The sequence below is a fragment of the Carica papaya genome, chromosome 9 (genome assembly GCF_054855325.1).
Source record: "Carica papaya isolate Zhongbai chromosome 9, ASM5485532v1, whole genome shotgun sequence".
NCBI lineage: Eukaryota > Viridiplantae > Streptophyta > Magnoliopsida > Brassicales > Caricaceae > Carica > Carica papaya.
In genome coordinates this window covers 14,039,862-14,184,040 of record NC_142317.1, presented here as the reverse complement: position 1 = coordinate 14,184,040, position 144,179 = coordinate 14,039,862, and the positions used below count along the sequence as shown (strand labels likewise).

The following is a 144,179-nucleotide window of genomic DNA, read 5'->3' as shown; positions in this document are numbered from 1 at the left end:
AGAAATATTCTCTTGATTTATTGTATATTGATATTTGAATGTACACTATTTATATACAAAGTAAAGGGATAAACTAGGAAATTTAAATGTAGTTGGTTATAACAGAAAAATGATAACAAAATTGATAGCAGAAAAAACAAACAATTAATTCTAATAAATCTGCTGTCACGGGTTGCAAGTAAGAATTAGATTTTTGGTTGTTATTTACTTCTAATTTCTTTTCTTTCCTAGTTCTTCTTAGTTAATAAATGGTTAGATTGTTAGTGGACTGCTAGGGGTTAGTTAAAGAAGCTTGAATCCTTAAAAAAACATAAAATTAACTCTAAATTCATCAATAGTTGTAGAATTATCTTCAAAACACTCTTTCCTTGCTTTGTTTCAGTTTATCTCTATTGCGTATTCCATATAAGATGGGAGATAATTTTGGCCAATACAAGTATGGATTTATACTACGCATATATTCAGTAAAAACCTTTTAAAATAAAAAAAGTGGTGCTTTAAAATGGATGATATGTGTGAGTACATGAATGATTTAAATAGTGCATTTTGGTGATTTTTGAATGATTCTAAATGTTCGTGATCAAGGAATGAATAATGACAGATGAGTACATGCTAATTAGGGGAACATAAGCAAAAAGAGAACAAAGATAGAAGTTAAATAGCTTCTGTCACGTGTGGCAGACATCAACATGCTGCTGCTGTTGGGCACACACGATTTGGTCGTGTTAATACGTGCAATGGGATGATTTCTGGGCAATCTGAAATGTTGGAAAGCATCTTTGGCATAAAGCTATTGAGCAATTGCTGTGCAGGTCGTGTGAGGGGCTCAGCTAGGTGTTTCCAGAAGTCAGTAGAGTTGTTCGGGTGTGTGAACACGCTGTGTCGGACACCATGCATGCAAACGTGCATAAGGGTGCCTACTACACAACTTTAACTCATGCCACATGGACTGATTGCCTTTGTGCAAGAGGCCAGCAAACTGTGCTGGCCCAATAGGCATGAAACCATGCTGAGAGACCTTCACAGAAGCACATTAGGCCACGAGGCCCAACATGGAGACTTATTTTTCTTGGGCTAAACTTCGGACAATTTAAGTTGTTGGGGAAATTAATAAAAGTTAAATTATCTGAGAAATTTAAAAAAATGATTAAGATTGGAGTAGGATTGTGGGTATTGAATTGGGAAATTTATAAAGTATAAGCTAAACGGAAATGGAACAATTGTAATCTAATGGATTGACAAATATGTAAAATTAAAATAAAATTAAACCTAAACAAAATATTAAAGGACAATAAAATAAAATAAAACAAAATATTTGAGTTAATTGAAAAGAATAAAAATTATAATTAAAGAAATCAAACACTAAATAATAAACTAAATCGAATTAATAATCTAAGTAATTAGGTAATAGCAATTATCCATTTTAGAAAATCACATAGGATAAAATAAAAATTTAAGAAAAAAAAATTAAAGAGTCTAAATACAAATAACACAGTGTTTCATTAAATCCAGTTCACTAATTTCCTAAGAGGTATATTGAGGTTAATAGGGGAGCCACTAGACTTTGGGTGTGATATTGGGTTCTAGTTAGAGCTAGGTTCAATGGCTTGAGGACTCTGAATGATTTCTATTCATGGTCCTAGGGCTCAAGGACATGAATGATGGCAATTGGAGTGAAATTTGCCGGATAGAATCCAGAGAGTATTGAGTAAATTGTATGTATTTATTTATATCTTTTTAGTCATTTATTGATTGGCGCCTCCAACCTTAGCTAGTTGGTAACTTGTGCCCTATTTAAAAATAGTGTTAGTGGCTACGCGCGTAGGATTGTAAGTAGTGAAATTAAAATTAAGATAATAATTTCGTATTAAAACTAAGTCAGAAGATGTGTCTAATCTTGGAAGCGTGTATGTTTGTTATATAAACACAGTGAATACAGTATTGAGCGTTATGAACAATTGAATAGTTATCATACAAATTGAATAGGATGAAAATGATTGTTTATTGTTAATAAATTTATCACTATTTTATTTAACTCTACATTAAGGAACTGTTTTAAAAGCATGTTTATATGCCTTTAATATTGTCTATCTTATTGAGTATTGGAACTCACCCAAATCCAACACCCTCACAGGTGCAGATTCTGATGAGTTGTTGAGGACCCCAACATAGATTCCTTCCAGGAGGATTAGTTGTGGGAGCATACTTGAATATTTTGTTTAAACACTTTAGAGTTTAATATATTTTGTATTGATTATCTCTTTTGAATTGTATATCTGTAGATAGCCTAATGCCTCAATGTAAAGCTTTTATATTTTGTGTTGGGATGTAAAATTCCGATACCATGTTTATTTTATCTTTTATGTCTCCTATCGGATGTAGGTGCCTCGTTTGGCATTCGGATATCACACTTAGTTTGCATTTAAGAATAGCATGAAACTTTTAAATTCTCTTTCAATAAAATATTAGCTAGTTGAATTGATTATTAATGAAAAAGGTCTAGAGATGTCCTTTTTAAAATTTACTTTTAAAAAACTTTTCAATCAATTAGCAATCCTATAATCCATATAAGAAAGAATTAGATTTACTTACAATGAATTTGTTAAATTATGTGTGACAACCCACAGTTCTCTAATAAGAAACTACACCGCCAAAAACAACTGAACCAGAAAATACAATATATAAATTTAAAAATAAAAATACAACAAAAGCTATTCATCTCTTGTAAAACATGTAACATAATTTACATCATGAGATTACAAGATTCTGTAGAGTCCACAACTAGATTAAAACTCACCTGATGAAAATTAAACATGAAATTCTTGATTTGGCTCTATAAATTATCTTCCTCATCCTGATCTAGAAAAGATTAGAATTTGAATGGAATGAGCAAAACAACGAGCTCAATAAGTATGTCAAATAGACTACACCCTAGGCATGCAGCAAACCAATATACAGTCAATCAGAAATATAAAACTTTTCTTTCTCTTTCTGTCTGAAAACCATGAAATATAGAGAAATTCAATTTCCTAATTTCTCCCTCATTTCTTCCTCCTAACTTCAACTAGTTTATTTGTGACATTTGAAATGCTAATTAAGCCATAAGGGTGCTAGATAAAGAAACAAATTACGAGTGCATAGCTGATAAATATATGCAGTGAGACAATTAATTACAAATTCTTTACAAAATATATGAGTTCCCAATTACATATATATATGAGGCCAGAAGTGGTGACAAAATACAAAATAATAAAATAAAAAAAGGGTCACTTATATCATTATGTAAATGGACTCATCAGAGTGCGGGATAAGTCATGCACTCATAAAAGTTATGGATCCACAGGATCCTTAAAGAGTTCAAGGGGTAAGTCAATGATCGGTTCCTCACTATCTTTGTAACGGCCCCAGAAATTTAAAATGAAATGTATATTAAAAATATCAAATGCGGAAGCGAAGTCAAAATTCGATTAACATCCCTTACACTAAAACCAAAAACGTGCTCACAAAATATAAAAGATCAAACTACCTAAAGGAGAAACTTGAAAGTAAAAGCTACGAATATGACTATGGAGTCTTCAGGCGTCCCATTCGTCGTCCTCCTGCGGAACCGGCTCGGGAACGATGTCTTCCTGATCTGAAATGATTAAATAAGGAATGAGCTACACTAGCCCAGTAAAGACGTCACGATATCTCACCGTCACGGAGGTAAAGGTGGGTAGAAAACACAAAAAGACCAATGGAGCATAATTTACAACAAATTCTTTTATCAATAATAAATCCTTCACCATCCACTTACCTCGATAGAATCCATAAAACAGTGTACAAAAGCAATAACATTATCATCATCATGAAATCATATATAAACTGTATAACATAATACTTATCAAGCATTTCGTAATTCAATCGTTACACAACATATTTTCCTCATTTACCAGCCCACTAGTATCCATGGGGATCCATAGGGGTCCCGCTACCCGTTAACCCTTAACACTTGAAATCATATTCCAGGGCCGTCCCCATACCCCGTCCGGTATGGGCGCCAAAACTATAAACCTCATTACCCCGTCCGGTATGAGGGTGAAACGGGCCGTCCCCATACCCCGTCCGGTATGGGCGCCAAAACACATAAGATCTCCATACCCCGTCCGGTATGGGAGACCACAATCCCGGTAGGGTTCCCTACGGACCCGGTCCGTCCACCATCTCCCAGGATATCTAGTCAGGCTGACCACATTATACAATTACCCATTTACATAATCTATCATTCTCTTTTCCCTCAGTCAGCATCATCAATCCACATACAAACAAGCAAAACAGTAATTTATGCCAAACAGACAACATAACGCATCAATATCCCAGTCATTCAATCCATAATCAATAAAACAATACAATATGCACACGAAACTATAAAATGAAAATATCAAACCTCATACTGCATTTAAAACTGTAAAACAGGCCAAATAACAGTTAACTGACAAACACATTAGACTCGGGCTCCATTAGCGACTTTAAGCAATTTCACACATTCGTTGATTCATGAAATACCGTTTTATCATTTATTGAACTTTAAAACCGTGATAGGAAATAGGGTGAGGGGTCCTTACTCGTTTCGGGGTCCAAACACGGCTTCACAGTGCACCTACAGGCTGTCCCTAATCTTCCCTGAATTTTTCCCGGGGAACTGAAACGCACTACTGGTACCTGCACGTGTTCCAAAAAATCCCAAATTAGGCCCAGGGCCCCTTTTTTGCCAATATCGCAATTCCGGCACGGCGGCTCCGCCGTGCTCCGGCGACGGCGCCGCCGCTTGCGGCGGCGATTCACCTCGGTTTGGCCGTTTCTGGCCGAATTCAGCCACACTTGCATCGATCCTTGCGATTAAACAACTCTAGGGCCCTCGGGGGGCCAAAAAATTACGAAAAACCGAAGCTTACCGGCGGCGGTGCTCTCGGGTGCGGCAGCTCTCCGGTGAAGTTCGTGTTTTGGTGATTCGGCTCCGATCAACCTGTAGAGAAAAGAATGGTGATCACAGTGATATAAAAATTGCATTAAACGGAGGCTGGGAAGGGCCTCATTGGAGGCAAAAACCGAGGAGGGGCGCGGCGGCGCCGCTGGGTTTCGGCCGTGTTTTTCCGACCGTTTGGCTGGGATTTTGGCTCCGATTTGGCCACAGGGGAAATCAGCGTGGAAAAACGAGTCGGGGGTATGAAATTTACCTCGATCGGCAGTCGGAAATCCCTCCGGTGCGGCGGCGGGTGGCGGCGACCGGCTTCTGGTTCGTCTTCTCCGGCGAGGGCAGGCGGCTAGGGTTTTGTGGTCTGGTGTGGGGGTCTTATTTATACCCTTTTGCCTTTTGATCTCAGCCGTCCATTTTGATTTAATCTGGGCTGTTCGATCGCGCATACGCGGATCGCCAACGTGGCCCGTCCCGGATCGACGTGGTCTTGCCACGTGGTAGGTCCCGGTTGGCCAGGACTGCTGACTGGGTCTGCTGACGTGGCTGCTGACGTGGCCTCTTTTTTTTTTTTTTTTTCAATTTCCCGGGCGCTACAATCTTCTTCATCTAGAGGGGAGTATGTAAAGGGGTGAGTTCCATATACTCAGTAAGAAAAATAATATTTAAATAACATCATAAAATTTTAAAAGTAATTAAATGTACTACCGTCACTTACCATTGAGAGTCATGTCATGGTTCATTATTAATTATAAAAACAATTTATTTTATTAATAAAAACATGAAATCTATCACATCTTAATCATATAATGTCAATTAGATCAATCGTGTTAAAAATATAGAAAATCAAACAAATCATGCTATGCACTATTTTTTATTTTATTCTTCTTGCGAAGTTGTTTTAGCTTCCATCTACTGAGGCCAATACGGATTCTCGACTACCCATGTGGAATGACCAATTTATTTCATTTATAATATCAATTTACGGCTCGCCAAACTAACAACACATTTACAGCTTGTCAAACTATGACATGATCTATGACCACGACCATGCCAACCACAGTGGTGCTACATGTTAACTATGGCCATGGCCGTACTTCACCAAAGGTGACCCCTATAATCATATTGTGGCACCACTCTCGTCAAAAAGTATGCCATCATTCACAAGAAGCAGTCCCCTCACGTCTTTTTAGACCAGATGGGGAGAAAAATAGAAACTCCTCCGAGATAAAAAGTCTAACAAAATACTTTATGAATTATGCATGCCAATACCATTACATAATTCTCATGTCTATACATCCTTTCATGCTTTATCATTTTTCCACCATCAATTGCATCATATATCAATATTTACCTCAAGTATTTTATCATTTAAATTTTCAAATACCAAAATAATCAGTTCAAATATGTTTATAAAACATATAATTAACAACGTAAATCATTTCAATCAAGCATATAAAATAATCATGCAAGTATTTAGTTTAACCTTGTTAATTTTGTCTAGAAATGCTAATTAGGATGGTAGAAGTAAATACTATATTCTTTATTAAAACATTGATGTTTTCTTACGCCTTTTCTTCTTTTCCTCGTCTCCTCCTCTCCCTCTCTCTCTAGATCACTCCCTCTCTATCTAAAGCTCTTGGAGGATGGAAGAATGGAAATAGAAGTATTGAGGAAATAGAGATGGAAGGGTCCTTATTTATAGAAAATACAGACCATTAGATTTATGCTAAGTGGAGAAATCTGATGAGGAGAGAGAAACTCAATGGGAAAAGTGAGATGTAACGACCGACGGATGTGATCGATGGATGGACGACACGACGTGACGATGACACAAAAATTAGAGGCACGCCATCCAAACAAAGGTGACACGTCGCCCAAGTGACGACAACCCACTACCTAGGTCGGCGCGCGACGGTCAAGGAGGTAGTGCACATAGCCCGAGACAATGTACACTGCCCCAGCCTGCTGCCATTACAGGCCTAGCTAGCCACACGCGCAGGCCTATAGTGTGTAGGGCTACGACGCACAAGCTACCGTACACAAGCCTACTACGCACAGGCCTACTACGTGCAGGCCTATGCACGCACAGGGCGCATGGAGTCGCTCTCGTCTGCGCACGATATCACACCCGCGTGATGAGTGGGATCCTTCCCCTAGGCAAGATCCTTCCCGCAGGCGTTCACGCGAGATTTTTCCATATTTTTCTCCATTTTTCCTCTTAACTCTATTTAAATAATAAATAAAATAAAATTTTCCTACGATAAAATAAAATAATTAATTTCAAGAATTATTTATCCAAATAAAATATAAAATACGATATTCATCCGAAAAACTTAAAAATACAAAATATTAAGGAGTTTTAAACGGCCTTAGGGCCCGAATAAATAGGGGTTCACATTACAAATTAAGTGCGGTGGTTTTGTGGTGTTACACTATTCCCCTCACTATTTTCCCTAACTAGTTATTTCTCAAAATTCTTTTTCCTAATTACTTTCTTATTATCCCCCTAATTTTTTTCATTTCTTAATTCCCTAATTGTAACCAGTTTATATCACATACTATTATCACATCATCGATGATTCCAAAACCATACCCATTCATTAGTTTCTCTCTAATCCATATTATCCCACAAATTCACATACCAGAATTTCTCGCAAGTTTTTGGTTAAATCGAACCCTCAGCAGGTATCACTGATTTTCGATTTGCCCGAACACAATCAGCAATTTAAAGTTATTAAAGTTATCTTTGAGATTGTAGGGGTGAATCCGTTATCCAATTGGTACCATTATGAGATCTGGATTGTGACATCCCAAATGCTAAATAAGGCATAAGGGTGCTAGAAACAGAAATAGATTACGAGTGCATAATAGATAAATGTATGCAGCAAAAGGAATAATTATAGATCCCTTACAAAATATATGAGTTCTCAATTATATATCTATTTGAGGTCAAAAGTGGCGATAAAATACAAAAGAAAGCCACTTCTATCATTATGTAAATGGACTCATTAGAGTGGCGGACAAGTCATGCACTCATAAAAGTTTATGGATCCACAGGATCCTTAAAGACTTCAAGGGGTAGGTCAGCAGTCGGTTCCTCACTATCTTCCTCATCTGGAGGGGGCATGGAAAGGGGTGAGTTCCATATACTTAGTAAGGAAATAATATTTAAATAACATCATAAGATTTTGAGGGTAATTAAAAGTACCATCATTACTTACCATCAAGAGTCATGTCAGGCTTCTTATTAAATTATGAAAAAGATTTATTTTATTAAAGGAATCCATCATGTCATAGTCATATCATGTCAATCAAATCAATCAGGTTGAAAATAGAGAAAATCAAACAAATCATATTATGCATTGTCGTTCATTTTTATTCTTTGCACGAAGTTATTCCGACTTCCATCTACTGAGGACAATTACGGATTCCCGACTACCCATGTAGAATGACCAATTCATTTCATTTATAACAATAATTTGCAACTTGCCAAACCATGATACGATCTATTACACAGTCATGCCAACCACAGTGGTCCATCATGTTAACTATGGCTATGACCGTACTTTTCCAAAGGTGACCCCTACAATCATATCGTGTCACCACTTTTGTCCGAGGGCACACCGACATCCATAGGCAGCAGTCCTCTCATGTGCTTTCAGACCAAATGGGGGAAGAAACAAAAACTCTTTAAGGATAAAAAGACTAATGAAATATTTTATGAATTATGCATGCCAGTACTATTACATATTTATCATGTTTATCGTTTCATGCTTCATTATTTTTTCACTGTCAATTGCATCATATATCAATATATACCTCAAGAATTTAATCATTTAAATTTCACATGCCAAATAATTAGTTCATATATGTGCATAAAACATGTAATTAACAACGTAAATCATTTCACTCAAGCGTATAAAATAATCATGCAAATATTTAATTTAACCTTATTAATTTTGCCTAGAAATGCTCCTTAGGATGTTGACGTAAATACTAAATTCCTTACTGAAATCTTGATATTTTTCCCACACCTTTTCTTCTTCTCCTCTTCTCCCTCTCTCTAGATCACTTTGTCTCTCTCTAAAGCTCTTGGAGGATGGAAGAATGGAATTGGAAATGATGAGGAAATGGTGAAGGGAGGGTCCCTATTTATAAAAAAATGGGGACTATTGGATTTGTGCCAACTGAGAAAATCTAGTGTAGAGAGAAAAACTCAATGGGAAAGATGAGATGTGATGATTGACAGATGTGACCGATGAATGGACGATGCGACGTGATGGCGGCACAAAAATCAGAGGTACGACACCTAAACAATGATGACACGTCGCCCAAGCGACGATGGCATGGTGCCCAAGCCGATGACGGCATAACTCCCAAGCAGGTGATGACACTCTAGTTGAAGGCGATGGTAGCACACCACCCAAAAGTAGTGCCTGGAATCTAAGGGGACGGTGCGCACTACCCGAGGCAGCGCCTGCTGCCCCAGCTAACCGCATGCCGCAGGCCTAGCCAACTTTGTGTGCCGACCTAGGCCAAAGTGCAGGCCTACCGCCCGCATGCGTATGCGCGTAGGCCTACCGCGCGGATGAAGTGCACACAAAGTCGTGCTTGTCTGTGCGCACAGACTGCGCTTCGTGCCCCGTGCGTATGGGACGTGCGCACAGTGCGCACGTCCTGCTTTTGTTGTGCGCACGGCCAGCGGGATCCTTCATGCAGGCAGTCTCGCGGGATTTTCTTCCTTGAAATATTTTTAAATAATAATAAAATGAAATTTTCCTGCGATCAAATAAAATAATTAATTTAAAAGATTATTTAATCAAATAAAATACAAAATACGATATTCATCTAGAAAATTAAAAATAAAAAATATTAAGAAGTTTTAAATGGCCTTAAGGCCCAAACAAATATGGGTTCACATTATAAATTAAGCGTGAAGGTTTTCGAGGTATTAAATTCCCCCTACCTTAGAAAATTTTGTCCCCCAAATTTTTCATGAATAGGTCTGGGAACTTCTCTCTCATCTTGCTCTCCAACTCCCACATTGCCTCTTTCGGAGTGTGGTGCTGCCACTGTATCTTCACCATAGGGATCCTCTTATTGCACAAAACCTTGTCAGTTTAATCAAGGATTTCCATGGGGAGCTCCTCGTACATCATATTAGCTTGAACATGCATCTTCTAGTGAGGAATGATGTGAGAAGGGTTTGGGTGGTACCTTTTGAGCATGGAGACATAGAAAACATCATGCAGACCAAAAAATTCCCAAGGTTCCAATACATTTTAGTACTTTTGGGGTCGATGGACAATTTAGAGGCATGGGCAGCTTTGAGAACATCTGTCCTTACAGTGACAAGGACACAAATACGATTCCAAAATCTGCATAATCCATCATCTGTGAGCCTAAAATAAAGAAACTTGTCAGTAGTAAACTTACTCAAATTTTTAGTTACTTTTGGGTCTGTAGACTGAGCTTCCCAAATCTTCATAAAATGATCAAGCAAAGCTCAAATCTGGGTGAGGTAAGCACCATTACCATAATAGGTAAGGTAGAGTGCCTGCATAGCATCAACTAATTTCCAACTGGAGGCCATGATTTGGGCCAATAACGTGGACTACTTCCAACTCAAAGCATCTGTAACTATATTACCTCTACCAAGGTGGTTGATGATCTTGTAATTGTTGTGCTTATAGAGGTCCATCCAACATCTCTTTCTCATGTTCAATTCTTTCTGCGAAAATATATATTTAAAACTTTTGTGGTCAGTATAGATTTCAAATTTCTGACCGTATAAATAATGTTGCCATATCTTTAAGGTAAAGATTATGGTCGCTAATTTCAGGTCGTGAGTATGGTAGTTACACTCATGGGGCTTCAATTTTCTGGATCCATTAGCAACCACCTGACTGTGCTACATTAAAATACAACCAAGACCTATGTGAGATGCATCACAGTAAACTTGAAATCTTTCAATATTTTTGGGGAGGATCAACACCACAGTAGAGGTGAGACGATACTTCAATTCAACAAAACTTTTACCACATTCATAGTCCCAAACAAAAGTTATACCTTTCCGGGTAAGACAGGCCAATGTAGTAGCAATCTTGGAGAAACCATCGATGAATCGCTTGTAATAACCTATTAAATTAAGAAAACTACGTACTTCAACTACATTTATTGGTAGGTTCCAATTAATCATTGATTCAACTTTTAATGGATCCATAGAAATTCCTTCGCCTGAAATTACATGGCTAAGGAAGGAGACTCGATCCAACCAAAAAGAGCACTTGCTAAATTTAGCATATAGCTGGTTCCAATGAAGGGTCCTCAATACCTGAGAAAAATAGACTGCATATTCTTCTAAGCTCTTAAAATACACTAGGATGTCATAAATGAATACGGTGATGTATTGATATCGTGCATGCTGCAAATCTCTGTATATAAGAACCATAAAAGTAGCAGGGGCATTAGTTAGTTTGAAAGGCATAACCTTGAACTCATATAAACTGTATTAGAATCAAAGGCAATTTTTAGAATATCTTCTTCTTTGACCCGTAACTAGTAGTATCCTAATCTGAGATTGATCTTTGAGAAGACTGTAACTCCTTACAACTTATCAAAGAGGTCATCAATATGAGGTAGAGGGATACTTATTTTTCATTGTTACCCGGTTGAGCTCTCTGTAATCTATGCATAGTCTGAGGGAGCCATCTTTCTTTACAAATAACACTGGGGCACCCCAAAGGAAATGATTGGGGCAGATGAATTTTTGACTAAGGAGTTTAAAAAGCTTGTTCTCCAATTCTGCGAGCTCAGTAGGACTCATGCGATGGTAGATTTTGAAATAGGTTGTGTTCTAGGAAGCAAGTCAATAGAAAATTCTATCTCCCATGGGGAGGCAGACCAGGTAGATCTTATGGAAAGACTTCTAGAAAGCTACAAACAGAAGGAATGATGTATACAGCGGGATCAACATCCATATTCCTGTTCATTTAGAGGTTAGAAAATAGCAAAACTAGATTTTTTATTTTTGGTGATTAGAAGGTTATAACTTGACTTTCACAGTTAATGATTGCCCTATATTTCTCTAACCAATCCATTCCTAAAATAACATCATATCCCGAAAAATATAAAAGTATTAGATCTTCTGATAGTTTTGCTTCTAAAGCTTTTATTTTGTAATTTTTATACACACAATGAGCTTCTAATAACCCCCTAGAGGGAGTTTCTACCACTACTACTTCACCAAAAGGTTCAGGCATAATATCTAATTTACAAGCAAATGAACAAGAAATGAAAGAGTGGGTAGCACCTGTATCAATCAGAGCTCTAACATAAATATCATGGATAGAAAGCATACCATGGACGAGGACATGAATGGTGAGGGCACCAGGTTCATCAAGGTGATACACACGACCTTAGGCTACATGTTTGGCCCTGTTCTTCAGTTGCTGAGGCAATCTTTAATAAAGTGCTGAGTGCTTCCGCACTTATAGTAGGCATTGTTCAAACTTCGACAGGGCTGATCACCATGTAAGTGACATCAATGCTGGTATGGTTGGAAAGGTCGGGCAGGTTGTCCAGTAGATGGGGGTAGAGCAGGGGGAGGGGCAACTCAAGGTCATTTATAAGGATGGCTACTAGCTAGGTCAGGTAGTCTTCTTCTGGGTTGTTGGGGTTGGGGTTGTTGTTCTTGGGTACAGACTTGGGTGATGCATCAGTGTCTGTCCGAGATAAGGTCTTTGGAAAATTGGGCATGTTCTAGCACCTCAGCATCGCAACCTGATTATAGATATCGGCATGAAGTCCCTTTAAAAATTTCCTAGCTTTACGACTCTCAGGGGTGACCATTAATGGGGCAAACCTAGACAGTTGGACAAATTGGGCTGCATATTGGGCAACTATCAAGTTTCTCTAATGGGTGTCTTGAAATTTCTCCTCATTCTCTCAGACATAAACTAGAAAGAAGTTATCAAAACATGCATCCATGAAAACTTCCCAAGTGGTAGGGGTAGGTAGGACTTCTTTTTTAAGCTGCAACCAATGCTATGCTTCACTCGTTAGCATGAAGGCTGCTAAGAGGAGTTTTGCTCCTCGATTAGGTCTAAGATAGAGAAAAGTTTTGCTATCTTTAGTATCTAGGCTTTAGCTACTAAGGAATTGGGGCCTCCTTCAAAGTAGGGTGGGTTAAGTTTCCTAAATTCTGCTATGTTGTAGGAGAGAGACTTTTGACTGGTCAGTAGTCAGTAACAGGAGGATGTTGGCAAGGGTTGGCTTGGTTTTATCTAACTATTGTGGTTAGACCCTAGATAGCTTGAAAGAGTTTGGTAAACTCGACCCTAGTAAGATAATCCTAGCCCTTAGATCTTTTGATATGCTCTACAAAAGGTCTTCCTCGCATCATTCCTATAAAAGAAAAGGAAGACACAAGTTGGTGGTCTAGTTTTTGACAGATGACATATTTCATAAGCATCTTAGAGGGTTTTTCTTGCTACAGCCTTAGTTGTAAGGGACTATTCCACGTAATTACTCTGATATCAACCATTTGTGATATCTTAAATGTTAAATAAGTCATAAGGGTGCTAGATACAGAAAATGATTACGAGTACATAATAGATAAATATATGTAGCGGAATAAATAATTACATATCCCTTAAAAAATATATGAGTTCGGAATTACATATATATTTGAGGCCAGAAGTGGTAACAAAATACAAAATAACAAAATACAAAAGAGAGCCACTTTTATCATTATGTAAATGGACTCATTAGAGTGCGGGATAATTCATGCACTCATAAAAGTTTATGGATCCATGAGATCTTCAAAGACTTGAGGGGTAGGTCAGCTGCCAGTTCCTCACTATCTTCCTCATTTGGAGGGGGGGCATGGAAAGGGATGAGTTCTATATACTTAGTAAGGAAACAATATTTAAATAACATCATAAGATTTTGAGGGTAATTAAAAGTACCATCATTACTTAACATCAAAAGTCATGTCAGAGTTCTTATTAAATTATGAAAACGATTTATTTTATTAACGAAATCCATCATGTCAATCAATCAATTACGTCAAAAATGGAAAAAATCAAACAAATCATGTTATGCATTGTCTTTCATTTTTATTCTTCGCACAAAGTTGTTCTAACTTCCATCTACTGAGGGCAATTATAGATTCCTAACTACCCATGTTGAATGATCAATTCATTTCAGTTATAACAATAATTTATAGCTTGTCAAATCAATAGCACATTTATAGCTTGCCAAACCATGACATGACCTATGACCACAGCCGTGTCAACCACAGTGGTCCTACATGTTAACTATGGCCATAGCTGTACTTAATCAAAGGTGATTCCTACAATCATATTGCATCATTACTCTCGTCAAAGGGTATGTTGTCATCCACAGAGAGCGATCCTCTCATGTCTTTTCAGACCAGATGGGGGAAAGAACAAAAATTCCTCAAGGATAAAAAGCCTAACGAAACACTTTATGAATTATGCATGCCAATAACATTACATATTTATCATGTCTATCATTTCATGCTTCATTATTTTTCCCTCATCATTTCCATCATATATCAATATATACTTTGAGCATTTAATCATTTAAATTTCACATGCCAAATAATCAGTTCATATATGTTCCATAAAACATGTAATTAACAACATAAATCATTTCACTCAAGCATATAAAATAATCATACAAATATTTAGTTTAACCTTGTTAATTTTGTCTAGAAATGCTCCTTAGGATCTTAAAAGTAAATACTAAATTTCTTACCAAAATTTTGATGTTTTTCCTATGCCTTTTCTTCTTCTTCTCCTCTCTCTCTCTCTTTAGATCACTCCCTCTCTCTAAAGCTCTTGGAGGATGGAAGAATAGAAATGGAAGTGATGAGGAATTAGTGAAGGGAAGGTCCCTATTTATTAAAAAAATAGGGACCGTTGGATTTACACTAAGTGGAAAATTTTGGTGAGGAGAGAAAGTCAATGAGAAATGTGAGATATGATGACTAATGGATGTGACCGATGGATGAACGACGCCTTGTGATAGTGACACAAAAATTGGATACATGCCACCCAAATGACGATGACATGTTGCTTAAGCGACAGTGACACACCACCCAAGCCTTCTTCTTCCTCTTCTTCTTCTTCTTCTTCTTCTTCTTCTTCTTCTTCTTCTTCTCCTTCTCCTTCTTTTCCTTCTTCTCCTTCTTTTTTTCTCCTTCTTCTTCTTCTCCTTCTTCTTCTTTTTCTTCTTCTCATTCTTCTTCTCCTTCTTCTTCTCTTTTTTTTTCTTCTTCTTCTTCTTTGTTTTCTTCTTCTTCTTCTTCATTTTTTTTCTTCATTTTCATTTTCTTCATTTTCTTCTTCTTCTTTTCCTTCTTCTTCTTTTTTTATTTCTTCTCCTTCTTCTTCTTCTCCTTCTCCTTCTCCTTCTCTTTCTTCTTCTTCTTTTACTTTTTCTTCTCTTTCTTTTTATTCTTCTTCTTCTTCTTTTTTTCCTTCTCCTTCTCCTTCTCCTTCTTCTCCCTCTTCTCCTTCTTCTCCTCCTTCTTTTACTTTTCTTCTTATTCTTATTTTTATTCTTCTTCTCCTTCTTTTCCTTCTCCTTTTCCTCTTTTTTTTCTTCTTATTCTTTTTTTTTTCTTTTTCTTCCCATGTTTGTTGTTCTTCTTATTCTCCTCCTCCTCCTCCTCTTTCTTCTTCTTCTTCTTCTTCTTTTCCTTCATCTTCTTTTTTTACTTCTTCTTCTTCTCCTTATTCTTCTCCTTCTTCTTCTTCTTCTTCATCTTCTTCTTATTTTCCTTTTTCTTCTTTTTTTACTTCTTCTTCTTCTCCTTATTCTTCTTTTTCTTTTTATTTTTCTTCTTCATCTTCTTCTTATATTTCATCTTCATCTTCTTCATATTCTTCTTTTACTTCTTCATCTTCTTCTTTTACTTCTTTTTCTTCTTTTTCTTCATCATCATCTTCTTCGTCATTTTTTTTTTCTTCTTCTTCTTCTCCTTCTCCTTCTTCTCCTTCTTCTCCTTCTTTTCCTTCTTATCCTTTTTCTTCTTCTTTTTTTTCTTCTTATTTTACTTCTTCTTCTTCTTCTCATTTTTCTCCTTCTTCTTATTATTTTTCTTTTTTTGCTCATTCTTTTTCTTCTTCTGCTCTTCTTCTTCTCTTTCTTTTTCATCATATTTTTATGGATCGTGTTTAATAATTCCGTGGTTAAACAATGATTAATCACCGTAGAGATTTATGCATCAAACCATCCTATTCAATAGTGCTATATCTTGCATTTACATAAACTAACATCAATCTTATAGGAGTTCATGCATCTTAGTCATGGAGTGCAGCTATTATGTATCATACCACACATAGTCAAGTTTAAACCATAAATCACCCAACAAGCACATATGAGTCCATGTATCAAAATCATAGATATTTCAAATTAATTTAACTAAAAATGGCTATGAGAAATGTAAGAATAAATACCAAAGAATCCTTTAGCAAAACTGAGTCTATTAACTCCTTTGGAAGAGGAGAAAAAAACTTCCAGCACTCCTTGGTCAAGCTTCGTAAACACCTACTTTTCTCCTTCTTTCTTGCCTCTTTTTTTCTCTTAAAAATTCCTTTTTTCTCTCTCAAAGTCTCTTTTTAGGAAGTGGAAAGTGGAAGGGGAAAATGAAATGTTAAAAAAAGTGGAAAATAGAAGGGAAGATGAAGTACTAAAGGAAGTGGAAAATTAAAGAGAAAGTGAAGTGTGAAATATGGGAAAAGAAGCCTTTAAATAGATTTTTGGGGGCTTTTGGATGTGTGACAAGTGGTGAGCATCCATGAAGGCAAGTGGAGAGGTGGGTAGAAAGGTGGGGCCCACTTGACATGCCCAAACATGGCTGACAAGACAAGGTAGCAGCCGTCCCATTAATGGGCAGTTGACAATGGGCAGCTGCGCATTGTGCGCAGCCATGCTTCACGTTGTGCATGCGCAAGTGGCCTTGCAGCGCACTTATGGTGCAGCCTTGCTGTGCCATGTGTGTGTGTACTGTGCACACGGTTATGCACAGTTCATGCATAGTGCACACGTAGCCTTGACCATCCAGTTACCTTTTCCCTTTTCTCTTTTCTCTCTTCTTCTCTTCCTTTTTTACATTTCCTTCAAATTTCCAAAATGTTAGAATAATTTCATGTTAAAATTTAATTAGAATATAATATATGGAAAGGTTAAATTATCGAAAATAAATTCTAATTTAAAATGGATTTTAATCATATTTTAAAGCATAAAAGGTTCAAGGTGTTACAATTAGTGTATGTGATAGTGGAGAAAACTAGAGGCCGCAAGCTGCGTCTCTTTTCGATACCATAAAAGATATGAATACCAGCTCGACTTCCATATAGTGAGCTGAGGGTTTCTTCAAAAAACCTAAATCTCCATAACAATAAGCATTAGTTTCTTAGATTTGATTATCAGTCATAGGATGTTTAGTAAACATTATTTGTAGATTTATTTAGGTGCAATCAATCAGGAATTGCAATTAGGGCTAAATATTTGAATTTAGTACGATACGGCCTTATGATTGAGGTAAGAATTGCAGTACTTACTTATTACTTTTAATGAGTTTTCTATATGCATCTAGAATGTGTATTTTGAACAAAAAAATAAAAATTGATATTGTTTTGAATCAACTTAGGTGTGTGTGTGTGGGTTCATGATGTTTTGGTTAAATCAAGGGATGCTTTCTTGATTGATTTGGTTTTTGATTTATTTCTTCTTACCTGATGTATGTTATATATATGAATTGTAATGGTTATGTTATTAAATTGAAATGGTTAAATTACTAAAGAGTTGAAATGGAAATTGGATGCGTGATTTGAAAAGGGAAAATGATAAATGGATGGTTAGGAGTGCTAAGAGGGACAAGTAATGTTTTAGAAAGAACATGAGGGGGGGAAAATGGGAAAAACAATAGAGTTAGGTTGAATTAGGTCTAGGATAGCTTAGGGGTCGTGTTTATAAAGAAAACAAATCAAGTGTCTGATAAAACTTAACTCACCAAGTGGTCTTATAAATCTGGTCCATCTGATTTCCTTATAGGGATATTGGTATTGTTATTGGTTAAAACCACTAGGCTATGGGTGTTGGTTGTTGGGTTTCGTGTTGGAACTCTGATATAGTTTTCCTTCAGAATCTGTACTTGTTGCTATTCATGCTCTACGGGCCCATGGGCATGAATGATGGCAACTGGAGTGACCTTGTGAGATGGCGACCAAAGAGAAGGTGTGATAATAGTTAAGCTTTTTAAGGTTTCATTTGTTATGATCGATTGTGATTATTGCTTATTCACTATCTCTAATTAGCTTCGGAGTGAAGCCCTAACATTTTATTTCCTAGACTTATCACACTTCGAACCTATACAACTCCTATCTCCTTGGGCTTACAGAACTGTAATCTTACTTTCTCACATTCATAGATGTTTCAGAAGAAATCTTAAGTATCTCTTAAAGAACATATTACCAAATTTGCTTTGACTCTAAACCTCATAAGAATTCTAACCTTCATGTTTCAAGGGATGTTTTCGAGGAACGTGTGCTCTGATACCAACTATAACGACTCACTTTCTCTATTGAGAAAGGAGTGTCACCATATGTATAGAACTTAATAAATGGCACAGCAATATGTTAAAATCTAAAACTCAACCATACATCCCTTGCACAAAGTTAGAGTTCATAAGGCTCATAGAATCTTTAATAATGTCTCTAAAGTAAATTTTACATCTACTTTATAAAACAATTTCCCAAAATCATAAAAGAATTCTTCTAAGTCTTACTTGATCATGAACTTGCTCTTAGTTTTCTTACTCTGGAATTAATAAAAAAAGAGTGAGCCACCACTTTACCTCAAGCTTACCACGCCCTTCACAACCATCTAATTTCCACATCCTACCATAACTACATTGATCTTACAATCACATGTTTTCACTTTCATATACATTATTTCATTTAAAGGATATTCATAATTTCTCAATCTCAATAGCATAACGTCATAATCACATTGATTGCACATATTCCATATAGAATATCTTTCCTTCTCTTATATTTCAAATCATCCAAAAGGTATCCAGTATTACATAACTACATTCTCATAAATGCAATATCTTATTCATATTAATTATATATATTCACATATAGAATACCCTTCCTTAAACACATATCATACATATAGTACCTTTTCTTAAACACATATTCACAAATATAATATCCTTCCTTAAACAAATAGGATACACTATCTCATATACATATTCACTATCTCAAATCATACCCTGGAAGAAGCGACGTGGGAGTTTGAGGACGAAATGAGAAAAAAGTATCCAGACTTATTCCAGACAAATTTGGGGACAAAATGTTTTTAAGGTGGGAGGGATGTAACACCCTGCCCATCACTGTGCTAAAATGATTTGGAAACTCTATTTATTCGGGCATTTGGCCGGTTTAAACTTAATTAATTTATGCTCTTTAACATTTAGTATGATTCGCAATTTTATTTAATTTTTATTTATTTTATTTTAAATAATTTTAATTTAACTAAATTAAATTGAGAATGAAATTTAGAAAAAAATTTGAAAAACGGCGAAACGAAAAAAATTCCCGCAGGAAAAATCCTACGAGAAGGCTAGTTGGCCGCGCAGGTGCTAGACATTATGTGCACGCGCACGCGCGCACAATGGCCGCAAGACATTCGCATAGCGTGCACGTCCTCTCCCTACTCACTCACGCACATCCCATTCGGGTAAACGGTGCGGGGTTAGGACTTGTGCGCATATGCTATCATGTGCAGGCGGGCCGTTTGCACGTCACCTCGAGCAGGGAAAGGCACCGCACACTTTGCGTTCGCCATTCGCGCAGCAGACCTGCGTGAATTAGCCCTGTGCGCCTAAGGCCTGCGCACGTAGCGCCCAACTCGTACAGGGCCTAAGCGCGCAGCAGGAGGCTTGTGCGCCAGTAGGCTACCTTGTACAATGCTAATCGAAGCCCTACCACCTTAGGCAGTGTGCCGCCGCTACTTTGGGTAGCGCACCACCATCGTCGATGGAGGAGGCCTTCCTCCCTCATTTTTGTGCCGAACATCTTTTTCTCCTCTCTTTTCATTAGATTTTTCCACTTGGCACGAATCCAACAATTTTGAAACTCTATAAATTGCCCTCCCCCTTCCCTTCCTCTCCAAACTTCCATTCTTCCATTTTTCAAAGGTTTAGAGAGAGAAAAAAATAATAGTCTAGTGAGAGAATAAGAGAAAGAAAGGAGAACAGTGAAGGAAAAAACATTAAGGTTTAGGTAAAGAATCTAGTATTTCTTTTGACATCTTAAGGAGTATTTTTAGATAAACTAATTTAATATGATTGTTAATTTGTCTGTTTTGTATGCCTCTGTGTTCAGGTGAGTCAATTTGTTCTTATTTTCAAGCATGTTATATGAATTACAGACACTTGATGAATTTGTATATAATAAATATAATGTGTAATCAGTAACAATAAAAGTATAAAAGAAAATAAAAAGAGAAAAGTGGAATGAAGCCTGTATGGTCCGAAGTGTATCTGTATCGACATGCATATTGTATCAAGTATCTCATTAGCTTTTTTATCTCTGAGGGGTATCTGTTTCCCTTGCCCTTCGGGGTATCTATTTCTCCCTCCGCTATCTACTCTAGAAAGACATAAGAGGACCGCTCCTAGTAGATGACGGCATACCCTCTTACGAGAGTGGTGTCACACTATCTGTAGGGGTCATCCGTAGCTAAGTAATGCCGTGATTATAGATATCTATTAGGGCCACTATGACTACTACGACTGTGATCATATATTGTACCATGGTTTGGCCAGCCAGAAATGGGACTGAGCAAATTGTCGTACAGTATTTGATCTAGTCATTCCATATGGGTAGTAAAAATCTGTATCTGCCTTCAGAGATGGAAGTTATAACAATTTTACGAAATATGACATAAAAATCTGAGCATTTCATGATTTCTTTGATTTTCTCTATTATCTAACATGATGTATATTTGATTTTCTGTGTTAACGTATTGTTTTCTTAACAAATAAATATTTTCATAATGTGAGATAAGTAAATGAAGAAATTAAATGGTAAGTTAAAATAATTAACTTTTGAAATCTTATGATGTTAATTTAATACTTTTTTCTTTATTGAGAATATGAAACTCACTTTTTCCATGCCCCCTCCAATATTAAGGAAGAAAATGAGGAACCGCAGGTAAGCCTACCCTTAGAAATCTAAGAGGATCACGTGGATCCATAAGTTTGAGTGCATGACTTTTTTCGCACTCCGATGAGTCTAGTAGCATAGTGAAAGAAGTGGCCCTTATGTTTTGTATTTTGTAGCCACTTCTGGCCTCAGTTTATGTATGTATTTAGAACTCACATATATTTGTAAAAGATTTATAATGATTTTGTTCTGCTGCATAAATTTTATCATGCACTTGTCATTTTGAAGCTATATTTGACACCCAATTGCCTTAATTAGCACTTGAGATGTCACAGGCTAGACCCTACACATGTGGTAGGAGGCCTGTGCACCTGTGGTTACCCTGCAGCGTGCTGGCCGGGGCAGTGTCGTGCTGGCCGGGGCAGTGTCGCCTCGTGTGGTGTGCTGCCATCTCCTTGGGCGACGCACCACTACCGCCGATGGAGGAGGCCCTCCTCTCTCATTTTTTATGCAGAGCATCTTTTTCTCCTTTCTCTTCACCAGATTTCACCACTTGTCGCGAATCCAACAGTTCTAAAATTTTATAAATAGGCCTTCCCATCCCATTCTTCACACACTTCCATTTTTCCATTTTCCTAGACTTAGAGAGAGAAAAGGAGAAAGAGAGTAATCTAGTGAGAGAATGTAACACCCCACCCATCCCTGTGCTAAAATGAGTTGGAAACTCTATTTATTGGGTCTTTGGATGCTTTAAACTTAATTAATTTACGCTGCTAAAGATTTATCGTGATTCGTAATTTTTGTTGATTTTTATTTATTTAATTTTTATTTAAATTTTATTTTATTTTATTAATTTTAATCTAAGTAATTTTAATTGAAAATGAAAATTTAGAAAACAAATCGAAAAACAATGAATCAAGAAAAATTCTCGCAGGAAAAATCTTGCAAGAAGTCTAGTTGCCTGCGCCGGTGCTGGCCACTGTGAGCGCGTGCATGCGCGCACAGTGGCCGCGGGATGTGCGCACAGTGCGCACGTCCCTTCCGCATGCGCGCATGACACGAGTGAGGACTTGCGCGAATCCTATCATGTGCAGGCGGACCGTCCCTACGTCACCTCGCGTGCGAACAAGTGCTGCACACTGTGTGTGCGCCATCTGTGTAGTAGTCCTGTGTGGAAAGGCCCTGTGCAACTGGGGCCTACGTGCTCGGGAGGAGGCTTGTGCGCCTGCAGCGTGCCAGCCAGGGCACTGCCATCTCAGGTAGTGCGTCACCACTACCTTGGGCGGCGCACTATTACTGCCGGTGGAGGAGGCCGTCCTCCCTCATTTTTCATGTGGAGCATCTTTTTCTTCTCTCTTCATCGAATTTCACCACTTAGCGCGAATATCATGATTCTAAAACTCTATAAATTTCCCTCCCTCTTTCTTTCCTCTCCACACTTCCATTCTTTTATTTTTTAAAGGTTTAGAGAAAGAGAGATAGTAGTCTAGTGAGAGAAAATGAGAAAGAAAGAAGAATGGTGAAGGAGAAAACATCGAGTTCTTGGTATGGAATCTAGTATTTCTTTTGATGTCTTAAGAAGTATTTTTAGATAAACAAATTTAATATGATTGATATTTTACCTGTTTTGTATGCCTCTATATTCAGATGAGTCATATTGTCATTGTTTTCAAACATGCTATGTGAATTACAGATACTTGATGAATTTGCATGTAATAAATATAATATGTAATCGGTAACAGTGAAAGTATAAAAAAAAGAGAAAAGTGGAATAAAGCCTGTATGGTCTGTTGTATATTTGTATTGACATGCATATTGCATTAAGTATCTCGTTAGGCTTTTTATCTTGGAGGGGTATCTGTTCCCCTTACCCTTCAGGGTATCTATTTTTCCCTCCCCTATCTAATCTGGAAAGATGTAAGAGAACCACTCCCAGTGGATGATGGCATACCCTCTGACGAGAGTAGTGTCGCACTATCTGTAGGGGTCGTCCATGACTAAGTAATGTTTGACTGTAGATATCTGTTAGGGCCACTATGGCTGGTACGGCTGTGGTCATAGATCGTACCATGGTTTGGCTAGCCAAAAATGAGCCTGTGCAAATTGTCGTATCTATATCTAATTTGGTCATTCCACTTGGGTAGTTGAAAATCTTTATCTACCCTCAAAGATGGAAGTTGTAATGATTTCGCGAAGCATGACACGAAAATCTGAGCATTTCATGATTTCTTTGATTTTTTCTATTATCTTGTATGATGTACGATTTTCTATGTCAATGTATCATTTTCCTAACAAATAAATGGTTTTCCATAATGTGAGATAGGTAAACGAGGAAGTAAATGGTAAGTTCAAATAATTAACTTTTGAAATCTTATGATGTTAATTTAATATTTTTTTCCTTACTAAGCATATGGAACTCACTCTTTCCGTACCCCCCTAAAATGAGGAAGAAACTGAGGAACCACAAGCTGACATACCCGTGGAAGTCTATGAGGATTCCATGGATCCACATGTCTGAGTGGATGACTATTCCCGCACTCTGATGAGTTCAATAACGTAGTGAAAGAAGTGGCCCTTATGTTTTATTTTGTATTTTGCAGCCATTTTTGGCCTAAGTATATGTATGTTTTGGAACTCATATATATTTGTAAGGGATTTTAATGATTTGGTTCCGCTGCATAAATTTTTAATGCACTTGTTATTCTAAATCTGTATCTGACACCTACTTGCCTTAATTATCACTTGGGATGTCACAGAGAAGGAGGAAAAGAAAAGAGGAACGGTGAAGGAGAAAATATCAGGTTTCGTTAAGAAATTTAGTATTTCTTTCGGCATCTTAAGGGATATTTTTAGATAAAATAAAATAATTAAACATGATGATTGTGATTTTGCCTACTTGTATGCCTTTGCGTTCAGATAAGTCGAATTGTTCTTGTTTTCAAACGTACTATGTGAATTATAAACACTTGATGAATTGTATGTAATAAAATATAATATGAAGTCGATATTATTGCCTGGTAAAGGTAAAGAAAAAAAAGAAAAAAAAGAGAAAAGTGGAATGGAGCATGAATGGTCCAAAATATATATCGGTTTTGACATGCATATTGCATCAAGTATCTTGTTAGGCTTTTTATCTCTAAGGGGTATCTGTTTCCCTAGCCCTTTGGGGTATTTGTTTCCCCCTCCATCATCTTGTCTGAAAAGACATAAGAGGACCGCTCCTAGTGGATGACGACGTACCCTCTGATGAGAGTGGTAACACGAATATCTGTTAGGGGTCACCCTCGACTAAGTACTGTCATGACTACAAATATATGATAAGGCCACTATGATTGGTACGAATTTGGTCGTAGATTGTACCATGGTTTGACCAATTAGAAATGGGCCTGAGCAAATTATTGTAACTTTATTTGATCTGGTCATTCGACTTGGGTAGTTGGAAATCTGTATATGTCTTCAGAGATGAAAGTTGTAACGACTTTATGAAGCATGACACAAAAATCTGAGTATTTTATGATTTATTTGATTTTCTCTATCATTTGGCATGATGTATGTTTGATTTGTTCATATTAATGAATTATTTTCTTAATAAATAAATTGTTCTCATAATGCAAGATCGAGCTACGAAGTGGCCAAATGGTAAGCTTTTAAGTTAAAACATTCACCTTTAAAATCTTATGATGTTCATTTAATATTATTTTCCTTATTGAGCATATGGAATTCACTCTTTCTATCCCTCCCCCCAGATGGGGAAGAAAATGAGAAATCGCAGGCTGACTTACCCTTTGAAGTCTGTGAGGATCCTGTGGATCCACAAAATTTAATTGCATGATTATTTCCGCCTCTGATGACTCTAATAACATAGTGAAAGAAGTGGCATTCTTTTGTGTTTTGTTTTTGTATTTTATAGCCACTTTAGCCCTCAGTTATATGTATGTAATTGGAACTCATACATATATATGTTTATAAGGGATTTATATTAATTGTTCCGCTGCATAAACTTTTATCATGCACTAATTATTCTAAATCTGTATCTGACACCCATTTGCCTTAATTAGCATCTAGGATGTCATAGCTGATATGCACGTGCGTCCCATTGCGCGCAGACAGGCCAGTATGCGCGTGTCACAGTGCGTGCTGATAGGGTCACGCACCATGCGCCCTGTGCGCATACCGTCCGCACAGTAGGCCTATGCGGATAGGATAGCACGCATCGACTAGCACGCTGTAGGCCTTACACGCAGCAGGATAGTTCGGCGCCTGCAGTGCACGACCGGCCATTGGAGGCATACTGCTGCCTCGGGCAGTGTGTCACCACCTCTTAGGCATCGTACATTGCCTTGGGTGGTGAGTTGCTGCCAGTTGATGATTCTTCATCCATTTTTTGCACTACTATCACATCACATCAAATCACTCATCTTTCACTCAACTTTCTCTCTCCTCACCAGATTTTGCCACTTGGTGCAAATCCAACAGTCCCCATTTTCTATAAATAGAGACCCCTTTCTTCTATTTTTCTCATCACTTTCATTTCATTCTTTCGTCCTCCAAGAGCTTAAAGAGAGAATGAGTGATCTAGAGAGAGAATGAGATGAGAAAAAGAAGAAAGGTGTAGGGAAATTTCATGGGTTTGGTAAGGAATTTAGTATTTCCTTAAATATCTTAAGAAGAATTTCTAGAAAATAAAAAATTATGAAGTTTGTTTTATATTTTGCATGATTTATGTTTAGTAGTTCCAATAAATTATTTTGTTCTTGATTTCAAGCATGTTACATGATTTTATAGGCACTTAGTGATTTGCATGTAAAATAAATAACATGAATCTGGTGATAATTGTTTGAATAATGTATATAAAAAAAAAGAAAAGAAAAGGGGAATGAGCCTGAAATGGTCTGAAAAATAAATGTATCTGTATTGACATGCATAATACATCAAGTGTCTTGTTAGGCTTTTTATCTCTAAGGGGTTTCTGTTTCTTCCTCCCCCATCTGGTCTAGAAAGATGTAAGAGGACCGCTCCTTATAGATAATGGCATACCCTTTGACGAGAACGGTGACGTGAATATATGTTACAAGTCACCTTTGGTTAAGTATTGTCATGATTATAGAATATCGAATAGAACCACTATGGTTGGTACGGCTGTGATCATAGATCGTACCATTGTTTCCCAAGCTAGAAATGTGCCAAAGAAAATTGCTTTTATATATCTTACCTGATCATTCCACATGGGTAGTCAGAAATTTGTATCTACCCTCAGAGATGGAAGTCAGAACGATTTCGCGAAGCATGACACAAAAATATGAGCATTTCATGATTTATTTGATTTTCTCAATTGTTAAGTATAATGTTTGATTTGATTGTTGTGATTATGTTATGCTGAATCTAATATTTTCTTTAATAAATAAAATTATTTTTATGAAGTAATAAAGGACCTTGATGTGCCTTGATGGTAAGTATTAATGACAAAATTATTCACTTTTAAAATCTTACGATGTTATTTAAATACTGCTTTCCTTATTGAATATATAGAACTCACCTTTTCCATGCCCCCCAGATGAGGAAGATAGTGAGGAACCGATCGCTGACTTACCCCTTGAAGTCTATGAGGATCCCATGGATCCACAAACCTTTAGTGCATGATTTGTCCCGCACTCTGATGAGTCCAAATCTCATAGTGAAAGAAGTAGCCCTTTTGTAGTTTAATATTTTGTATTTTGTTACCACTTATGGCCTCAGTTATATATATGTGTAATTGGAACTCATATATTTTGGTAAGGGATTTGTAATGATTTGCTCCGCTGCATATAATTTTTATCATGCACTCGTAATCTGTTTCTGTATCTGGCACCCTTATGCCTTAATTTACATTAGAGATGTCACAGTTACAGTCATAGTTATGATTCACATCCCTGAAGGACATAGTCATAGTTACAGTCAATAAATGGTTCATGAGATAGAATTCATTATCATTCCATACCGATCTTGGACAGTACATATATTCATATTTCAATGATAAGGAATATCTTCACTGCTAATCCCAATTATTCTTTATGATAATTTGCTTCATATAATACCTTGACATTTCTACTCAATTAATCCTTATTTTATTCTTAGGGTGAGTCCTAATTTCACACTTCTTCACATGTAAATTATCCCCCAAGTTCTAAAACTCATCAAGTTCTAAAATATTTTAATTTATTTAGGATATTAAAAGATGGATCACAACATTTAAACTGTAAATTATTCATGTCATGAATGATTTAAAATTTCCCATTAATTCATAGTCACCAAACAATTCCTATATTTTTCTCATTGTACACATTGTTATCAAAATCCGATCAATCACAACTCCTCTATAATTTCATAAATAGCTTATTCACTCTATTAATTATTGAATCAAATCACATATCTAATATTTATTTAAAGTATTATATTCATTGTTCATTTTATGTAATTTACATTTTTAAAGTTATAATAAATTTCCTCAACCAATATTCTTGATCTCTTGCACGTTATAATCATTCATGTTCCCTAGCCCATCATTATTCATTGCCTGGAATGTAGTTTATCCTATTTATTGGCCCATATAATCCTTAATTCAAATTTACTTTATTTGTTTCTGGGCTAGAGGCCCCGTTTGTTAACTTCTCAATATTACTAATTCTTTCCTATCTCTGTTTGTTTTGAATTAATGTAACCCCTCAAACTAAATTTTATCCTTCTCTCTTAACCCATTGGTAAGGGCTGGGCTCACTGAAATTTTAATTACTCTTATTCCCTTCCTATGTGCTAGGCCCACTAGATTTAATTTCCTTCTTTTTTTTCTTAATTTCTTTAGGCTTGGCCCACTTCATCACTAAAATTCCTTTTGCGATATCCCAAATGCTAATTAAGGCATGTGAGTGTTAGATATAGAAAAAATTGTGAGTGTATTATAAAAATTATATTCAACAAAGCAAATTAATAAAAATTCTTTAGAAAATATATAAGTTCTAAATACACATATAATTGAGGCTAGAAGTGGTTACAAAATACAAAAAGGGTCACTTCTATCATTATGCTATTGGACTCATCAGAGTGCGGACACCATCATGTACTCAAGGTTTGCAGATCCACAGGATCTTCATAGACTTCAATGGGTAGGTTAGTTGACAGTTCCTCATTATCTTCCTCATCTGGGGGGCACATGGAAAGAGTGAGTTCCGCATGCTCAGTAAAGAAAACAATTTTTAAATAACATGGTAAGGTTTAAAAGGTAATAATTTTATCATAAACACTTACCATTAGGTCACATCAGAGTCTTATCCTATCTTATGAAAATAATTTATTTATTAAGGAAACATCATGTCGTAGTCATAATAATAAAAAATAAATAGCATACTTGATGATAGAGAAAATCAAATAAATCATGAATGCTTAAATTTTTGAGTCATGCTTTGCGAAGTCGTTCTGACTTCCAACTCTGAGGGCAGATACATATTTTTGACTACCCATGTGGAATGACCAGATCAAATACAGATAATGGCAATTTGCTTAGGCACATTTTCAGCTTGCCAAATCATAATACGATCTATGACCATGGTCGTACCGACCATAGTGGCCCTATCAGATATTCTATAATCATGACAGTACTTAAGTAAGGATGATCCCTAACAGATATTTGCGTCACCGCTCCCATCAGAGGGTAAGCTGTGATTCCCAAGGAGAGGTCCTCTTACCTTTTTCAAGACCAGATAGTGGAGGAAAAAACAGATACCCCTCAGAGATAAAAAACCTAATGAGACACTTGATGCATTAATGCATGTCAATTCAGATACATACGTACTTCAGACCATTCAAACTTCCTTCTACTTTTCCTTTCTAATTTTTTTTTTATATTTATTTTCTAAATAACCTTACCAATTTCATATTATTTTATTTATATGTAAATCATCAAGTGCCTATAAATCACATAGCATATTTGAAATCAAGAACAATTCATTTTATTAAAACTACTAAACATAGAACATGCAAATCACACAAAATCACAAATTCATTATTTTAATTTCTAGAAATATTCCTTAAGACGTCTAAAGAAATATAAGATTCCTTACTGAAATCTCGATAGTTTTTCCCACACTGTTCTTCTTCTCCTCCTCTCATTTTCTCTCTATATCACTTTCTCTCTCTCTCTCTAATTCTTGGAAGGTGGAAGAATAAAATTGATGAGAAAATGGGAAGAAAGGCCCCTATTTATAGAACATAAGGACCCTATGATTTGAGCCAAGTTGTGAAATCTAGTGAAGAGAGAGAGTGTGTAGAAATGGGAGAGATGTTTGATTTGACGCGCCATAAAAAATAAAGGAGAATCCTCCTCCAACAGTACCAACACTCCCCAAGTGGCGGCACGCCGCCCATGGTGGGCAGTGGCACACTACCCGAGGTAGCAGTATGCCTCCTACCTGTCGCGCTACAGGCCTTGCTTGTAGGTGCTGGGTTAACCTACCTCATGCAAGAGCTAGCTTACGCACGTGCAGGGCCTACGACGCACTGGGGCGCCGTGCGCACTATCTAGCTCCTGTGTGCGGTAGGGTAGCCCACCGCTTACAAGCTAGCCTGTAGCGTGCTCTGGACGAGTTATGCACACTACTCGAGGCGCAAGCCTACTGCGCGCAACCCCCAGGCGTGCAGGCTTATCCATGCAAGCCTGCTGGGCAATGTGATGCGCACAATGTGCGGTGCCAGTCCTGTCTGTGCACAATGTGTTGCGTGCGGATGGTCTATTTACATGTGATAGGACACGCGTGCAGCTCGGCCCCTCACCTCACACGGATGGGAAATGAGCACTATGTGCACATCTTGAGTTTGTCGCGCGTGCATAGCGCATAGTGCCTACGCTGGCAATCTCTCTCCCGCGGGTGTTTTCTTGCGAGATTTTTCCCTCTTTTTTTGTTTTCTCCTAAAAATTGTTTATTTAAGATAATAATAATAATAATAAATCAAAACAAAATTCGATAAAATTAAATGAAATCAAAATAAAATAATAAAATCATCATAATTTACGAATTATGACGTAAAGCTGTTAAATAAAATTAAATGAGTTCAGTGTGGCCTTAAGACCAAAATAAATAGGATTTTTCAAATACAATGTAGCATGGCGGTGAGCGGGGTGTTACACTTTTATTCTTCCTACAGGCTCAACCCATTCGAGCTCGGGCTTCTTTTCCCTCATTATTTATTTATATACTTGTTGTTCTTTTCATTAGATTCAATCCACTAAAATTTTAAACCCCTCATTGGGCCAACTTTACTTATGGACTTCACATATCTGACTCCCTTTCTGTGTTACATATTTATCATATATATATATATATCCTTTCATTTCATTTTCCTCTTCTAAATTAATTACTAAACTTGTTCTACGAATCCTTATGGGCTTGGACCTGAGTTAGGGTAAACCAAGCTTGAGCCTCATGGGTACTATAACACCCCAAAAATCTTTGTGCTTAATTTGTAATGTGAACCCCTATTTATTTGGGCCCTGATGTGACCCTAAGAGGGCGTTCCAGTTACTCAGGAGGCAACTATTAGATTTTGCACCAATTTGAAAACACGGCTCGGGAAAAGTCTGGACCAAGAAAATGGAGTTGAGATTCGATGACAAGGCCCAATCCCATTAAGCCTAAGGATTTCGTTCGTGCAAGTTTAGATTGGGTAAGATGGATCATCGATGCTATCAAGATCGAGAAGCCTTATGGGCCACCGATACAACTGGCCCAAAGAAGCATCAACGACGATGAGTAGTGGGCTTTCAGATTAATCCTAAAAGATGACGGTGGCATGTCCAAGGCAACGCATGGAGGGGAGGTACCCGCAGGCAAGCAACCCTAGCTTCTCGACCCGTCACCTAGCCTGCTAGGCCCAACCTGCAACCTAGCAAGATGTGCGCCGTAGTAGAACTACAGCCCATGTCGCACGCCCTTGTAGGTAGGTTGAGCAAAGCCCATCAGGAAGATCCAAAGATCAGCCCTCATCCCTAGGCCCGATCTAGTAGACCTGCACCTAAGAGAGAAGGAACTAGGCCAAACAACAGCTACATACCCAATCGAGGAGAAACACGAACAGGCTGTGGACCCATGAGGCCCGAAAACTGGGGGTGCACGGGCCCAACCCAAGCTGCGCGCGCACATGCAAGCCTCCCTAGCCCGCACGGGTGAAGTGTGTGTGTGTGTGTCATAAGTTTTGGACTTTTTTCTCCACATGGCCCATGTGATATTTTCTTCAGCCCAAAATTTACAAAATTCACATAGTAATTGTCACCTCATTATTTAATTATTATTATTACGGATTAATTATATAATATTTTAATCTTAGAATTATCCTAAGCTATTATTTATTATATTTTTAATCTTAATTATTTATACTATTATTTTAATATGATTTCCATATGTATTTTATATGAATTTCACATGGAATAAATATGGGTTTATTTTAATTAATATTTTATTGTAATTCTATCCCTTAAGATTATTTAATTAATTTATTTGGTATAGAATAATTATTTATTGTATTTTTATCCTATATTAAGATGGAATTTTATCTAGGATATTATTTTTCTAAATTATCTCAAAATTTTATACTCATCTAAATTTCTTAGGAAAGGCTATAAGTAGACCTTTGCCCCTAAAATGTAAACACAACCCTTTGAAAATAAATTTAAGAGAATTCTTGAGAGCTTTAGTTTTTTTTCTTTTGGCATTTTTTCTAAAATTAGCTTCTTCAAGTCCTTCAGAAAGAAGGAATCTTCAAAAGTCTTGTTGAGCCAAGGAGTGGGGATCAACTTAACGGTAAATCTGTGGTATTTTTTCTTTTCTTGTTTATTTCACCTGGTCTTTGTTTTTACTTTCCTTTTAGGATTGTAGAGTCAATTAGAGGGAGGAGTTTATTCTAGGTTGTTATAGTTTTGGTATTGCATACATTGAGTGAGTTTTAAGAGTTGATTCAGTCCTTCCCATACCCTCACGTGTCAGGCCCTAAGGCAATTTAAACTCTTTAAATTTTGTATTTTAATTTTTTAAATGAATTTCATATTTTAGTTTTATATTTATTTGGTTTAAATAATTATTGAAATTATTTTATTTGTTGATAATTTATTTTAAATTCAATTGAAAAGATTTTAGGGGAACAATAGAGGAAGCAACGGAAAATCCTGCGGAAATACCCGTGAGAAAGACCTCACCTACCCAGGCTCCCCGTGCCGCTCGCACTAGCGTGCGCATGGCTAGCACAGGACGTGCACCTGTGCGCACGTCTCGCGCGGAGCGTGAGGCACGGTCTGCACACGTCCCATCGCACACGAACAAGCTCGACTCCGAGCATGTATGCCATCCACGCGATAGGCCTTCACGTGGCAGGCCTACGCGTGCAGTTTGCTAGGCTTGTAGCGTGTGGTAGGCATGGCAGCATGCATTACCTCAGGCTGTGCGTCCCACCAGTTGGGCGGTGCGTTATCATCACTTGGGTGACATGCCACTATCGTTTGGGCGGTGTGCCTCAAATGTTTGCACCACCGTAACGTCACGTCATCCATCTGTCAATCATCACATCTCATCATTTCACCTTGAATTTCTCTTCACAAGATTTTTCCACTTAGTGCAAATCTAACGATCTCCATTTTTTATAAATAGGGACCCTGTAACACCCCACCCATCATTGTGCTTAATTAATTTAGAAAAGCTTACTTGTTTGGGCCTTTGGCCTCATTAAACTCGTTTAAATTACACTATCATAATTCGTTAATCTAGTTGATTTTTAATTATTTAGTTTTTATTTCATTTTATTTAATTTTAATTTCTATTATTTAATTTTCATTTAATTTTATTTAATTTAATTTTAGAAAATTGAAAAAAAAATCATAAAAATGACGAAAGGGGAAGAAATCCTATGGGAAAACTCCCGCGAGGAAGCATAGCCACCCATGTGGATGTTGCACATTGTGTGCGTGCGCATGCACGCACAACAGATGTGGGATGTGCACATAGCGCGCACGATGCAAGGACAAGTCCTTCACACATCTTGTCGTGCGCAGGCGGGCCGTCCACGCGTCACTTCGTGCATGAACAGCCGTCGCGCACTGTGCACGTGCTGTCTGCGCAGCAGGCCTACACGATAAGCCCTATGCGCTTTGGGCTTGCGTGCGTGGCTGGAGGGCTGTGTGCCTACAAGCTAGCCTACAGAACGCCAGCTGGGGCACTACCACCTCGGGTAGTGCATCACCATCACCTTGGGCAAAACACCGTTGTCGCCGGTGGAGGAGGCTCTCCTCCCTCATTTTTTGTGCCAAACATCTTTTTCTCCTCTCTCTTCACTAGATTTCGCCACTTGGTGCGAGTCTAACAGATCTAAAATTCTATAAATAGGTCTTCCCAACCCATTCTTCTATTTTTCAATATTTAGAGAGAGAAAATGAGAGAGAGAGAGAGTAATCTAGTGACAGAGGGAGGAAAAGAAAAGAGGAACGATGAAGGAGGAAATATATATTATTAAATGTGATGATTGTGATTTTGCCTACTTGTATGCCTTTGTGTTTGTATTTAAGATAAGTCGAATTATTTTTGTTTTCAAGCATGCTATGTGAATCATAGACACGTAATGATTTGCATGTACTAAAATATAATATGAAGTTGGTATTATTGCCTGGTAAAAATAAAGAACAGAAAAAAAAAAAAAAAAGTGGAATGTAGCATGAATGGACCGAATTATATATCTGTATTAATATATATATTGCATCAAGTGTCTTGCTAGACTTTTTATCTCTGAGGGATATCTATTCCCCTAGCCTTTCGGGATATCCGTTTCTCCTTCCCCCATCTGGTTTGGGAAGACATAAAAGAATCTCTCCTAATGGATGATGGCGTACCCTCTGACGAGAGTGGTAAGGCAAATATTTGTTAGGGGTCACCCTTAGCTAAGTACTATCATGACTATAGATATCTGTTAGGGTTATTATGGTTGGTACGACTGTGGTTGTAGATTGTACCATGGTTTGACCAGCAAAAAATGGGCTTGAGCAAATGGCTATATCTGTATCTAATCTAGTCATTTCACTTGGGTAGTTGAAATCTGTATCTGTCTTCAGAGATGGAAGTTGTAACGACTTCGCAAATTATGACATGAAAATCTGAGCATTTCATGATTTATTTGATTTTTTCTATTATTTAGAATAATGTATGTTTAATTGTTCATATTAATGTACTGTTTTCTAAATAAATAAATTTTTTTATAATGTAAGATCGGTCTACGAGGTGGCCAAACGGTAAGCTTTTAAGTTAAAATAATTCACCTTTAAAGCTTTATGATGTTAATTTAATATTATTTTCCTTACTAAGCATATGGAACTCACTCTTTCCATGCTCCCCTCAAATGAGGAAGAAACTACGGAACCGCAGGCTGACCTACCCTTGGAAGTCTATGAGAATCTCGTGAATCTATAAAATTTGAGTGCATGATTGTTTCACTCTGATGAGTCAATAGCATAGTGAAAGAAGTGGCATTCTTTTGGTGTTTTATTTTGTATTTTATGGCCATTTCAGGTCTCAATTATATGTATGTATTGAAACTTATATATATTTGTAAGGGATTTATATTAATTATTCTGCTGCATAAAAATTCTATCATGCACTCGTTATTCTAAATCTATATACGACACCCAATTGCCTTAATTACCATCTAGGATGTCACAGATTATATCAAAATAGAATAATTGCATATCAAATCCCTTACACTGAGGTCTTAGGTAGAAAAAGCTCTTTAGAGTACCTAGGAAAAAATAAATAAGTCCTCTTTTTAAAACTAGACCACCAACTCGTGTCTTTCTTTCTTTTATAGGAATGATGCAAGGAAGACCATCCATAGAGCGTATTGAGTGCCTTAGATCATCTGGTCAGGGCTGAATTTGCCAAACTCTTTCGAGCTATCCAAGGATTAACTGTAGCCATAAGAGAAAATCAAGTCAACCCTTTTCCACCTCCTGCTCCTGAATTTTGAAACATCAAGAGATCCATTTCCCATAACATAGCGAAGTTTAAGAAACTTAACCCCTACACTTTGAAGGTGGCCCTGATCCCTTAGTAGCAAAAGCCTGGATCCTAAAGATAGAGAAGTTCTTTTATTTCCTAGACCTGACTGAGGAACAGAAAGTTCCCCTTGCAACCTTCATGCTAAAGGTTGAAGTAGAACACCAGCGGTGACTTATAAAGAAAGCTCTGCCTATCCCTACCACTTGGAAAGTTTTCCTTGATGTATTCTTTGATAACTTCTTCCTTGCCTATGTTCAAGAAAAGAAAGAGGAGTAATTTTAAGACCTCTGTCAAGGGAGTTTGACTGATTCCTAGTATGCAGCTCGTTTTGTTCAATTGTCTAGGTTTGTCCCTCTAATGGTCACCCTCGAAAGCCAAAAAGTTAAGAAATTTCTCAAGGCCCTTCGTGCTGACATTTATGACCGGGTCATGATGCTGAGACCCAGCACGCATGCGGAGGTGCTCGAACATGCCCAATTGGCCAAAGATCTCATCTTGACCAAGCACCAATTCATTGCCCGAGTTTGTACCCAACAACAACCTCAGCAGCTTAGGAGGAGATTACTTGATCCAGTAAGTAGCCACCCTGATAAATGAATTAGAGTTGTCCTTCCCCTGCTTTTCCTCCACCTACAATTTAACCTACCTGACCTAACCAACCTTGTCAGCATTGTGATCGCTTGCATGGGGACCTGCCCTATTGACGTATCAATAATGCCTATTATCAGTGCAGAAACACCTAACACCTTATAAAGGACTACCCCCAGTGACCAAAGGACGTAGCCCGACCTATAGCACAAGGTTGCATGTACCACTTGGATGAACCCAGTGCTCTTCCTACTCCTGTTCTTATCCAGGGTATGCTTTCTATTCATGACACTTCTACTAAGGCTTGGATCGATACAGATGCTATTCACTCTTTTATTTCCCATATATTTGTTTGTAATCTTGATTTTAGACTAGAACCTTTAATACAAACATTGATGGTAGAAACTCCCTCTAGGGGATTACTAGAGGCTATTGTATATATAAAGGCTATAGGATAAAAGCTTCAAGAATAGAAGTCTTTGTAGATATGATACTGTTAGATTTTTTAGGATTTGATGTGATATAAGGAATGGACTGGTTGAAAAAGTATAGAGCTATAATCGATTGTAAAAGTAAAATTATAACTTTACAATCCCCGAAAAAGGAATAAAATTTTTATTATTATTTTTTCTAACCATTGAATGAACAGGAATATGGGTGTTGATCCTGCTGTGTGTGCCATACCAATTGTTTGCAACTTTTCGGATATCTTTCCCATAAAACTTCCTAGGTTACCTCCCCCATAAGAAGTTGAGTTCTTAATTAAATTTCTACCCAAAACCCAACTAATCTCAAAGCCCGCCTATTGTATGAGTCGTACTGAGCTAACAGAGCTGGAACATTAGCTTTCTGATCTTATTACCCGAAAGTTTATCTGCCCTAGCCATTTCTCTTGGAGTGCTCCCGTGTTGTTCGTGAAGAAAAAAGATGGTTCCCTCAGACTTTATGTGGACTACCAGAAACTCAACTGAGTGGTCGTTAAAAACAAGTCCCCTTTACCTCAAATTAACGACCTCTTTGATCAACTGCAATGAATCATGGTCTTCTCTAAAATTAATCTCAGGATGATATATCACCAGTTGAGAGTCAAAGAAGAATATATTTTAAAGATCTCCTTCTGGTGCAGGTATAATTTATACGAGTTCAGGGTAATGCCGTTTGGATTAATCAATGCCCCTGTAGCCTTCATGGACCTAATGAATAGAGTTTTCATGCATGCACTAGATCAATACATCATCGTTTTTATTGATGACATCCTAGTGTATTCCAATAGCCTTGAAGAACATGCAATGCACTTGACTGAAATGATGGAGACTCTTTGTCAGAACCAACTGTATACTAAACTGAGAAAATGCTCCTTCTGGTTGGATCGAGTTTCTTTTCTTGCTCATGTAATTTCAGTGAAGTAGTTTTCAGAGACCCGTCTAAGATAGAAACAATGGTCAACTAAAATCCGCCCACAAATGTGGCTGAGTTACGAGTAACGTAGTTTTTTTGGCTTGGTAGGTTATTACCGATGGTTCATTGATGGATTCACTAAGATTGCCACCCTATTGACTTGACTTACCCGAAAGGGAGTACCCTTCATCTAGAATAATGAGTGTAGTGAAAGCTTCATGGAATTAAAACATCGTCTCACCTCTATTCTTATGTTGATCCTCCTTGACAATATGAGAAGATTTCAAGTCTATTGTGATGCATCTCATATTGGCCAGGGGTGTGTCTTGATGCAGGATGGTAGAGTAGTCACCTATGGGTCCTGATAATTGAAACCTCATGAGCAGAACTACCCTACCCACAACCTGAAGCTAGCAAACATTATCTTTGCCTTGAAGATATGGCGTCATTACCTGTATGGTCAAACCTTTAAAAATTATATTGATCATAAGAGTTTAAAGTTAATCTTTTTGTAGAAGGATTTAAACATGAAACAGAGACATTGGATGGATCTTCTAAAGGACTATGACTGCAAGATCATCTGTCACCCTGAGAGAGAAAATGTGGTCGTCAATGCACTAAGCCGAAAAGAGTCTATTGTGTTGGCTCAAACCATGGCCTCTAGTTGAAAATTGATGGACGTTATGCAGTTTCTCTCCACCTTAGCTATTATAGCAAAGACACCTATCTTGCCCAAATTCGAGCCCTGCCAGATCTCTTTATGAAAATCTGGGAAGCTCAATCTACATACTCGGAACTCACTAAGAACCTAGGTAAGTTCACTTCTGACAAATCTCTAGAGTTCAAGATTTTAGATGATGGACTGTTTAAATTCTGGAACCGAATTTGGGTCCTTGTTGTTGTAAGGGCGGATCTTCTTAAGACCGCCCATGTTTACAAGCTATCCATTCATCCCAAAATTATAAAAATGTATCATGATGGCCAGGAATGAAAAAGGATATAGTTGACAATGTCTCCCGATGCCTTACTTGTTAGCAGATTAAGGTAAAACATCAGAGACTCGTTGGTTTGTTACAAGGTCTTCCGATTCCTGAATGAAAATGGGAGCATGTCACTATGTATTTTGTTACAGGATTACCTAGGACCTGTTCTGGTCGAAATGCTATATGGGTCATCGTGGACAGACTGACCAAGACCACCTATTTTCTGCCCATTAGAACCATTAATGCCACTAGCAAGTTAGCCCACCTATATGTTAATGAGATTGTTTGACTTCATGGTGTTCCCTCATCCATTGTGTCTTACCACAATCCCCGATTTACCTCCTACTTCTGGGATATCTTTCAGGAAGCTCTGGGGTCTGGGTTGTATTTTAATACCGCTTATCATCCTCAAACGGATGGTATGTCAGAACGTATGATCTAAACATTGGAGGACATTTTACGTGCTTGTGCCCTCAACTTCGGTGTTAACTGGTATGAGTATCTTCCCCTTTGTGAATTTGCTTACAATAACAGCTATCATTCCAACATCAACATGGCCTCGTATTAAGCACTATATGGAAGGTCTTGCTGTTCTCCTACTTATTGGAGTGAAGTTGAAAACCAGCGCCATTTAGGATTAGACTTCATTTAAGAGACCATTGAGAAGATCGCAATCATCCACAAAAACATGGCAACTGCCCAAAACCGTCAGAAGAGTTACGCTGACAATCGTAGGCGATCCTTAAAGTTTGCCGTGGGAGATCAGATTTTCCTCAAGATTTTTTCCTATAAGGGGGAAAGATGCGTTTGGGAAGAGAGAGAAGTTAAGCCCTCATTTTTTGCGACCTTTTTGGATCACCGAGCGCATTGGACCCGTGGCATACTGCCTCACTCTATCTAAAGAATTTACGGGTCTATATGATGCATTTCTCTCAATGCTTAAGAGGTACCACCCTTATCCTTCTCATATTATTCCTCGCAATAAGGTGCAGGTACAAGCCGACATGACTTATGAGGATGTTCTTGTGGATATTCTTGGGTGGATCAATAAGATCTTGCTTAACAAGATGATTCCATGGTGAAGGTGCGATGGCAGCATCATACCCCCGAGGAAGCCACGTGGGAGTTGGAGAGCAAATTGAGGGAAAAGAATCCAAACCTGTTCGAGACAAATTTGGAAACCAAATATTATTAAGGTGGGGGGGGGGATGTAACACCCTGCCCATCGTTGTACTTAATTAATTTAGAAAACTCTTTTTGTTCAGGCCTTTGGCGTATTAAACTCATTTAAATTACACTGCGTATTATTTATCGTAATTCGTAAATTAGGTGATTTTTAGTTATTGCTTTTATTTCATTTTATTTAATTTTAATTTTTATTATTTAATTTAATTTTAGAAAATTGGGAAAAAATAGCAAAACAGGAAGAAATCTTGCAAGAAAAATCCCGCAGGGAAGGAGAGCCACCCGCACGGATGCCACGCACTGTGTGCCTGTGTACGCATGAGCATCAGACGTGATATGTGTGCATATCGCGCACATCCCATTCGCACGCACACACGCACAGGACGTGCGCACAGTGCGCATGTCCCATCTGCATGCACAACATAGGGACAGGTCCTACGGAGTGACTTCGCATACGGACAGGCACCATAGACTATGCACCCATCGTCCGTGTAGCCTGCTTGTGCGGATAGGCCCTGCGCGCGTGGCACCCAGCATGCCGGCTGGGGGCATTGTCACCTCGAGCAGTGCGCTGCTGTCACCTTAGGTAATGTAATACCCCGCTTATCACTGTTCTAAAATGATTTGAAAACACTATTTATTTGGGCCTTTAATTGCCTTGAATTTAAATTAATTTACGTTGTTCTCGAGATTTGTGATTTTGATCAATTTTTATTTTTATTTATTTTATTAATTTTATTTTTTAAAAATTTATTTTAGATTATTTTCTTTTATTTCAAAAGGAAAATTTAGAAAAAAATCAAAAAACAGCAAAATGGGAGAAAACCTACTCGTGGAAAAAATCTCGCAAGAAAATGGTTTGCCCATGCGGGTGCTGGGCACTGCTGAGTGGCCACGGGGCCTGTGCACAATGCGCACGCTAGCACGTATGGTTTGTGCACACAACGTCCATGTCCCCTCAACACGCACACCCACATAGGTTGTGCGCATAACGCGCATGCACGTCTCGGTGCACAGTGCGCACGTCCCCTTCGCGAGCAAGGCATCTGGCCAAGACCTGCGTGCACATCCTATCACGCGTAGGTGGTCCATTCGCACATCATTTCATGCAAAGACTGGTGCCGCAAACTGTGCGCGTGCTGTCTGCATAGCAGGCCTACGTGGATAGGCCATGTGTGCCTGCAGGCTAGCCTACAACGTGCTGGCCAAGCACTGCCACCTTGGGGAGTGCTCTGGCGCTACCTTTGGTGGTGTTCCACTACCGCCAGTGGAGGAAATTTTTCTCCCTCATTTTTTGTGCTAAGAATTTTTTTCTCCTCTCTCTTCACCGGATTTCACCACTTGGCCCAAATTCAACTGTTCAAAAATTCTATAAATTGCCCTTCCCCTTCCCTTCCTCTCCACACTTCCATTTCTTTCATATTTCAGAGGTTAGAGAGAGAGAGAGAAAGAGAAAGAGAGATAGTAAAATAGTGAAAGAAGAAAGGAAAGGAAAATGGTGAAGAAGAAAACATCAAGGTTTTAGTAAGGAATCTAGTATTACTTTTGACATCTTAAAAAGTATTTTTAAGTAAGAAAATTTAATATGATAGTTATTTTGCCTATTTTGCACGCCTCTGTATTCAAATGAGTCGAATTATTCTGATTTTTAACCATGCTATGTGATTTACTAACACTTGATGAATTTGCATGTAATAAATATAATATGTAATTCGTGATAATAAAAGTAAAATAAAAAAAAAGAGAAAAATATAATGAAGACTGTATTGTCCAAAGTATATCTGTATTGACATGCATATTGCATCAAGTGTCTCGTTAGACTTTTTATCTCTGAGGGGTATCTATTCTCCTTGCCCTTCGGGATATCTATTTCTCCCTCCCCTATCTAGTATGAAAAGATGTAATAGGACTACTCCCAATGGGTGACGACGTGCCCTCTGACGATAGTGGTATCGCACTATCTGTAGAGGTCACTCGTAGCTAAGTAATATCGTGACCATAGATATCAGTTAGAACCACTATAGTTGATACGGTCGTGGTAATAGATCATACCATAGTTTGGCCAGCCAGAAGTGGGCCTGAGCTAATTGCCGTATTTTTATCTGATTTGGTCATTCCACTTGGGCAGTTAGAAATCTGTATCTGCCCTCAGAGATGGAAGTTTGTAATGACTTCACCAAGCATGACACAAAAAATCTGTGCATTTCATGATTAATTTAATTTTCTCTATTAATTGGCATGATATATGTATATTTGATTTTCTGTGCTAATTTACTATTTTGAAGACTATAAATGCATGTACGAAAAAGATGAAGCAAAATGCCTCAGTGCCACGACTTATGTTTGTGAATGAACTAGTGGATAGTGGATCCGGTTGCGTGTAACGTTTAACGCCCCATCTGCAAAAAGACGGATGTAACATGAGAACTTTCCAAGAGATCACCCACCCTAGTACTACTCTCACTCAAGCACACTCTACTGTAGAGTTCTGATGGGATCCGGTACATTAGTGCTGGTATGATCGCACCTATTCCATTATGTGCTACAAATACTATACCCCTTCTACTTTCCTCCCCCCTCCCATTATTTGTTTCGCTGTACGCGAACATCGAACCTCTGCTTGTAGTTATAATATTAAGTGAAATGTCCAGGCACCTCGACTCCACCAAGATAAACGGACTGGTCGTCGTACCTCTGTTTTCATTGTTTTACTATGTAAGATGCTCGTAATGAAACTTTTATCACGTGGTGGATTATAAATGAATACACGAAAAATATTAAGCAAAATGTCCATGCACTGGGACTCACGTTTGCAAATGAACTAGCAGACCATCGCTCCAATCGCGCGTTACCTTTAACACCCCGCCCCTAAGAAGATGGGCGCAACACGAGAACTTCCCAGGAGGCCACCCATCTTAGTACTACTCTCGCCCAAACATGCTTAACTGCAGAGTTCTTATGGGATCCAGTGCATTAGTGTTGGTATGATCGCACCCTTCTAATTTTGCGCTCAAATGCATGTACCCCTACTCCTTCCCTCCCTCCTTCCTTCATTTGTTTTGATGTGCGTGCACACCACATCTCTTCTTCTAGTTCTAATATCAACCAAAATGCCACGGCGGCTCCACTCATGCCTAGATAAACGGACCACATGGTGGACAATAAATGAATGCACGAAAAATATTAAGCAAAATGCCCCGACGCCGCGACTCACGTTTCTGAATGAACTGGTGGACTGTAGCTATGGTCGTGCATAACATTTAACGCCCCGTCTGTAAAAAGACTGGTGCAACACCAAAACTTTCTAGGTGGTCACCAATCCTAGCACTACTCTCGCCCAAGCACACTTAACTGCTGAGTTTTGATGGGATCCGATGCATTAGTGCTGGTATGATCGCACTTTTTCCCTTTTGTGCTGCAAATACATACACCCCTTCTCCTTCCCTCCCCCATCCCATCATTTGTTTCGCTATTTGCGAACTCCGCATCTCTGTTTCTAGTTTTAATATCAAACGAAATACCCCGACGGCTCGACTCATGCCCAGATGAAAGGACTGCCCACCGCACCTCTTTTTTTATTGTTCTACTATGTAAGATGCTCGTAATGACACTCTTATCATGTGATGGACGATAAATGAATCTAAAAAAAATATTAAGCAAAATGCACCAGCGCCGCAACTCACGTCGGCAGACTGTAGCTCCAGTCGCGTGTAATGTTTAAAGCCCCGTCTTTAAAAATATGAGGTCTTCCCAGGAGGTCACCAATCCTTGTACTACTCTTGCCCAAACACGTTTGACTACAGAGTTCTGATGGGATCTGGTGTATTAGTGTTGGTGTGATCACATTAGTTCCATTTTGCACTGCAAATACATATACCCATTCTGCTTCTGTCCTCCCTCCCATCAATTATTTCGTTGTGCACACACACCACACCTCTACTTCTAGTTCTAATACTAAGTGAAAAGGTTCGGAGCCTCGAATCACGCCTAGATGAATAGATTGCTCGTCGCACCTCTATTTTTATTGTTCTACTATGTAAGATACTCATAATGACATTCTTATCACATTGTAGATTATAAACAAATTCACGAAAAATATTAAGCAAAAAGCCCCAGCGTTGCGACTCATGTTTGTGAATGAACCGGCAGACCGTGGCTCCGATCGCACATAACAACACCATGTCTGCAAAAAGATAAGTGCAACACGAAAACTTCAAAGGAGGTCACCAATCCTAGTAGTACTCTCGCCTAAGCACGCTTGACTGCTGAGTTCTAATGAGATCCGATGCATTAGTGCTGGTGTGATCACACCCTTTCCATTTTGCACTGTAAATACATATGCCCTTTCTCCTTTCTTCCCCCCTCCCATTATTTGTTTCACTGTGCGCGTGCACTGTCCCTCTATTTCTAGTTCTAATATCAAGTAAGATGCCCCTGCGGCTCGATAGATGCCCAGATGAATAGACTACCCACCACACCTCATTTTTCGTTGTTCTACTCTATAAGATGCTCGTAATGACACTTTTATCACATGGTGGACTATAAATAAATGCATGAAAAATATTAACCAAAACACTCCGGCACCGCGACTCATGTCGGTAGATTTTGGCTTCTGTCGCGTGTAACGTTTAATGCCCCGTCTGCAAAAAGACGGGTGCAATAAGAGGACTTCCCAGCATGTCACCCCCATCATAGTACTACTCTCGCCCAAGCATGCTTAACTACAGAGTTCTGATAGGATCCGGTGCATTAGTGCTGGTATGATCAAACCACTCATATTTCACTCTGTAAATACATGTACTCCTTCTCCTTCCCTCCCCCTCCCATCATTTTGTTTCGCTGTGTGTGCATACCATATCTTTGCTTCTAATTTTAATATCAAGTGACATGCGCTGGCGGTTCGACTCACGCTCAGATGAACGGATCGCCCGCCGCACCTTTGTTTTCATTGTTATACTAATTAAGATGCTCATAATGATACTCTTATCACGTGGTAGACTATAAATGAATGTTTGAAAAAGTATTAAGCAAAATACCTCAGGACCGTGACTCATATGGGTGAATGAACCGGCTGACTGTGGCTCCGGTCACGTGTAATGTTTAATGCCCCATTAGCAAAAAGATGGGTGCAACACGAGAATTTCCTAGGAGGTCACCCATCTCAGAACTACTCTTGCCCAAACACGCTTAAGGGTGGAGTTCTGATGGGATCCGGTGTATTAATGTTAGTATAAAGGTACATTTCCCATTTCGCGCTCAAATGCATGTACCCCTAGTCATTTCCTCCCCAATCCCAACATTTGTTTCGTTGTGCGCGTACACCGCACCTCTGCTTCTAGTTCTAATATTAAGTGAAAGGCCCTAACGCCTCAACTCAGGCCCAGATGAACAGATCACCCACCGCATTTTTTTGTTGTTGTTCTATTATGTAAGATGCTCGTAATGACACTTATCACGTGGTAGACTATAAATGAATGCTCAAAAAATATTAAGCAAAATGCCCCGACCCAGCAACTCACACGAGCGAGTGAACCAGCAGACCGTGGCTTTGATCGTTCGTAACGTTTAACACCCCGTCTACAAAAAGACGAGTGCAACACGAGGATTTCCTAGTAGGTAACCAATCTAATACTACTCTCACCCAAGCACGCTTAGCTGTGGAGTTCTGATGGAATCCGGTGCATTAGTATTGGTATGATCGCACCCTTCCCATTTTGTGCTCAAATGCATATACCCCTACTCATTCCCTTCCCCCTCCTACCATTTGTTTTGTTGTGCGCGCACACCGCATCTATGCTTCTAGTTCTAATAGTAGGTAAAATGCCCTGGTGCCTCAACTCATGCAGAAATGAGCAGATCGCCCGCCGTACCTCTTTTTTTATTTTTCTACTATGTAAGATGCTCATAATGACACTCTTATCACGTGGTAGGCTATAAATGAATGCATTAAAGAGATAAAACAAAATGTCCCGGCACCGCAACTCACACCGACAAATGAACCGGCAGACTGTGGATCTGGTCACGCATAACGCTTAACTCCCCTTCTGACTGGTACAACATGAGAACTTCCCAGGACGTCACTCATCTTAATACTACTCTTGCCCAAGCACGCTTAGCTACGAGTTCTAATAGCATCCGGTGCATTAGTGTTAGTATGATCATACCTGTCCCATTCCGCACTGCATATACATATACCCTTTCTCCTTCCCTCCCCCCTCCCATAATTTTTTTTGCTGTGCGCGCACACTGTACCTCTACTTCTAGTTTTAATATCAAGTGAAATGCCTTGTCGCCTCGACTCACACCCAGATGAATGGACTGCCTGTCGCAACTCATTTTTCGTTGTTCTATTATGTAAAATGCTCGTAATAACACTCTTATTATGTGGTGGATAATAAATGAATGCACGGAAAGTATTAAGTAAAATGCCCCAGCACCGTGACTCATGCCGGTGAATGAACAGACGAACCGTGTCTCAAGTCTCATTTAACGTTTAATGTCCCGTTCGCAAAAAGACAGGTGCAACACAAGCACTTCCTAGTAGGTCACCCAACCTAGTACTACTCTCACTCAAGTACGCTTAACTGCAGAATTCTGATGCGATCTGGTGCATTAGTGCTGGTATGATCACACACGTCCCATTCTGCGCTGCGAATGCATGTGCCCCTTTTTTCCTTTCCTCCCCCCTCCCATCATTTGTTTTCCTTTATGCGCATACCACACCTCTTTTTCTAATTCTAATATCAAGTTAAATGGCACGACGCCTCGACTCACGCCCAGATAAAAAGACTTCCCGCCTTACCTTTGCTTTCATTGTTTTACTATGTAAGATGCTTGTAATGACACTCTTATGACGTTGTGAACTATAACTGAATGCACAAAAAATATTAAGCAAAATTCTCCAGCACGACTCACGTTTACGAATGAACCAGCAAACTGTGGCTCTAGTCCCGCGTAAAGTTTAACACCCCATCTACAAAAAGATAGGTGCAATACGAAAACATCACAGGAGGTCACTAATCTAAGGACTACTATCGCCCAAGCACGCTTAACTGCTGAGTTCTGATGGAATTTGATGGATTAATGCTGGTATGATTGTACCCTTTTTATTTTGCACTGCAGATACATATACCCCTTCTCCTTCCCTCCCCATTCCGTCATTTGTTTTGCTATGCGCGCACTCCGCACATCTGCTTCTAGTTCTAATATCAAGCGAAATGCCACAGTGGCTCGACTCATACTTAGATGAACGGATCACCTACCGCACCTAATTTTTTATTGTTCTATTATGTAAGATGCTCGTAATGACACTCTTCTCACATCATGGACTATAAATGAATGCACAAAAAATATTAAGCAAAATGCCCAGGCACAACGACTCACATCGGTGAAGTGTGGCTCTGGTCGTGTGTAACATTTAATGCCCCGTCTATAAAAAGATGGGTGCAACATGAGGTCTTCCCAGGAGATCACCCATCCTAGTACTACTTTCACCCAAGCATGCTTAATTGTAGAGTTCTGATGGGATACGGTGCATTAATGTTGGTGTGATCACACCAATCCCATTTTACGCTACAAATACATATACCCCTTTTACTTCTCTCCTCCCTCCCACATTTGTTTCGTTATGCGCGCACACTATATCTCTACTTCTAGTTCTAATATCAAACAAAATTGCCCGGCGACTCAACTCACGCCCAGATGAACGGACTGCCAACCGTACCTTTGTTTTCGTTGTTCCATTATGTAAGATGCTCATAATGAAACTTTTATTACGTAGTGAATTATAAATGAATGCACGAAAATATTAAGCAAAATGTCCCAGTGCCGTGACTCACTTTTGTAAGTGAACCGACGGGCCATGGCTCCAGTCGCGCGTAACGTTTAAAGTCTCATATGATGGAATCCGATGCATTAATTCTTGTATGATCACAACTATATCATTATGCGCTGCGAATGCATGTGCCCCTTTTTCTTCCCTCCCTCATCCTATCATTTGTTTCGCTGTGCGCGCGTACCTCACCTCTGCTTCTAGTTCTAATCTCAAGTGAAATTTCCTAGCACCTCGACTCACGCCCAGATAAACAGACCACCCGCCGCACCTTTTTTTTTTATATTTTTTTACTATTTAAGATGCTCGTAATGACACTTTTATCATGTGGTAGACTATAAATGAGTGCACAAAAAATATTAAGCAAAATACTTCAGCACCACAACTCACGCCAGCGAATGAACTAGTGGACCGTGGCTCCGATCGCACGTAACGTTTAACGCACCATCCACAACAAGACGGATGTAACACAAGAACTTACTAGGAGGTCACCCATCTCAGTACTACTCTTGCCTAAGCACACTTAGCTGCGAGTTATGATGGGATTGATGCATTAGTGCTAGTATAATCGTACATGTCCCATTCCTCGTTGCAAATGCATATGTCCCTTCTCCTTCCATTCCCCACTCATCATTTGTTTCACTGTGCGCACGCACCTCACCTCTACTTCTAGTTCTAGTATCAAGCGAAATGCCCTAGTGCCTCGACTAAAGCCCAGATGAACGGACTACCCGTCGCACCTTTGTTTTTGTTGTTATATTAATTAAGATAATGATAATAACACTCTTATCATGTGGTAAACTATAAATGAATGCATGAAAAAAATTAAGCAAAATGTCTCGGTGCCGCGACTCACGCTGGCGAATGATCTGGTGGACCATTGCACTAGCCTCGCATCTGCAAAAAGACTTATGCAACATGAGGACCTCCTAGGAGACCACCCATCTTAGTACTTCTCTTGCCCAAAAATGCTTAGCTTCGAGTTCGGATGGGATCTGGTGTATTAGTGCTGGTGTGATAACACCGGTCCTATTTCGCGCTCAAATGCATATATCCCTACTCCTTCCCTACCCCGTCCCATCATTTGTTTCGAAGTGCATGCAAACCGCACCTCTACTTGTAGTTCTAACATCAAGCGAAATGCCCCAGCACCTCAACTCATGCCCAGAAGAACGGATCACCTCTCGCACCTTTTATTTTGTTGTTCTACTATGTAAGATGCTCGTAATTATACTCTTATCACGTGGTGGACTATAAATAAATGCACAAGAAAGATAAAGCAAAATACCCTGATGACGCGACTCACGTCGGTGAATATATATGGATCGTGGCTCCGATTGCATGTAATGTTTTATGCCTCATCCGCAAAAAGACGAATGCAACACGAGGACTTCCAAGGAGATCACCCATCCTAGTACTACTCTCGCCCAAGTACGCTTAACTACAAAGTTCTTATGGGATCCGTTGCATTAGTACTAGTATGATCACAACCATTCTATTTTGCGCTGCAAATACATATACCCCTTTTCTATCCCTCCCCCCTCCCGTCATTTGTTTCACTAAGTGCGAGCACTGTGACTCTACTTTTAGTTTTAATATAGAGCAAAATGCCCTGACGTCTCGACTCACGCCTAGATTAATGAACCACCAACCGCACCTCTGTTTTTGTTGTTCTACAATGTAAGATATTCGTAACGACGCTCTTATCCCATCATGGACTATAATAAATGCACAAAAAATATTAAACAAAATGACCAGGCACCGCGATTCACGTTGGCGAATGAACCGGCGTACTGTGTCTCCGATCGCGCGTAACGTTTAACGACCCATCCGTAAAATGACGAGTGCAACACGAGGAATTCACAGGATTATTCATCCTAGTACTACTCTCGCCCAAGCACGATTAACTGCTGAGTTCTGATAGGATCCGGTATATTAGTGCTAATATGATGGCACCCATTCCATTTTGCGCATCAAATACATATATCCCTTCTCCTTTCCTTCCCACTCCCGTCATTTGTTTCACTATGCATGCACACCACACCTCTGCTTCTTGTTCTAATATAAAGCAAAATATCTTGGCACCTCGACTCACACCTAGATAAATGGGCCGTCTGTTGCACCTCTGTTTTTATTGTTCTACTATGTAAGATACTTGTAATGACACTCTTATCATGTAGTGGACTATAAATGAATGCATGAAAAATATTAAGCAAAATACTCCAACACTGCGACTCACGCCAGTGGACTGTGGTTCCAGTCACGCGTAACGTTTAACGCCCAGTTCCTAAAAAGACAGGTGTACGCGTAACGTTTAACGCCCAGTTCCTAAAAAGACAGGTGTAAAATGAGGACTTTTCAAGAGGTCACACCCATGCTAGTACTACTCTCATCCAAGCACGCTTAACTGTGGGGTTCTGATTGGATCCGGTGTATTAGTGTTTGTATGATCGCACCTGTTCCATTCTGCGCTGCAAATAGATATACCCCATCTATTTTCCTTCTCCCTCCCATCGTTTGTTTCACTGTGTGCGAACATCGTACATCTGTTTCTTTTTCTAATATCAAGCAAAATGTCTTGACGACTCAACTCTCACCCAGATGAACAGATCACCTGTCGAACCTCATTTTTCATTAATCTACTATGTAAAATAATCATAATTATACTCTTATCACGTGGTGGACTATAAATGAATGCACGAAAAATATTAAACAAAAATACCCTAGCACCATTATGCTGGCAAACTGTGGCTCTGGTCACTGCATAACGTTTAACGCCCCGTCAGCAAAAAGACGGGAGCAACACGATGTCTTTCTAGGAGGTCACTCATCCTAATACTACTCTTACCCAAGCACGCTAAATGTTATGTGAGACCAAAGTCACAGTCCCTCAGAGTGAGTCCGACACCAGAACATTTTACTTAATATTTTTTGTGCATTCATTTATAGTCCACCACGTGATAAAAGTTTCATTATGAGCATTTTACATAGTGGAACAATGAAAAACTAGGTGCGGCGGGCAGTCTGTTCATCTAGGCGTGAGTCGAGGCACCGGGGAATTTTACTTGATATTAAAACTATACGTAGAGGTGCGGTGTTCGTGGACAGCGAAAATAATGACGAGAGTAGGGAGTGAAATGGAAGGGTTATTTGTTTTTGCAACGCGAAATGGTACTAGTGTGGTGATACCACCACTAATGCACCTGATCTGATCTAAACTCCGCAGTTAAGCATACTTGGGTAAGAGTAGTATTAGGATGGGTGACCTCTTGGAAAGTACTCGTGTTGCACCCCTCTTTTTGCGAATGAGGCGTTAAATGTTACACGTGACTAGAGGCATGGTCTGTTAGTTTATTTTCCAGTATGAGTCGCGGCACCGGGGCATTTAGTTTAATATTTTTCATGCATTCATTTATAGCCCACTATGTGATAAGAGTCTCATTACAAGTATCTTACAAATTATAGCAACAAAAACAGAGGTGTAGTGGGAAGTCCATTCATCGGGGCATCAGTTGAGGCACTGGGGCATTTCACTTGATATTAAAACTATAAGCAGAGGTGCAGTGTGTGTGCACAGTGAAATAAATTATCGGAGGGGGGAGGGAAGGAGAATGTGTACATATATTTGCAACACTGAAAGGGACGAGTGCGATCATACCAGCACTAATGCACCATATCCCATCAGAACTTCATAGTTAAGCGTGCTTGGACTAGAAAGTTCTCGTATTGCACCCATTTTTTTACAGACGAGACGTTAAACATTACGTGCGACTGAAGCCACAGTCCGCTGGTTCATTCGTAAATGTGAGTAGCGGTGCCGGAGCATTTTTTTTTAATATTTTTTGTGCATTCTTTTATAGTGCACCATGTAATAACAGTATCATTACTAGTATCTTACATAGTAGAACAATAGAAACAGATATGCAGCAAGCGGACCATTCAACTGAGCGTGAGTCAAATCGCACGGTGCATTTCAATTAATATTAGAATTAGAAGTAAAGGTACAGTGTGCACGCACAACAAAACAAATAATGGGAGGGGAAGGAAAGGAGAAAGGGTATATGTATTTGCAGCGCTTAGCAAGATAGGTGCGATCAAACTAGCACTAATGCACTGGATTTCATCAAAACTCCGTAGTTAAGTGTGCTTGGGCGAGAGTAGTACTAGGACGGGTGACCTCCTGGAAAGTCCTCTTGTTGCACCTGTCTTTTTACAAATGGGGCATTCAACGTTACACGCGACCAGAGAATGAGTATATGTTTTTGCAGCGCAGAATGGTACGGTTGGGATTATACCATCACTAATGCACTGGATCTCATCAGAATTTTGTAGTTAAGCGTGCTTGGGCAAGAGTATTAGTACGATGGGCGAACTCTTGGGAAGTTCTCGTGTTGCACCCGTCTTTTTACAACTAGCGCGTTAAACATTATGGGCAACGAAAGACACAGTCCGCTGGTTCATATGTCGGCATGAATCGCGGCACTAGGGCATTTTGCTTAACATTTTTCATGTATTCATTTATAATCCATCACGAGATAAGAGTGTCATTACGAGTATCTTATATAGAAGAATAACAAAATCAAAGGTGTGGCAGGTGGTTTGTTTATCTTGGCGTAAGTTGAGGTGCCGGGGCATTTCACTTGATATTAGAACTAGAAGAAGAGGTACAATATTCGCGCACAACGAAATAAATGATGGGAGGTGGGCAGGAAAGAGAAGGGGTATATGCATTTGCAACGTAAAATGGGACGGGTGCAATCATACCAACATTAATGCAACGGATCCCATCAGAACTCAACAACTAAACATGCTTGGACGAGAATAGTACTAAGATGGGAGACCTCCTGCAAAGTCCTCGTGTTGCACTCATCTTTTTACGGATAAGGCGTTAAACATTACGAGTGACTGGAGCCATGGTATGCCGGTTCATTCGTAAGCGTGAGTCGCAGTGCTGGGGCATTTATCTTAATTTTTTTTCATGTATTCATTTATAATCCACCACATGATAAGAGTGTCATTACGAGCATCTTACATAGTATAAAAATGAAAAAAGAGGTGCAGCGGGCGATCCGTTCATCTAGGCGTGAGTTAAGATGCTGAGACATTTTGCTTGATATTAAAACTAAAAGCAGAGGTGTGGTATGCGTACATAGCAAAACAAATTATGGGAGGGAGGAGGGAAGGAGAAGGGATATATGTATTTGCAGTGCAGTATGGTAAGGGTGCGATCATGTCAGCACTAATCATCGTATCCTATCAGAACTCTGCAGTTAAGTGTACTTGGGCGAGAGTAGTACTATGATTGGTGTCCTCCTGGGAAGTCCTCGGGTTACACCTGTCTTTTTGCGGATGGGGCATTAAATGTTACACGTGACAAGAGCCACATTCTGTTAGTTCATTCACCGGTGTGAGTTGCGGTGCAGGATTGCTTAATATTTTTTGTGCATTTATTTATAGTCCACCATAAAAAAACGGGTTGTTAAACATTATACGCGATCGGAGCCATGTTCCACCGGTTCATTTGCCGACGTGAGTCGCAGTGGTGAGGCATGTTGCTTAATACTTTTTGTGCATTCATTTATAGTCCACAACATGATAAGGCTGTCATTAGGAGCATCTTAAATAATAGAACAACGAAAACAGAGGTGCGACGGGCAGTCCGTACTTCTGGGCCTGAGTCGAGGCGCCGAGGCATTTTACTCTATATTAGAAATAGAAGCAGAGGTGCGATGTGCGCACACAACAAAATAAATGACGGGAGGGGGGAGGGAAGGAGAAGTGGTAGATGTATTTGCATTGTGGTATGGGATAGGTGCGATCATACTAGCACTGATGCATCGGATCCCATCAAAACTTAGTAGTTAAGTGTGCTTGGGTGAGAGTAGTACTAGGACGGATGACCTCCTGGGAAGTCTTCTTGTTGCACCTATCTTTTATCGGACGAGGCGTTAAACATTACGCACAAGCAAAGCCACAGTCCGCCAGCGTGAGTCATGATGCCGAGACATTTTACTTAATATTTTTCATGCATTTATTTATAGTCCACGACGTGGTAAGGATGTCATTATGAGCATTTTATATAGTAGAACAATAAAAAATGAGGTATGGTGGGTGGTCCATTTATTTGGACGTGAGTCGAGGTGCTGGGGCATGTCGCTTGATATTAGTACTAGAAGCAGAGGTACGGTATGTGCGCACAACGAAATAAATGACAAGAGGGTGGAGGGAAAGATAAGGAATATATGTAGTTGCAGCCCAGAATGTTACAGTTGCAATCATACCAGCACTAATGCACCAGAACCCCGCAGTTAAGCTTGCTTTGGCGAGAGTAGTACTAGGATGAGTGACCTCCTAGCAAGTCCTCATTTTGCACCTGTCTTTTTGCGGATGGGGCATTACAGGTTACGCAGAACTGGAGCAACAGTCCGCCGACATGAGTCCTAGCGTTGGGGCATTTTACTTAATATTTTTTGTGCATTCGTTTGTAGTTCATCACGAAAAAAAGTATCATTATGAGTATCGTACATAGTAGAACAATAAAAATAGAGGTACGGCGGGTGGTCCGTTCATCTGGGCGTGAGTCAAAGCGGTAGGACATTTTGCTCTATATTAGAACTAGAAGAAAAGGTGCAATGTGCGTAAACAACAAAATAAATGATGGAAGAGGGGAGGGAAGGATAAGGGGTATATGTATGGGTAGCGTAAAATGGACTATTGTGATCATACCAGCACTAATGCACTGGATCCCATCAGAACTCTGTAGCTAAGTGTGCTTGTATGAGAGTAGTACTAGGATGGGTGACCTCTTAGGAAGTACTTTTGTTGCACCCGTCATTTTGTACACGGAGCGTTAAACGTTACGCGCGACCGGAGCCACAGTCCGCCAGCAAAACTCACAGCGCAGGGGTATTTTGCTTAATATTTTTCGTGCATTTATTTATAGTCCTTCACGTGATAAGAGTTTCATTACAAATATCTTACATAATAGAACAATGAAAAATGAGGTGCAATAGGTCTCCGTTCATCTGGGCGTGAGTCGAGGTGCTGGGGTATTTTTCTTGATATTAAAACTAGAAGAAGAGGTACGATGTACGCGCATAGCGAAATAAATGACAGGCAGGGGGAGGGAAGGAGAAGGGGTACATGTATTTGTAACGCGGAATGGAACGAGTGCGATCATACCAGTACTAATGCACCGAATCCCATCAGAACTCTAAAATTAAGCATACTTGGGCAAGAGTAGTACTAGGATTGGTGACCTCTTAAAAAGTTCTTGTGTTGCACCCATCTTTTTGCAGACAGGGGGTTAAACTTTACGCGCGACCAGAGCCACGGTTTGCTAGTTCATTTGCTAGCATGAGTCGCGGCAGCGGGGCATATATCTTAATATTTTTCATGCATTTATTTATAATTCACCACGTGATAAGAGTGTCATTACGAGCATCTTACATATTATAACAATGAAAAAAGAGGTGCGGCAGGTGGTCCATTCATATGGGCATGAGTCAAGGCACCGAAAAATTTTGCTTGATATTAAAACTAAAAGCAGAGATGCGGTGTGCACGCATAGTGAAACAAATGAAGGAAGGGGGGAGGGAAAGAGAAGGGATATATGTATTTACAGCGTGGAATGGTATGGGTGCGATCATCCAGGCACTAATCACTGTATCTCATCAGAATTTCACAGTTAAGTGTGCTTGGGCAAGAGTAGTAATAGGATGGTTGTCCCCTTAGGAAGTCCTCGTGTTGCACTCATCTTTTTACAAACAAGATGTTAAACATTACGAGTAATCAGAGCCATGTTCTGCCGGTTCATTCACTGGTGTGATTCGTAGTGTCAAATCCCTTAATATGTTTTGTCAATTCATTTATAGTCCACCACGTGATAAGAGTATCATTATGAGCGTCTTACATAGTAGAACAATAAAAAATGAGGTATGGCGGGCGAAGTTCATCTTAGCATGAGTCGAGGTGCTGAAGCATTTTATTTGATATTAGAACTAGAAGTAGAGGTGCGGTGTGCGTGCATAAAGAAAAAAATGACAGGAGGAGGGAAGAAAGGAGAAAGGGTATATGTATTTACATCGCAGATTGGGAGGGGTGGGTTAGCACTAATGCGCCAGATCCCATAAGAACTCCGCAATTAAACGTGCTTGGACGAGAGTAGTAATAGGATGGGTGATCTCCTAGGAAGTCTTCATGTTGCACTCATCTTTTTTATGATGGAGAGTTAAACGTCATGCGCAACTAGAGCCACAGTCTGCCGGTTTGAGACGTGGTGTCTGGGCATTTTGCTTAATATTTTTTGTACATTTATTTATAGTCCTTCATGTGATAAGAGAGTCATTATGAGCATCTTAATTAGTAAAACAACGAAAACAGAGGTGCGGTGGGCGGTCCGTTCATCTGGGTATGAGTTAAGGCGCTAGGGCATTTCGCTTAATATTAGAACTAAAAGTAGAGGTAAGGTGTGCGCGTATTGTGAAACATATGATAGGAAGGGGGAGGGAAGGAGAAAGGGCACATGCATTTTCAGCGCAGAATGGGATGGGTGCGATCATACCAGCACTAATGCAGCAAATCTCATCAGAACTCACAACTAAACATGCTTGGACGAGAGTCGTACTAAGATGGGTGACCTTCTAGGAAGTCTTCGTATTGCATCCCTTTTTTTAGAGACACGGTCCACCGGTGTGAGTTGCGGAGTCGGGGCATTTTGCTTCATATTTTTCTTACATTCATTTATAGTGTATCACGAAATAAGAGTGTCATTATGAGTATCTTACATAGTAGAACAATTAAAATAGAGATGCGACAGGCGATCTGTTAATCTAACCGTGAGTCAAGGCACCGGTGTATTTCACTCTATATTAGAACTAAAAGTAAAGGTACAGTGTGCGCACACAGCGAAATAAATGATGGGAGGGGGGAGGGAAGGAGAAGGAGTATATGTATATGCAGCAAGGAATGGGACATGTGCGATCATGGCAGCACTAATGCACCGGATCCCATGAGAACTTCGCAGTTAAGTATGCTTGGGCGAGAGTAGTATTAGGATGGGTGATCTCTTGGGAAGTCCTCATGTTGCACTTGTCTTTTTATAGATGGAGCGTTAAACGTTATTGCAACTGGAGCCAGAGTCTGCTAGTTCATTCACCAGCGTGAGTTGCGGCACTGGGGCATTTTGCTTAATATTTTTTGTGCTTCCATTTATAGTCCATCACGTGATAAGAGTGTCACTACGAGTATTTTACAAACTAGAATAATAAAAAATGAGGTGCAGCAGGCAGTTCTTTCATCTGGGTGTGAGTCGAGGCACCGGAGCATTTAGCTTGATGTTAGAAGTAGAAATAGAGGTGCGGTGTGCACGCACAGTAAAAAAAATGACGGGGGGGGGAGGGAAGGAGAAGGGGTATATATATTTACACCATAGAATAGAAAGGGTGTGATCATACCAGCTCTATTATACCATATCCCATTGAACTCTGCACTTAAGCGTGCTTGGGCGAAAGTAGTACTAGGATGAGTGACCTTCTAGGACGTCCTGGTTTTGCACCCGTCTTTTTGCGGATGGCGCGTTGAACATTATATGCGACTCGAGCCACGGTCTGCCGCTTCATGTGCAAACGTGAGTCGTAGTGCCTGGACATTTTGCTTTATATTTTTTGTATATTCATTTATATTCCATCATGTGATAAGAGTGTCATTACGAGTATTTTAAATAGTAGAACAACCAAAACAAAGGTGCGACAGGCAGTCCGTTCATCTTGGTGTGAGTCGAGGCACTAAATCATTTTGCTTGATATTAGAATTAGAAGCAGAGTTGCGATGTGCGCACATAGCGAAATAAATGATGGGAGGGGGAAGGGAAGGAGAAAGGGTATATGCATTTGCAGTGCGGAATAGGATGGGTGGCATCATACCAGCACTAATGCACCGTATCCCATCATAACTCCTCAGTTAAGCGTGTTTGGGAGAGAGTAGCACTAGGATGAGTGATCTCTTAGGAAGTCCTTGTGTTGCTTCCGTCTTTTTGCGGATGGGGCATTAAACGTTACGCGCAATTAGAGCCATAATCTGATGGTTCATTTGCTAGCATGAGTCGCGGCATTGGGGCATTTTGGTTAATTTTTTTCGTGCATTCATTTATAGTCACCACATGATAAGAGTGTCACTACGAGTATCTTGCATTGTAAAACAACGAAAAATGAGGTGAGGTGGGCGGTCCTTTCATCTGGGTGTGAGTCGAGGTGTCGGGAAGGAGAATGGGTATATATATTTGTAGAGCGGAATAGAAGGAGTGCGTTCATACTAGCACTATTGTACCAGATCCCATTGAACTCCACACTTAAGCGTGTTTGGGTGAGAGTAGTACTATGATGGGTGACCTCCTAGGAAGTTCTCCTTTTGCACCCACTTTTTTGCAGATGAGGCATTGAACGTTATGCACGACTGGAGCCACGGTCTGCTGGTTCATATGCAAACATGAGTCGCGGTGCCGGAGCCTTTTGCTTTATCTTTTTTGTGCATTAATTTATAGTCTACTACTTGATAAAAGTATCATTACGAGTATCTTACATACTAGAACAACAAAAAAAGAGGTGCGGTGGGTAATACGTTCATCTAGCCATAAGTCCAGGCGCCGGGGCGTTTCGTTTGGTATTAGAACTAGAAGTAGAAGTGCGGTGTGCGCGCACAGCGAAACATATTATGGGAGGGGGGAGGGAAGGAGAAGGGATATGTGTATTTGCAGCGCGGAATGGAAGGGGTGCGATCATAGTAGCACTAATGCACCGGATCCCATCAGAACTCCACAGTTAAGCATGTTTAAGCGAGAATAGTACTAAGATGGGTGAGGTCCTGGAAGTCCTCATTTTGCACCCGTTTTTTTGCGGATGGAGCATTGAACGTTACAGACGAGTGTAGCCACGGTCCATCGGTTCATGCGTAAATATGAGTTGCAGCACCGGGGCATTTTGCTTTATTTTTTTTAGCATTCATTTTTGTCCACCACGTGATAAGAGTGTCGTTACGAGCATCTTATATAGTACAACAACGAAAACAAAGGTGCGGCAGGTGATCCGTTCATCTGGGCGTAAGTTAAGGTACCGGAGCATTTCGCTTGATGTTAGAACTAGAAGTAGAGGTGTGGTTTACGCGCACAACAAAATAAATTATGGGAGGGGGGAGGAAAGGAGAAGGGGTATATGTATTTGCAGCCGAAATTGAAGGGGTGCGATCATAGAAGCATTAATGCACTAGATCCCATCAGAAGTCTGTAGTTAAGCATGCTTGGGTGAGAGTGGTACTAGGATGGGTGAGCTCCTTGGAAGTCCTCGTTTTGCAACCTTCTTTTTGCGGATGGGGAGTTGAACGTTACGCGCGAATGGAGCCATGGTTTGCCAATTCATGTGTAAACATGAGTCACGGCGCTAAGGCATTTTGCTTTATCTTTTTCACGCATTCATTTATAGTCCACCATGTGATAAGAGTATCATTACAAGTACCTTACATAGTAGAACAACGAAAACAAAGGTGCGTTGGACGGTCCGCTCATCTGAGCGTCGATTGAGGCACCGGGGCATTTCACTTGATATTAGAACTAGAAGCAAAGGTGCGGTGTGCACGCACAGCAAAATAGATGATGGGAGGGGGGAGGGAAGGAGAAGGGGTATATGTATTTATAGCGCAGAATGTAAGAGGTGCGATTATAGCAGCACTAATGCACCAGATCCCATCAGAACTCCGCAGTAAAGCATTCTTGGGCGAGAGTAGTACTAGGATGGGTAAGCTCCTGGGAAGTCCTTGTGTTGCATCTGTCTTTTTGTGGACGGGGCATTAAACGTTATGCGTGACCAATGCCGCAATCCACTAGTTCATTCGCCAGTGTGAGTCTCGGCACTGGGGCATTTTAATTAATATGTTTCGTGCATTCATTTATAGTCCACCACGTGATAAGAGTGTCACTATGAGCATCTTACATAGTAGAACAACAACAAATGAGGTACGGTAGGCGGTCCTTTCATCTGGGATTGAGTCAAGGTACCGGAGCATTTCTCTTGATATTAGAACTAGAAACAGAGGTGCGGTGTGCGCATACAAGAAAACAAATGACAGGAGGGGGATGGAAGTATAAGGGTTATTTGCATTTACAGTGCAGAATGGTATGAGTGCAATCATACCAGCACTAATGTACCAGATCCCTTAAGAACTTCGGTGCTAAGCGTGCTTGGAGAGAGTAGTTATAAGATGGGTGACCTCTAGGGAAGCCCTCGTGTTGCACTCGTCTTTTTATGTATGGAGCGTTAAACGTTACACGTGATTAGAGACACGGTCCATCGGTTCATTCACTGCAGTGACTCACGGCACTAGGGCATTTTGCTTAATATTTTTCATGCATTCATTTATAATCCACCATGAGATAAGAGTGTCATTACGAGTATCTTACATAGTAGAACAACGAAAACAGAGGTGCGGGGAGAGGTCCAATCATCTGGTCGTGAGTTGAAGCACAGGGGCATTTTGCTCTATATCTGCTTGGCGTGCGCACAACGCGAAACAAATGACGGGAGGGGTGGAGGGATAGAGAAGGGGTATATGTATTTGTAATGTAGAGTAGAAAGGGTGTGATTATATCAGCACTAATTCACCGGATCCCATCAAGACTCCGTAGTTAAGCATGCTTAGGTGAGAGTAGTACTAGGATGGGTTACCTCCTGGAAAGTCTTTGTGTTGCATCCTTCTTTTTGTAGAAGGAACATTAAACATTACGTAGGATTGGTGCCACAGTCCGCCAGTTCATTCACAAACATGAATTGCAATGTTGGGACATTTTGCTTAATATTTTCATGCATTCATTAATGGCCTACCAATAAAAGTGTCATTATAAGTATCTTACATAGTATAACAATGAAAACAGAGGTGCGGGTGCGTGGTCCGTTCATCTTAGCGTGAGTCGAGACGCAGGGACATTTCGCTTGATATTAGAACTAGAAGGAGAAGTGTGGTGTGTGCACACAACGAAATAAATGATGGGCGGGGGAGGGAAGGAAAAGGGGTATATGTATTTGAAACGCAGAATGGGACGAATGTGATCATACTAGTACTAATTCACTAGATCCCATCAGAACTTTGGAGTTGAGCGTGCTTGGGTGAGAGTAGTACTAGGATGGGTTAACTCCTAGGAAGACCTTGTATTATACCCTTCTTTTTGCAGAAAAGGCATTAAACATTATGCGGGATTGGAGCCACGGTCTACCAGTTCATTCACAAACGTGAGTCGCGACGCCGGGACATTTTGCTTAATATTTTTCATGCATTCACTAATAGCCTACCGTGTGATAAAAATGTCATTATGAGTATCTTAAATAGTATAACAACAAAAACAGAGGTGCGGCGGGCAGTCCGTTCATCTTTGCGTGAGTCGAGGTAACGGGGTATTTTGCTTGATATTAGAACTAGAAGGAGAGGTGCGGTGTGCGTGCACAACAAAACAAATGATGGGCGGGGGAAAGGCAAAGGGGTGTATGTATTTACAACGCAGAATGATACGAATGCGATCATACCAGCACTAATGCACCAGATCCCATCAGAACTCTACAGTTAAGCGTGTTTGATCAATAGTAGTACTATGATGGGTGACCTCCTAGGAAGTCCTTTTGTTGCACCTTTCTTTTTACAGAGGGGGCATTAAACACTATGCACGACCGAAGTCACAGTCTGTCGGTGTGAGTCACGCCTCCAGGGCATTTTGCTTAATATTTTTCGTGCATTCATTTATAATCCACCACGTGATATGCATATTAAGACGAGCATTTTACATAGTAGAATAATAAAAAATGAGACGCGGTGGGTGGTCCGTTCATCTATGCGTTAGTCGAGGCACCAGGAATTTTTCCTTGATATTAGAACTAGAAATAGAGGTGCTGTGTGCGTGCACAGCGAAATAAATGATGGGAGGGGGGAGGGAAATAGAAATATGTATTTGCAGTGCTGAATGAAGAGGTGGTGCGATCATACCAGCACAAATGCACACCGGATCTCATAAGAACCCCTCAGTTAAGTGTGTTTAGAGGAGAGTAGTACTAAGATGGGTGACCTCTTGGAAAGTCCTTATTTTGCACCTGTCTTTTTGTGGATGGGGTGTTAAACATTATGCGCAATCAGAGCCACAGTTTGTCAGCATGAGTCGCGGTGCTGGGGCATTTTGCTTAATATTATTCATGCATTCAGTTATAGTCAATCACGAGATAATAGTATCATTATGAGTATCTTATATAGTAGAACAATGAAAACAAAGGTGCGCCTGGCCGTCCGTTCATCTGAGCTTGAGACGAGGTACCAGGGATTTCGCTCTATATTAGAACTAGAAGTAGAGGTGCGGTGTGCGCCCATAGCGAAATAAATGATGAGAGGGGCAAGGGAAAGAGAACAAGTATATGTATTTGCAGTGCAGAATGAAACAGGTGTGATCATACCAGCACTAATGCACCGGATCCCATAAGAACTCTGCAGTTACGTGTCCTTGGGCGATAGTAGTACTAGAATGGGTGACCTTCTGGAAATTCTCGTCTTGCACCCATCTTTTTGCAGACGAAGCGTTAAGTGTTACACATGACTATAGCCATAGTCCGCCGGCGTGAGGCGCAGCGCCAGGGCATTTTTCTTTTCATGCATTTATTTATAGTCCACCACGTGATAAGAGTGTCATTACGAGCATCTTACAAAGTAGAACAACGAAAAACAAGGTGCAGCGGGCGATCCGTTCATCTGGGTGTGAGTCGAGACCCCGAGACAATTCGCTTGATATTAAAACTAGAAGCAGAAGTGCAGTGTGCGCACACAGTGAAACAAATGATAGTAGGGGGGAGGGAAAGAGAAGTGGTATAAGTATTTGCAATACAAAATGGGATGGGTGCGTTAATACCAGCATTAACGCACTAAATCCCATAAGAACTCATCAATTAAGCGTGCTTGCACGAGAGTAGTACTAGGATGGGTGACCTCTTGGGAAGTCCTTGTCTTGCACCAGTTTTTTTGCGGATGGGGCGTTAAACATTACTTACGACCAAAGCTGCGGTCCGCTGGTTCATTCATCGACGTGAGTCGCGGTGCCGATGCTTTTTGCTTAATATTTTTTATGCATTTATTTATAGTCCACCACGTGATAAGAGTGTCATTACAAGCATCTTACATAGTAGAACAACAAAAACAGAGGTACAACCTATAGTCCGTTTATCTGAGCATGAGTTGAGGCACTGGGCCATTTTGCTTAATATTAAAACTAAAAGAAGATGTGTGGTATGGTGTGTGTGCACAACGAAACAAATCATGGGAGGGGAAAGGGAAGGAGAAGGGGTACATACATTTACAACAAAGAAAAGGACGAGTGTGATCATAACAGCATTAATGCACCAGATCCCATTAGAAATCTGTAGTTAAGCGTGCTTGGGCGAGAGTAGTACTAGGATGGGTTACTTCCTGGGAAGTTCTCATATTGTACCCGTCTTTTTATATACAGGGCGTTAAACATTACGCACGACCGAAGCCACGGTCTGCCGATTCATTTACAAATGTGAATCGCAGTGCCGGGACATTTTGCTTAATATTTTTGGTGCATTCTTTTATAGCCCATCATGTGATAAGAGTATCATTACGAGTATCTTACATAATAGAACAATGAAAACATAGGCACGGTAGGTAGTCTGTTTATCTGGGCATGGGTCGAGCCGCGTGGGGCATTTCCCTTAATATTAAAACTAGAGGCGGAGGTGCGGTATGTGCACACAACAAAACAAATGATGGGAGAGAAGAGGAAACGAGAAGGGGTATATGTATTTGCAGCGCAGAATAGGATGGGTGCGATCATACCTGCACTAATGCACCGGATCCCATCAGAAGTCCACTGTTAAGCGTGTTTGGAAAAGAGCAGTACTAGGATGGGTGACCTCCGGGAAAGTCTTCGTGTTACACTCAACTTTTTGCAGACAAGGCATTAAACGTTACGCGAGACTAGAGTCACAGTCTCCTGGTTCATTCGAAAACGTGAGTCACGGTGCCAGGGCATTTTGCTTAATATTTTTTATGCATTCATTTATAATCCACCATGTGATAAGATTGTCATTACGAGCATCTTACATAGTAGAACAATGAAAATAGAGGTCTGGCAAGCATTCCGTTCATCTAGGCGTGAGACGAGGTGCCGGGGCATTTTACTTGATATTAGAACTAGAAAAAAAGGTAAGGTGTGCGCGCACAGTGTAATAAATGATAGGAGGGGGGAGGGAAGGAAAAAGGGCACATGTATTTGCAATGCAGAGTGAGACAGGGGGGATCATACCAGCACTAATGTACCGGATCCAATTAGAACTCCGCAATTAAGCGTGTTTGGGCGAGAGTAGCACTAGGATGGGTGACCTCCTAGGAAGTCCTCGTGTTGCACCCGTTTTTTTACAGACGGGGCATTAAACGTTATGCGCGATCGTAACCACGATCCACCGTTTCATTTGCAAACATGAGTCGCAGCACCGGGCTATTGTGCTTAATATTTTTTGTGCATTCATTTCTAATCCACCACGTGATATGAGTGTCATTACGAGTATCTTACATTGTAGAACAACAAAAAATGAGGTGCAGCAGGCTGTATGTTCATCTGGGCATGAGTCAAGCCACTAGGCCATTTTGTGTGATATTAGAACTTGAAGCAGAGGTGTGGTGTGCGCGCACAGCGAAACAAATGACGGGAAGGGGAAGGGAAGGAAAATGGGTATATGTATTTGCAGCTCAAAATGGAAAGGGTGCAATTATACCATCACTAATGCATCAAATCCCATTAGAACTCAGTAGTTATGCATGCTTGGGCGAGAGTAGTCCTAGGATTTGTGACCTCCTGGGAAATTTGTGTTGTACCCATCTTTTTGCAGACAGGGTGTTAAACACTACGCGCGACCAGCACCACGGTCTGCCGGTTCATTCGCAAACATGAGTCATGGTGCTGGGGCATTTTACTTAATATTTTTTTTTGCATTCATTTATAGTCCACAATGTGATAAGAGTGTCATTACGAGCATATTACATATTAGAACAATGAAAACAGAGGTGCAGCGAGCAGTCCTTTCATCTGAGCATGAGACGAGGCGCCGTGACATTTCTTTTGATATTAGAACTAGAAAAAGAGTTGCTGTGTGCGCACACATTAAAACAAATGATGAGAATGGGGAGGAAAGGAGCAAAGGTACATGCATTTGAGTGCAAAATTAGAAGGGTGCAATCATACCAACACTAATGCATCAGATCCCATCAGAACTACGCAGTTAAGTTTTCTTGGGCGAGAGTAGTACTAAGGTGGATGACCTCGTGCGAAGTCCTCGTGTTGCACCCATCTTTTTACAAACGGGGTGTTAAACGATATGCGTGACCAGAGCCACCGTACGCCGGTTCATTCGCAAACGTGAGTCGTGGTGCCAGAGTATTTTATTTAATATTTTTCGTGCATTCATTTATAATCCACCACATGATAAGAGCGTCATTACGAGCATCTTACATAGTAGAACAACAAAAATAGAGGTGCGGCAGGCAATACGTTCATCTGGGCGTGAGTCGAGACACTAGAGCATTTAGCTTAATATTAGAACTAGAAGAAGAGGTGTGATGTGCGCACACCATGAAACAAATAATGGGAGGGGAGAGGGAAGGACAAGGGGTATATGTATTTGCAGCGCGAAATGGAATGGGTGCAATCATACCAACACTAATGCACCAGATCCCATCAAAACTCCGCAGTTAATCATGCTTGGGTGAGAGTAGTAAAAAGATGGTTGACCTCTTAAGAAGTCCTCTTATTGCACCCGTCTTTTTGTGGATGGGGCATTAAATGTTACGCACGACTAGAGCCACAGTCTGCCAGTGTGAGATGCGTCGTCGGGGCATTTTGCTTAATATTTTTCGTGCATTCATTTATACTCTATCACCTTATAAGAGTGTCATTACGAGCATATTAATTAGTAGAACAATGAAAATAGAGGTGCGGCAGACAGTCCATTTCACTTGATATTAGAACTAGAAGTAGAGGTGAGGTGTGCGTGTTAAGTGATACAAATGATGGGAGGGGGGAGGGAAGGAGAAAGGGCATATGTATTTACAGCGCAGAATGGGACGGGTGCGATCAGACCAGCACTATTGCACCAAGTTCCATAAGAACTCTGCAATTAATTGTGGTTGGGCAGGAGTAGTACTAAGATGGTTGACCTCCTAGGAAGTCCTCGTGTTGTTGCACCTGTTTTTCTGCAAAAGGGGCGTTAAACGTTACGCGCGATCAGAGACACGGTCCACCGGTTTATTCACAAGCATGAGTCATGGCACAGAGACATTTTGTTTAATATTTTTTGTGCATTCATTTATAGTCCATCATAAGATAAGAGTGTTATTACGAGTATTTGACATTGTAGAATAACGAAAATAGAGGTGCGACGGGCAATTTGTTCATATAGGTGTGATACAGGCACTGGAGCATTTTGCTCAATATAAGAACTAGAAGTAGAGGTGCGGTGTGCGCGCACAGCGAAACCAATGACGGGAGGGGGGAGGGAAGGAGAAAGGGTATATGTATTTGCAGCGCGGAATGGAACAGGTGCGATCATACCAACACTAATTCACTGAATCCCATCAAAACTCTACAGTTGAGCGTGCTTGGGCGAGAGTAGTACTGGGATGGGTGACATTTCGTTTGATATTAGAACTAGAAGAAGAGGTGCGGTGTGCATCCTTCTTTTTGCAGATAGGGCATTAAACATTACGCAGAATCGGAGTGACTGTCTGTCGGTTCATTCGCAAACGTTAGTCACAGTGCCGGGGCATTTTGCTTAATATTTTTCGTGCATTCAATTTATACCCCATCACGTGATAAAAGTGTCATTACGAGTATCTTACAAAGTAGAACAATGAAAACAGAGGTGTAGTAGGCGATCCGTTCATCTGGGCGTAAGTCGAGGTGCCAAGGCATTTTGCTTGATATTAGAATTATAAGGAGAGGTTTGGTGTGCACACACAGCAAAATAAATTATTGGAGGGGAGAGGGAAAGACAAAGGGTATATGTATTTGCAGCGCAAAATGGAACAGGTGCGATCATACCAACTAATGCACCGGATCCCATCAGAATTCCACAGTAAAGTGTGTTTGGGCAAGAGTAATACTAGGATGGGAGACTTCCTAGGAAGTCATCGTGTTGCACTGGTCTTTTTACAGACGCAACGTTAAACGTTACACGCAACTAGAGCCACAATTTATTAGGGTGAGTCGCGACGCCGGGGAATTTTGGTTAATATTTTTCATGAATTTATGTATAGTCCACCACGTGATAAGAGTGTCATTACGAGCATCTTACATAGTAAAAAAATAAAAACAGAGGTGCAAGGGGCTATCCGTTGATCTGGGCGTGAGTCGAGTCGTCAGGACAGTTAACATAATATTAAAACTAGAAGTAGAGGTGAACTGTGCGCACATAACGAAAGAAATGACGAGAGGGGGAAGGGAAGGAGAAGGAGTATACTTATTTGCAGCGCAGAATTAGACAGGTGCGATCATGCCAACACTAATGCTCTAGATCCCATCAGAACTCTACAGTTAAGCTTGCTTGGGCGAGAATAGTACTAGAATGGGTGGCCTTTTGGAAAGTCCTCGAGTTGCACTCGTCTTTTTGTGAATGGGGCGTTAAACATTACGTACGACAAGAGTCACAGTCCGTCAGCGTGAGTCGCTGCGCCTGGACACTTTGTTTAATATTTTTTGTGCATTCATTTATAGTCCTCCATGTTATAAGAGTGTCATTGCAAGCATCTTACATAGCAGAACTACAAAAAATGATGTTCGGCGGGCAGTCTGTTCATTTGGGCGTGAGACGAGCTGCCAGGCCATTTCCTTTGATATTAGAACTAGAAGAAGATTTGTTGTGCGCGCGCATAACGAAACAAATGACAGGAGGGGAGAGGGAAGGAGAAGGGGTACATGTATTTACAGCGCAAAATGGTATTAGTGCTATCATACCAGCACTAATGCATCGGACTGCATCAGAACTTCACAGTTAAGCATGCCTAGGTGAGAGTAGTACTACGATGGGTGACCTTTTGGGAAGTCCTCGAGTTACACTTATTTTTTTTGCAGATGGGGTGTTAAACGTTATGCACGACTGAAGACATGATCGACTGATTCATTTGCCAGCATGAGTCGTGACGCAAGGGCATTTTGCTAAATATTTTTTGTGCATTTATTTATAATCCAAAACGTGATAAGAGTGTCATTATGAGTATTTTACATAGTAGAACAACGAAAATAGATGTGCGGCTAGTGGTCCATTCATCTCAGCAAGAGTCAAAGCGCAAGTACATTTTGCTTGATATTAGAACTAGAAGTAGAGGTGCGACGTGCGCGCACAGTGAAATAAATGACGAGAGGGGGAAAGAAAGGAGAACGGGTATATGTATTTGCAGCATGAAATGGGACGGGTGCAATCATACCAGCGTTAATGCATCGGATCTCGTCAGAACTCTACACTCAAGCGTACTTAGGCTAAAGTGGTACTAGGATGGTTGATCTCCTGGAAAATTCTCCTGTTACATCCGTTTTTTTGTGGACCTGGCGTTAAAAGTTATGCGTGACTAGAGCTGCAGTCCGTCGACGTAAGTCGCGGCATCGGAGAATTTTGCTTAATATTTTTTGTAGATTTATTTATAATCTATCACGTGATAAGAGTGTCATTACGAGTATTTTACATAGTAGAACAACAAAAATAGATGTATGGCGAGCGGTCCGCTCATCTGGGCGTGAGTCAAGGTGCTGGTTCATTTTGCTTGATATTAGAACTAGGAACAAAGGTGCAGTGTGCGAGCACAGCGAAACAAATAACGGGAGGAGGGAAGCAAGGAGAACTGGTATATGCATTTGCAAAATGAGATGGGACAGGTGCGATCATACCAGCATTAATACACCGGATCCCTTCAGAACTCCGAAGTCAAGTGTACTTGGGCTAGAGTAGTACTAGGATGGCTGACCTCCTGAGATGTCCTCACGTTGCACACGTCTTTTTGTGGATCGAGCATTAAAAGTTACACGCGACCAGACCCACAGTCTACCGATGTGAGTCGCGGCACTGGAGTATTTTGCTTAATATTTTTTGTGCATTCATTTATAGTCCACCAAGTGATAAGGGTGTTATTACAAGTGTCTTACATAGTAGAACAAGAAAAATAAGGTGCGGCATGCAGTCTTTTTATTTGTACGTGAGTCAAGGCACCGGGGAATTTTGTTTGATATTAGAACTAGAATTAAAGGTGAGGTGTGCACACATAGCGAAACAAATGAAGGAAGGTGGGAGGGAAGGAGAAGGGGTATACGTATTTGCAGCGCAAAATGGAACGAGTGCGATCATACCAGCTCTAATCCACAGGATCCCATCAGAACTCTGCAGTGAAGCGTGTTTGGGCGAGAGTAGTACTAGGATGGGTGATCTCTTGAGAAGTCTTTATGTCACACTTGTCTTTTTGCAAACAGGGCGTTAAACGTTACGTGCGACCGGAGCTACAGTTCGCCGGTTCTTTCACAAATGTGAGTCGCAGTGCAAGGGCATTTTGCTTAATATTTTTCATGCATTCATTTATAGTGCACCACGTGATAAGAGTGTCATTATGAGTATCTTACATAGTAGAGCAACGAAAACAGAGGCACGGCAGGTAGTCTGTGAATTTTGTCGTAAGTCGAGGTGTCAGGGTATTTCACTTGATATTAGAACTAGAAGTATAGGTGCGGTGTGCGCGCACAGCAAAACAAATGATGGGAGGGGGGAGGGAAGGAGAAGGGGTATTTGCATCTACAGCGCAAAATAGGACAGGTGCGATCATACCAGCACTAATGCAACGGATCTCATCAGAACTCCATAGCTAAACGTGCTTGGACGAAAGTAGTACTAAGATGGGTGACCTCCTAAAAAGTTCTCATGTTGCACCCATCGTTTTGCACACGGAGCGTTAAATGTTACGCGCGACCGAAGACACAGTCTACCAGTTCATTCGCAGGCATGAGTTACGGTGCCGGGGCATTTTTCTTAATATTTTTCGTGCATTCATTTATAGTCCACCATGTGATAAGAATGTCATTACGATCATCTTACATAGTAGAACAATGAAAAACGAGATGTGGAGGGCGGTCCATTCATCTAGGCGTGAGTCAAGACACTGAGACATTTTGTTTGATATTAGAACTAGAAGTAGAGGTGCGATGTGCGCGCACAACAAAATAATTTATAGGGGGAAGTAGTAGGGGTGCGATCATGCCACCACTAATCACCGTATCCCATCAAAACTCCACAGTTAAGGTGTTTGGGCGAGAGTAGTACTAGGATGGGTGTCCTCGTCCACAGTTTACCACCGTGAGTCACGGTGCTGTGACATTTTTTCTAAAATTTATCATGCATTCATTATAGTAAACCACATAATAAGAGTATGATTACGAGCATCTTACATAGTAGAATAATGAAAAATGAAGTACGACAGGCCGTCCGTTCAACTAGGCGTTAAACACTGGGGCATTTTGCTTGATATTATAACTAGAAACAGAGGTGTGGTATGTGCGCACAGCGAAATAAATGATGGGATGAGGAAGGGAAGGAGAACGAGTATATACATATGCAGCACAAAATGGGACGGGTGCGATCATACCAGCACTAATGCGCTGGATCCCATCAGAACTCTGCAGTTAAGCATACTTGAAGGAGAGTAGTACATAGATTAGTGACCTCCTGAGAAGTCCTTATGTTGCGCCCGTCTTATTTGGACGGAATGTTAAATGTTACGTGCAACCGGAGTCACAATCTGTCGGTTCATTCGCCAGTGTTAGTCGTTGTGGCAAGGAATTTTGCTTTATCTTTCTCGTGCATTCATTTATAGTCCACTACGTGATAAGAGTGTCATTACGAGCATTTTACATAGTAGGACAACGAAAAATAAGGTGTGGCAGGATGTCCGTTCATCTGGGCATGAGTCGAGGTGCCGGGGCATTTTGCTTGATATTATAACTATAAGCAGAGTTGCAGTGTGCGTGCACTACGAAACAAATGACGGGAGGGGAAAAGGAAGGAGAAGGGGTATATGTATTTGCAGCGCAAAACGGAACTGGTGCAATCATACCAACACTAATGCACCGGATCCCATCAAAACTCCGCAGTTAGGCGTGCTTAGGTGAGAGTAGTACTAGGATGGGTGACATCTTTGGAAGTCCACGTGTTGCACAAGTCTTTTTACAGGCAGGGTGTTAAATGTTATGCGTTATCAGAGCTGCAGTTTGCCAATTCATTCGTCAGCATGAGTCACGACCCAGGAGCATTTTGCTTAATATTTTTCGTGCATTTTTTTTAGTCCACCACGAGATAAGAGTATCATTACGAGCTTCTTACATAGTAAAACAATGAAAATAGAGTTGCAGCGAGTAGTAGGTTCATCTGGGCATGAGTCGAGGTACCAGAGTATTTTGCTTGATATTTGAACTAGAAGCAGAGGTGCGATGTGCGTGCACAGCAAAATAAATAATGGGAAGGGGGAAGGAATGAGAAGGCGTATATGAATTTACAGCGCAGAATGAAACAGGTGCGAGCATACCAACACTAGGCACCAGATCCCATCAAAACTTTGCAGTTAAGCGTGCTTGGGAGATAGTAGTACTAGGATGGGTGACCTTTTGAGAACTTCTTGTGTTGTACCCATCTTTTTATAGACGGAGCGTTAAACATTACACACGACCGGAGACACAGTTTGCCGGTTCATTCGCCGGTGTGAGTCGCGGCGCCAGAGCATTTTGCTTAATATTTTTCGTGCATCCATTTATAGTCCATCACGTGATAAGAGTGTCATTACAAATATCTTAAATAGTAAAGCAACCAAAATAGAGGTGCGATGGGCGGTTCGTTAATCTAGGTGTGAATCGAGGCAATAGGGCATTTGGCTTGATATTAGAATTAGAAGCAGAGGCGCGGTGTGCATGCACAAAAAAACAAAATGATGGAAGATGAGAGAGAAAGAGAAGGGGTATATGTATTTGAAGTGCGGAATGAGAAGGGCGGGATCATTCTAGCACTAATGCATCGTATCCCATCATAACTTCATAGTTAAGTGTGTTTGGACGAGAGTAGTACTAAGATGAGTGACCTCCTGGGAAGTTTTCGTGTTACACTCGTCTTTTTACAGATGAGGTGTTAAATGTTACACACGACCGAAACCATAGTCCGCTGGTTCATTTACCAGCGTGAGTTGCAGCGTCGGTGCATTTTGCTTAATTTTTTTTATGCATTCATTTATAGTCCGCCACATGATAAGAGACTCATTACGAGCATCTTATATAGTACAACAACGAAAAATAAGTTGCGACGGGTGGTCCTTTAATCTGGGTGTGAGTTAAGGTCTTGGAGCATTTTGCTTGATATTAGAACTAGAAATAGAGGTGCAGTGTGCACGCACAGTGAAAAAAATGACGAGAGAGGGGAAAGAAGGAGAAGAGGTATATGTATTTGCAGCAGGGAATGGAAGGGGTGCGATCATACCAGAACTAATACACTGGATCCAATCGAACTCTGTAGTTAAGTGTGTTTGGACGAGAGTAGTACTTGGATGGGTGACCTTCTGAGAAGTCCTCCTGACGAGGCATTAAACATTACACGCGACCAAAGCCATGGTCTGCCAGTTCATTCACAAACATGAGTCGCAGGGCTGGGGCATTTTGCTTTATCCTTTTCATGCATTCTTTTATAATCCACTACGTGATAAAAGTGTCATTACGAACATTTTACATAGTAGAATAACAAAAACAGAGGTGTAGCGGGCGGTCCATTCATCTTTGCGGGAGTTAAGGCGCCGAGTCATTTTGCTTGATATTAGAATTAAAAGCAGAGATGACATGTACGGCACAATGAAACAAATTATAGGAAGGGGGAGGGAAGGAGAAGGAGCGCTTGCAATAACTGCATGGAATGAGACGGGTGCAATCATACCAGCACTAATACACCGGATCCCATCAGAACTCGCAGCTAAGCGTGCTTAGGTAAGAATAGAACTAAGATGGGTGATCTCTTGGGAAGTCCTCATGCTGTACCCATCTTTTTGCGGATGGAGTGTTAAACGTTACGCATAAGCAGAGTCTCGGTTCATCGGTTCATTCACCAACATGAGTCGCGGCACTAGGACATTTTGGTTAATAGTTTTCGTGCATTCATTTATAGTTCATCACGAAATAAGAGTGTCATTATAAGTATCTTACATAGTATAATAGCAGAAACAGAGGTGCGATCATAATAGCACTAATGCACAGGATCCCATCAGAACTCCATAGTTAATCATGCTTGGGGGCGAGAGTAGTAATAGGATAGGGCGTTAAACGTTATGGCGACCGGAGCCATAGTCTGCCGGTTCATTCGCTGACGTGAGTCACACCGCTGGGGCATTTTGCTTAATACTTTTTCGTGCATTCATTTATAATCCATCACGATATAAGAGCGTCATTATAAGTATCTTACATAGTCGAACAATAAAAATAGAGGTGCTGCAGGCGTCCCATTCGTTTGGGTTTGAGCCGAAGCGCTGAGGTATTTCGCTCTATATTAGAACTAGAAATAAAGGTGCGGTGTGCGTGCACAACGAAACTAATGACGGGAGAGGGAAGGGAAGGTGAAGGAATATATGTATTTGCAGCATAAAATAGAAGGGGTGTGATCATACCACCACCAACGCACCGAATCCCATCAAAACTACACAGTTATGTGTGCTTGAGTGAGAGTAGTACTAGGATGGGTGAGCTCTTGGGAAGTCCTCGTGTTGCACCCATCTTTTTACGGATGGGGCTTTAAAAATTACGGGTGACCGGAGCCACAATCTACTGGTTCATTCGCTAGCGTGAGTCGCAGCGCTGGGGCATTTTGCTTTATCCTTTTTGCGCATTCATTTATGACCCACCACCTGATAAGAGTGTTATTACGAGCATATTACATAGTAGATCAATAAAAATTGAGGTGAAGTGGGTGGTCCGTTTATCTGGGCGTGAGTTGAGGGGGTGGGGCATTTCCATTAATATTAGAACTAGAAGCAGCGATGTGGTGTGCGCGTACAGCGAAACAAATGATGGGAGGAGAGAGGGAATGAGAAAGGGTATATGTATTTGCAGCGTGAAATGGGACGGGTGAGATCATACCAGCACTAACACACCGTATCCCATCATAACTCCGCAGTTAAGTGTGTTTGGATGAGATTAATACTAGGATGAGTGACCTCCTAGGAAGTCCGCGTGTTGCACCCATCTTTTTGCAGATGGTGAGTTAAACGTTACAAGCGACCAGAGCCACAATCTGTCTGTTCATTTGCTAGAGTGAGTTGCGATGCTGGGGCATTTTGCTTAATATTTTTGGTGCCTTCATTTATAGTACATCACATAATAAGACTGTCATCACGAGCATCTTACATAGTAGAACAACGAAAAATGAGGTGCGGCGGGCGGTCCTTTAATCTGGGCGTGAGTTGAGGTACCGGAGTATTTCACTTGATATTAGAACCAGAAATAGATGTGCGGTGTGTGCGTACAATGAAAAAAATGATGGGAGAGAGGAGGGAAAGAAAAGGGGTATATGTATTTGCAGCGCGAAATTGAAGGGGTGCGATCATACCAGCACTAATGCACCAGACTCCATCGAACTCTGGTTGTTAAGCATCCTTAGGCGAGAGTAGTACTAGGATGGGTGACCTCTTGGGAAGTCCTTGTGTTGTACCCGTCTTTTTGCGGATGGGGCATTGAACGTTACACACAACCGAAGACACGGTCCGTCGGTTCATTCGCAAAGATGAATCACGGCGCCAGGGCCTTTTGTTTTATCTTTTTCGTGCATTCATTTATAGTCCACCACATAATAAGAGTATCATTACGAGCATCTTATATAGTGGAACAACAAAAAAAGAGGTGCATGCGATCCGTTTATTTGGGCGTAAGTTGAGGCGCTAGGGTATTTCGCTTGATATTAGAATTAGAAGTAGAGGTGCGGTTTGCATGCACATTAAAACAAATGATGGGAGGGGGAAGGGAAAGAGAAGGGGTATATGTATATGCAGCGCAAAATGGGATGAGTGTGATCATACCAGCATTAATCCACCAGATCCCATCAGAACTTCACTATTAAACATGTTTGGGTAAGAGTAGTACTAGGATGGGGCGTTAAACGTTATGCGCAATCGGAGCCACGGTCCGTTAGTCCATTCTCAAATGTCAGTCGCATGGCTGGGGCATTTTGTTTTATCTTTTCGTGCATTCATTTATAGTCCATCATGTGATAAGAGTGTCATTATGTGCATATTACATAGTAGAACAACAAAAATAGAGGTGCGACAAGCAGTTCGTTAATCTGGACATGAGTCGAGGCGCTGCGATATTTTTTTTTATATTAGAACTAGACGTAGTGGTGCAGTGTGCACGCACAACGAAATAAATGATGGGAAGGGGGAGGAAATGAGAAGGGTATATGTATATGCAGTGCGAAATGGGACAGGTTCGATCAAATCAGCACTAATGCACTGAATCCCATCAAAACTCTGCAGTTAAGCATTCTTGGGTCAAAGTAGTACTAGGATAGGTGACCTCCTCAGAAGTCTTCATGTTGCACCCTTCTTTTTATGGATGGGGTGTTAAACATTACGCACGACCGGAGCCTCGGTCCGCCGGTTCAGTCGCAAATGTGAGTCGCAGTACTGGGGTATTTTGCTTAGTATTTTTTGTGTATTTATTTATAACCCACCACGTGATAAGAGTGTCATTACGAGTATTTTACATAGTAGACAACAAAAATAGAGGTGCGGCTGGTAGTCTGTTCATCTGGGCATGAGTCGAGGCACCGGGGCATTTTACTTGGTATCAGAACTAGGAGTGGTGTGATGTGCACCCACAACGAAACAAATGATGGGTGGGGGGATTAAATGATATGCACGATCGGAGCCACAGTCCACCGGCATGAATCATGTCGCCAGAAAATTTTACTTAATATTTTTCATGCATTCATTCACAGTTTACCATGTGAAAAGATTATCATTACGATCATCTTATATAGTAGAATAAACAAAAATGAGTTACTACAGGCGGTCCTTTCATCTGGGTGAGAGTTGAGGTGTTAGGACATTTCGCTTGACATTAGAACTACAAACAGAGGTGTGGTGTGCGTGCACAATGAAAAAAATGACAGGTGGGGAAAGGGAAGGAGAAGGGGTATATGTATTTGCAGCGCAAAATGGAAGGGGTGCGATCATACCAGCACTAATTCACCAGATCCCATCAAACTCCGTATTTATGTGTGCTTGGGCGAGAGCAGTACTATGATGAGTGACCTCTTGGGAAGTCCTCGTGTTGCACTTATCTTTTTGCGAATGGGGCATTAAACATTATGCGTGATCAGAGCCACAGTCTGCCAGCATGAGTAGCGGTGCTAGAACATTTTGCTTAATATTTTACGTGCATTTATTTAGAATCCATGATTTGATAAGAGTCTCGTTATGAGCATCATACATAGTAGAACAACGAAAAAAGAGGTGTGGTAGGCAATTCGTTTTTTTGGTCGTGAGTCGAGGCGATGGGACATTTCGCTCTATATTAGAACTAAAAGTAGTGGTGCAGTATGCTCGAAGAGCGAAACAAATGACAAGAGAAGGGAGGGAAAGAGGGGTATATGTATTTGTAGTTGGGAATGAGACAGTTGCGATCATATTTTCACTAATGCACAATATCCCATTAGAACTCTGTAGTCAAGCGTGATTGGCCTAGATTAGTACAAGGATGGGTGACCTCTTGGGAAGTCCTCGTGTTGCACTCGTTTGTTTGCAAACGGGGTGTTAAATGTTATGCGTGATCGGAGTCACAGTGTGCTAGCGTGAGTCGCGGGGTCTAGATATTTTGATTAATATTTTTTGTTCATTTATTTATAATGTACCACGTGATATGAGTGTCATTATGAGCATTTTACATAGTAGAATAATGAAAAACGAGATGCGGCAGGTGGTCCGTTCATCTAGGCATGAGTCGAGGCACCAGGGCATTTCACTTGATATTAGAACTAGAAACAGAGGTGTGGTGTGCGCGCACAGCGAAATAAATAACGGGAGGGAGAGGGAAGGAGAAGGGTATATGTATTTGCAGCGCGGAATGGAAGAGGTACGATCATACTAGTAATAATGCACTGAATCCCATTGAACTCTGTAGTTAAGCGTGCTTTAGCGATAGTAGTACTAGGATGGGTGACCTTCTGGGAAGTCCTCATGTTGCGCCCGTCTTTTTGCAGAACGGGTGTTAAACGTTACTAGCGATCAGAGCCACAGTCCACTGGCGTGAGTCGCGGCGCTGAAATATTTTGCTTAATATTTTTTGTACATTCATTTACAGTGTGCCACGTGATAAGAGTGTCATTACGATCATCTTACATAGTAGAATAAAGAAAAACGAGGTACTGCGGGCAGTCCATTCATCTGGGCGTTAGTTGAGGTACAGTGTGTGCGCACAGCAAACAAATGATGGGAGGGGAAAGGGAAGGAGAAGGGGTATATATATTTGCAGCACAGAATAAAAGGGTTGCGATCATACCAACACTAATGCACTGGATCCTATCGAACTCCGCAGTTAAGCGTGTTTGGGTAAAAGTAGTACTATGACGGATGACCTCCTCGGAAGTCCTCGTGTTCCACCCATCCTTTTGGGGATGAGATATGAAACGTTATGCATGACCAGACCCATAGTATACCAGTGTGAGTCGCAGCGTTGGGGCATTTTACTTAATATTTTTAGTGCATTCATTTATAGTTCATTACGAGATAAGTCTGTTATTACGAGTATCTTATATAGTAGAACAACAAAAATAGAGTTGTAGAGGGTGATCCGTTCATCTGGGCATGAGTCAAGACACCTAAGCATTTCGCTTGATATTAGAACTAGAAATAGAGGTGTGATGTGCATGCACAACGAAACAAATAACGGGAGGGGGAGGGAAGGAGAAGTGGTATATGTATTTGCAATGCGGAATGGAAGGGGTGCGATGATAATAACACTAATGCATCGGATCTCATCGAACTCAGTAGTTAAGCATGCTTGGGCGAGAGTAGTACTAGGATGGGTAACCTTCTAGGAAATCATCTTGTTGCACCCATCTTTTTGTGAATGGGGTATTAAACATTATGCATGACTGGAGATACGGTCCGTCAGTTCATTCGCCTGCGTGAGTCATGGCGTTAGGGCATTTTGCTTAATATTTTTCGTGTATTCATTTATATTCCATCACAAGATAAGATGGTTATTACAAGTATCTTACATAGTAGAACAACGAGAATAGAGGTGTGGCGGGCGGTACGTTCATCTGGGCATTAGTCACGGTGCTAGGGCATTTTGCTTAATATTTTTCGTGTATTCTTTTATATTCCATCACAAGATAAGATGGTTATTACAAGTATCTTACATAGTAGAACAACGAGAATAGAGGTGTGGCAGGTGGTACGTTCATCTGGGCATTAGTCGAGGTGCTGGGGCATTTCGCTATATACTAGAACTAGAAGCAGATATACGGTGTGGATGCACAGCAAAACAAATGACGGGAGGGGGGAGGGAAAGAGAAGGGGTATATGTATTTGCAGCGCAAAATAGAAGAGGTGCAATCAAGCGTGCTTGGGCAACGTGAGTCGCAACGCCGGGATATATTTGTTAATATTTTTCAGGCATTCATTTATAATCCACCACGGGATATATTTTGTTTTATCTTTTTTGTGTATTCATTTATAGTCCACCACATGATAAGAGTACAGTAGGCGGTCTTTTCATGTGGACAAGAGTTGAGGTGCCGGGGCATTTCACTTGATATTAGAACTAGAAGCAGAGGTGCGATATGCGCGCACAGCGAAATAAATGATTGGAGGGGGAAGGGAAGTAGAAGGGGTATATGTATATACAACGCGGAATGGAACAGGTGCGATCATACTAGCATTAATGCACCGGATCCCATCAGAACTCTGTAATTAAGCATGTTTGGGCCATAGTAGTACTAGGATAGGTGACCTCTTAGAAAGTTCTCGTGTTGCACCCATCTTTTTTGGATGAGGCGTTAAATGTTACATGGAACCAGAGCCACAGTCCGTCGTCTCGTTCAGCAGCTTGAGTCGCGGCGTTGAGGCATTTTGCTCTATCTTTTTTATGCATTCACTTATAGTCCACCACGTGATAAAAGTGTTATTACAAGCATCTTAGATAGTAGAACAACGAAAACAGAGGTGTCGCGGGCGATCTGTTCATCTAGGTGCGAGTTGAGGCTCTGAGGATTTTCACTTAATATTAGAACTAAAAGTAGAGGTATGGTGTGCGCTCACATCGAAATAAATGATGGGAGGGGGGAGGGAATGAGTAGGGGTAGATGCATTTAAGCACAAAATGGGAAAGGTGCGATCATACTAACACTAATGCATCAGATCCCATCAGAATTCCATAGTTAAGCGTGCTTGGGCGAGAGTAGTATTTAAATGGGTGACCTCCTAAAAACTCCTCATGTTGCACCCATCTTTTTATAAATGGGGCATTAAACGTTACGCCCGACCAAAGCCATGGTCAGCAAATTCATTTGCTTGCGTGAGTCGCGGTGCCAGGGCTTTTTGCTTAATATTTTTTTATGCATTCATTTATAATCCACCACGTAATAAATGTGTCATTACAAGCATCCTAATTAGTAGAATAACAAAAATAGAGGTGCGGCAGGTGGTCCGTTCATCTGAGCATGACTCAAGGCGGCAAGACATTTCGCTCGATATTAGAACTAGAAGTACAAATGAGATGTGCGCGTATAATGAAACAAATGATTGGTGGGGGGAGGGAAGGAGAAGAGGCACATGAATTCACAGCGCGGAATGGACGGGTGTGATCATACCAGCACTAATGCATCGGATCCTATTAGAACCTTGTAGTTAAACATGCTTGGGTGAGAGTAGTACTAAGATGGGTGACCTCCTAGGAAGTTCTCGTGTTGTACCCATCTTTTTGCGGACGGGGGCGTTAAATGTTACGCTCGACCGGAGATATGGTCCGCCGGTACATCCATTTGCGTGACTCGCGGCACAGGGAAATTTTGTTTAATATTTTTTGTGCATTCATTTATAATCCATCACGAGATAAGAGTGTCATTACGAGTATCTTACATAGTGTACCAACAAAAATAGAGGTGCGGTGGGCGATGTCATTCATATGGGATGAGTTAAGGTGCCAAGGTATTTCGCTTGATATTAGAACTAGAATCAAAGGTTCGGTGTGCGCGCACAACGAAATAAATAATAGGACGGGGGAGGGAAGGAGAAGGGGTATATATATTTGCAGTGCAAAATGTATGGGTGTGATAATAGTAGCACTGATGCACTGGATCCCATCAGAACTCTACAGTTAAGCGTTCTTGTGTGAGTCGCGGCGCAAGGGCTTTTTGCTTAATATTTTTCGTGCATTCATTTATAATCCACCACATGATAAGTGTGTCATTATGAGCATCTTAATTAGAAGAATAAAAAAAAATAGAGGTGCGACAGGCGGTCCATTCATCTAGGCGTGAGTCAAGGCGCCAGGACATTTCACTTGATATTAGAACTAGAAGCACAAATGAGATGTGAGCGTATAGTGAAACAAATGATTGGTGGGGGGAGGGAAGGAGAAGAGGCACATGAATTCACAGCGTGGAATGGGACAGGTGTGATCATAGCAGCACTAATGCACCGGATCTTATCATAACTCTGTAGTTAAACATGCTTGGGTGAGAGTAGTACTAAGATGGGTGACCTCCTAGGAAGTCCTCGTGTTGTACCCATTTTTTTGTGGACGGGGGCGTTAAATGTTACGCTCGACCGGAGATATGGTCCGCCGGTACATCTATTTGCGTGACTCGCAGCACAGAGACATTTTGTTTAATATTTTTTGTGCATTCATTTATAATCCATCACGAGATAAGAGTGTCATTACGAGTATCTTGCATAGTATACCAACAAAAACAGAGGTGCGGTAGGCAATGTCGTTCATATGGGATGAGTTAAGGTGCCAAGGTATTTCGCTTGATATTAGAACTAGAAGCAAAGGTTTGGTGTGTGCGCACAACGAAATAAATAATAGGACGGGGGAGGAAAGGAGAAGGGGTATATATATTTGCAGCACAAAATGTATGGGTGTGATCATATTAGCACTGATGCACTGGATCCCATAAGAACTCTACAGTTAAGCATGCTTGGGTGAATCGCAGCGCAAGGGCTTTTTGCTTAATATTTTTTGTGCATTCATTTATAATCCACCACGTGATAGGTGTGTAATTACGAGCATCTTAATTAGCAGAATAACAAAAATAGAGGTGCGGCAGGTGGTCCGTTCATCTGGGCGTGAGTCAAGGCGCCAGGACATTTCGCTTGATATTAGAAGTAGAAGCAGAAATGAGGTATGCGCACACAATGAAACAAATGATTGGTGGGGGGAGGGAAGGAGAAGTGGCACATGAATTAACAGTGCAGAATGGGACGGGTGTGATCATACCAGCACTAATGCACCAGATCTATCAGAACTCTGTAGTTAAACATGCTTGGGCGAGAGTAGTACTAAGATGGGTGACCTCCTAGGAAGTCCTCGTGTTGTACTCATCTTTTTACGGACTAGGTGTTAAATGTTATGCTCGACCGGAGACACGGACTGCCAGTTCATTCATTTGTGTGACTCGCGGCACTGGAGCATTTTGTTTAATATTTTTTGTGCATTCATTTATAGTCCATCATGAGATAAGAGTGTCATTACGAGTATCTTACATAGTAGAGCAACAAAAATAGAGGTGCGGCGGGCGATGTCGTTCATATGGGATGAGTTAAGGTGCCAAGGTATTTCGTTTGATATTAGAACTAGAGGCAGAGATGCGGTGTGCGCGCACAACGAAACAAATAATAGGATGGGGGAGGGAAGGAGAAGAGGTATATATATTTGCAGCAAAAAATATTTGGGTGTGATCATACTAGCACTGATGCATTGGATCCCATCAGAACTCTGCAGTTAAACGGGTTTGGGTGAGTCGCGGCGCCAGAGCTTTTTGCTTAATATTTTTTGTGCATTCATTTATAATCCACCACGTGATAAATGTTTCATTACGAGCATCTTAATTATTAGATTAACAAAAATAGAGGTGCGGCAAGTGGTCCGTTCATCTGAGCGTGAGTCAAGGCGCCAGGACATTTCACTTGATATTAGAACTAGAAGCAGAAATGAGGTGTGCACGCATAGTGAAACAAATGATTAGTGGGGGGAGGGAAGGAGAAGAGGCACATGAATTTACAGTGCGGAATGGGATAAGTGTGATCATACCAACACTAATGCACCGGATCTTATCATAACTCTGTAGTTAAACGTGCTTGGGCGAGAGTAGTACTAAGATGGGTGACCTCCTAGGAAGTCCTCGTGTTGTACCCATCTTTTTACGGATGGGGCGTTAAATGTTACACTCGATCGGAGACACGGTCTGCCGGTTTATTCATTTGCGTGACTCGCAGCGCTGGGGCATTTTGTTTAATATTTTTTGTGCATTCATTTATAGTCCATCATGAGATAAGAGTGTCATTACGAGTATCTTACATAATAGAGCAACAAAAATAGAGGTATGGCGGACGATGTCGTTCATATGGGATGAGTTAAGGCGCCAAGGTATTTCGCTTGATTTTAGAATTAGAAGTATAGGTGCGGTGTGTGCGCACAACGAAACAAATAATATGACGTGGGAGGGAAGGAGAAGGGGTTTATATATTTGTAGCGCAAAATGTATGGGATTGATGATACTAGCATTGATGCACTAGATCCCATCAGAACTCTGCAGTTAAGCATGCTTGGGTGAGTCGCGACGCCAGGGCTTTTTTCTTAATATTTTTTGTGCATTCATTTATAATCTACCACGTGATAAGTGTGTCATTATGAGCATTTTAATTAGTAGATTAAATAAAATCGAGGTGCGATAGGCGATCCATTCATCTGAGCGTGAGTCAAGGCGCCAGGACATTTCGCTTGATATTAGAACTAGAAACAGAAATGAGGTGTGCGCGCACAGTGAAACAAATGATTAGTAGGGGAAGAGAAGGAGAAGAAGCACATGAATTTATAGTACGGAATGGGACGGGTGTGATCATACCAGCACTAATGCACTGAATCCTATCAAAACTCTATAGTTAAACGTGCTTGGGCGAGAGTAGTACTAAGATAGGTGACCTCCTAGGAAGTCCTCGTGTTGTACCCATCTTTTTACGGATGGGGCGTTAAATGTTACGCTCGACCAGAGACACGATCCACCGGTTCATTTATTTGCGTCACTCGCGGCACTGGAGCATTTTGTTTAATATTTTTTGTGCATTCATTTATAGTCCATCATGAGATAAGAGTGTCATTACGAGTATCTTACATAGTAAAGCAACAAAAATAGAGGTGCAGCGGGCGATGTCGTTCATATGGTATGAGTTAAGGCACCAAGGTATTTCGCTTGATATTAGAACTATAAGCAGAGGTGCAATATGCGTCCACAACGAAATAAATAATAGGATGGGGGAGGGAAGGAGAAGGGATATATATGTTTGCAGCGCAAAATGTATGGGTGTGATCATACTAGCACTGATGTACTGGATCCCATTAGAACTCTGCAGTTAAGCGTGCTTAGGTGAGTCGCGGCGCCAGGGCTTTTTGCTTAATATTTTTTGTGCATTCATTTATAATTCACCACATGATAAATGTGTCATTACGAGCATTTTAATTAGTAGATTAACAAAAATAGAGGTACGGCAGGCAGTCCATTCATCTGAGCGTGAGTCAAGACGCCAGGCATTTCGCTTGATATTAGAACTAGAAGCAGAGATGAGGTGTGCGTGCACAGTCAAACAAATGATTGGTGGGGGGAGGGAAGGAGAAGAGGCACATGAATTTACAGTGCGGAATGGGACCGGTGTGATCATATCAGCACTAATGTACTGGATCCTATCAAAACTCTATAGTTAAGCGTGCTTGGGCGAGAGTAGTATTAAGATGGGTGACCTTCTAGGAAGTCCTCATGATGTACCCATCTTTTTGCATACGCAGTTAAATTTTACGCTCGATCGAAGACACAGTCTGTCGGTTCATTCATTTGCGTGACTAGCGGCGCAGGGGCATTGTGTTTAATATTTTTTGTGCATTCATTTATAGTCCATCACGAGATAAGAGTGTCACTACGAGTATCTTACATAGTAGAATAACAAAAATAGAGGTGCGGCGGGCGATGTCATTCATATGGGATGAGTTAAGGCACCAGGGTATTTCGCTTGATATTAGAATTAGAAGTAGAGGTGCGATGTGCACGCACAAAGAAACAAATAACAGGACGGGGGAGGGAAGGAGAAAGGGTATATATATTTGCAATGCAAAATATATTGGTGTGATTACACTAGCACTGATGCACTGAATTCCATCAGAACTCTACAGTCAAGTGTGCTTGGGTGAGAATAGTACTAAGATGGGTGACCTCATGGGAAGTTCTTGTGTTGTACTTGTCATTTTGCAGATGGGATGTTAAATGTAACGCGTGTATGGAGCCACAGTCTGCCGGCTTATTTGCTGACGTAAGTCGCGGTGCTGGGGCATTTTTCTTAATATTTTTCTCACATTCATTCATATTACACAACATAATAAGAGTGTAATTACGATTATTTTGTATAGTAGAACAACAAAAATAAAGGTGCGACAGGCGGTATGTTCATTTCGGTATCAATTGAGACACCAGGGCATTTCACTCTATAGTAGAACTAGAAGCAGAGATGCGGTTTGCGCGCACCGCGAAATAAATGGCTAGAAGGGGGAGGAAAGGAAAAGGGGAATATGTATTTCCAGCGCAAAATGGGATTGGTGCGATAATACTAGCACTAATGCAATGAATCCCATCAAAACTTCGTAGTTAAACGTGTTTGGGTGAGAATAGTACTAGGATGGGTGATCTCGTGGGAAGTCTTTGCATTGCACCCGTATTTTTTCAGACAGGGCGCTAAAGTTACGCGCGATTGAAGCCATAGTCCGTAGGTTCATTTGCCGGCGTGAGTCGTGGCAACGGGACATTTTTCTTAATATTTTTTATGCATTCATTTACAATTCCCCACGTGATAAGAGTGTCATTATGAGCATCTTAAATAGTAGAAGAACAAAAACAAACTTGCAGCGGGCAGTTCGTTCATCTTGGCCTGAGTCGAGGCACCGGAGCATTGCGCTCTATATTAGAACTAGAAGTAGAGGTGAGGTGTGCGTGCCTAGCGAAACAAATGACAGGAGGGGGGACGAAAAAAGGAGTAGTTGTAGCGCAAAATAGAATAGGTGCGATCATACTAGCACTAATGCACCAGATCCCATCAAAACCCTGCAGTTAAGCATGCTTGGGTGAGAGTAGTACTAGGATGGGTGACCTCCTGAAAAGTCCATATTTTGCACCAGTCTTTTTACGGATGGAGCATTAAACGTTACACACGACAGAAGCCACAGTTTATCAATGTGAGTCGCGGTGTCGGGGTATTTTGTATAATATTTTTGTGCATTCATTTATAATTCATCATGAGATAAGAGTGTCATTACGAGTATCTTACATAGTAGAACAACGAAAATAGAGGTGTGGCGGGCAGTTCGTTCATCTGGGCATGAGTCGAGGCACCGGGGGTATTTCGCTCTATATTAGAACTAAAAGCAGAAGTGCGGTGTGCGTGCACAATAAAACAAATGGCGGGAGGAGTGAGGGAAGGAGAAGAGGCACATGCATTTGCTGTGCAGAGTGGCATGGGTTCGATCATATCAGCACTAATGCGCTAGATCCCATAAGAATGGTATGGGTTTGATCATATCAGCACTAATACACTAATTCATCTGGGCGTGAGTTGAGGCACCACGAGTATTTCGCTCTATATTAGAACTAAAAGTAGAAGTGCGGTGTGCGTGCACAGCGAAATAAATGGCGGGAGGGGCAAGGGAAGGAAAAGGGGCAAATGCATTTGCAATGCAGAATGGTATGGGTTTGATCATATCAACACTAATGCACTAGATCCCATAAGAACTTTGCAGTTAAGCATGCTTGGAGGAGGTTAGTACTAGGATGGGTGATCTCTTGGGAAGTCCTCATGTTGTATCTGTCTTTTTGCAGACGGAGCGTTATACATTACGCACGGCCAGAGCCATAGTCCACCAGCAGGAGTCGCGGTGTCGGGTGATTTTACTTAATATTTTTTGTGCATTCATTTATAGTCCATCACGAGATAAGAGTGTCATTACGAGTTTCTTAGATAGTAGAACAACGAAAATAGAGATGCAGCCGGTGGTTCGTTCATCTAGGCGTTAGTCGAGGCGTCAGGACATTTCACTCTATATTAGAACTAGAAGCAGAGGTGTGATGCGCACGCACAAAGAAACAAATGACAGGGAGGGGGGAGGGAAGGAGAAGGGGTATATTTATTTGGAGTGTAGAATGGATGGGTACGATCATACCAGCACTAATGCATTGGATCCCATCATAACTCTACAATGAAACTTGCTTGGGCGAGAGTAGTACTAGGATGGGTGACCTCTTGGGAAGTCCTCGTGTTGCACCCATCGTTTTGCGGGTGGGGAGTTAAACATTACACAAGATAGGAATCACGGTCTGCCAGTTCATTTTCCTGTGTGAGTCGGGCGCCGGAGCATTTTATTTAATATTTTTTGTCCATTCATTTATACTCCATCACGAGATAATAGTGTCATTACGATTATCTTACATAGTAGAACAACAAAAATAGAGGTGCGATGGGCGATCCGTTCATATGGGTTGAGTTGAAGCGCTGGGCAATTTGCTTTATATTAGAACTAGAATTAGAGGTGTGGTGTGCGAGCACAGTAATATAAATGACGAGAGAGGGGAGGGAAGGATAGGGGGTATATGTATTTGCAGCGCCAAATAGGATGGACGCGATCATACCAACACTATTGCATCGGATCCCATCAGAACTCTGCAGTTAACTATACCTTGACAAGAGTAGTACTGGGAAGGGTGACCTCTTAGGAAGTCTTTTTGTTGCACCTTCTTTTTACGGATGGGGTGTCAAACGTTACGCACAACTGAAGCCATAGTCCACCAACGTGAGTTGCGACACTGGGGCATTTTGCTTAATATTTTTTATGCATTCATTTATAGTACACCACGTGATAAAAGTGTCATTACGAGCATCTTACATAGTAAAACAATGAAAATACAGATGCGATGGGCGGTCCGTTTATCTGGGTATGAGTCGAGGTGTTAGGGCATTTTGCTTAATATTAGAACTAGAAACAGAGTTGCGGTGTACATGCACAGCGAAACAAATAACGAGAAGGGAGAGGGAAGAAGAAGGGGTATATTTTTTTGCAGTATGGAATGGAACTCGTGCAATCATACCAGCATTAATGCACTGTATCCCATTAGAACTCCACAGTTAGGCATGTCTGGGTGAGAGTAGTACTAGGATGGGTGACCTCCTTGGAAGTCCCCGTGTTGCTCCAGTCTTTTTGCGGACGGAGCGTTAAACGTTATGCATTACCGAAGCTGCGGTCTGTCGGTTTATTCTTCGGCATGAGTCGCGGCACCGGATCATTTTGCTTAATAGTTTTTGTGTATTCATTTATAATCCACCACATGATAAGAACTTCATTACGAGCATCTTAATTAGTAGAACAATAAAAACAGAGGTGCGATGGGTGGTCATTTCATCTAGGCATGAGTCGAGGCGCCGAGTCATTTTGCTGATATTAGAACTAGAAGCAAAGATGAGGTGTGCGCACACAATGAAACAAATGATGAGAGGGGGAAGGGAATGAGAAAGGGTATATGTATATGTAGCGCGGAATGGGACAATGCGATCATACCAGCATTAATGCACCGGATCCCATCAGAACTCTGTAGTTAAGTATGCTTGGGCGAAAGTAGTACTAGAATGGGCAACCTCCTGGGAAGTCTTCATGTTGTACAGGTCTGTTTTTCAAACAAGATGTTAAACATTACGTGCGACCGGAGTCATAGTCTGTCGTCGTGAGTCGTGGTGTTAGGACATTTTTCTTAATATTTTTCGTGCATTCATTTATAGTCCACCACGTAATAAGAGTGTCATTACAAGTATCTTACATAGTAAAACAATGAAAAATGAGGTGCGGAAGGCAGTCCGTTCATCTAGGTATGAGTCAAAGCGCCAGGGCATTTCACTTGATATTAGAATTATAAGTAGAGTAGCAACGTGCGCGCACAGCGAAACAAATAACGAGAGGGGGGAGGGAAGGAGAAGGGGTATATGTATTTGCTGCGCGCGATGGAATGGTGAGATCATACCAAAAGTAATACATTAGATCCCATAAGACCTTCGCAGTTAAGCGTGCTTGAGCGGGAGTAGTACTAAGATGGGTGATCTCTTGAGAAGTTCTCATGTTGCAAACATATTTTTTCAGATGGGGCATTAAACGTTACGCGCGACCGAACCTACAGTCCGGCAGTTCATTCGCAAATGTGAGTCGTGGCGACCTCCTGGGAAGTCTTCATGTTGTACCCATCTTTTTTTCAAACGTGATGTTAAACATTACGTGCGACTAGAGTCACAGTCTGCCGTCGTGAGTCGCGGTGCTGAGACATTTTGCTTAATATTTTTCGTGCAATCATTTATCATCCACTACATGATAAGAGTATCATTACGAGCATCTTACATAGTAGAATAATAAAAACAAAGATGCGGCGAGTGGTTCGTTCATCTGGGCATGAATCGAGGGGTCGGGGCATTTCACTTGATATTAGAACTAGAAGAAGAGGTGCAATGTGCGCGCACAATGAAAGAAATAATTGGAGGGCGGAGGGAAGGAGATGGAGTATATGTTTATGCAGCGCGGAATGGGTCAAGTGCGATTATACCAGCACTAATGCACTAGATCTCATCAGAACTCTGCAGTTAATCTTGATTAGGCGAGAGTAGTGCTAGGATGAGGGACCTATTGGGAAGTCCTTGTGTTGTACCCCTTTTTTCACGGATGGGGCATTAAATGTTACGCACAATCGGAGCTACGATCCGTTGGTTCATTCATAAATCTGAGTTGCAGCGCCAGGGCATTTTGCTTTATCATTTTTGTGCATTCATTTATAGTTCAACACGTGATAAGAGTGTCATTATGAGCATCTTATATAGTAAAAAAATGAAAACAGAGGTGCAACGGACGATCCATTCATTTAGGCATGAGTCGAGGTATCGTTGCATTTTGCTTGATATTAAAACTAGAAGCAGAGGTTCGGTATGCACGCATGGCGAAACAAATGACTGGATGGGAGAGGGAAGGAGAAGGGGTATATGTATTTGCAACGCGGAATGGAACTGGTGCGATCATACTAGCACTAATGCACCATTTTCCATCTTAACTCTATAGTTAAGTGTGTTTGGTCAAGAGTAGTACTAGGATGGGTGACCTTATGGGAAGTCCTCGTGTTGCACCAGTCTTTTTGCAGACAGGGCGTTAAACATTACCCGCTACTTGAGCCACGGTCCGCTGATTCATTTGTCGGTGTTAGTCACAACATCGGGGTATTTTGTTTAATATTTTTTGAGCATTCATTTATAATCAACCATGTGATAAGATTATCATTAAGAGCATTTTAAAAAGTAAAAAAATCAAAAGAGAAGTACGGCGGGTGGTTTGTTCATTTGGGCGTGAGTCAAGGCTTCTGAACATTTCACTTGATATTAAAACTAGAAGCAAAGGTGTGGTGTGCGCGCACAGCGAAACAAATGGTGGGAGGGGGAAGGGAAGGAGAAGACATATATGTAAATGCAGCACGGATTCGGAGGGGTGAGATCATACCAGAACTAATGCACCATATCCCATCATAAATCCGCAGTTAAGTGTGTTTGGGCGAGGGTAGTACTAGGATGAGTGACCTCATGGAAAGTTATCATGTTGCACCTATCTTTTTGCGGACGGGGTGTTAAACGTTACGTGCGATTGGAGTCATGGTCCGTCGATTCATTTGCCAGCATAAGTCGCAGTGCTGTGGTATTTTGCTTAATATTTTTCATGCATTCATTTATAGTCCACTACATGATAAGAGTGTCATTACGAGCATCTTAAATAGTAAAACAACAAAAACAAATGTACGGCGGGCGGTCCCTTTATTTGAGTGTGAGTCAAGGGGCTGGGTATTTTGCTTGATATTAAAACTAGAAGCAGAGGTGAATTGTGCGCACACAGCGAAACAAATGATGGGAAGGGGGAGGGAAGGAGAAGGGACACATTCATTTGAACCACAGAATGGTACGGGTGCGATCATACCAGTACTAATGCACCAGATCTAATTAGAACTCCACAGTTATGCGTGCTTAGACGAAACTAGTACTAGGATGGGTGATCTCTTAAAAAGTACTCGTGTTGTATCTATCTTTTTGCGGACAAGGAGTTAAACATTACGGGCGACTGGAGCCATGGTCCACCAGTGCATTCATTAGAGTGAGTCGTGTCGCTAGGGCATTTTTTAATATTTTTTACACATTCATTTATAGTCCACCACGTGAGAAGATTTTTATTACAAGCATCTTAATTAGTAGAACGAAAAAAGATGTTCGGCGGGCAGTCTGTTCATCTGGGTGTGAGTTGAGGCACCGAGACATTTCGCTTGATATTAGAACTAGAAACAGAGGTGAGGTGTGCACGCACAGTAAAACAAACGATGGGAGGGGGGAGGGAAAGAGAAGGGGTATATGTATTTACAATGCAAAATGGTACGTTTATGATCATACAAGATCTAATGCACGAGATCTCATCAGAACTCTACAATTAAGCGTGTTTGAACGAGAGTAGTATTAAAATGGGAGATCTCCTAGAAAGTTCTTGTGTTGTACCTTTCTTTTTAGCGGACGGGGTGTCGAACGTTACGCACGACCAGAGTGACAGTCTGCCAGCGTGAGTCGCGACGACAAGGCATTTTTTTTAATATTTTTTATACATTCATTTATAGTACACCACGTGATAAAAGTATCATTACGAGCATTTTACATAGTAGAACAACGAAAATAGAGGTGCAATGGGCAGTCTGTTCATCTAAGCGTGAGTCGAGGCGCCCGGGCATTTCGCTTAATATTAAAACTAGAAGCAGAGGTGCAGTGTGCGCGTACATCGAAACAAATGACCGGGGGGGGAGGGGAAGGAGTATATATATTTACAGCGCAGAATGGAAGGGTTGCGATCATACCAGCACTAATGCACTGAATCCAATTATAACTCCCCAATTAAGCGTGTTTGGATGAGAGTAGTACTAGGGTGGGTGACCTCCTAGGAAGTTCTCGTGTTGCACATGTCTTTTTATAGATGAGGTGTTAAACATTATGTACAAATGGAGACATGGTCCGCCGGTTCATTCACCGGCATGAGTCGCGTCGAAGGGGGATTTTGCTTAATATTTTTCGTGCATTCATTTACAATCCATCACGAGATAAAAGTGTCATTACGAGCATCTTGCATTGTAGAATAATGAAAATAGAGGTGTGGCGGGTGGTCTATTCATCTTGGCGTGAGTCGAGGTACCAGAGCATTTTGCTCTATATTAGAACTAGAAATAGAGGTGCGGTGTACGCGCACAGCAAAATAAATGACCGAAGGGGGGAGAAAAGGAGAAGAGGTATATGTATATGCAGTGCGGAACGGGACGGGTGCGATCATACCAGCATTAACGCACTGGATCCCATCAGAACTCCACAGTTATGCGTGCTTAAGCGAGAGTAGTACTAGGATGGGTGGCCTCTTGGGAGTCTTCGTGTTGCACCCATCTTTTTGTGGACAGGGCATCAAACATTACGCAATGCCAGGTCATTTTACTTTATCTTTTTGGTGCATTCATTTATAGTCCGTCACTTGATAAGAGTGTCATTATGAGCATCTTACATAGTATAACAACAAAAACAGAGGTGCGGAGAGTAGTCTGTTTATCTAGGCATGAGTCGAGGAGCTGGGGCATTTTGCTTGATATTAGAACTAGAAGTAGAGGTGAGGTGTGTGCGCAAAGTGAAATAAATACTAGGGGTGGGGAGGGAAGGAGAAGGGGTATATGTATTTACAGCACGTAATGGGACCGAATCATACCAGCATTAATGCACCGGATCCCGTCAAAATTCTACAGTTAAACATGTTTGGGCGAGAGTAGTACTAAAATGGGTGACCTCTTGGAAAGTCCTCGTGTTGCACCCTTCTTTTTACGGATGGGGCATCAAATGTTAGCGAGACCGGAGCCACAGTTCACCAGCATGAGTGGCATTGCTAGGTATTTTGCTTAATATTTATTGTTCATTCATTTATAGTAAACCACGTGATAAGAGTGTCATTTCGAGCATCTTACATAATAAAAAAATGAAAATAAAAGTACAGCTGGTGGTCAGTTCATCTGAGCGTGAGTCGAGGTGTTGGGACATTTCACTTGACATTTGAACTAAAAGGAGAAGTGCGGTGTGCGCACACAGTGAAACAAATTACTGGAGTGGAGAGGCAAGGAGAAAGGGTATATGTATTTGCAGTGGGAAATGTAAGGGTTACGATCATATTGACACTAATACACCGGACTGAACTCTGTAGTTAAGCATGTTTGGACGAGAATAGTACTAGGATGGGTGACCTCTTGGGGAGTCCTCGTGTTGAACCAAATTTTTTTGCGTACGGAGTGTTAAACCTTACGCACAACTTGAGACGCGGTCCACCCGTTTATTTGCCGGCGTGAGTCGCGACATAGGAGAATTTTGCTTAATATTTTTTGTGCATTCATTTATAGTCTATCATGAGATAAGAGTGTCATTATAAGTATCAGACGTAGTAGAAAAATGAAAATAGAGGCGCAGCGGGCAGTTCGTTTATCTGGGCATGAGTCGAGGCGCCGAGGTATTTTATTTGATATTAAAACTAGCAACAGTGGTTCAGTGTGCATGCACAGCGAAACAAATAATGGGAGTGGGAGGAAAAGAGAACAGGTATATGTATTTGCAGCCTAGAAAAAAATGGGTGCGATCATACCAGACACCAAATCCAATCAGAACTCTGCAGTTAAGCGTGCTTGGGCAAAAATAGTACTAGCATGGGTGATCTCCTGGGAAGTCCTAGTGTTACACCAGTCTTCTTGCGGACAGGGCGATAAATGTTACGTACGACCGGAGCCACAGTCCACCGGTGTGAGTCACAGCACCGGGTTATTTTGCTTAATATTTTTCATAAATTCATTTATAATCCACCATGTGACGAGAGTGTCATTACGAGCATCTTACATTGTAGAACAATAAAAAATTAGGTGTGGCGGGCGGTTCGTTCATCTGAACGTGAGTCAAGGTGCTGGGGCATTTTGCTTAATATTAGAACTAGAAGCAGAGGTGTGGTGTGTACACACAATGAAACAAATGATGAAAGGGGGGAGGGAAGGAGAAGGGGTATATATATTTATAGCGTGGATTTTGAGAGGTGCGATCATACCAGCACTGATGCACCAGATCCCATCAGAACCCCGCAGTTAAACATGCTTGGGTGAGAGTAGTACTAGGATTGGTGACCTCTTGGAAAGTTCTCGTATTGCACCCTTCTTTTTGCAAACGGAGCATCAAATGTTACGCACCATTGGAGCCACAGCCTGCCTGTGTGAGTCACGTCGCCAAGGTATTTTGCTTAATATTTTTTTTGCATTCATTTATAGTACACCTATGCTATAAGAGTGTTATTACGAGCATCTTACATAGTAGAACAATAAAAACAGAGGTGCAGCTGGCGGCCCGTTCATCTGGGTGTGAGTAGAGGTGTTGGGACATTTCGCTTGATATTTAAACTAGAAGGAGAGATGCAGTGTGCGCGCATAGCAAAACAAATGACGGGGGGGAGGATGGAAGGAAAAGGGGTATATTTATTTGCAGCGCGGAATGGAAGGGTTACAATCATACTAGCACTAATGCACTGGATCAACCTCTGTAATTAAGCATGCTTGGGCAAGAATAGTACTAGGATGGGTGATCTCTTGAGAAGTCCTCGTTTTGCACTCGTCTTTTTACAGATGGATGTTAAACGTTATGCGCGATCGGAGACACAATCCCCCCGTTCATTTATAGTTTATCATGAGATAAGCGTATCATTAGGAGTATCTTACATAGTAGAACAACAAAAATAGAGATGTGGCAAGCTATTCATTTATCTGAGCGTGAGTCAGGGCGTCGAGACATTTTACTTGATATTAAAACTAGAAGCAGAGGTGTGGTGTGCGCGCACAACGAAACAAATAATGGGAGGGGGAGAGAAAGAGAACAGATATATGTATTTGAAGCGCAAAAAAAGATGAGTGCGATAATACCAGCATTAACGCAACGGATCCCATCATAACTCTATAGTTAAACATGCTTGGGTGAAAGTAGTACTAGCACGGATTATCTCTTGGGAAGTCCTGGCGTTGCACCAGTCTTTTTATGGATGGGACAACAAATTTTTCGCGTGACCGGAGCCACAGTCCACCAGTGTGAGTCGTGGCACCTGGGCATTTTGTTTAATATTTTTCGTGAATTTATTTATAATTTACTACGTGATAAGAGTGTCATTATAAGCATCTTACATAATAGAATAACAAAAAACAAGGTGTCGTGGGTGGTCCGCTTATCTGGACGTGAGTCGAGGCGTTGGGACATTTCACTTGATATTAGAACTAGAAGCAAAGGTGCGGTGTGCATGCACAGCGAAACAAATGACGGGAGGGGGGAGGGAAAGAGAAGGGTTATATGTATTTGCAGTGCAAATTTTAAGAGGTGCGGTCATACTAGAACAAATGAACTTGATCCTATCATAACCCCGCAGTTAAGCGTGCTTGGGTAAGAGTAGTATTAGGATGGGTGACCTTGAGGGAAGTTCTTGTGTTACACGCGTCTTTTTAGGGATGTAGTTTTAAACATTACACGTGACAGAGCCACAATCCGCCGGTGTGAGTCGTGTTGTTAGGGTATTTTTGCTTAATATTTTTCATGCATTCATTTATAGTCCTCCATGTGATAAGAGTGTCATTACGAGCATCTTAATTAGGAGAACAATGAAAACAGAGGTGCGGCAGGCAGTCCGTTCATCTAAGTGTGAGTCGATACACCGAGACATTTTACTTTATATTAGAACTAGAAGCAAAGGTGCAGTGTGCATGTACAAGGAAACAAATGAAGGGAGGGGAGAAGGATGGAGAACGGGTATATGCATTTGCAAGACGGAATGGGATGGGTGCGATCATACCAACATTAATGCATCGAATCCCACTAGAACTCTGCATTAAGCGTGTTCGGACGAGAGTAGTACTAGGATGCGTGACCTCCTAAAAAGTACTCGTGTTGCACCCATCTTTTTGCAGATGGGAAGTTAAATGTTACACGCAACCGGAGTGACGGTCCGCCGGTTCATTTGCCGACGTGAGTCCCGGTGCTGGAGCATTTTACTTAATATTTTTTATGCATTCATTTAAAGTCCACCACATGATAAGAGTGTCATTATGAGCATCTTAATTAGTATAACAATGAAAACAGAGATGCGGCGAGTGGGCCGTTCATCTGGGCGTGAGTCGAGGCGTCGGGGCATTTCGCTTGATATCAGAACTAAAAGCAGAGGTGAGTTTTGCGTGCAAAGCCAAACAAATTGCGGGGGGGAGGGAAGGAGAAGGGGTATATGTAGATGGAGCACGGCATAGGACAAGTGCGATCATATCAGCACTAATGACTAGTTCCCATCAGAACTCTGCAGTTAATCATGCTTGGGCGAGAGTATTAATAGGATGGGTGACCTCTTAGGAAGTCCTCGAGTTGCACCCTTCTTTTTGCGGATAGAGAGTTAAACGTTAGTAATATTTTTCGTACATTCATTTATAGTCCTCCATGTGATAAGAGTGTCATTACGAGCATCTTAATTAGTAGAACAATAAAAACAGAGGTGCGGCAGACAGTCCGTTTATCTAAGTGTGAGTCGATACACCGAGACATTTTACTTTATATTAGAACTAGAAGCAAAGGTGCAGTGTGCGTGTACAGCGAAACAAATGACGGGAGGGGTAAGGATGGAAAACGGGTATATGCATTTACAAGACGGAATGGGATGGGTGCGATCATACCAGCATTAATGCATCGAATCCCACTAGAACTCTGCATTAAGTGTGTTTGGACGAGAGTAGTACTAGGATGCGTGACCTCCTAAAAAGTACTCGTGTTGCACCCATCTTTTTGCAGATGGGAAGTTAAACGTTACGCGCAACCGGAGTGACGGTCCTCCGGTTCATTTGCCGATGTGAGTCCCGGTGTTGGGGCATTTTACTTAATATTTTTTATGCATTCATTTAAAGTCCACCACATGATAAGAGTGTCATTATAAGCATCTTAATTAGTAGAACAATGAAAACAGAGATGCGGCAGGTGGGCCGTTCATCTGGGCGTGAGTCGAGGCGTCGGGGCATTTCGCTTGATATTAGAATTAAAAATAGAGGTGAGTTTTGCGCACAAAGCCAAACAAATTGTAGGAGGGGGGAGGGAAGGAGAAGGGGTATATGTATATGGAGCACGACATAGGACAAGTGCGATCATATCAGCACTAATAACTGGATCCCATCAGAACTCTACAGTTAATCATGCTTGGGCGAGAGTAGTGATAGGATGGGTGACCTCTTGGGAAGTCCTCGAGTTACACCATTCTTTTTCCAGATAGAGAGTTAAATGTTAGTCATGATCAAAACAACAGTCCCCCTGTTTATTCGCAAATATTAGTAGTGGCACCGGGACATTTTGCTTTATCTTTTTCGTGCATTCATTTATAGTCCACCACGTAATAAGAGTATCATTACGAGCATCTTAAATAGTGGAACAACAGAAAAAGAGGTGCGGCAGGCGATCCGTTTATTTGAGCATAAGTTGAGGTGCTGGGGTATTTCGCTTGATATTAGAACTAGAAGCAGAGGTGCGGTGTGCACGCACATCAAAACAAATGATGGGTGGGGGGAGGGAATGAGTAGGGGTCCATGCATTAGTAGCGCGGAATGGTAACGGTGCGATTATACTAGCACTAATGCACCAGAACCCATCAGAACTCTGCAGTTAAGCATGCTTGGGCGAGAGTAGTACTAGGATGGGTGACTTTCTGGGTAGTCCACGTGTTACACACGTCTTTTTGCGGACAGAGCATTAAACGTTATGCGCGACTGGAGACACGACCCGCCGGTTGATTCGCCAGAATGAGTCATGGTGTCAGGGCATTTTGCTTAATATTTTTTGTGCATTTATTTATGGTACACCACGTGATATCATTACAAGCATATTACATAGTAGAAAAATGAAAACAGAGGTGCGGCAGATGGTTCCTTCATCCGGGTGTAAGTCGAAGCAGGGGCATTTCGCTTGATAATAAATTAGAAGCAGAGTTACAGTATGCAAGCACAACAAAGAAATGATGAGAAGGGGGAGGGAAGGAGAAGGGATATATGTATTTGCAGCGTGGAATGGAATTGGTGCTATCATACCAGCACTAATGCACCGGATTCTATCAAACTTCGTAGTTAAGTGTGTTTAGGCGAGAGTAGTATTATGATGGGTGACTTCTTGGGAAGTCCTCGTGTTACACAAATTTTTTTGCAGATGGGGCATTCAATATTACGCGCGACTGGAGACACAATTTATTGGTTCTTCGCTGGCATGAGCCGCAGCATCAGGGCATTTTGTTTAGTATTTTTCGTACATTTATTTATAGTCCACCACATGATAAGAGTCTCATTTTAGGTATCTTACATAGTAGAACAACGAAAAAAGAGATTTTGCAGACAGTCCGTTCATTTGGGCGTCAGTCGAGGCGCTTGGGCATTTTACTTTATATTAGAACTAGAAGCAGAGGTACAGTGTGCCCGCCCAATGAAACAAATGACGGGAGGGGGGAGGGAAGGAAAATGGGTATATGTACTTACAACGCGAAATGGGACGGTTGCAGTCATACTAGCACTAATGCACCGGATTCCATTAGAACTCTGTAGTCAAGAGTGCTTGGGCGATAGTAGTACTAGGATGGGTGACCTCTTGAGAAGTTCTCGTGTTGCATCTGTCTTTTTGCAGACGAGGTGTTGTACTTGTATTTTTGCGGACAGAACATTAAACATTACGCGTGACTGGCGACACGGTACGTCGGTTCATTCGTCAGCGTGAATCGTGGTGCTGGGATATTTTACTTAATATTTTTTGTGCATCATTTATAGTCCATCACTAGATAAGAGTGTCATTACGAGTATCTTACATAATAGAACAACAAAAATAGAGGTGTGGCAGGCAGTCCATCCATCTAGGCGTTAGTCGAGGCGCTGGGGTAATTCGCTTGATATTAGAACTAAAAGAAGAGGTGAGGTGTGTGCGCACAGTGAAACAAATGATGAGAGGGGGGAGGGAAAGAGAACTTGCACATGCATTTGCAGTGCGAAGTTAGACGGGTTTGATTATACCAGCACTAATGCACTAGATTCCATCAAAACTCCGTAATTAAACATGCTTGGGCGAGAGTAGTACTAGGATGGGTGATCTGCCAGGAAGACCTCAAGTTGCACCCGTCTTTTTATAGACAGGGCGTTAAACGTTACGAACGACCGTAGCCACAGTCCACTGATTCATTCACAAATGTGAGTCGCAGCCCGAGGGCATTTTTCTTAATATTTTTTGTGTATTTGTTTATAGTCCACCACATGATACGAGTGTCATTACGAGTATCTTACATAGTAGAACAACAAAAAGTAAGGTGCAGCGGGCAGTCTGTTCATCTGGGCGTGAGTTGAGGTGCCATGACATTTTGCTTGATATTAGAACTAGAAGTAGAGATGCGGTGTGCGTGCACATTGAAACAAATGATGGGAGGGGGGAGAGAAGGAGTTGGGTACGTACATTTGAGTACAAAATTAGAAAGGTGCAATCATACTAACACTAATGTACCGGATCCCATCAGAACTCCCCAATTAAGCGTGCTTGGACGAGAGTAGTACTAAAATTGGTGACCTCCTGAGAAATCTTTGTGTTGCACCCATCTTTTTGGGGGAAGGAAAAGGGATATATGTATTTAAAGCGCGAAATAAAATGGGTACAATCATACCAGCACTAATTCACCGGATCCCATCAGAACTCCGTAGTTAAGAGTGTTTGGTTGAGAGTAGTACTAAGATGGGTGACCTCCTGAAAAGTCCTCATGTTACACCATTCTTTTTTTAAACGTGGCATTAAACATTATGTGGGACCGGAACGATAATCCGCCGGTTCATTCGTAAACGTGAGTCACGGCACCGGGGTAGTTTGCTTAATATTTTTCGTGCACTCAATTATAGCCCACCACGTGATAAGAGTGTTATTACGAGTATCTTACATAGTAGAACAACAAAAACAGAGGTGCGGTAGGCGATCCATTCATATGAGCATGAGTCAAGGTATCGAGGCATTTTGCTTGATGTTAGAACTAGAAGGAGAGCTGCGGTATGCGCACACAGCGATACAAATTATGGGAGGGAGGAGTGAAGGAGAAGGGGTATATGGATTTGCAGTGCAAAATGTGACAGGTGAAATCATACCAACATTAATGCACCGAATCCCATCAGAACTTCGTAGTAAAGCATGTTTTGGCGAGAGTAGTACTAGGATGGGTGTTTTTTTATATTAGAACTAGAATCAGAGGTAGGGTGTGCACCCACAACTAAACAAATGATGCGAGGTGGGAGGGAAGGAGAAAGAGTATATGCATTTATATCCTAGAATAAGTACTAGGATGGGTGCGATGAAACAAACACTAATATACCGAATCCCATCAGAACTCCATAGTTAAGCGTGCTTTGTCAAGAGTAGTACTAGGATGCGTGACCTCCTGAAATGTACTCGTGTTGTACCCATCCTTTTATGGATGGAGCGTTAAACGTTACGCGCGACTGGAGCCACGGTCTACCGGATCATTCACAAACGTGAGTCGCGGCATCAGGGCATTTTGCTTAATATTTTTCATGTATTCTTTTATAGTCCACCACATGATAAGAGTATTATTTCGAGTATCTTACATAATAGAACAATGGAAAAAAAGGTGCGGCAGGCGGTTCGTTCATCTAGGTGTGAGTTGAGCTGCGCAGGAGATTTTGCTTGATATTAGAACTAGAAACAGAGGTGTGATATGCACGCACATCGAAATAAATTATTGGAGGGGGGAGAAAATGAGAAGGGTATATGTATTTGTCGCGCGGAATAGGATGGGTGGGATCATACCAGCACTAATGCACTGGATCCATCAAAACTCTGTAGTTAAGCATGCTTGGGCGAGAGTCGTTCTAGGATGGGAGACCTACTTAGAAGTCTTTGTGTTGCACCCCTTTTTTTGCATACAGGGCGTTAGACATTACACGCGACCAGAGCCACGATTCGTTGGTTCATTCGCAAATGTGAGTCACGGCACCAAGGCATTTTGCTTAATATTTTTTGTGCATTCATTTATAGTCCACCATGTGATAAGAGTGTTATTACGAGCATCTTACATAGTAGAATAACACAAAACGAGGTGCGGTGGACTGTCCGTTCATCTGAGCATGAGTCGAGTTGCTGGGGTATTTCGCTTGATATTAAAAATAGAAGCAGAGGTGCGGTGTGTGCGCAACACGAAATAAATGATAGAGGGGGAAGTGAAAGAGAATGGGTAGATGTATTTGCAGCGCCAAAATAGGGTGCGTGCGATCACACCAGCACTAATGCACCAGTTCACATATGAACTCTGCAGCTAAGCCTGTTTTGCCGAGAGTAGTACTAGGATGGGCGACTTCCTAGGAAGATCTCATGTTGCACCCGTCTTTTTGCAGATGGGGCATTAAACTTTACTTGTGATCGGAGACACGGTTTGCTAGTTCATTCGCCGGCGTGAGTCGCAGCGCTTGGACATTTTGCTTAATATTTTTCGTGCAATCATTTATAGTCCATCATATGATAAGAGTGTTATTACGGGTATCTTAAATATAAGAGCAAGGAAAATAGAGGTATAGTGGGCGATTTATTCATCTGGACCTGAGTCGATGTGCCGGAGCATTTTTTCTTTATATTAGAACAAGAATCAGAGGTAAGGTGTGCGCCTACAACTAAATAAATGATGCGAGGTGGGCGGGAAGGAGAAAGAGTATATGCATTTGTAGCCTAGAATAAATACTAGGATGGGTGCAATCAAACAAACACTAATATACCGGATCCCATCAAAATTCCATAGTTAAGCGTGTTTTGTCGAGAGTAGTATTAGGATGGGTGACCTCCTGAAAAGTACTCATGTTGCACCCATCTTTTTATGGATGGAGCGTTAAACGTTACGCGCGACTCTAGCCACAGTCTACCAGTTCATTCACAAACGTGAGTCACGGCATCGAGGCATTTTGCTTAATATTTTCCATGCATTATTTTATAGTCTACCACATAATAAGAGTATTATTTCGAGTATCTTACATAATATAACAATGGAAAAAAAGTGCGAGGGGCAGTTCGTTCATCTAGGTGTGGGTTGAGCCGCGCGGGATATTTTGCTTGATATTAGAACTAGAAACAGAGGTGCGATGTGCACGCACAGCGAAATAACTGATTGAAGGGGGGAGAAAACAAGAAGGGTATATGTATTTGTCACGCGAAATAGGATGGGTCGGATCATGCCAGCACTAATACACTAGATCCCATCAAAACTCTGTAGTTAAGCGTGCTTGGGCGAGAGTAGTTTTAGGATGGGAGACCTACTTTGAAGTCTTTGTGTTGCACCCTTCTTTTTGCATACAGGGCGTTAGACATTACACGCGACTAGAGCCACGATTCGCCAGTTCATTCGCAAATGTGAGTCACGGCACCAAGACATTTTGCTTAATATTTTTTGTGCATTCATTTATAGTCCACTATGTGATAAGAGTGTTATTACGAGCATCTTACATAGTAGAATAACAAAAAACGAGGTGCGGTGGACTGTCCATTCATTTGAGCATGAGTCGAGCTGCTGGGGTATTTCTTTTGATATTAAAAATAGAAGCAGAGGTGCGGTGTGCGCGCACAGCGAAACAAATGACGGAGGAGGAAGGGAAGGAGTAGGGGTAGATGCATTTGAGCGTAAAATTGGAAGGGTACGACCATACCAACACTAATGTACTGGATCCCATCAGAACTCCCTAGTTAAGTGTGATTGTGCGAGAGTAGTATCATGATTGGGGGATCTCTTGGGAAATGCTCGTGTTGCACCCATCTTTTTATGGATGGAACATTAAACGTTACACGCAACCAGAGCCATGGTCGTGATTTCATTCATTGTGATTTTCCTTACTAGCATCTTAAATAATAGAACAATAAAAATAGATGTACAATGGACGGTCCATTCATTTGGGTGTGAGTCGAGACGCCAGGACATTTTGCTTGATATTAGAACTAGAAGCAGAGGTGAGGTGTGCGCGCACAGCGAAGCAAATGATGGAAGGGGGGAGGGAAGGAGAAAGGGCACATGTATTTGCAATGCGTAATAAAAGAGGTGCGATTATACTAGCACTAATGCACCGAAACACATCAGAATTCCACAATTAAGAGTGCTTGGTTGACAGTAATACTAGGATGGGTGACCTCTTTAGAAGTCCTTGTGTTGCTCCTATTTTTTTGCACACGAGGCATTAAACGTTACACGCGACCGGAACCACGGTCCACTAGTACATTCGCAAACGTGAGTCGCGATGCTTGAGCATTTTCCATAATATTTTTCGTGCATTTATTTATAGTCTACCATGTGGTAAGAATGCCATTACGTGAATCTTACAGAGTAGAACAACGAAAAACAAGGTGTGGCAGGCGGTCCGTTCATCTGGGAGTGAGTCGAGCCGCAAGGGCATTTAGCATGATATTAGAGTTAAAAGCAAAGGTGAGGTACGTGCGTGCAGCAAAAAAAATGATGGGAGGGGGAGGGACGGAGAACGGGTATATACATTTGCAGCGCGGAATAGGACGGGTGCGATCATACTAGCACTAATGCACTAGATCCCTCAGAACTCACAGCTAAGCGTGCTTGGACGAGAGTGGCATTAGGATGGGTGGCCTCCTGGGAAGTCCTTGTGTTACATTCGTCTTATTGCGGACGGGGTGTTAAATGTTACACGCGATCAGAGCCACGGTCCGCCAGTTCATTCGTTGGCGTGAGTCGTGGCGCTGGGGCATTTTGCTTAATACTTTTTGTGCATTCATTTATAATCTATCACATGATAAAAATGTCATTACAAGCATCTTAAATAGTAAAAAAATGAAAACAAAGATGCGGTGGGTCGTTCGTTCATCTAGGCATTAGTCGAGGTACCGGGGCATTTCGCTTGATATTAGAACTAGAAGCAAAGATGAGCTACCTGAACACAATGAAAGAAATGATAGAATAGGGGAGGGAAGCAGAAGGGGCACATGCATTTGAAGGATGTGTGTGTAATGTTTAATGCCCCGTTTGTAAAAAGACAGGTGCAACACAAGGACTTCCTAGGTAGTCACCCATCATAGCACTACTCTCGCCCAAACACGCTTAACTATGAAATTTTGATATGATCTGGTGCATTAGTGCTTGTATGATCGTACTCTTACCATTTCGCACTGTAAATGCATGTGCTCTTTCTCCTTCCCTCCCCCCTCCCATCATTTTTTTTGCTGTGCATGCACACCGTGCCTCTGCTTCTAGTTCTAATATCAAGCAAAATGCCCCGACGCCTCGACTCACGCCCAGATGAACGGACCGCCCGCCGTACCTCATTTTTTATTTTTCTACTATGTAAGATATTCGTAATGACACTCTTATTACGTGGAGAACTATAAATGAATACACGAAATATATCAAGCAAAATGCCTCGATGCCGCGATTCACGTCGACAATTAAATCGGCAAAGTGTGGCTCCGATTTTGCATAATGCTTAACACCCCGTTCGCAAAAAGACGGGTGAAATACAAGGACTTCCTAGGAGGTCAAACATCCTAGTACTTCTCTCGCCCAAGCACGCTTAACTGTAGAGTTCTGATGGATCTACTACATTAGTGCTGGTATGATTGCACCCGTACAATTTCATGCTGTAAATGCAAGTGCCCCTTCTCTTTCTCTGCCTCCTCTCGTCATTTCTTTTGTTGTGCTCACACACCGCACCTCTGCTTCTAGTTTCAATGTCAAACGAAATGCTTCAGTGGCTCGACTCATGCCCAGATGAACAGATAGCCCCCCGAAACTTATTTTTTGTTGCTATACTATGTAAGATACTCGTAATGACACTCTTATCTCGTGATGAACTATGAATGAATGCATGAAAAATATTAAGCAAAATAATTCAACACCACGACTCATGCTAGCAGACTGTGGCTCCAATTGCATGTAACGTTTAATGCCCCGTATGCAAAAAGACGGGTGCAACAAGAGGACTTCCCAGGAGGTAACCCATCCTATTACTACTCTCATACAAGCATGCTTCACCGCGGAGTTCTGATGGGATCCAGTGCATTAGTGTTAGCATGATCGCACCAGTCCATTATGTGCTGTAAATACATATACACCTTCCCCTTCCCTCTCCCCTCCCGTCATTTGTTTCGTTGTGCATGAACACCGCACCTCTGTTTCTAGTTCTAATATAGAGAAAAATACTCTGGAGCTTCAACTCACGCCCAAATGAACAAACCGTCCACTGCTTCTCATTTTTTCTTGCTCTACTATGTAAGATGCTCGTAATGATACTCTTATCTGTGGTGGACAATAAATAAATGCACAAAAAATATTAAGCAAAATGTCCCAGCGTCACGACTCACTCCAGGGGACTGTGGGTCCGATCACGCATAACGTTTAACGCCCTATCAATAAAAAGACAAGTGGAACATGAGGACTTCCCAAGAGGTCACCCATCCTAGTACTACTTCTGCCTAAACACACTTAACTATGGAGTTCAATGGGATCCAGTGCATTAGTGAAGGTATGATCACACCCCTTCCATTCCGTGCTGCAAGTACATAGACCCCTTCTCCTTCCCTCCTCCATCCCATCATTTGTTTCATTGTGTGCGCACACCACACCTCTCTTTCTAGTTCTAATATAAAGCGAAATGCTCCAGTGCCTTGACTCACGCCCAGATGAACGCACCGCTTGCCGTATCTCGTTTTTCGTTGTTTTACTATGCAAGATGCTTGTAATGACACTCTTATCACATGGTAGACTATAAATGAATGCACAAAAAATATTAAGCAAAATATCCCGGCCCCGCGACTCACGCTGGCAAACTATGGCCCCTATCGCGCGTAATGTTTAACACCCCATCTACAAAAAGATGGGTGTAACACGAGGACTTCCTAGGAGGTCACCCATCCTAGTACTAATCTCGTCCAAGCACGCTTGACTACACTGTGCATTAGTGTTTGTATGATCGCAACCGTCCCATTTTCCACTACAAATACATATACCTCTTCTCCTTCCCTCCCCCCTCCCATCATTTGTTTCGCTGTACAGGCATACCGCATCTATGTTTCTAGTTCTAATATCAAGCAAAATGCCCTAGTGCCTCGACTCACGCCCAGGAACTGACTGCCTATCGTCTCTCATTTTTTGTTATTCTACTATGTAAGATGCTCGTAATGACACTCTTACTACGTGGTGAACTATAATGAATGCACAAAAAATTTTAAGAAAAATGCCACGGCACTGCGAATCACACTGATAGATTGTGGCTCCGGTCGCGTGTAACATTTGACGCCTTGTCCACACAAAAAAATGGTGCAACACGAGGACTTCTAAGGAGGTCACCCATCCTAGTACTACTCTCGCCCAAGCCATCTTAACTGCAAATTTCTAATGGGATCTGATGTATTAGTGCTTGTATGATTGACCTATCCCATTCAGCGCTACAATTGCATACACCTGTTCTCCTTCCTTCACCCCTCCCATCATTAGTTTCATTGTGCGCACTCACCGTACCTTTACTTCTAGTTCTAATATTAAGCAAAATGCCACGACACCTCGACTCACGTCCAGTTGAACGAACTGCCTATCGTACCTTATTTTTTGTTATTTTACTACGTAAGATGCTCATAATGACACTCTTATTACGTGGTGGACTATAATGAATACATGAAAAATATTAAGAAAAATGTCACAGCACTGCGACCCATACTGGTGGATTGTGGCTCCGATCGCGCATAATGGTTGACGCCCCATCCGTAAAAAGAAGGGTGCAACATGAGAACTTCCTAGGAGGTCACCTATCCTAGTAGTACTCTCGCCCAAGTGGTATAATCGAACCAGTCCTATTTTCTGCTGCAAATGCATATATCCATTCTCTGTCCTTCCCCCTCTCAAAATTTGTTTCGTTGTACACGCACACTGTACCTCTGCATCTAGTTCTAATATCAAGCGAAATGCCCTGATGACTCGACTCATGCCCAGAAGAACGGACCGCCCGCCGCACCTCATTTTTTTTTGTTCTACTATGTAAGATGTTCGTAATGACACGTTTATCATGTGCTAGACTATAAGTGAATTCATAAAAAATATTAAGTAAAATGTCCCGGCACCACGACTCACGCTGACGAACTGTGGCTCCGGTCGCGCGAACGTTTATCACCCTGTCCGTAAAAAAATGGGAGCGACACAAAGACTTCCCAAGAGGTCACCCATCCTAGTACTACTCTCGCCCAAATACGCTTCACGGTGAAGTTCTGATGCGATCCAGTGTATTAATGCTAGTACGATCATACCAGTCTCATTTTGCACTGCCAATACATATAACCCTTCTCCTTCCCTCCCCCCTCCCATCATTTGTTTTGTTGTGCGCAGATACTGCACCTCTACTTCTAGTTTTAATATCAAACTAAATGCCCCGGCACCTCAACTCACGCCTAGATGAATGGACTGCCTGCTGCACCTCTGTTTTCGTTGTTCTACTATGTAGGATACTTGTAATGATACTCTTATCACGTGGTGCACTCTAAATAAATGCATGACAAATATTAAACAAAATGTCTCAGCACTGCGACTCACGTTTGCGAATGAACCGACAAATTGTAGCTCTTGTTCTGCATAATGTTTAACGCTCCATCTGCAAAAAGAAGGCTGCAACACGAGGACTTCCCAGGAGGTCACCCATCCTAGTACTACTCTCCCACAAACATGCTTAACTAGAGAGTTCTAATTGGATATGGTGCATTAGTGCTGGTATGATCGCACCTGTCCCATTTTGTATTGCATATACATATACCCCTTCACCTTCCCATCCCCCTCCCATAATTTTTTTGGTTATGCGCGCATACTGCACTTATGCTTCTAGTTTTAATATCAAGCGAAATTCTCCCGTGTCTCGACTCACGCCCAGATGAACGGGCTACCCGCCGCACCTCTGTTTTTAATTTTCTACTATCTAAGATACTCGTAATGACACTCATATCACGTGGTGGACTATAAATGAATACACAAAAAATATAAAGCAAAATGTCTCGGTGCCACGACCCACATTTGTGAATGAACCGGCGAACCATGACTCCAGTTGCGTGCAACGTTTAACGCCCCATGCACAAACAAAAGGGTGTAACACGAGGACTTCCCAAGATGTCACCATCCTTGTACTACTCTCGTCCAAGCATGCTTAACTGGAGAGTTCTGATGGGATCTGGTGCATTAGTGCTAGTATGATTGCACCTGTTCTATTCCGTGCTACATATACATATACTCTTCTCTTTCCCTCCCCCTCCCATCATTTATTTCGTTGTGCGCGCACACCACATGTTTGCTTCTAGTTCTAAGATCAAGTGAAATGTCTTGGCACCTCGATTCACACCCAAATGAACAGACCACCCGCCGTACCTCTAATTTTGTTGTTCTACTATGTAAGATAATCGTAATGACACTCTTATCACGTGGTGGACTATAAATTATTACACAAAAAATATTAAGCAAAATGTCCCTGCGTCGCGACACACTTTTGCGAATGAACCGGCGAACTGCAGGTTTGGTCGTACGTAATGTTTAATGTCCTGTCTGCAAAAAGACGGTGCAACACGAAGACTTCCCAAGAGGTCACCCATCCTAATACTACTCTCACTCAAGCACGTTTAATTGCAAAGTTCTTATAGGATCTAGTGAATTAGTGCTTATATGATTGCACCCTAACCATTTTGTGCTCAAATGCATATACCCCTACTCATTCCCTACCCCCTCCCATCATTTGTTTCGCTGTGTGTGCACATTGCATCTCTGCTTCTAGTTCTAATATGAAGCAAAATGCTCTGACACCTCGACTCATGCCCAAATGAATGGATCACCCGTCGCACCTCATTTTTTGTTGTTCTACTATGTAACATGCTCGTAATGACACTCTTATCAGATGGTGGATTATAAATGAATTCACAAAAAATATTAAGCAAAATATCTCGACGCCGTGACTCATGCCAGCAAACTGTGGCTCCGTTCTCGCGTAACGTTTAATGCCCTGTCTATAAAAAGACAAATGCAACACGAGGACTTCCGAGGAGGTTACCCATCCTAAAACTACTCTCATCCAAGCACGCTTAGCTGCGGAGTTCTGATAGGATCTGGTGCAATAGTGTTGGTATGATCACACCCGTCCCATTCTGTGCTACAAATGCATGTGCCCCTTCACCTCCCCTCCCCCTCCCATCATTTGTTTCACTGTGCGTGCACACCTCACCTCTGCTTCTAGTACTAATATCAAGTGAAATGACTCGATGCCTCGACTCACGCCCAAATGAATGGACAGCCCATCATACCTCAATTTTCATTGTTCTACTAATTAAGATGTTCATAATGACACTCTTATAACATGGTGGACTATTAACAAATGCACGAAAAATATTAAGCAAAATGCCTTGGCGCCACGACTTGCACGGGCGAATGAAGCGGCGGAGCATGACTCCAGTCGCGCGTAACATTTAACGCCCTATCTGAAAAACAAAGGCTGCAATATGAGAACTTCCCAGAAGGTCACCCATTCTAGTACTACTTTCACTCAAACATGCTTAACTGCAGATTTTTGATGGGATTTAGTGCATTAATGCTAGTATGATCACACCCGTCCTTTTTCACACTACATATACATATAGCATTTCTCCTTCCCTCCCTCCTCTCATTATTTGTTTTGTTGTACGCGCACACCGCACCTCTACTTCTAGTTAAATTATAAACAGAAATGCCCTGATGCCTTGACTCATACCAAGCTGAATGGACGACCTGTCACACCTTTGTTTTTGTTGTTCTATTATGTAAGTGGCTCGTAATGACACTCTTATCACTTTGTGGACTATAAATGAATGCATGAAAAGAATAAAGCAAAATACCCCAGTGCCACAACTCACGTTTACGATTGAATTGGTGGATAGTGGGTTCGGTCGTGCGTAACATTTAACGCTCCATCTGTAAAAAAATGGGTATAACACAAGGACTTTCCAAGAGGTCACACATCCTAGTACCACTTTCGCTCAAGCACGCTCTACTGCAGAGTTCTGATGGGATCCAGTACATTAGTGCTGGTATGATCGCACCTGTTCCATTAGGTGCTACAAATATATATACCCCTTTTCCTTTCCTCTTCCCTCCCATCATTTATTTTGTTGTGCGCGCACACCACACATCTACTTCTAGTTCTAATATCAAGCAAAATGTCTGGTGCCTCGACTCACACCAAGATGAACGGATTGTCCGCCGTGCCTCTGTTTTCATTGTTCTACTATGTAAGATGATCGTAATGAAACTCTTATCACGTGATGGATTATAAATGAATACACAAAAAATATTAAGCAAAATGCCCCAGTATCGTGAATCACATTTGCGAATGAACCGACAAACCGGGGGCTCCGGTCGTGCATTACATTTAATGCCCCATCACTAAAAAGACGAGTGTGATACGAGGACTTCCCAAGAGGCCACCCATCTTAGTATTATTCTCGCCCAAGTATGCTTAACTGTGGAAGTTCTGATGGAATCCAGTGCATTACTATTGATATGATCGCACCCTTATAATTTTACGCTAAAATGCATGTACCCCTACTCCTTCTCTCCCCCCACCCATCATTTGTTTCGATATGAGTGCGCATTGCACCTCTTCTTCTAGTTCTAGTATCAAGCGAAATGTCACAGCACCTCGACTCACTCCCAGATGAATGGACCACCTGCCGCACCTCTGTTTTCATTGTTTTACTATGTAAGATGCTCATAATGACACTCTTATTACATGGTGAACTATAAATAAATGCACAAAAAATATTAAGCAAAATGCCCCGGTGCTACGACTCACGTTTGCAAATGAACTGGTAAATCGTAGCTCCGGTCGCGTGTAACATTTAATGCTCCTGTCTGTAAAAAGACAGGTGCAACACGAAAACTTCCCAGGAGGTCACCAATCTTAGGACTACTCTCGCCCAAGCACACTTAAATGCTGAGTTCTAATGGGATCTGATGCATTAGTGCTGGTATGATCGCACTCTTTCCATTTTGAGCTGCAAAAACATACACCCCTTCTCTTTCCCTCCCCCCTCCCATTATTTGTTTTGCTATGCGCACACACCACCTCTCTTTTTCTAGTTCTAATATCAAGAGAAATGTCTCGGCGGCTCCACTCATGCCCAGATGAATGGACAGCCTGCTACACCACTTTTTTTGTTATTCTACTATATAAGATACTCCTAATGACACTCTTATCACGTGGTGGACAATAAATGAATCCATGAAAAATATTAAGCAAAATGCTCTGCCACCGCGACTTACGTCAGCAGACTATGACTCCGGTGGCGTGTAACTTTTAATGCCCCGTCTATAAAAGGACGGGTGCAACATGAGGAATACTAGGGGGTCACCCATCCTTGCACTATTCTCGCCCAAACACACTTGACTGCAGAGTTCTAATGAGATCTAGTTCATTAGCGCTGGTGTGATCGTACCAGTCCTATTTCGTGCAGCAAATACATATACCCCTTCTGCTTCCCTCCTCCCTCCATCAACTATTTCGTTGTGCGTGTACACCGCACCTCTACTTCTAGTTCTAATGCTAAGCAAAAAGCTCTGGCGCCTCGACTCAAGCCTAGATGAACAGACTGCCCGCTACACCTCTGTTTTTGTTGTTCTACTATGTAAGATGCTCGTAATGACATTATTATCATGTAGAGGATTATAAACGAATGCACAAAAAATATTAAGCAAAAAGCTCCGGTGCTACCACTCATGTTTGCGAATGAACCAGCGAACTGTGGCTCCGGTCGCGCATAAAATTTAATGCCCCGTCTGTAAAAAAATGAATGCAACACGAAAACTTCCAAGGAGGTCACCAATCCTAGGACTACTCTCGCCCAAACATGTTTAACTACTGAGTTCTGATGAGTTCCGATGTATTAGTGCTGGTATGATCTCGCCCTTTCCATCTTGCACTGCAAATACATATACCCCTTCTCATTTCCTACCCCCTCCCATCATTTGTTTTGTTGTGCGTGCACACCGCCTTTCTGTTTCTAATTCTAATATCAAGTAAAATGCATCAACGGCTCGAAAGACACCAATATGAACGGACTACCTGCGGCACCTTATTTTTCGTATTTCTACTATGTAAGATGATTGTAATGACACTCTTATCACATGGTGGACTATAAATAAATACCTGAAAAATATTAACCAAAATACTCCGACGCCGCGACTCATGCTAGCGGACTGTGACTCCAGTCATGTGTAATGTCTAATGTCCCGTCCGTAAAAAGATGGATGCAACAAGAGGACTTCTCAGGAGGTCACCCCCATTATAGTACTACTCTTGCCCAAGCATGCTTTACTACAGAGTTCTAATGGGATCCAGTGTATTAGTGCTAGTATGATCGCACACATCCCATTTTTGCACTGCAAGTACATGTACTCCTTCTCCTTCCCTCTCCCCTCCCTTCATTTGTTTCGTTGTGTGCGCATACCGCACCTAAACTTCTGGTTCTAATATTAAGTGAAATGCCCCAGCGCCTTGACTAACGCCCAAATGAACAGACTGCCTACCGCACCTCATTTTTCATTGTTCTACTATGTAAAACACTCATAATGATACTCTTATCATGTGGTAGACTATAAATGAATTCACAAAAAATATTAAGCAAAATGTCTCGGCATCGCGACTCATGCTGATGGACTATGGCTTTGTTCGCACATAACATTTATTGCCCTGTCCGTAAAAAGGCAGGTGCAACACGAGGATTTCCTAGGAGGTCACCCTTCCTAGTGCTACTCTCATCCAAGCATGCTTAACTACGAAGTACTGATGGGTTCCAATGCGTTAGTGCTGGTATGATCGCACCCGTTCTATTTTATGTTGTAAATACATATACATACCCCTTCTCCTTCCCTCCCTCCTCCCATCATTTGTTTCGTTGTGCGTATACACTGCACCTCTCCTTCTAGTTTTAATATTAAAGAAAAATGCCTTAGTGCTTCGACTCACGCCCAGATGAACGGACCGTCCGCTGCGCCTCTGTTTTTATTGTTCTACTATGTAAGATGCTCGTAGTGACACTCTTATCATGTGGTGGAGTATAAATGAATGCACGAAAAAGATAAAACAAAATTCTCTGATGCCGCGACTCACGTTTGTGATTGAATCGGCGAATCGTGGCTCCGGTCGCGCGTAACATTTAATGCTCCATCCGCAAAAAGAAAGGTGCAACATGAGGACTTCTCAAGCATGCTTTACTGCAAAGTATTGATGGGATCTAATGCATTAGTGCTAGTTTGATCGCACCCGTACCATTGGGTGTTATGCCCCTTCTCCTTCCCTCCCCCCTCCCATAATTTATTTCACTGTGCACACACACCTCACCTCTACTTCTAGTTCTAATATTAAGTAAAAATTTTCGGCACCTCGATTCACGCCCAGATGAAAGGACCGCCCGCCGCACCTCCATTTTCGTTGTTTTATTATGTAAGATGCTCATAGTAACACTCTTATCACTTGGTGGACTATAAATGAATGCACGAAACAAATTAAGCAATCTGGCACTGTGACTCACACCGGTGAATGAACCGGCAGAACGTGACTTTGGTCACATGCAACATTTAATGCCTCATCCACAAAAAGATGGGTGCAACATGAGGACTCTCAAGAGGACACCCATCCTATTACTACTCTCGCCCAAACACACTTAACTACGAAGTTCTGATGGGAAACGATGATTAGTGCTGGTATGATCGCACCCATACAATTTCGCACTATAAATACATATATCCCTTCTCCTTCCCTCCCCCTCCCATCATTTATTTCGGTGTACGCGCACACCGCACCTTTGCTTCTAGTTCTAATATCAAGTAAAATGTCCCGGTGTCTCGACTCAGGCCCAGATGAACAGACCGTCCATCGCACCTCTTTTTTCATTATTATACTATGTAAGATGCTCGTAATGACACTCTTATCATGTGGTAGATTATAAATGAATACACGAAAAATATTAAATGCTCTGGCACCGCGACTCACGCTGGCGAATGAACTTACATACCCTAACTCCGATCATGCGAAACGTTTAATGCCTTGTCCATAAAAAGACGGGTGCAACATAAGGACTTTGCAGGAGGTCGCTCATCTTAGTACTACTCTCGTCCAAGAACGCTTAAAGTTTAATGCCCCATTCGCAAAAAGACAGATGCAACATGAGAATTTCTGAAGAGGTCAGCCATCATAGTATTACTCTCTCCCAAGCATGCTTAACTGCGGAGTTTTGATGGGATCTGATGCATTAGTACTGGAATGATAACACTCGTCCAATTTCGCGTTGCATATACATATAACCCTTATCCTTCCCTCGTCCCTTCCATAATTTGTTTCGTTGTGCATGCATATTGCACCTCTGCTTCTAGTTCTAATATCAAGCGAAATGCCCGGGTGCCTCAACTCATGCCAAGATGAATGGACCGCACACCGCACCTCTCTATCCGTTGTTCTACTATGTAAGATGCTCGTAATGACACTCTTATCACGTTGTGGACTATAAATATATGCACGAAAAAGATAAAGCAAAATGCTCCGGCGCCATGACTCACATTTGTGAATGAACTAGCAGGTCGTGGCTCCGGTTGCGCGTAACATATAACACTCTGTACGCAAAAAGACAGATGCAACACAAGGACTTCCTAAGAGATCACCCATCTTAGTACTACTCTTGCCCAAGTTCACTTACCTGTGGAGTTCTGATGTGATCCGGTGCATTAGGTATGATAGCACCAATCCCACTTTGTACTACAAATACATATACCCTTTCTTTTGCCCTCCCCCTCCTATCATTTGTTTTGTTGTGCACACACACCGAACCTCTGAGATTAGTTCTAATATAGAGAAAAATGCCCCGGTGCCTCGACTCACACCCATATGAACGAACCGCCAGCTGCACCTCTGTTTTGTTATTCTACTATGTAAGATACTCGTAATGACATTCTTTTCTCGTGATGGACTATAAATTAATTCATGAAAATTATTAAACAAAATACCCCTGCGCTGCGACTCACACTGGTGAATGAACCGATGGACCGTGTCTCTGTTCGCGCGTAACGTTTAACACCCCATCTGCAAAAAGACGAGTGCAATAGGAGGACTTCTGAGAAGTTCACCCATCCTTGAACTACTCTCGCCCAAGCACGCTTGTATGATTGCACCTATCCCATTCTGTGCTGTATATACATATACCCCTTTTCCTTCCCTCCTCCATCCCCCTCCCATAATTTGTTTCACTATGCGCGCACATCGCACATCGCACCTCTTATTCTACTTCTAATATCAAGCGAAATGACCCGACACCTCGAGTCACACCCAGATGAACGGACTGCCCACCACACCTTTGTTTTCGTTGTTCTACTAATTAAGATGCTTGTAATGACACTCTTATCACGTGGTGGGCTATAAAAGAATACACACAAAATATTAAACAAAATGCCCCGGCACCACGACTCATGCGGGAGAATAAACCAGCGGACCGTGGCGCCGGTCACGCATAACATTTAACACCCAATCCGCAAAAAGACAATACAACATGAAAATTTCCAAGTAGGTCACCCATCTAAGTACTACTCTCGTCCAAGCACGCTTGACTATGGAGTTATGATTGGATCTAGTGCATTAGTGTTGGTATAATCGCAACCTTACCATTTCGCGCTCAAATGCATGTACCCCTAATCATTACGTCCCCCCTCCCATCATTTGTTTTATTATGCGTGCACACTGCACGTCAGCGTCTAGATCTTATATTAAGCGAAATGCTCTGGTGGCCCAACTCATAACCAGATGAACGGATCGCTTGTCGTACCTCTTTTTTCATTTTTATACTATATAAAATGCTCGAAATGATACTCTCATCACATGGTGGACTATAAATGTATGCATGAAAAAGATAAAGCAAAATGCTCCGGCACTGCGACTCACATTTGCGAATGAACTGGCGGACTATGGCTCCAGTCGCACATAATGTTTAATGCCCTGTATGCAAAAATACGGGTACAACACGAGGACTTCCTAGGAGATCACCGATCCTAGTACTATTCTCACCCAAGCACGCTTAACTATGGAGTTCTGATGAGATCCAGTGAATTTATACCAGTATGATCGCACCCATTCCTTTTCGCACTGCAAATACATATACTCCTTTTTCATCCCTTCCCCTCCTGTCATTTATTTTACTGTGCATACACACTGCACCTTTTCTTCTAGTTTTAATATTAAGCAAAATGCCCCGACGCATTGACTCATGCCCAGATGAATGGACCGCTTGCTGCAACTCTAAATTCATTGTTGTACTATGTAAGATGCTTATAATGACATTCTTATATCGTGATGGACTATAAATAAATTCACAAAAAATATTAAAACAAATACCCATGCACCACGACTCACACCGGTGGACTATGGCCCTAGTCGCGCGTAATGTTTAACGCCTTGTTTATAAAAAGACAAGTCCAAAATGAGGACTTTCCAAGAGGTCACACCCATACTAGTACTACTCTTACCCAAACACGCTTAACTGTGGGGTTCTGATGGGATCCGCTGCATTAGTGTTGGTATGATCACACCTGTTCTATTCTATACTGCAAATACATATACCCCTTCTCTTTCCCTCCCCCTCTCATCATTTATTTCATTGTGCATGAACACCACACCTCTACTTCTTATTCTAATGTCAAGCAAAATGCCCCAACGACTCAACTTACACCCAGATGAACGAATCACTCACCGAACCTCGTTTTCATTACTCTACTATGTAAAATAATCGTAATTACACTCTTATCACGTGGTGGACTATAAATGAATGCACAAAAAATATTAAGCAAAATACCCCAGTGTCGTTACTCACGCTGGCAGACTGTGGCTCTGGTCGCGCACACTGTATCTTTGCTTCTAGTTCTAAATAGAGCAAAATGCCTCGGTGCCTCAACTCACACCCATATGAATGGACCACCCGCTGCACCTCTATTTTTTTTTGTTCTACTATATAAGATATTCGTAATGACATTTTTATCTCCTGATGGACTATAAATAAATTCATAAAAAATATTAAACAAAATGCCCCTGCACCGCGACTCATGCTAGTGGATTGTGGCCCCAGTCGCGCGTAATGTTTAACGCTTTGTCTGCTAAAAGACGGGTGCAACACGAGAACTTTCCAGGAAGTCATACCCATGCTAGTACTACTCTCGCTCCTCACTTCCATTCTTTCATATTTCAAAGGTTTAGATAGAGAGAGAGAGAGAGAGATAGTAGTCTAGTGAGTGAAAAAGAGAAAGAAAGGAGAACGGTGAATGAGAAAATATCAAGGTTTTAGTAAGGAATCTACTATTTCTTTCAACATCTTAAGGAGTATTTTTAGATAAACTAATTTAATATGATTGTTAATTTGCCTGTTTTGTATGCCTTTGTGTTTAGATGAGTCGAATTGTTCTTATTTTCAAGCATGCTATGTGAATTGTCGACACTTGATGAATTTGCATGTAATAAATATAATATATAATTGGTAACAGTAAAAGTATAAAAGAAAAGAAAAAGAGAAAAGTTGAATGAAGTCTATACGGTTCGAAATGTATCTGTATTAACATACATATTGCATCAAGTGTCTCATTAGGCTTTTTATCTCTGAAGGGTATCTGTTCCCCTTACCCTTTGGGGTATCTATTTTTTTCACCCTTATTTGGTCTGAAAAGATGTGAGAGGGCCACTCCCCATGGATGATGGCGTACCCTCTTACGAGAGTAGTATTGCACTATCTGTAGGGGTCACTCGTGGCTAAGTAATGTTGTGACTATAGATATCTGTTAGGGTCACTATGGCTTGTATGTCTTGGTCATAGATCGTACCATGGTTTGGCCAGCCGAAAATGGGCCTGAGCAAATTGTCATATCTGTATCTGATCTGGTCATTCCAGTTGGGTAGTTGAAAATCTGTATCTACACTCAGTTATGGAAGTTGTAATGACTTCGCAAAGTATGACACAAAAATTTGAGCATTTCACTATTTATTTAATTTTCTCTATTATCTGGCATGATGTATGTTTGATTTTTTGTGTTAACATATTATTTTCTTAATAAATAAATAGTTTTTCATAATGTGAGATAGGTAAACGAGGAAGTTAAATGGTAAGGTAAAATAATTAACTTTTGAAATCTTACGATGTTAATTTAATACTGTTTTCCTTACTGAGCATATGAAACTCACTCTTTCCATGCCCCCCCCCTTCCCCAGATGAGGAAGAAAGTGAGGAACTGTAGGCAGATCTACCCTTGGAAGTCTATGAGGATCCTGTGGATCCACAAGTCTGAGTGCATGACTGTTCCCACACTCTAATGAGTCTAGTAGCATAGTGAAAGAAGTGGCCCTTCTGGCCTCAGTTTATGTATGTATTTGGAACTCGTATATATTTATAAGGGATTTATAATGATTTTGGTCTACTGCATAAATTTTATCACGCACTCATTATTTTAAATCTGTATCTGACACCCAGTTGCCTTAATTAGCACTTAGGATGTCACATAAGCTATGTTTAATAACCTATAATAATTATATACTTTCATACTAGCTACTCCTGTAATATCATAACAATTTGGTCTAAATCTATTTGATCCAAATCTAGTATGATATTAAAACCAATTAAGTATTATATGCGCTGCATATCTTTTATCAATATTATTTTATTTATACATTGTCACCTCATATACATTCCTTACGTAGTGATCATCTTAGGTAAGAATCTAACAGTAATGCCAATAACATTGATTTGATTATTACAGCTGCAACAGATGAAGAGGCAGCAACAAAAAAGGCAACAACAAAATAAAGAATATGTTTGTAATAAGTTTTGACAAGAACAAGATACAGAAAACAATAGTGACAATCAGAGACATAGTAATATTAGAGAATTCGAATTTGCCAATGATGCAATCTAATGAGAAAGTCATTTTCACTTCTGCAACTAAAGATTTCGTGTCGCTAGTGAACCTAGTAGACGGAGCTAATGAGTCTACAACTGATGCTGCTAAGTCTGATCAAAAAATGGAGGACAAGATGTTAGAGCCCATTAAAAAGCCATTATTGCTGAACATATTTTATCATAATGGAAGCCCACCATCATGTTCCAACCAATATAGAGAGGAGACTGCATTAACTCTCAATTCATTGGTTGTTATGATATTCATATATATTAGAAGCCCTTTCTTACTGCATTTATGGTCTAGATGGTACTGTTATAACACGTGAGATAAAACTCACAAAATAAGATTTAAATTTAAGGTATAAAGGAGTTACCACTAATTTTATCTAGGCGGGATTAGACATCTACAAGATAAGAAGGTTTGAGGTAATGACTTTGTAGCATAGACAAATTAATTCAAACTAACAAAATTTTATACCTCAAAAAATAATGGCAAACATTGAGATGATATTACCCTATGCAAAAAAGTGGAAAAATTTATTTGTTTCTTAAAAAAACTAAAGAGTGAACATTTTTTTTTAATTTTCCCATAATTAGTTTTCAAAAATAACTAAAAATACTAATTTTTGTATTTTCGATAACAAACAATCTTTTAAATTTTGATATCCCGATTAATAATTTAGAATACTATAAACATATAATATAACGACCCGAACACTCATATGGAGTCCTAATTGCATGCACACTATAAAGTGATGAAAGAACCTAAAAACATAACTTCGCGCAGCAATTTAAAATAGAAATTACATCCCTTGTCTATTCAAATTAAATATTTAGTATCCATGAGGCTAGTCTAACATCCAAAATAAATACTTGCAACAAACAAATAAAAAATCTTAAGTCTTACTAAAGCAAAATAAATAGATCTACTAGGATTCTCTTTCACTGCTCAGGAGCAAAATCTTGGTATTTTGATCTAAAAAAATGAATAATAAATCGTCACCGCTAATGAGCTCAGTACGTGGGTAAGCACCATCAAATAATAGAGTAATCCCATCTAAGTTTGTATAAAAATAGAAAACATCTTATGGGAGAAATTTTCAAATAATTTTAATTTTTCTTAAAAATACATGATGTTGAAATTTTAGTTATCAGTTAGATCTACTTTGTCATCTTATTTATAAATTCATTGCCAAATATTTTGAATTTCTCCCCTAACGAAACAATCACAATTTCAATTCACTTTTCCCTACCCCTATGGTTTCAACACACTATAATTTCTCACTAATTCGTTGTTTACATTATTCATATATTGCGTTCCATTCTTCACTCATTATGACACAACATGTCACTACATCATATTGTAGTTATTCTTATCATTCGCCCTTTAAGGGCATAAACTCTTCACTAAGCATTACATTTCAATTATGTTCTATAACATATTCTTTATACTTAGTTCTAGGTTCACTTTTATTCATTTTTCATTTTATTAACAAATAGTTTCATCGCACAATTATGTTTTCACCGGTATCAATGACGACATTAACGATCTCCTCTACCATATGGATATATTGCATCACTTATCACTTTCACTTTCCCAATGAACCCGAACACAGACCGGTTATATATTGGGTATCAATTATCACTTTCATCATACACCCAAACACGGAACAACTATTTATTGGACTTCTCAGCCATGTCTAGCTAAGGTTAAATCCATAAGTAGGGTTCACCACACTTCACTTGCCAACCTAGGTACCCACACACACTCCCCTCCTTGATACTGGTTAAATAAATTTTTTAAGTCCTTTAGAATTCTCTCCTACTTCTGTCTATTAAAGCATTTACTTTATGGTCAAATTAATCTAAAGTTTTACCACTAACCTTGTTATCTTGCCTTACTATTTTTTCTTTATTTTTCGTATTTCTTATTTAATTTAAATTTGCTATGTTACTCAAATGACTAACTAGATTCACTAACCCTATTTAAGTTATGTACATCATACTTAATTTTTTTAATTATCATTATTTACGCATAACTTTAAATAATTCTTAAAATATTTTCTTCTTAAGCACCTCTAATTTTAACATTCTTTCCTAATTTAAATTTAAAACATAACAAGATAGTAAAATAAAGCCAAATAAACATAGCAAAACATTAAAAGAATGCATAATAAAATATATAAAAACATAAAGAATAATTTTAATAAAACATTAAAAGGATTCATAATTTCAAGTGGATGGTCCCTCAGCATCCTGCACCAATTTGTTAATTAAGATATTTAGACACCGTTTTTTAATCTCTTAAATGGAGTCAATCTATATTTAAAGGTATAAACACACATACTTAATTTCTCTTCGCATATCTACTTCGAAGAAGAGTCTCTAAATGCCAAATTCAACCTGTTAAAGTGAATTTCATTTTGGTTCAATGATGAACTTGGTGTTAATTTTAAATTATCTACTCGAATTATCAAATAAATTAATTCCACAGGATTTATTTAAACCATACAGAATTATTATTCAAGGTTTTAGGATTTCAGAACTCACTGTAAGTAACCACCAGAAAATCGCATCACTGCATGCCTCCACACGTTGTCGCTGGAGGGTACACGCGATGCTGCTACCTGACCGGTAACCATCATAGAATCGGCGCACATGACTAGATTTGTTCATCTCGCTCCCGCGCATAGATCCCTATAGTTGAATCTTCACAAGTTGATGCCATGCACGTAGATCAACATTTTCTCTCCAGGTAGGACCGCCACACACAGGTCCTTCTTCTTCAAGCATATAAACTAGTCAGAGCTCTTCCTTTTTGGCTCATATGCTGACGGGAAAAGTTGCCTTACCCTTCGTCCACTACTGTTGCAACCTGCCTCACACAAAGTAGATCTGTTGTGGCCTCCTTCTCTCTCTTTCTCTGTGCACATATTTCTTCTTCTCTTTTATTTTCCTATCGCACAACTCTCCCTTTCCCTTTAACTCTTTCTGTTTTTATAAACAGGAAAAGGAGAGTCCTGTACGCCTCTTCTTACAAAAATCAGATTCACCATGGCCTCCTTCTATCTCTCTATCTCTCTTTCTCTCTCTCTCCCTTCAACTCCTTCTTTTTTATGAATAGGAAAGGGAGAGTCTTACATGCCACTAGCGGTGTGTACATCTCTAGTTCTCTTTTTTCTTTTTTGTTTTTGTTCCTTTTTATTTTTATTTATTTTTGTTTCTTTTTATTTTTCTTTTTTTTCATTTCCTTTTTTCTCTTTAGGTCATTACATATAATTTAAATATCTATAAAGTAACCTCTTTATTCAACAATAAATTTTAAATAAAAAATTAAACCTTAACATTAAAAGTGAAATTTTGTGCAAAAGGAAAACCCCAAATGAACTTCTTTTACCTATATAAATGAAAATGGTCCATGTACATAAGTAAAATTAAAACTAGTTTATAACATACTAAAAGGAGATATTTCTATCAATAATTTATGATCTAAAAATTAAAGACGACATAAACAATCTAAATGCAAAATAAGATATGTAATAGAATATCAAGTTTTAATAGAAAGTCTACAAAAGCTATTAATTGAAGCACATATATTCAGGAGTATAGAAAATTATATTTGAACATGTGGTGGATGAAAATTTCTAAATAAGTTTTTGAAAATTAAGAAGAATTATTACAATTCTTTTTATGAAGGTAAATGCTAATGTCATTACATATCTTAAATCTTTTAAAAAATTTAGAATTTTCTAGATAAAAATTACTTTGTTTTTAACTAAATGAAAATTAGTTGTTTTATTTATACTGGATGTAATAAATGAAATAGAAAGATAAGCAAAAGGATTTAAGTGAGCCAACAACGATAAAAAATAATTTTACGCTTTAAAATAATAAATTAAAGAACTTAAATAAATATTAAAGCCATAGCATAAAATTAGAATTTCAAAGAATTCAAAACATATAAAAAAAGTAAAAACTTGATTAATCCATTTAAAAAAGCTTAATTAAAACCCTAATTTTCTATATCAAAGAATGAACAATTACATCAAAATTTAATGTCAAGGACATATTTTATTGATGCTGCAAATTTAAATGATAACCAAATAAGTATATGGATTCTTTTTTATATCCTTCATTCTTATTTGAATAAAGCTGCATTACCTACATATTGTTAATTTTCCAATTTATAAAAAATCTAATTTGGAGCAGTATATCTTGTATTATCCTAACGAATGTCTATGTATATGAAGACAATCTTGATTCTAGAAAAGATATTTCCAAGTCTAACCACAAATGTATATACCTAAAATAAGATTTTTCCCAAGCTTTTGTGAGTTTAGAGTTTCTCCTCCTCTGTTTTTCTTTTTTTCTTATCCCCTTTTTATCTTCTTCCTCTTTTTTTATTTTTAGTTTTCTAGTCTTCTCTCCTAGTTTTCTTTTTGTATTTCATATCCCTTCTCTGTTTCTTTGTTTTTATTCTTTTCCCTTCTTTTTCTTTGGTCACTAAAAAAACTTGGGTTTTTTTTCTTCAACTTAATGAAACTACACCGTCCAAACGTAGGGGCCATGAAATGGGTTGGGGAAGGAGAAAAGAAAGCAAAAACAAGATAAAAAAAAAAAGATGAGTTGGGCTAGGTTTGGCATTATTTAAAAATTCTAGGCCAGAAGAAAGAAAAGAAAATATGAAAGAGTAAAAATAAATGAAACTAGTTTTAGGCAAAAAGAATAGAAATGAATAAAGAAAGGGAGGGTAAAAAAGGGAGGGAAAGAGAAGAGCCAAGCTCTATAGGGAAGATGACTGCAGGCAGAGTTGGCGCAATGAGTTTTGCTCTTGGTGTTCGGAAGATAGCAGGAAGGCAAATTCGTTCTGGTGGGTAGCATGGCTGGATCTGCTTGTCCATTCCTGATATGTGCAGAGGAAGGCCAGACTTGTGGCGTTCTCTAGCCAAGTGTGTGCGCCCGTTTTCGGCACAGATCCATTCTGGATCTAGGTGCCCACAAGTGCATGGTGTCCTAATCATTTTGCGGTAATGTGTGTGGCAAGGCATGGCCATTCTAGACTAATGGCATGCGTTGTAGTGCATGGTGACACTGACAATGGGGACTACATGTCCTAAGGTAAAATCTGTTCCTTCTTTTGTGTGTATAGTTTTTGGAATTATTCGTAATTTAACATGTGTGTTTTTCATTGTAATTAAGAAAATTTATCCCAACGGTATCTAAATTTTTGAGAGAATTATAGACTAAGCAAGAAAGGATTCAAAGAGTGTTTCCAATCACACAGTAGGAAAGAATTGCAATACTCTCTTGATCACTTTTAATGAGTTTTCTATACGCATCTAAAAGGTGTAATTTGAATAAAAATAGAAAATAGTGTGATTTTGAATGAATGTAGGTGTGTGTGTTCATGAGATTTCAAGTAAAATAAATTAACGTTTTTTTGTGTGTTTTCTATTACCGAATGCCCATTGCTATGTGTAGGTATCAGGGATAGACTAGATCGTTATAAAAAGGAAGTTAGAAAATAAATAAGTAAGAATATTAGGGAGAGGTTTGGGAATAAAAATGTAAAAATTATAAATAAATAATTAAGTAAAAAATTCAATAAATAATCATAAAAATAAGAAGTAAATATAAACCAATAAAATTAGAGAAATAAATAAAAGAGAAAATAAGAATGTAATTAGGTAAGTAGACAAATAAAATTAGGAAAACCAAAATAGGAAATTAGAATATAAAATAGATATATTAAAAATATAGTAATGTGGAAATAAAATAAATAGACTAAGATCACTTAGAAGAATTTAGACTTAATTGAAAAGGTATGTTTGTTATTTATATTTATTTTATGTATGCAGATTTATCTAGTTTATTGATTGATTGAATCGAAAATCTTATTATTGGTACAGGAATTAAAATAGATTGTATTGGAATGCATGAATTGTAAAAAAAAAAAAAAGGGAGAAGGTTTAGGTTGTGATATGGGGAAAGACCAGTAGGGGTGGAAAGAACAAGAAAAGAGAAATGGGGGTAAATAAAGTAGAGTTAGACTGATTAGGTATAGGATAGTTTAGGAGTTGTGTTTAAAAAGAAAGACCAGTCAAGTGTCTAATAAAACTTAAATCCACCAAGCAATCTAGTAAAATTCGATTTGCCTAATTTTCTTGGAGGGCCTGATTGTATTATATTATTTTGGGACTCGATCAGAGTGCAAGTGCTGGTATTTGGGTTCTAGGTTGGAACTTTTGTTCAGTGTTCCCAAGATGGAGATCAGAGAAATTGGATTTATGTATGGCAATTAGAGAAATTGAGTCATGCATCATTATTTGATTGACGTCCCTACTTGTCACTTTGGTCGTTGTCCGAATTACCTCCTTGGAAATAGGTATGAATGACCATGCACATGGGTTTAACTTAATTGAGGATATAAATGAATGCAAAACTCTTAATAATGAAGAAATGTTAGAGTCAATCCTGAGTCAAAGTCATTGTGTCAGTGTCAGTCCGGGTGCGTGTGTAGAGCTCGCATGTGATTGAGGGTACTTGTGTTGCATGGCGTGTTGGGGATTAGAAGATGGCAACATGTATGGCATTGAGATTGTATGGTATCAATTGGAGATTGGGGATTATATGATAGGGATTGATTGATGGATTAATGGATTGATGGACTGATTGATTGTTATTGATTATTGAATAAAATGGTTTTCATTAAAGATGACATAGCATTTTGTAAAGAGTCTTCACTGAAATGCATTAAAAAGGTTTTAAAACATTATTGTGACTTGCTAGTATTGCATTTTTTACTAAGTTGCCTAGAACTCCTTAATCCAGATTGTCATTTCAGGTTAGGGAACCCTGATAGAGTTAGCAGCTAATAATAGTGTGAGATGAGTCTCCTAGTTTTGGGTTTAAGTTATTCGGTAGGAGCTATTATAAATTTATGTATTTAAACTTCTATAGCTCAACTGTCTCATATAATGTAATTTTATATTTAGAATTTCAATCTAAGATATGTTTATTTTTATGTAGTCTGCTACATCTGAATGAAATTTTCTAGCTACATGTTTTGGATCTATTGGTTGACGACTGTTCTAGGAAGCTAGGAACAGGACGTCACAATTTATATATAAAAAGTATTTAAAATCATATCTACAAAAATCTCATATTAATTATGTGAGATATAAGAGTACAAATAATTATTCACAGTAATCCAACTAAAAACGAAATCTCAATTATAAATATCGATCCATATAATGCAAAATATCTATAAAAAAGGTGCAAATGAACCTATAAGAATAATATAATTTATATATAGTTGGTAGGTAATTAAATTGTTTTAAAAAATGTAATTTATTTATTGTCTATTTATGGTAGTTAAAATCCAATAAAATCTATTTTCTCATATATCCTCCTAATTGGGGATGTGTCATTTTTAAATTTATTTCAATGATGTAAAATTTTATTTTGATAGCATTGTAGGGTAAATAAGTAATTTTCTCAATCATACAAATTTATCTGTTATGTCTAAATAGGTGAATGTAGTCTATGACTATATATATGGTTGACTAGAATTTTTTAGATATGCTCAACTACTTTTTCAAAGAAAAGATCCAAATTAGGAAAATTATAAATTAATTACTCAAATAAAAACTATTACTTTCTCATTTTATTTGCCAATCAAAAAACGTAAAAGTTTGTACCCTTATCTCAAAGTTGTGAAAGTATCTTGAAACTCTTTGTATGTAAGAAACTGAAAAGAGACATTGTATAATCATCTCTTTCACTTCATTTTCTCTTCACAACAACAAAACAACAAAACTCTTAGGATCAATTATAGTTTTCATTTTTGAAAGTGATAGTGAAGATAATAGAAACAAGGAGAAATCTCAAGTGTCTTACACAACAAAGTTCCTACCTATTGCCAAAATACCTTTGATTCATTTCTTCCATATCTACAAGACATGGATATTTGGGTAATTAAGCTTTTAAACCCTAGATCTATTTTATTCTAAATATATTTGATTATTGCTATTATTTCTTTTGGTTATTTCAAGTTAACTAATTACTTAGTTTTTATTTTATTCCTTTTAGATTTCAAAGAATAAGCATATTAAAATTTAAATATGTATATGTCACGAACCATACCCCGTCTTATAAGGTAATGACTAGAGCATACTTACTTAAATCACATTAACTCGAGTTAAATAAAATAACTTAACTTTATTAATCATAATAGAGTCACAGAAGCATTATATTCCTTAAACATAAAACATAAATATATGTACGAGCCTCTAAATTTTCTTGTTTACATTACTAAACAAAATAAGAAATAGTAATCTTAATCTCAATGTCTAGCTTCAAAAATTTCCTCCGTATCAATGCTCACTCTGCAGTGGTATCTTCAGTATCTGGAGGGATAGGGGAAGGTAAGATAAAATATCTCAATAAATGATATTATGAAATCAGAGCATAATACATGCAATATATAGTTTTTTTACACACAACAAAATATATATCATACAATCTTTCTAAAATAAATACGAATCAGAAGACAAATGCACAAATCAGAAAACATATTCATAATTACTTCGTTGTATGCTTCATCACTATTATAGAGGATAATCAGTTATCATACATTATGCATAGGCACAAATACTTATCACTGGTTTCCCATGTACCCGAACATGGAACGATATACATGAGTACCTTGAAACACTGCCAGCCCCCAAACACGGAATGGTTAGGGCACGCAGATAAGACTATTTTTCCATACACCTGAACACGAAACAATTATGTATGGGCACACACTTAGCACTTTGCCAATACACCTGAGCACGGAACGGTATGTATGGCCATATTGAAGCCTAGTATATTGCAAGTCCTTCTCGAAAAACTCCTTTCCATAATGAGCGATGCATGTATATCAAAATCACATTTCAAAAATACAAAGCGAAATAACACTTATATTGAAGTAAAACTTTAACAAATTCACAAATATGAAAGACAAATTAAACACTTGTACATTTTTATACTAAAAATACGTACAATATTTTAAAACTACGTAGGCTATGAATCCATAGTATCCACTTACTTTAGGCCCTTAGTAGTCGTAGTCGTAATCTTAATTCCGACAAAGTTTTGACTTTATTTATGACCTTTTTCTCTCAAAAATCTGGTAGAGTTTTGGGATGATTTTTGGTCACTTTTTTGACTCAAAAATATCTAACACATACTCAAAAACTAATAATTTATAACCTCCTTTTAAATGTGAGCCTTCTTCCTCTTCTCTTCTTCTCCCTTTGTTCTCACAAATTTAGTAGAGTTTCCCAAGGTTTTTATCTAAAACCTCAAAACACTCTAAAAAATCACAAACTTTGTACACCCTTTTCTTCATTCACCTCTATGTCTCACTATTTTTCTCTCATCCGAAATGTCTCTTCCTCCCTTCTCTCATCCCCTATTTATAGGAGTGGGGAGCCATGAGAGAAAGGTTCCCACCATTCCATCATGCCACTTCATTCAAAAGTTGTCACCTTTCATCATGCCACTTCATCTAAAAGGTTACCACTTTTCAAATGTCATTTTATCAAAAAAAATTACCACTTTTCACATGCCAGTTCATCTAAAAAGTTACCACTTTTTACATGCCACTTCATCTAAGAGTTGTCACTTTTTACATGCCACTTCATCTAAAAGTTGTCACTTTCTGTGTTGTCACTTCATCTAAAAGTTACCATTTTTCACATGTCACTTAATTTAAAAGTTGTCACTTTCGTTATGTTATTTTATCTAAAATTTACCACTTTTCATTATACCATTTTATTTAAAATGTTCCCACCTTTTTCATGCCTCTTCATACTCATTCTAGTTTCTTCATCCTTATCCATCACTTTTTCCGTTTGACTCTAAACTATGTACTTAACCTTATTATATATTTTCAAACACATATAAAGATTAAATTAAATATATCAAACATAAGAAATTAACTTGGGGGTATTTTCAAGCTACCACATCCTCCCCCTAGAAAGAATTGGTACCGCCACCTACAGACTCGCACTACCTCGAGAACTATCCAGGGTCCAAAATGTGTTTCATGTGTCCATGCTACGTAAGTACAACCTGGCCCCCTCTCACGTCTTGGCCCACGAGCCCCTTTCACTCCAGGAAGATTTGTCTTATGAGGAAGTACCGGTGGACATTGTGGACCGAAAAAGTAGAGTACTCCGCAACCGAAAAATCTCATTCGTTAAGGTCCTATGGCATAATCACACACACAGAGAGGCCACATAGGAACTAGAATCATACTTCAGAGCCCAGTATTCCCAACTGCTTGATTGAGTGAAGAGAGACAAATCTGAAGGACCAAATTTCTTTTAAGAGGGGGAGAGTTGTAATACCTGGGGCCGAAATTTGGCCTGGGATTAATTTTAAAATTAATATATATATAAATTTTTATTGAATGTTAAATTAGGAAAAAAAAATAGGTGGATGATGAAATTGAAAATAATTTTGGAAAAAAGAGGTGAAAATTTAAGTTCGGGGAGTATTTTTAAAAGAAAAATTAGAAACTGATGGTTAAAATATAATTAAAAAATTACACCACGTAGGACCACCCAGTCAGTAGTCTTGATGAACCGGAGCATGCCGTGTGACAAGGCACACTGACTCAGTGTCACGTGGGAGGCCACGCTGGCAATCCGCGTGCCCGCGATCGGATGGGTCAGATGCATTCCTGCACGCGTGGACAGTCTGAATCATTCCTTCCTCAGGACTGATCGGACGGTCGCAATTAAACGCGATGAATGGTCCAGATTTATTTTCTCCTTAAATACGATCAGACGGTCGAGATCAAACTCGATGAACGATCTAAATTTAAGGGAGATGAGTATAAATATATCACATCACACCAAACCCAAATCCTAGCTGCTAACCCCCCGCCGAAGAAGAAGAACTAGTCACTGGAGAAAGGAGCCACCCGCCGTCGCACTAGAGCCATCTCCGAAATCCAAAAAAGGTAAAAATTCTCCTATTCGCTCGAAATTTGATTTCAAGCACCCCCATGGCCAATAGGAGCAAAAGAAATGATGGATGAGCCAAAAAATGCAGATAAAGCCCGACGGCACTACCGCAGGTAAAACTAAAAATCGTCTCTGTTGAGCCCCTTCCTGATTCCCGTTTCGTGCAATTTTTCCACCATTGTGTTACCATTTTATTTTTTACAGGTTGACCGAAAAAAAATGTCCAACCGCAAAGGTGAGCCAGCAAAGCCCCCCCGCCGAAAAATTCCGCCGCAAGTAAGTTTTTGTTTTTTGACTTTTTTCAGCCAGATGAGGCCCCCTAATATTTTTTCTCACAGGGATGGGTATAAAGCGAACCAAAATTGACCAAAACTAGTCGAAAAAGGCCAGTCTGAGGCAAATTACCACCGTGGGTGACCATGTCGTTGCTTGAGCATGGTGGTGCCGCCGTGCTGGAATTTTAAAATTGGCCGAAAAAGATTTTTAACACCAATTTTGGGTATTTTTGGGTATTTTTAGGTACATGAAGCGTGTTTTAATCTCCGCAGAAAAATTCAGGAAACCCAGGGACCGCCAATAGGCGCAGCTAAAAATTTGGTATTTCGAACATTGATTTGGGTAAGAATCGCTCACCTTATTCTCTGTTATGGAATTAAAGTTTAATTATCAATAATAAGGTATTTTACATAATTTAGAAAACTTCAAGAATTAATTACAGGTTACTAATGGAATCAGAATCGGTTATTTATTATTGTTATCCTGTTTAACCGATTGTTTGATTTTACAGTTTTAAATGCATGATAATATACTAAAATTAGTAAAATGATTTAGTTGTGTTTCCTTGATGTATGTATTGTTTGTCTTGCATTGATTTAAAGTTAAATTGTGAAACTAAAAATTAAATGTAAACAGAAAATTGATTGGTTAAGTGAATGAATGAATGGTAGCCTTATTAGATATCCTGTAAGATGGTGGACGGACCAGGTACATAGGGAACCCTACCGTGAACGTCGCCTCATACTGGACGGGGTATTGAGGGATTGTATTTTTAGCGCTCATACCGGATGGGATATGGGGATGGCCAGTTAGTTGACAAGGTTGGATGTTGGTTCACGCGTAGTGGGACATCCCTATAGACCCCTATGGACACCAGTAGGCAAATAAAAAGAAAAAGTTGTTATTCTTGGTCCTCTATAGGTCGATTTTGAAAATTTCACAACGATATGTAATAAATGGTTTTACTTATGATAAATGAATTTACTTAAATTAAGAGCTCCATTGGTTATTTTTATGATTTTTACAAATCTTCATTTTTTGTATCGGTGAGTAGCGTGATATTCTTACTAGACTAGTGTAGCTTACCTTTTTATTAACTATTTCAGATCAAGAGGACCAAGACGCAAATCCCCATCAACAAGAGGGTTGTGAATAGTTCACCACCCAGACTCCTTTAAAAGCTAGTGAAGGTCGTTTTAGAATGCTTAGTTGTCTACTTTTCATTTATTTATTTTTTTTATTTTCGTTTCTTCTTTTAGAAGGGACATTCCCGTAACCCTATTGAGTATTTAAAACTATTATGTAAGGAATGTAAACCCTAACTCTATTATTCCACTTCCGCATTTAATTTATGATTTTATTTCTCTTCAAGTTCTGGGTTGTCACAGTTTAGCTTTGTCTAATTAATTTCTAACAAATCCCTAATATCCTATTATGATTCCATGTTACATAAGGCTCACTAGATTAACTAAATGGAAGAAAAAAATAAAGGGACTGTGGTATACCTGCTCGGTCTGCAACTTCTAGAAATAATGTTAAAAAATGGCTTCAGTGTAAGCCTTCTACATAATCTGGAGTCTTAAGGTTGTAAAGAAACATGTTTAAGTGTGAAGGAAGACTGGAAGAATACAATTTAGGGAAAAGATAAGCTTACCTTAAATAGAAACCAAGTTTTGGACTCCCGATCTCACTCGCACACTCAAACATTCTGTTTTCCCAAATGTCCTCACCACCGAAGATTTTAATTTCTCTCAACTCACAATTTTCTTGTTGGTTTGTTTGCTTGTAGAAGAAATGAAGAAGAAGTTGTGTTATAGAAGAAGACTTAAGGGAAAAGTCCAGCTGATTGAAGCCTTCCATTCACATGCAGTTACTCCCAACCATAGATGTAACATGGCTGACAGCTTGCTGTAGAGTGGAGCTAGAGCTACAACATTTGGCCTGCCAGAACCTTGTCCCAGCCAATTGGTTGAGGCACTAACAGCATTCGGTGTAGTGGTGTCATATCAGACTAGGCCAAAGTGGCCATTTGCGGGTTATCTTTGTCCCCCCCACCCATGGTTTATATGTAAATATATATACACACCTACATGCAAACGTTTAATTTTAATCTAATACATATAATAATAAAAACACCATTTTAAGGCTTGATTAATGGTATTTTTTTGTTGGGTTTATATTTATACATATATATTTACTTATCTATATATACACACATCTTTATATATTTATACTTATATATTTACTTACATGTTTATATATTTATGCATATATATTTACTCCTTCATTTATGTATTTATGCATATGTTTACTTATTCATATACACATCTATATATAAAAGTTTAGTTCAGTTCACATATAATATGTGTATCTTATTTTTTTATTATTATTATTAGTAGTTCATTTAAAGTAATAACAATTAAAGAAATAGAATTATAATATTCTTAAAAATACCATTATTGAAAATACCTCTTTAATTAAAATTTTAAAAGTTCATTTTTTCCACATCCATATAATTGTACTTAAATTGTTAATCCCTTTTAAATTCATTTTATTTAAAATAGGAAATATATTTATTTTAAATTAGTAAATAAAACACCTGACTTAAATATCTTATTAGATAAGGGTTTACGGTAGCACATAGCTAGCTATTACATAAAATTACAAATTTAACTAAAAACACAAATTTTATAAAGTTTTATATTCATTCACAATATTTCTAAATTAGATTTAAAATATCAAATACATTTTTTTACTAAAATCGAAGAGAATTATGCAATTCAAAACATCAAATATGTATCTTTTACTAAAAAATATATACATTTTATTAACTAAAAATAAAACTCATCATAATTTCTATAAGTCTAATATTAGTTATATGTAAAAGTTGATCCAAATGTATACACCGTATAAAAGAAATTCATACTACATTTACATATTTCAAAAGGAAAAGTAAAAAGAAATTAGTTTGTTGTAATTAATATATATAAGTTATAAAATGAAGATAAATGGGAGAAATTAATATTAGGAAGCTATTTTAATTACATAGAAACAAAAAAGGTAATTAGTTATAGGTAATAAGGTACATGTATTTTAGTATCTAGTTTTGAACATGATAGATATGCAAAATCCATAGTGTTCAATTCAATAATACATTTTACTTGCAATATTACTATTCAACAATAAAAAAGCATTTTGCTTTTGCTAGAAGGAAAATATATAAATTTTGGATATGAACAAAAAATATCTATTGGTAAAATAGGTCATGTGACATCTCAAATGCTAATTAAGGCATAAGGGTGCTAGATACAGAAATAGATTACGAGTGCATGATAAATAATTGTATGCAGCAGAGCAAATTATTATAAATTCCTTGCCAAAATATATATGAGTTGTGACATCCTAGATGTTATTAAGGCATGTGAATGTCAAATAGAGAAATAGATTACATGTGCATGATAAAAATTATATACAGCAGAGCAAATTAACACAAATTTCTTACAAAATATATGAGTTCCAAATACATATATAACTGAGGCAACAAGTGGCTATAAAATACAAATGTCAAAATATAAAAAGGGTCACTTCTATCATTATACTATTACACTCATTAGAGTGTGGATACAATCATGCACTCAAGGTTTGTGGAGCCACAGGATCTTCATAGACTTCAATAGGTAGGTCAGTTGACGGTCTCTCACTTATTTTCTTCATCTGGGGGAAGGCGGCATGGAAAGAGTGAGTTCCATATGCTCATTAAGAAAAATAATATTTAAATAATATCGTAAGATTTAAAAAGTGAATAATTTTATCATAAACACTTACCATTAGGTCACGTCAGAGCTTTATCCTACCTTATAAAAACAATTTATTTATTAAGAAAACATCATGTCATAATCACGACAATAAAAAATAAATAACATACTTGACAATAGAGAAAATCAAATAAATTATGAATGCTCATATTTTTATGTCATCTTCACAAAGTCGTTCTAACTTTCATCTTTGAGGGCAGATACAGATTTTCGACTATCCATGTAGAATGACCATATCAGATACAAATAACAACAATTTGCTCAGGCACATTTTCGGCTTTCCAAACCATAATATGATTTATGACCATGGTCATACCGACTATAGTGGCCCTATCATATATTCTATTGTCACGACAGTACGTAGTCAAGGGTGATCCCTAACAGATATTTATGTCATTGCTCTCGTCAGAGGGTACGCTGTCATCCATAGGGAGTGGTCTTGTCATATTTTTCCAGATATGATGGGGGAAGGAGAAACAAATACCATTGAGAGATAAAAAGCCTAACAAGACACTTGATGCATTATGCATGTCAATACAGATACATACGTACTTCGGACCATTCAGGCTTTATTCCACTTTTTTTTCTCTTTTTTTATATTTATTTTCTAGATAACCTTACTGGTTTCATATTATTTTATTTACATGCAAATCATTAAGGGCCTACAAATCACAAAGCATGCTTGAAATCAAGAACAATTTATTTTATTAAAACTACTAAACATAGAACATGTAATCACACAAAATTACATATTCATTATTTTCATTTCTAGAAATACTCTTTAAGACGTCTAAAGAAATACTAGATTCCTTATTGAAATCTCGATAGTTTTTCTACATCGTTCTTCTTCTTCTCCTCTCCTTCTCTCTCTAGATCACTTTCTCTCTCTCTCTCTATCTCTTGGAAGGTAGAAGAATGGAAATGATGAGAAAATGGGAGGAAGGGCCCCTATTTATAGAAAATGGGAACCGTTGAATTTAGGCCAAGTGGAAAATTTTGGTGAAGAGAAAGAGTGTAAAAATGGGAGAGATACTTGATTTGACACAGTATAAAAAATAAAGGAGAATCCTCCATCGAAAACGACACACCTCCCCAGGCGGGTGTCGCACACTGCCTGAAGTGGTAGTTTTCTTCACCCGCTTGGCACACGTTACAGGCCTAGCTTATAAGTGTCGGGCCACCCTGTCGTGCGCAAGGCCTATGGTGTGCTGTGGCATTGTGCGAAGTCCCCAGGTATGCTGGACTATATGCCCGGGTCTACTGCACGAACGGCGCACGCACAGTGTGCGGCGCCAGTCTTGTCCGCATTGCACGGACGACCTATCTGTGCACGACAAGACGTGCGCTCAGGTTTGGCCCCGTGCCTCGCACGTATGGGACGTGCACACTGTGGGAACGTCTTGCGCCTGTCGCAAGCGCACGCGCGCGGTGTTTTCCCGCATGATTTTTTCCCTTTTTTCGTTTTTTCCTAAAAATTGTTTATTTAAAAAAATAATAAAAATAATAAAAAAAAAATTCGGTAAAATTCAATAAAAAAATAATAAAATCGACATGATTAACAAATTACGATGTAAAACGGTAAAATAAAATTAAATGAGTTCAATGTGGCCTTAAAGCTCAAATAAATAGAGTTTTCCAAATACAATGTAGCATGGCGGTGAGTGAGATGTTACATGAGTTCCAATTACACATATATAACTAAGGCCAGAAGTGACAATAAAATACAAAAATATCAAAAAACAAAAAGTGTCACTTCTTTCACTATATGAATGGACTCATAAGAGTGCGAGACAATTCATGCACTCAAGGTTTATGGATCTGTAGCATTCGATGCCTACATGGGTGGGTTTTTCCCGCTGAATTTTGCCCCTTTTTTGTCTTTTCTCCTAAAAAATTATTTTAATAAAAAAATAATTAAAATAATAAAGTAAAATTGGCAAAAATAACAAAATCATAAAATATGCTTTTCAGAACAAAATAAGAATACAAATCAAATTTATGAAATTATGATATATATAAATATTACGAGGTAATTTAAAGAGTTCAAATGTTTTAGGGCCCAAATAAATAGGGGTTTCCTTATACAAATTTAGTGTGAAGGTTAGCAGGGTGTTACATCCCTCCCCACCTTAGAAACTTTGGTTCACCAAATTTGTCTCAAATATGTTTAGGAACTTTTCTCTCATCTCGCTCTCCAATTCACATGTCGCCTCTTTCGGAGTATGCTGCTGCCACTGCACCTTCACCATGGGGATCCTCTTGTTGTGTAAAACCTTGTCGGTCCAACTAAGAATTTGTGCAGGGAGTTCCTCATACGTCATATCAGCTTGTACCTGTATCTCATCGTGAGAAATGGCATGAGAAGGGACAAGGTGGTACCTTTTAAGCATGGAGACATGAAAAACATCATGTAGGCCCACAAACTCTTGAGGTAGAGTAATGCGGTATGCCACGGGTCCAACACGCTCCACGATCCGAAAAGATCCCACATAAAGAGGGCTCAACTTCTCTATTTTCCCAAACTGCATTTTTTCTTTATAGGGGAAAACCTTGAGGAAGACTTAGTCACCAACAGTGAATTCCAAAGGTCTCTTACGATTATCAATGTAACACTTCTGGTGAGTATGAGCGGTTGCCAAGTTTCTACGGATGATCGCAACCTTCTCGATAGTCTCCTAGATGAAGTTTGGTCCCAAATGATGTAGGTTTTTGACTTCGCTCCAGCAAGTGGGAGAACGACAGGGCCTACCATACAGGACTTCATACGGAGCCATGCCAATGCGAAAATGATAACTGCTATTATAAATAAATTCACATACGAGAAGATACTCATACCGGTTATTAGAAAAGTTGAGGACACAAGCATGCAATATATCTTCCAATGTCTGGATAGTGCATTCAGACTGACCATCAATTTAGGGATGATAAGCAGTACTAAAGTACAATTCAGACCCAAACACTTCTTGGAAGCTTTCCCAAAAGTGGAAGGTGAATCAAGAATCTTAATCGGATACAATGGATGAGAGAATACCATGGAGTTAAACAATTTCATCAACATACAGGCAAACTAATCTACTGGTAGAGTCAGTGGTTTTGATGGGTAAGAAGTGGGTGATCTTGGTTAGTCTATCAATAATGACCCAAATAGCATTATGACCAAAGCAAGTCTTGGGTAGATTAGTGACAAAATCCATAGTTACATGCTCCCACTTCTATTCCAAAATCGGGGGCCCTATAACAAACTATCAGGTCTCTGGTGTTCTACCGTAACTCGGTGGCGAGTAAGACATCGAAAGACATAGCCGACAATGTCCTTCTTTATTTCTGACCACCAGAATTGGCACTTCAGATCCTGGTACATCTTGGTACTTTCAGATGGATGAATAATTTAGAGACATGGGCAGCCTTGAGAACATCCATCCTGACAACGATAGGGACAAAAATACGGTCCCAAAATCTGCATAACCCATCATTGAAAAGCTTGAAATCAGAAAACTCATCAGAGGTGAACTTACTCAATTTTTTGGTGATTTTCTGGTTTATGGACTGCTCTTCCCAAATCTTCATAAAAAGATTAAGTAAAGCTCGGATCTGAGTGAGATAAGCATCATTGCCATAGTGGTTGAGGTGGAGTGCCTACATTGCATCTACTAACTTCCAACTGGAGGCCATGGTTTGGGCCAGTATAGCAGATTCCTTCTGGTTTAGCGCATCAATGACTATATTCCCTCTACTGGGATGGTAGATGATCTTGTAGTTGTAGTCCTTTAGGAGGTCTATCCAACGTCTCTTTCTCATGTTCAACTCTCACTGGAAGAAAATGTACTTTAAACTTTTGTGGTATGTGTAAATTTCAAAGGTTTGACTAAACAAACAATGACGCCATATCTTTAAGGCAAAGATGATGGCTGCCAACTCTAAGTCGTGAGTAAGGTAGTTTCGCTCATGGGACTTTAACTATCTGCATCCATAAGTGACCACTCTACAATATGAGGTCGAGGATACTTGCTCTTTTTTATTACCCAGTTGAGTTCTCAGTAGTCTATGTATAGTATGAGGGAGCCATCCTTCTTTTTCACAAATAATACCGGGGCGCTCCAAAGGGAGTGACTAGGGCGAATAAACTTTTGGCCAAGAAGATCGAAAAGTTGGTTTTCTAATTCTACGAGTTCAGCATGACTCATATGATAGACAAGTTTCGAGATCGGTTGAGTTACAGGAAGTAGGTTGATAGAAAACTCTATCTCTTGCGGGGTAAGTAGACCAGGAAGTTCAGCTGGAAAAACTCCTAGAAAGTTACAAATAATGGGAATGGAATACACAGTAGGATCAACATCTATATTCTTGTTTATTCAATTGTTAGAGAATAAAAAATAAATTTTTATTTCTTTTTCAGAGTTTGCAAGGTTACAACTCTACTTTCACAATTAATAATTGCCCTATGTTTTTCTAACCAATCCATTCCTAGAATAATGTCAAACTCTGAGAAATCTAAGAGCACTAGGTCTACAAATATTTCTATTTCTAAAGCTTTTATCTTACAATTTTTATATACACAGTGAGCTTCTAATAATCCTCTAGAGGGAGTCTTTACAACTAATATTTCTTTTAAAGGTTCAAGTCTAATATCTAGTTACAAACAAATGCACAAGAGATAAAAGAGTGGGTAGCACCTATATAGATCAAAGCTCTGAAAAAAGTATCATGAATAAAAAGCATACCCTGGATAAGGACAGGAATGGGAGGGCACCAAGTTCATCAAGGTGATACACACGACCCTGGGCTATATGTCTGGCCACATCCTTCGGTCGCTGAGGGTAGTCCTTTATAAGGTGCTGGGTGCTTTTGCACCAATAGCAGGAGTGATTAATACGCCAATAGGGTAGTTCACCATGAGAGCGACCATAATGCTAACATGGTTGGGAAGGTCGGACAGGTTGTCCAGTAGGTAGAGGTAGAGCAAGGGGAAGGGCAATTCAGGTTCATTTATCAGGGTGACTACTTGTAACACCCCGCCTGTCATTATGCTTAATTAGTTTAAAAATTTGTATTTGTTCGGATCTTTAGGCCGCATTGAACTCATTTAATTTCTCCATATATTGTCATCGTAAAACATGAATCTTGTTGATTTTTAATTATTTTAATTTTATTCAATATTATTTTATTTTAATTATTTTCATTTAATTTTGATTTAATTTAAATTATATTATTTATTTTATCCTAATAAAAATTTGAAGCTGCCCGCGTGGGATACTTGCACTCTGTGCGCACGTGCACTCACGAATAGCAGACGCGGGACGTGCACACAACGCGCACATCCAATCCACGTGCACGGCGTGGGGTTAAACCCTGTGCGCATCATGTCACCATAGGTGGGCTGTCCGCGAGTCACCTCACGTGTGGACAGTGTCGCACATTGTACGTGCGCCATCCGAGCAGCAGGCCTACGCAGATAAACCCTTATGTGCCTGGGGCCTGCGCGCAGGCTAGCCCTTGTGCGCGCGACAGGTGGCCTATGTGCCTGCATCGCGTCGGGCAGGCTACTACCACCTTAGGCAGTGTGCCACCGTCACCTCAGGCGACGCATTGCAACTGTTGACAGAGGAGGCCTTCCTCCCTCGTTTTTCATGCTGAACATTTTTTTTCTCTCTCTTCACTAGATTTCTCCACTTGGTGTGAATCCAATGGTTCTAAATTTCTATAAATAGGTCTTCCCTTCTCACTCTTTGCCACACTTTTATTCTTCTATTTTTCAATACTTAGAGAGAAAGAGAGAGTGATTTAGAGAGAGAATGAGCGAAAGAAAAGAAGAACACTAAAGGAGGAAATATCAAGGTTTCCGTAAGGAATTTAGTATTTCTTTCGACGTCTTAGGGAGTATTTTTAGATTAAAAAAATTATTAAATTATGATAGTTATGACTTTGTCTTTTTTGCATGCTTGTGTATATGTAGGTCTTATTAGCTAAACAGTTCTTATTTTCAAGCATGCTATGTGATTTATAGACACTTGATGTTTTGCATGTAATAAAATTAACATGAACTCAGTATTGTTACCTGGAAAAATAAAAGAAACAAAAAGAAAGAAAATGAAATGAAACATGAACGGTTCGAAGTATGAATCTATTTTGACATGCATAATGCATCAAAAATGTCGTTAGGTTTTTTATTTCTGAGGGGTATCTGTGTCCCCCTCCCCCACTGGTCTAGAAAGACGTAAGAGGACTGCTCGTTGTAGATGATGGCGTACCCTCTAACGAGAGTGGTGATGTGAATATCTGTTAGGGGTCACCTTTGGCTAAGTATTGTCGTGACTATAGATATCTGATAGGACCACTATGGTTAGTATGACCATGGTCGTAGATCGTACCATGGTTTGGGCGACTGAAATTGTGTCTGAACAAATTGCTGTTATCTGTATATGATATGGTCATTCCATATGGGTCGTTGGAAATCTGTATCTACCTTCAGAGATTGAAGTTTTAACGACTTCATGAAGCATGACATGAAAATTTGAGCATTTTATGATTTATCTTATTTTCTCTATTATCTGGTTTGATGTGTGTCTGTTTGGATTATGTTAACGTATTATTTTCTTAATAAATAAATTGTTTTCATAATGTAAGATAAGTCTATGAAGTAGCCAAATGATAAGTATTTTTTGTTAAAGTAATTCACCTTTGAGACCTTACGGTGTTATTTAAATATTATTTTTCTTATTGAGCATATGAAACTCACTCTTTCCATGTTCCCCTCTCCAAATGAGGAACCGCAGGCTGACCTACCCTTGGAAGCCTATGAGGATCTCGTGGATCCACAAAACTTGAGTGCATGACTGTTCTCGCACTCTGATGAGTCCAATAGCATAGTGAAAAAGTGGTCTTCTTTTGTGTTTTAATTTTGTAATTGCAGCCACTTATGGCCTCAGTTATATTTATGTAATTGGAACTCATATATATCTGTAAGTGATTTGTATTAATTTGTTCTACTGCATAAAATTTTATCATACACTTGCTCTTTTGTTTCTGTATCTGAGACCCATTTAGCTTAATTAGGACTTGGGATGTCACAGATGGTATCAGAGCAGAATTATGCAGATCAAATCCCTTACCCCGAGGCTTAGGTAAAAAGACCCTTAAAAGTACCTAGGAAGAATAAGTCCTCTGATAAAAAATTTTAGACCACCAACTCACGTCTTCCTTTTTTTTGAAGGAATGACGCGAGAAAGACCATTTGTAGAGCGTATTGAGCGACTTAAAGCCCAAGATCACCCGACCAAGGCTGAATTTACTGAACTCTTTTAAGCCATCCAAGGATTGACTGCAGCCGTAGGACAAAATCAAGCCAACCCTTGTCCACCTCCTACCCCTAAATACCAAACAGTCAAGATGTCCATTTTCCACAACATAGCAGAGTTTAGGAAACTCAACCCACCACTTTTTGAAGGTGGCCCGACCCCTTAGTAGCCGAAGCCTGGATCCTACAAATAGAAAATCATTTCTCTATCCTAGACTTGACTAAGAAATAGAAAGTTCCCCTAGTAGCTTTTATGCTAAACAGTGAAGTCGATCATTTGCGGCAACTCAATAAGGAGGTCCTACCTACCCTTACTACTTGATAAGTTTTCATGGATGCATTCTTTGATAACTTCTTCCCTGCCTATGTCTGAGAGAAGAAGGATGAGAAATTTTGGGACCTCCGCCAAGGAAATCTAACGGTTGCCTAGTATGGAGCCTGTTTTATCCAATTATCTAGGTTTGCCCCTCTAATAGTCACTCTTGAAAGCCAAAAAGCTAGGAAGTTTCTAAAAGGCTTTCATGCGTCGATCTACAGCAGGGTCGCTATGCTGAGACCCAGCTCATATGCAAAGGTGCTAGAACATGCCCAGTTGGTTGAAGACCTTATCTCAGCCAAGCACCAACGTATTGCCCGAGTTCGTACCTGCAACAACCCCAACAGCTTAGGAGGAGATTTCCTGATCCAGTACGCAGCCGCCCCGATAAACTAATTAGAGTTATTCTTTCCCCTGCCTTGTCTCCACCCATAATTCAAACTGCCTGACTTAATCAACCCTATCAACATTGTGGTCGCTCGCATGGTGACCTGCTCTGTCGGTATATCAACCACACCTGCTATCGGTGTAGAAGCACGTAACATCTTATAAAAGACTACCCTCAACGATCGAAAGACATGGCTAGGCCTGTATTTGAGGGTTGCATGTACCATCTAAATGAACCTGGTGCTCTCCCCACTCCTATTCTCATCCAGGATATTGTTTCTATCTATGATACTTCTGCTAAGGCTTTGATCGATACAAGTGCTACTCACTTTTTATTTCCTATGCATTTGCTGGTAATCTTGATTTTAGGCCAGAACCTTTGGCAGAAAACGATAGAAACTCCCTTTAGAGGATTATTAGAACCTCACTGTATATGTAAGAATTGTAAAATAAAAGCTTCAGGAATAGAAGTATTTGTGAATCTAATGCTATTAGATTTTACAGGATTTGATGTGATATTATGAATGGACTGGTTAGAGAAATATAGAGCAATAATTGATTATGAAAGTAAAATTGTAACTTTATGGTCCTCGAAAAAGGAATAAAATTATTGTTATTATTTTTCTTAAAAATTGAATAAACAAGAATATGGGTACTGATCCTGTTGTGTGTTCCATACCAATTGTTTCCAACTTTCTGGATGTTTTTCCCATCGAACTTCCTGGTTTGCCTCCCCCACAAGGAGTAGAGTTCTTAATTGAGTTACTGCCTGGAACCCAACCAATTTCAAAGCCCGCCTATTGTATGAGTCGAGCTGAGCTAACAGAGCTGAAACATCAGCTTTCTAAACTTATTACCCAGAAGTTTATCCGCCCTAGCGATTCTCCTTGGGGCACTCCAGTGTTGTTTATGAAAAAGAAAGATGGTTCTTTTAGACTTTGTATGGATTACCAAGAACTCAACTGAATGATAGTTAAAAGCAAGTACCCCTTACCTCGGATTGATGACCTCTTTGATCAATTGCAAGGAGTCATGGTCTTCTCTAAGATTGACCTCAGGATGGGATACCACCAGCTGAGAGTTAAAGAAGAAGATATTTTAAAGACTGCTTTCTGATGCAGGTACGGTTTGTATGAGTTCAGGGTAATGTCATTTAGATTAACCAATGCTCTTACAGCCTTCATAGACCTCATGAATAGAGTTTTCCAGCATGCACTAGATCAGTACATCATCGTATTTGTTGATGACATCTTAGTGTACTCCAAGAGCCTGGGGGAACATGCAATGCACTTGATTGAAGTGTTGGAGACCCTTCATCATAACCAACTATATACTAAACTTAGCAAATACTCCTTCGTGTTGGATTGAGTTTCCTTTCTCAATCATGTAATTTTGAGTGAAGGAGTTTCTGTAGATCCGTCTAAGGTTAAAACAGTAGTCAACTGGAATTCGCTCACCAATGTGGCCAAGGTGCATAGTTTTCTTAGCTTGGCAGGATACTACCTGTGATTCATTGATGGATTTGCTAAGATTGCTGCTTCATTGACTCAACTCAACCGGAAGGGCGTACCATTTGCCTAAAACTATGAATGTAGTGAGAGCTTCATGGAAGTTAAGCGTCATCTTATCTCTGCTCCTGTATTGATCCTCCCTAACAATATGGGAAGATTTCAAGTCTAATACAATGCATCTTATATTAGCTTAGAGTGTGTCTTGATGCAGCATGGTAGAGTAGTCGCTTATTGGTCCCAGCAACTGAAGCCCTATGAGTGGAACTACCCTACCTATGACCTAGAGTTGGCAGCCATTATCTTTACTCTGAAAATATGGTGCCACTACCTGTTGAGGCAGACTTTTGACATTTACACTGATCACAAGAGTTTGAAGTATATCTTCTCACAGAGGGAGCTAAATATGAAACAGAGACACTAGATGGATCTCATGAACGATTAAGACTGTAAGATTGTCTATCACTCTGGTAGAGAAAATGTAGTTGCTGATGGACGAAGCTGAAATGATTCTGCAGTGTTGGCTCAAACCATGGCCTCTAATTGGAATTCGATGGACGTTATGCAGTCTCTCTGCCTTAACTACTACGACAAAGGCATCTATCTTACTCAGATCCGAGCCCTGCTAGATCTCTTTATGAAAATCTAAGAAGCTTGGTCCACAAACCCAAAACTCACCAAGAATCTAGGTAAGTTCACTTCTAACGAATCTCTTAATTTTAGGATTTTAGATGATGGACTGTTCAAATTTCAGAACCAAATTGGGTCCCCATCGTGTTAGAGTGAATGTTCTTAAGACCGCCCATACTTCCAAGCTATCCACCTATCTCGGGAGTACCAAAATGTACCAAAACTTGAAGCATTAGTACTGGTGGCTGGGAATGAATAAGGATATAGTCGACTATGTCTCCTGATGCCTTACTTGCTAGAGGGTTAAAGAAGAATATCAGAGACCTAGTGGTTTATTACAAGGTCTTTCAATTCCAAAATGGAAATGGGAGCATTTAACTATGGATTTTGTCACAGGATTACCAGAACCTATTCCAGTTGAAATGTTGTCTGAGTCATTATTGATAGACTGATGAAGACAACCCACTTTCTGCCTATTAGAATCACTAACTCCACCAGTGAATTAGCCCGCCTATATGTTGATGAGATTGTTTGACTTCATGGTGTTCCCTCATCCATTGTGTTTAACCGTGATCCCTGATTCACCTCCCACTTATGAGACAGGTTCCAGGAAGCTCTAAGGTCTGGATTGTATTTTAGTAGCACTTATTATCCCCAAATGGATGGTCAGTCAGAACGCACAATTCAGAAATTGGAAGACATGTTGCATGTTTGTGTCCTTGACATTGGCAATAACCGGTATGAGTACCTTCCCCTATGTGAATTTTCTTATAATAACAGTTATCATTCCAGCATCAGCATAGCTCCGTATGAAGCATTGTATGGAAGGCCTTGCCATTTTTTCACTTGTTGGAGTGAAGTCAGGAACTAGTGCCATTTGGGACCAGACTTTTTTCAAGAAACCATTGAGAAGGTCGCAATCATCTGCAAGAACTTGGCCACTACTTAGAGCCATTAGAAGAGCTACACCGATAATCATAGGTGATCCTTGGAATTTTTTCGTGGGAGACCAGGTTTTCCTCAAGGTTTTTTCTTATAAGGGAAAGATGCAATTTGAAAAAATAGGAAAGTTAAACCCTCGATATGTGGGACCTTTTTGGATCATCGAGCGCATTGGACCCATGGTGTACAACTTTGCTCTATCCCGAGAGTTTACAGGTCTACGTGACCTCTTTCATGTTTCGATGCTAAAGAGGTACCACCCTGACCCTTCCCATATTATTTCTCG

General features: G+C 40.0%; 1 long non-coding RNA gene and 38 pseudogenes across 1 annotated transcript; 30 read left to right on the top strand and 9 right to left on the bottom strand.

Moving 5' to 3' along the window:
• Window positions 1–42,256: 42,256 nt before the first annotated feature.
• Window positions 42,257–42,375, bottom strand: LOC148240089 (5S ribosomal RNA; annotated as a pseudogene).
• Window positions 42,376–44,967: 2,592 nt separating this feature from the next.
• On the bottom strand, window positions 44,968–45,085 carry LOC148240088 (5S ribosomal RNA; annotated as a pseudogene).
• A 3,498-nt stretch (window positions 45,086–48,583) lies between these two features.
• LOC148240087 (5S ribosomal RNA) lies at window positions 48,584–48,702 on the bottom strand (annotated as a pseudogene).
• A 2,594-nt stretch (window positions 48,703–51,296) lies between these two features.
• On the top strand, window positions 51,297–51,415 carry LOC148240086 (5S ribosomal RNA; annotated as a pseudogene).
• A 545-nt stretch (window positions 51,416–51,960) lies between these two features.
• Window positions 51,961–52,079, top strand: LOC148240085 (5S ribosomal RNA; annotated as a pseudogene).
• Window positions 52,080–53,020: 941 nt separating this feature from the next.
• LOC148240084 (5S ribosomal RNA) lies at window positions 53,021–53,139 on the top strand (annotated as a pseudogene).
• A 1,239-nt stretch (window positions 53,140–54,378) lies between these two features.
• LOC148240083 (5S ribosomal RNA) lies at window positions 54,379–54,497 on the top strand (annotated as a pseudogene).
• A 1,687-nt stretch (window positions 54,498–56,184) lies between these two features.
• On the top strand, window positions 56,185–56,303 carry LOC148240082 (5S ribosomal RNA; annotated as a pseudogene).
• A 2,607-nt stretch (window positions 56,304–58,910) lies between these two features.
• Window positions 58,911–59,029, top strand: LOC148240081 (5S ribosomal RNA; annotated as a pseudogene).
• Window positions 59,030–60,761: 1,732 nt separating this feature from the next.
• Window positions 60,762–60,880, top strand: LOC148240080 (5S ribosomal RNA; annotated as a pseudogene).
• A 793-nt stretch (window positions 60,881–61,673) lies between these two features.
• On the top strand, window positions 61,674–61,791 carry LOC148240079 (5S ribosomal RNA; annotated as a pseudogene).
• Window positions 61,792–62,596: 805 nt separating this feature from the next.
• Window positions 62,597–62,715, top strand: LOC148240078 (5S ribosomal RNA; annotated as a pseudogene).
• An 820-nt stretch (window positions 62,716–63,535) lies between these two features.
• LOC148240077 (5S ribosomal RNA) lies at window positions 63,536–63,654 on the top strand (annotated as a pseudogene).
• Window positions 63,655–64,471: 817 nt separating this feature from the next.
• On the top strand, window positions 64,472–64,590 carry LOC148240076 (5S ribosomal RNA; annotated as a pseudogene).
• A 2,190-nt stretch (window positions 64,591–66,780) lies between these two features.
• On the top strand, window positions 66,781–66,899 carry LOC148240075 (5S ribosomal RNA; annotated as a pseudogene).
• A 1,265-nt stretch (window positions 66,900–68,164) lies between these two features.
• LOC148240074 (5S ribosomal RNA) lies at window positions 68,165–68,283 on the top strand (annotated as a pseudogene).
• Window positions 68,284–68,620: 337 nt separating this feature from the next.
• On the top strand, window positions 68,621–68,739 carry LOC148240073 (5S ribosomal RNA; annotated as a pseudogene).
• Window positions 68,740–69,089: 350 nt separating this feature from the next.
• Window positions 69,090–69,208, top strand: LOC148240072 (5S ribosomal RNA; annotated as a pseudogene).
• Window positions 69,209–79,151: 9,943 nt separating this feature from the next.
• On the top strand, window positions 79,152–79,270 carry LOC148240071 (5S ribosomal RNA; annotated as a pseudogene).
• A 1,512-nt stretch (window positions 79,271–80,782) lies between these two features.
• Window positions 80,783–80,900, top strand: LOC148240070 (5S ribosomal RNA; annotated as a pseudogene).
• Window positions 80,901–81,595: 695 nt separating this feature from the next.
• On the top strand, window positions 81,596–81,714 carry LOC148240069 (5S ribosomal RNA; annotated as a pseudogene).
• A 695-nt stretch (window positions 81,715–82,409) lies between these two features.
• On the top strand, window positions 82,410–82,528 carry LOC148240068 (5S ribosomal RNA; annotated as a pseudogene).
• A 2,088-nt stretch (window positions 82,529–84,616) lies between these two features.
• On the top strand, window positions 84,617–84,735 carry LOC148240067 (5S ribosomal RNA; annotated as a pseudogene).
• Window positions 84,736–85,759: 1,024 nt separating this feature from the next.
• Window positions 85,760–85,878, top strand: LOC148240066 (5S ribosomal RNA; annotated as a pseudogene).
• An 803-nt stretch (window positions 85,879–86,681) lies between these two features.
• LOC148240065 (5S ribosomal RNA) lies at window positions 86,682–86,800 on the top strand (annotated as a pseudogene).
• Window positions 86,801–87,148: 348 nt separating this feature from the next.
• On the top strand, window positions 87,149–87,267 carry LOC148240064 (5S ribosomal RNA; annotated as a pseudogene).
• A 3,699-nt stretch (window positions 87,268–90,966) lies between these two features.
• Window positions 90,967–91,084, top strand: LOC148240063 (5S ribosomal RNA; annotated as a pseudogene).
• A 1,668-nt stretch (window positions 91,085–92,752) lies between these two features.
• Window positions 92,753–92,871, top strand: LOC148240062 (5S ribosomal RNA; annotated as a pseudogene).
• A 3,458-nt stretch (window positions 92,872–96,329) lies between these two features.
• On the top strand, window positions 96,330–96,448 carry LOC148240061 (5S ribosomal RNA; annotated as a pseudogene).
• Window positions 96,449–97,255: 807 nt separating this feature from the next.
• Window positions 97,256–97,374, top strand: LOC148240060 (5S ribosomal RNA; annotated as a pseudogene).
• Window positions 97,375–98,218: 844 nt separating this feature from the next.
• On the top strand, window positions 98,219–98,337 carry LOC148240059 (5S ribosomal RNA; annotated as a pseudogene).
• A 52-nt stretch (window positions 98,338–98,389) lies between these two features.
• Window positions 98,390–98,508, top strand: LOC148240058 (5S ribosomal RNA; annotated as a pseudogene).
• Window positions 98,509–100,482: 1,974 nt separating this feature from the next.
• On the top strand, window positions 100,483–100,601 carry LOC148240057 (5S ribosomal RNA; annotated as a pseudogene).
• A 6,254-nt stretch (window positions 100,602–106,855) lies between these two features.
• Window positions 106,856–106,973, bottom strand: LOC148240056 (5S ribosomal RNA; annotated as a pseudogene).
• A 2,679-nt stretch (window positions 106,974–109,652) lies between these two features.
• Window positions 109,653–109,771, bottom strand: LOC148240055 (5S ribosomal RNA; annotated as a pseudogene).
• A 1,262-nt stretch (window positions 109,772–111,033) lies between these two features.
• Window positions 111,034–111,154, bottom strand: LOC148240054 (5S ribosomal RNA; annotated as a pseudogene).
• Window positions 111,155–111,493: 339 nt separating this feature from the next.
• LOC148240053 (5S ribosomal RNA) lies at window positions 111,494–111,612 on the bottom strand (annotated as a pseudogene).
• A 3,172-nt stretch (window positions 111,613–114,784) lies between these two features.
• Window positions 114,785–114,903, bottom strand: LOC148240052 (5S ribosomal RNA; annotated as a pseudogene).
• Window positions 114,904–119,847: 4,944 nt separating this feature from the next.
• On the bottom strand, window positions 119,848–120,744 carry LOC148240051 (uncharacterized). Its single transcript, XR_015816556.1, has 3 exons — window positions 120,258–120,744; window positions 120,055–120,110; window positions 119,848–119,963 (listed from the first exon to the last, which is right to left on the bottom strand). It is a non-coding gene; the product is annotated as an uncharacterized LOC148240051 (long non-coding RNA).
• Between the last annotated feature and the right edge of the window lie 23,435 nt (window positions 120,745–144,179).